A 144,179-nucleotide genomic window follows, 5' to 3' on the forward strand; every position below is an offset into this window, starting at 1 on the left:
CCTGGGAGTGCATTCTGACGAAGAACAGCAAAGGTAATAACATTTTTGTTATAGTAAATCTGATTTTGGTGAAGGCTAAACTTGCTGGGTGTCTAAATAGCTAGCCCGTGATGGCTGGGCTATGTACTTAGAATATTGCAAAATGTGCTTTCACCAAAAAGCTATTTTAAAATCGGACATATCGAGTGCATAGAGGAGTTCTGTATCTATAATTCTTAAAATAATTTTTATGCTTTTTGTTAACGTTTATCGTGAGTAATTTAGTAAATTGTTAGTAAATTCCCCGGAAGTTTGCGGGGGGTATGCTAGTTCTGAACGTCACATGCTAATGTAAAAAGCTGTTTTTTTATATAAATATGAACTTGATTGAACAAAACATGCATGTATTGTATAACATAATGTCCTAGGGTTGTCATCTGATGAAGATCATCAAAGGTTAGTGCTGCATTTAGCTGTGGTTTGGGTTTATGTGACATTATATGCTAGCTTGAAAAATGGGTGGCTGATTATTTCTGTCTGGGTACTCTGCTGACATAATCTAATGTTTTGCTTTCGTTGTAAAGCCTTTTTGAAATCGGACAGTGTGGTTAGATTAACGAGAGTCTTGTCTTTAAATAGCTGTAAAATAGTCATATGTTTGAGAAATTGAAGTAATAGCATTTCTAAGGTATTTGAAAATCGCGCCACAGGATTCAACTGGCTGTTAAGTAGGTGGGACGATTTGGTGCCACCTAGCCCAGAGAGGTTAACTTCTTTGGGATAGGGGGCAGTATTTTCACATCCGGATAAAAAACGTACCCGATTTAATCTGGTTACTACTCCTGCCCAGAAACTAGAATATGCATATAATTAGTATATTTGGATAGAAAACACTGTAAAGTTTCTAAAACTGTTTGAATGGTGTCTGTGAGTATAACAGAACACATATGGCAGGCCAAAACCTGAGAAGATTCCATGCAGGAAGTGCCCTGCCTGACAATTTGTTGTCCTTCTGTTACATCTCTATCGAAATTACAGCATCTGTGCTGTAACGTGACACTTTCTAAGGCTTCCATTGGCTCTCTAAAGCCGCCAGAAAGTGGAATGGGGTGTCTGCTGTCTCTGGGCAAAGTATAGGAGCAGAGTTTGTAAGTGGTCAGCCTGGGGACAGTGAGACTGGAGATGCGCGGTCATGAGAACTCGCCATGTTTTTCTTTCTCTCTTTGAATGAATACAACGTTGCCCGGTTGGAATATTATCGCTATTTTACGAGAAAAATAGGAAAAAAAAGTATTTTAAACAGCGTTTGACATGCTTCTAAGTACGGTAATGGAATATTTTATTTTATTTTTGTCACGAAATGCGCTCGCGCGTTACCCTTCGGATAGTGTCCTGAACGCACCAACAAAACTGAGGTATTTGGATATAACTATGGATTATTTGGAACCAAAACAACATTGGTTGTTGAAGTAGAAGTCCTGGGAGTGCATTCTGACGAAGAACAGCAAAGGTAATCCAATTTTTCTAATAGTAATTCTGAGTTTAGGTGACCCCGAAGTTGGCGGATGTCAAAATAGCTAGCCGTGATGGCTGAGCTATGTACTCAGAATATTGCAAAATGTGCTTTCGCTGAAAAGCTATTTTAAAATCGGACATAGCGATTGCATAAAGGAGTTCTGTATCTATAATTCTTAAAATAATTGTTATGTATTTTGTCAACGTTTATCATGAGTAATTTAGTAAATTCACCGGAAGTTTTTGGTGGGTATGCTAGTTCTGAACATCACATGCTAATGTAAAAAGCTGTTTTTTATATAAATATGAACTTGATTGAACAAAACATGCATGTATTGTATGACATAATGTCCTAGGAGTGTCATCTGATGAAGATCATCAAAGGTTAGTGCTGCATTTAGCTGTGGTTTGGGTTTATGTGACATATGCTTGCTTGGAAAATGGCTGTGTGATTATTTGTGTCTATGTACTCTCCTAACATAATCGAATGTTTTGCTTTCGTTGTAAAGCCTTTTTGAAATCGGACAATGTGGTTAGATTAACGAGAGTCTTATCTTTAAAATGGTGTAAAATAGTTTATTGTTTGAGAAAATGGAAATTTGGTATTATAGTTGGTTTTGTATTTCGCGCCGTGCGATGCCATTGGCTGTTGGCTAGGGGTTCCGCTAGCAGAACGTCTGTCCTCAACAGGTTAAGCTTCAGGGTTAGAGTGCCGTTCCTTGAAAGCGGCAGCTCTAGCCTTTAGCTCAGTGCGGATGTTGCCTGTAATCCATGCCTTCTGGTTGGGGTATGTACGTATGGTCACTGTGGGGACGATGTCATCGATGCACTTATTGATGAAGCCAGTGACAGATGTGGTGTACTCTTCAATGCCATCGGAAGAATCCCAGAACATATTCCAGTCTGTGCTAGAAAAACAGTCCTGTAGCTCAGATTCTGCTTCATCTGACCACTTTTTTTATTGACCGAGTCACTGGTGCTTCCTGCTTTAGTTTTTGCTTGTAAGCAGGAATCAGGTCAGATAATAGAATTATGGTCAGATTTGCCAAATGGATGTCGAGGGAGAGCTTTGTACACTTCTCTGCGTGTGGAGTAAAGGTGATCTAAAGTTTTTTTCCCCTCTGGTTGCACATTTAACATGCTGGTAGAAATTAGGTAAAACTGATTTTTTTCCCTGCATTAAAATGCCTGGCCACCAGGAGTGCCGCCTCTGGATGAGCGTTTTCCTATTTGCTTATGGTGTTATACAGGTCATTGAGTGTGGTTTTAGTGCCAGCATCCATCTGTGGTGGTATGTAGACAGCTACGAAAAATACAGATGAAAATTCTCTAGGTAGTGTGGTCTACTGCTTATCATGAGATACTCTACGTCAGGCAAGCAAAACCTCGAGACTTCCTTAGATATAGTGCACCTTGTCTTACCAGAGGCTGCTGTTTTTTCCTGCCGATACAGTGTTTAACCTGCTAGCTGTATGTTATTCATGTCGTTGTTCAGCCACGACTCGGTGAAACATAAGATATTACAGTTTTTAATGTCCCGTTAGTAGGCTATACGTGCTTTTAGTTCGTCCAATTTATTATCCAGAGATTGTATGTTGGCCTATAGGACTGATGGCAAAGGCAGATTAGCCACTCATCGGCAGATCCTCACAAGGTACCCCGGTCTCCTTCTGCGATACCTCTTCCGTCTCTTTCTCCTGCAAATGATGGGGATGAGGGCCTGTTCGGGTGTCTGGAGTACATCCCTCTCGTCCAACTCATTAAAGGTGAGTAATCGCTGTTCTGATGTCCAGAAGCTCTTTTCGGTCATACAAGATGGTTGCAGCAACATTATGTACAAAGTAAGTTGTTACAAACAATGCGAAAAAAAACTAAAGAAATAGCACTGTTGGTTAAGAGCCAATAAACGGCAGCCATCTTCTCCGGCGCCATTACGTAAGCTTGGCACATCTGTATTTGGGGAGTTTTTCCCATTCTTCTCTGCAGATCCTCTTAAGCTCTGTCAGGTTGGACGGGGAGCGTCGCTGCACAGCTATTTTCAGGTCTCTCCAGAGATGTTAGATCGGATTTCAAGTCCGGGCTCTGGCTGGACCACTCAATGACATTCAGAGACTTGTCCCGAAGCCACTCCTGTGCAAATGTCACAACACAATGCCACAGATGTCTCAAGTTGAGAGAGCTTGCAATTGGCATGCTGACTGCAGGAATATCCACCAGAGCTGTTGCTAGAGAATTTAATGTTAATTTCTCTACCATAAGCCTCAGCTGATGAAACTGTTGGTTTGCACAACCGAAGAATTTATGCACAAACTGTTTGAAACCGTCTCAGGGAAGCTCATCTGAGTGCTCATCATCCTCACCAGGGTCTTAACCTGACAGCAGTTTGGTGTCGTAACCGACTTCAGTGGGCAAAGGCTTACCTTTGATAGCCACTGGCAAGCTGGAGAAATGTGCTCTTCACGGATGAATACTGGTTTCAAGTGTACTGGGTTGATGGCGTCGTGTAGGCGAGCGGTTTGCTGGTGTCAATGTTGTGAACAGAGTGCCCCATGGTGGCGGTGGGGTTATGGTATGGGCAAGCATAAGCTACGGACAACGAACACAACTGCATTTTATTGATGCCAATTTGAATGCACAGAGATATTGTTACGAGATCCTGAGGCCCATTGTAGTGCCATTCATCCACTGCATCACCTCATGTTTCATCATGATAATGCATGGCAACATGTCACAAGGATCTGAACACAATTCCTGGAAGCTGAAAATGTTCCAGTTCTTCCATGGCCTGCATACTCACCAGACATGTCACCCATTGAGCATGTTTGGGATGCTCTGGATCAACGTGAACGACAGCGTGTTCCACTTCCCGCCAATATCCAGCAACTTCACACAGCCATTGAAGAGTGGGACAACATTCCACAAGCCACAATCAACAGCCTGATTAGCTCTATGAGAATGAGATGTGTCGCACTACATGAGGCAAATGGTGGTCACACCGAAAAACTGATTGGTTTTCTGATCCACTCCCCTACTAGATGCATAGCTGTACTCCCAGTCATGTGAAATCCATAGAGTTGGGCCAAATGTATTTATTTCAATTGACTGATTACCTTTTATGAACTGTAATTCAGTCAAATCGTGTTTATATTTGTGTTCAGTGTAGTTGCCTACCCCTGACAAAGAGTATCCAAAAAGCAAATCTGAGATACAGGTAGCGGCCTACATAATGGACGCACTTGAGTAAATGAGGGACACATAGTATATTGTAAACAGGTGCTTCCACACAGGTGTGGTTCCTGAATTAATTAAGCAATTAACATCCCATCATGCTTAGGGTCATGTATAAAAATGCCAAGTTACCCATTATTTTGGCCTCCATGGCTGGAAGAAGAGATCTCAGTGACTTCGAAAGTTTCAAGATGTAATAGTGGTACTTATGGGATACCCATCCAACGAAATGCTTACTTGCAGGGTCCTTCTCAACAATGCAATAACAATAAGAAATAATAAAAAGGTAAGAATACGAACATAAAGTAAATGGCTCAGTAGAATAGAATAAACATTTTAGCATAAATATAATACAGGAAGGCACAATTTATAGTCCAATATTTACATGTGTTTTGGGGAAGTGTTTAAATTGTGCAGTATTTAGCAATCATAATAAGAGTCTGGTAGTACCAGTTGTGATGAGTGTATGAAGCCATAGCCGCGGGAAGTAGGGGTGCAGCACCCCCTAAAAAATCTGTAATAAAAAAAAAAACATCTTCCAGAAGTAGTGCACTGGGCCTTTACTAGTCCTGTAAACCGATATAGCCTTCTATAGTGAGGGCAAAACATATTTTCTTGTCTCTGAGCCTGATGGTATCGGACCTCATGCTCCGATACTGTCGGGCAGACAGTAAGGGAGTGAACAGCTCGTAGCTGGGGAGTGTGGTGGAGGTCGACCAATTATGATTTTTCAATGCCGATACTGATACCGATTATTGGAGGACCAAATAAAAGCCGATACCAATTAAAATCGGACGATTTTTATATATATTTGTAATACGGCACCGTTACGTATTTTATCAAACGGATGGCATCCCTAAGTCTAAATATTGCTGTTACATTGCACAACCTTCAATTTTATGTCATAATTATGTAACATTCTGGCAAATTAATTACGGTCTTTGTTAGGAAGAAATGGTCTTCACACAGTTCGCAACGAGCCAGGCGGCCCAAACTGCTGCATATACCCTGACTCTGCTTGCACAGAATGCAAGAGAAGTGACACAATTTCCCTAGTTAATATTGCCTGCTAACAGGAATTTATTTTAACTAAATATGCAGGTTTAAAAACAATATACTTATGTATTTATTTTAAGAAGGCATTGATGTTTATGGTTAGGTACACTGGTAACACGACAGTGCTTTTTTCACGAATGCGCTTGTTAAATCATCACCCGTTTGACGAAGTAGGCTGTGATTTGATGATAAATTAACAGGCACTGCATAGATTATTTGCAACGCAGGACAAGCTAGTTAAACTAGTAATATCATCAACCATGTGTAGTTAACTAGTGATTATGTTAAGATTGATAGTTTTTTTTATAAGATAAGTTTAATGCTAGCTAGCAACTTAACTTGGCTCATTGCTGCACTCACGTAACAGGTGGTCAGCCTGCCACGCAGTCTCTTCGTGAAGATCAATGTAATCGGCGTCCAAAAATGCAGATTACCGATTGTTATGAAAACTTGAAATCGGCCATGCCGAATAATCGGTCGACTTCTAGTGTGTGGGGTCCTTGATGCAGCTGGCTTTCCTCAGGCACCGTTTCGAGTAGATGTCCTGGATGGGTGGGAGAGCGGTGTCTCAAAGGCTGCGTTTAGACAGGCAGACTAATTGTGATCCTGAAAAAATATCAGCATTGGGCTACCTGTCTAAACAGCCAAAGGAGCATAGCGGGTTAAAAAAATCTGGACGCCTAAAAATCAGCCGGGCTAGACAATCTGGACCCTTTCTTTCTAAAATGATCTGCCAAAATTGTTGCAACCCCTATTACTAGCCTGTTCAAGCTCTCGTGTCGTCTGAGATTCCCAAAGATTGGAAAGCAGCTGCGATCATCCCCCTCTTCAAAGGGGGGGGACACTCTTGACCCAAACTGCTACAGACCGATATCTATCCTACCCTGCCTTTCTAAAGTCTTCCAAAGCCAAGTCAACAAACAGAATACCGACCATTTCGAATCCCACCGCACCTTCTCCGCTATGCAATCTGGTTTCAGAGCTGGTCATGGGTGCACCTCAGCCACGCTCAAGGTCCTAAACGATATCTTAACCGCCATCGATAAGAAACAATACTGTGTAGCCGCATTCCTTTGGACACCCTTTGGACACTGTGTTAACTAACCTCCAGACGAGCTTCAATGCCATACAACTCTCCTTCCGTGGCCTCCAACTGCTCTTAAACGCAGGTAAAACTAAATGCATGCTATTCAATCGATCACTGACAGCACCTGCTCGCCCGTCCAGCATCACTACTCTGGAAGGCTCTGATTTAGAATACGTGGACAACTACAAATACCTGGGTGTCTGGTTAGACTGTAAACTCTCCTTCCAGACTCACATTAAGCATCTCCAATCCAAAATGATATCTAGAATCCGCTTCCTATATCGCAATAAAGCATCCTTCACTCATGCTGCCAAACACACCCTCGTAAAACTGACCATCCTACCGATCCTCGACTTCGGTGATGTCATCTATAAAATAGCCTCCAACACTCTACTCAACAAACTGGATGCAGTGTATCACAGTGCCATCCGTTTTGTCACCAAAGCCCCATACACTACCCACCATTGCGGCCTGTACACTCTCGTTGGCTGGCCCTCGCTTCATACATGTCGCCAAACCCATTGGCTACAGGTTATCTACAAGTCTCTGCTAGGTAAAGTTCCCCCTTATCTCAGCTCACTGCTCACCATAGCAGCACCCACTCGTAGCATGCGCTCCAGGAGGTATATCTCACTGGTCACCCCCAAAGCCAATTCCTCCTTTGGCCACCTTTCCTTCCAGTTCTCTGCTGCCAATGACTGGAACGAAGTGCAAAAATCTCTGAAGCTGGAGACTCATATCTCCCTCACTAGCTTTAAGCACCAGCTGTCAGAGCAGCTCACAGATCACTGCACCTTACATAGCCCATCTGTAAACAGCCCATCGATCTACCTCATCCCCATACTGTATTTATTTATTTATCTTGCTCCTTTGAACCCCAGTATCTCTACTTGCACATTCATCTTCTGCACATCTACCATTCCAGTGTTTAATTACTATATTGTAATTACTTCACCACCATGGCCTATTTATTGCCTTAACTTACCTCATTTGCACTCACTGTATATAGACTTTTTGTTTTCTTTTGTTCTACTGTATTATTGACTGTATGTTTTGTTTATTCCATGTGTAACTCTGTTGTTGTATGCGTCGAATTGCTATGCTTCATCTTGGCCAGGTCGCAGTTGCAAATGAGAATTTGTTCTCAACTAGCCTACCTGGTTAAATAAAGGTGAAATAAAATAAAAATAAAATTCATTGACCTGGCCAAGGCTTTCGACTCTGTCAATCACCTCATCGGCAGACTCAATAGCCTTGGTTTCTCAAATGATTGCCTCGCCTGGTTCACCAACTACTTCTCTGACAGAGTTCAGTGTGTCAAATCGGAGAGCCTGTTGTCCGGGCCCCTGGCAGTCTCTATGGGGGTGCCACAGGGTTCAATACTTGGGCCGACTCTTTTCTCTGTATACATCAATGATGTCGCTCTTGCTGCTGGTGAGTCTCTGATCCACATCTACGCAGACGACACCATTCTGTATACTTCTGGCCCTTCTTTGGACACTGTGTTAACTACCCTCCAGACGAGCTTCAATGCCATACAACTCTCCTTCCGTGGCCTCCAACTGCTCTTAAATACAAGTAAAACTAAATGCATGCTCTTCAACCGATCGCTGCCTGCACCTGCACCTGCATGCCCGTCCAGCATCACTACTCTGGACAGTTCTGACTTAGAATATGTGGACAACTACAAATACCTAGGTGTCTGGTTAGACTGTAAACTCTCCTTCCAGACTCACATCAAACATCTCCAATCCAAAGTTAAACCTATAATTGGCTTCCTATTTCTCAACAAAGCATCTTTCACTCATGCTGCCAAACATACCCTCGTAAAACTGACCATCCTACCGATCCTCGACTTCGGCGATGTCATTTACAAAATAGCCTCCAATACCCTGCTCAATAAATTGGATGCAGTCTATCACAGTGCCATCCGTTTTGTCACCAAAGCCCCATATACTACCCACCACTGCGACCTGTAGGCTCTCGTTGGCCGGCCCTCGCTTCATACTCGTTGCCAAACCCACTGGCTCCAGGTCATCTACAAGACCCTGCTAGGTAAAGTTCCCCCTTATCGCAGCTCGCTGGTCACCATAGCAGCACCCACCTGTAGCACGCGCTCCAGCAGGTATATCTCACTGGTCACCCCGAAAGCCAATTCCTCCTTCGGCCGCATCTCCTTCCAGTTCTCTGCTGCCAATGACTGGAACAAACTACAAAAATCTCTAAAACTGGAAACACTTATCTCCCTCACTAGCTTTAAGCACCAGCTGTCAGAGTAGCTCACAGATTACTGCACCTGTACATAGCCCATCTATAATTTAGCCCAAACAACTACCTCTTCCCCTACTGTATTTATTTTGCTCCTTTGCACCCCATTATTTCTATTTCTACTTTGCATTTTCTTCCACTGCAAATCTACCACTCCAGTGTTTCACTTGCTATATTGTATTTACTTCGCCACCATGGCCTTTTTTGCCTTTACCTCCCATCTCACCTCATTTGCTCACTTTGTATATAGACTTATTTTTCTACTATATTATTGACTGTATGTTTGTTTTACTCCATGTGTAACTCTGTTGTTGTATGTGTCAAACTGCTTGCTTTATCTTGGCCAGGTTGCAATTGTAAATGAGAACTTGTTCTCAACTTGCCTACCTGGTTAAAGAAAGGTGAGAAAAAAAAGGGCAGATATATTGTATTCAGAAAGTATTCAGACACCTTGACTTTTTCCAAATGTTGTTACAGCTTTGTTCTAAAATTAATGAAATCGTTTTTTCCCCTCAATCTAAACACAGCACCCCATGACAAACAGGTTTTTAGAAAAAAAAAAAAAAAAAATCACATTTACATAAGTATTCAGGCTCTTTACTCAGTACTTTATTGAAGCACGATTGGCAGCGATTACAGCCTCGAGCAGTGGCGACCCGTCATTCAGGGCAGGTGGGGCTAGCCACCTGCTTTGAGCCCCACACTTAGGTAAAAAGAAATATATATATATAGTGGAGTGTTGGAGGCTGTGTGTGTGCATACATATATATACACACATATATATATATATATACACACACACATATACACACACACATATACACTGCTCAAAAAAATAAAGGTAACACTTAAACAACACAATGTAACTCCAAGTCAATCACACTTCTGTGAAATCAAACTGTCCACTTAGGAAGCAACACTGATTGACAATAAATTTCACATGCTGTTGTGCAAATGGAATAGACAACAGGTGGAAATTATAGGCAATTAGCAAGACACCCCCAATAAAGGAGTGGTTCTGCAGGTGGGAACCACAGACCACTTCTCAGTTCCTATGCTTCCTGGCTGATGTTTTGGTCACTTTTGAATGCTGGCGGTGCTTTCACTCTAGTGGTAGCATGAGACGGAGTCTACAACCCACACAAGTGGCTCAGGTAGTGCAGCTCATCCAGGATGGCACATCAATGCGAGCTGTGGCAAGAAGGTTTGCTGTGTCTGTCAGCGTAGTGTCCAGAGCATGGAGGCGCTACCAGGAGACAGGCCAGTACATCAGGAGACGTGGAGGAGGCCGTGGGAGGGCAACAACCCAGCAGCAGGACCGCTACCTCCGCCTTTGTGCAAGGAGGAGCAGGAGAAGCACTGCCAGAGCCCTGCAAAATGACCTCCAGCAGGCCACAAATGTGCATGTGTCTGCTCAAAACGGTCAGAAACAGACTCCATGAGAGTGATATGAGGGCCCGACGTCCACAGGTGGGGGTTGTGCTTATACCCCAACACCATGCAGGACGTTTGGCATTTGCCAGAGAACACCAAGATTGGCAAATTCGCCACTGGCGCCCAGTGCTCTTCACAGATGAAAGCAGGTTCACACTGAGCACGTGACAGAGTCTGGAGACGCCGTGGAGAACGTTCTGCTGCCTGCAACATCCTCCAGCATGACCGGTTTGGCGGTGGGTCAGTCATGGTGTGGGGTGGCATTTCTTTGGGGGGCCGCACAGCCCTCCATGTGCTCGGCAGAGGTAGCCTGACTGCCATTAGGTACCGAGATGAGATCCTCAGACCCCTTGTGAGACCATATGCTGGTGCGGTTGGCCCTGGGTTCCTCCTAATGCAAGACAATGCTAGACCTCATGTGGCTGGAGTGTGTCAGCAGTTCCTGCAAGAGGAAGGCATTGATGCTATGGACTGGCCCGTCCGTTCCCCAGACCTGAATCCAATTGAGCAAATCTGGGACATCATGTCTCGCTCCATCCACCAACACCACGTTGCACCACAGACTGTCCAGGAGTTGGCGGATGCTTTAGTCCAGGTCTGGGAGGAGATCCCTCAAGAGACCATCCACCACCTCATCAGGAGCATGCCCAGGCGTTGTAGGGAGGTCATACAGGCACGTGGAGGCCACACACACTATTGAGCCTCATTTTGACTTGTTTTAAGGACATTACATCAAAGTTGGATCAGCCTGTAGTGTGGTTTTCCACTTGAATTTTGAGTGCGACTACAAATCCAGACCTCCATGGGTTGATAAATTGAATTTCCATTGATTATTTTTGTGTGATTTTGTTGTCAGCACATTCAACTATGTAAAGAAAAAAGTATTTAATAAGATTATTTCATTCATTCAGATCTAGGATGTGTTATTTTAGTGTTCCCTTTATTTTTTTGAGCAGTATATATATATATATATATATATGGGGGCTTGCCTGTTTTGCTTGTTATTTTGACATTAATACGTGTCGCATATTAGTTTGCAAACAATGTATAAAAAAAAATAATTGAGTTAACGCTACATACCATGTTTGTCTCTTTTTTGCTTTCTTGAGAAAGGCAGCTCCAAAACACAGGTGTTTCAGCCTAGCTCAGTGCTTTGTGGTGGTGGGGCTAGCTAGCAGAAAATACAGAGCGCGGCGCCTGATTGGCTCAGTTTTCTGTCACTCATGGGACAGTACGTCATCCCCAATTCTAAGGTTAGAGCTCGAAAAATTTTGCCCCTTGGGTTCTGCTATAGAGTTATATTAGAAGTGCCCATCCAAGAAGGCTCAAGGTCATTGGCCACAGATAGAACGTGATTTCATGTCATTATCTACAGTAGCTTTGATTGGATTGATCATGTCAACATCATACTTTCAAAATCTTAGCTAGCAGTCGTCACCATGAATCAAGTCGACAATCAAATCCTTTTCTATCCTTGCCATATGAAGAGAAATTAGAGATAAAACGTCTCGGTGCTCATCGGCCATAAACGTTGGAAATCGCAAATTCTACAATGAGTGGTTTGGGAAGAAATTAGTGGCTAACTGAGTTCAAGACAACTGAGAACTCGGGGGAAAAACGAGCTACGGCTGGGAAAATAAGTTTTGAACAGTCATTCAACTCGGAATTGTAAATCTGGCATCTTTCTCTTTGATGACAAAATTTGCTGACGAAGGACCGCCGCACCACTTTCCTGTTCAAGCACATCACAAAAATGTCTTATGTTGCTTCATAAATTATATAGGATGCCAGAGATATGTATACTGTAGCTAAAGTAATACTAATTGTATGTTGTGTAGTAAGCTGTTAGTAGCCCATGTGCCTCACCCTAATAATTTGGTCTATTTTCACCAACACGGTATTTTAAACAATGTTCGTGGCCGGTGTGTGCTTGGTTGCAACTTTTTTTTGTACAGCTTTGACAGTGCTACTGATAGTAGTGGCTTGCACGTGCAAATTCAGCACACACATTCTATAATAGAATTGTTAATTTTATGTGTCAAATTAAAAGCTTATTTAACACCTCAAAGTGTTATGACGTGTATCTTTTTTGACATGCAAAGACCCAAACAGCGTTTAATGTTTAGAGAAATTGAATCATTGAATATCGTAAGAGCTTTCTACTGTTTTTATTTCTTTACTTATTGTTCACCTAATACCTTTTTTGCACTATTGGTTAGAGCCTGTAAGTAAGCATTTCACTGTAAGGTCTAAACCTGTTGTATTCGGCGCACGTGACAAATACACTTTGATTTGTCTGTTTATATGTAAGAACAGCCCATGTTCTGAATTTTGTCGCTGTACAGTTCAAAAGTTATATATTGATTACGTCCGTCGTCTCTTGCTCATTGTCTTAATTGAAATTACGGATTTCCTCTTATCCACTTGTCGTCCCCTTATGCCATAGCTTGTACATCTCAATTGTCAGTAGAAATCACATTTGTTTTAACAAGTCAGCCATACCAGCTATGTTTTTTTTAAAAAGGCAGTAAATGAGGCTGAATGAACTATAGCAGCGGTAAGGTGTTGGGACAGCTTTATGTAGGCCCTGTGTCTTACCTTACCAGTTTGTGGGCACCGTTTGTCACTTTTATATTGCAATTCATTAATTATTGTGTGTAGATTGAAAGGAAAACATTTAATTGAAATCTATTTTAGAATAAGGCTATAACTTAAAATGTGGTAAAAGGTAAGGGGTCTGAATACTTTCCGAATGCACCGTTAATACGATGCATGCCAGTCTCTCTTGGCTAAGAGTTGAAGAGAGACTAACCGCATCCCTTATTTTTATAAGAAATATGGTGTTGAAAATCCCAAATAGTTTGCATAGTCAATTTACACACACAGGATGGTCTCGATGGTGCAGCTGTAGAACTTGAGGATCCGGGGTCCCATGCCAAATATTTTCAGTCTCCTGAGGGGGAAAAGTCGTTGTCGTGCTCTCCTCACAACTCTGCCAGTTTGTTGGTGATGTGGACACAAAGGAACTTGAAGAACTCTACCTGCTCCACTACAGCCCTGTCGATGTAAATGGGGGCGTTCGGCCCTCCTTTTCCTTTAGTCCACAATCATCTTACATTTACATTTGAGTCATTTAGCAGACGCTCTTATCCAGAGCGACTTACAGTAGTGAGTGCATACATTTCATACTTTTTATTTATTTATCTTTTTTTTTCTTTTTTTTCCTCCGTACTTATTTGTCTTGCTCACATTGAGGGAGACGTTGTTGTCCTGGCACCACACTGCCAGGTCTCTGACCTCCTCCCTATAGGTAGTTTCATTGTTGTCGGTGATAAGGCCTTACAAAGTTGTCGTCAGCAAACTTAATGGTGTCGTGCTTGGGTGGACAGGAAGTACAGGAGGGGACTAAGCACACACCCCTGAGGGGCCCCCCGTGTTGAAGATCAGCGTGGCAAGTGTTTTGCCTACCCTTACCACCTGGAAGCAGCCCGTCAGGAAGTCCAGGATCCAGTTGAAGAGGGAGGTGTTAAGTCCCAGGGTCCTTAGGTTAGTGATGAGCTTTGTGGGCACTATGGTGTAGAACGTTGAGCTGTTGTCAATGAACATCATTCTCACATAGGGGTTCCTTTTGTCCAGGTGGGAAAGGGCAGTGTGGAGTGCGATTGAGATAGCGTCATCTGTTGGGGAAGTATGCGTATTGGAGTAGGTCTAGGGTTTCCGGGATGATGGTGTTGATGTGAGCGATGACAAGCCTTTCAAAGCACTCATGGCTACCGACGTGAGTGCTACGGGACGGTAGTCATTTAGGCAGGTTACCTTCGCTTCCTTGGGCACAGAGACTATGGTGGTCTGCTCGAAACATGCAGGTATTACAGACTCGGTCAGGGATAGGTTGAAAAGGTCAGTGAAGACACTTGCCATTTGGTCCGCGCATGTTCTGAGTACACGTCCTTGTAATCCGTCTGGCCCCACGGCCTTGTGAATGTTGACCTGTTTAAAAAGGTCTTGCTCACATCGGCTATGGAGAGCGTGATCACACAAGTTGTGGCATGCCTGGTGATACCCGGCAGTAAATTAGTTAACAGACCAATAAGAAAGACAGTTCCAAACATCCCTGCCAATAACAGGTACAGTAGAAGTCGGAAGTTTATATGCACCTTAGCCAAATACTTTAAACTCAGTTTTTCACAATTCCTGACATTTAATCCTAGCAACAATTCACTGTCTTAGGTCAGTTAGGATCACCACTTTATTTTAAGAATGTGAAGTGTCAGAATAATAGTAGAGAGAATGATTCATTTCAGCTTTCATTTCTTTCATCACGTTCCCAGTGGGTCAGTTTACATACACTCAATTAGTATTTGGTAGCATTGCCTTTAAATTGTTTAACTTGGGTCAAACGTTTAAGGGTAGCCTTCCACAATAAGTTGGGTGAATTTTAGCCCATTCCCCCTGACAGAGCTCGTGTAACTGAGTCAGGTTTGTAGGCCTCCTTGCTCGCACACACACTTTTTCAGTTCTGCCCACAAATTTTCCATAGGACTGAGGTCAGGGCTTTGTGATGGCCACTCCAGTACCTTGACTTTGTTGTCCTTAAGCTATTTTGCCACAACTTTGGAAGTATGCTTGGGGTCATTGTCCACGTGGAAGACCCATTTGCGACCAAGATATAACTTCATGACTGATGTCTTGAGATGTTGCTTCAATATATCCACATAATTTTCTTCCTCATGATGCCATCTATTTTGTGAAGTGCACCAGTCCCTCCTGCAGCAAAGCACCCCCACAACATAATGCTTCACGGTTGGGATGGTGTTCTTCGGCTTGCAAGCCTCCCCCTTTTACCTCCAAACACAACGATTGTCATTAGGGCCAAACAGTTAGATTTTTTTGTTTAATCAGACCAAAGGAAAATTCTCCAAAAAGTACGATCTTTGTCCCCATGTGCAGTTGCAAACCGTAGTCTGGCTTTTCTTATGGCCGTTTTGGAGCAGTGGCTTCTTCCTTGCTGAGCGGCCTTTCAGGTTATGTCGATATAGGACTCATTTTACTGTGGATATAGATACTTTTGTACCCGTTTTCTCCAGCATCTTCACAAGGTCCTTCGCTGTTGTTCTGGGATTGATTTGCACTTTTCGCACCAAAGTACGTTCATCTCTAGGAGACAGAACGCATCTCCTACCTGAGCGGTATGATGGGTGCGTGGTCCCATGGTGTTTATACTTGCGTGCTATTGTTTGTACAGATGAACGTGGTACCTTCAGGCATTTGGAAATTGCTCCCAAGGATGAACCAGAATTGTGGAGATCTACAATTTTACTTTCTGAGGTCTTGGCTGATTCTTTTGATTTTCCCATGTCAAGCAAAGAGGCACTGAGTTTGAAGGTAGGCCTTGAAATACATCCACAGGTACAGCTCCAACTGACTCAAATTATGTGAATTAGCCCATCAGAAGCTTCTAAAGCCATGCCATCATTTTCTGGAATTTTCCAAGCTGTTTGAAGGCACAGTCAACTTAGTGTATGTAAACTTATGACCCACTGGAATTGTGATACAGTGAATTATAAGTGAAATAATCTGTCTAAACAATTGTTGGAAAATGTACTTGTGTCATGCACAAAGTAGATGTCCTAACCGACTTGCCAAAACTATAGTTTGTTAACAAGATATGTGTGGAGTGGTTGAAAAACGAGTTTTAATGACTCCAACCTAAGTGTATGTAAACTGCAGACATCACCTGTAGTTTTCAGTTTTCCCCTCCACACTCAGTCCACTCCCAGACAGTCCTAGCTAAATTCTTGCTTGAGAAATTGCTCTTTATTTTGACCATTTTATTAGAAAGAAAATCACAGCAACTTACTTGTTACCCAGAAATGATTTCATATTGAGATAAGAATGGCTGAATTGGACCTGTAAGACACTTTATGTTGGCGTTTCCTTTATTTTGGCAGTTACCTGTACATTCACACAGTTAACAGCCGTGTAATACATGATTGCATTATATCAGTGTTAGTGCAGAAAGACATGGGACATCAGACAAAGGAACGATGTATTTGGCCTAAAAGGGCCATAAATAAAATTTTATTATCTTGATTTATTAACAAGCCACAGAGTGTCCATGGCTGTCTACCACAGCACTTAAAACTTCTCTTTCTGGTGCAGTCCAGAGTTCACAGACCCACTTGAGATACTTAAAGCCGCTGATAAAATCTCAAGGTTCTCATTTTGTCGCTTCCTTTAGAAAAATAAAACAAAAACGTGATAATACTGTACCAAACTGATGGCAGAGCAGCAGGGCGATCCTTCTTCTGCAGAGAAGGGGTGCTTTAAGAAAGAGGCGGGTGGGGGTGGGAGGGGGCATAAACAGAACAACAACAAAAAACACCCCACCTCATTTAACAAAGCTTGGAGCAGCATGCACTGGCTTTCAATCACTGCAAGAGCGCCATTTTCACCACTCCCGCTCCTCCTTTTCCAACTGTCTGTTCATTCGTTTCTCTGTTGCGTTTTACTTAAATCGAATTGAAATAATAATTATTATAATGATAAAACCTAGAGCAGCAAAAGAGATAGAGGAGTAACAGCTATAGCGAGTGACCCCTGTTTTATAAGGAAGGCATGGGTTAAAAGAGTTCCATTGGTGAGTGGCCTGGGTGCTGAGGGGGCCGTGGGACTGTGAGGGGGGCTGCTGCCCCCTCAGCTCATCTCCCATCCGCAGGCACCCGGCACAAGGAGGCCATGACACGGCCGTAGCGCTCAACCAGCTCCAGGGTGGAGTAGGTGGGCAGCTTTGGAGGGTCGTGGAAGCTTTTTATCTCTGTCGAGCAGTCAAGTAACTTGGGTAGGAAGTCAGTCAGCTTCTCCTGCAGGTTGGCTGCAGCAGGAGGGGGAGAACAATGACGGAGAGTTGGAGAGAAAAAGAGAGTTGGAGACAGTGATTATTTCAAAGTCCTTGCTTGCGTCACTCTTCAGAGTCACATCCAGTTACCAAACAGATAAATCATAAGCTAAATATTTTCACTGTGATAGCACAAGCTCTTGGTAAGCATGCTCCTCTAGGAAAACACAGATTGAGAAAACAAGATGAAAGAGGCCCAGGGTTGGCTGTAGTTCTAAGAAGATGCTGCTGGGTCACTTTTCTGAAAACCAATCAAACTTTTTCCTGGAGTAGAGGCTAGAACTCCACTGAACCACGTTCTCTGAACTAACAATTTGGGTCAAATTCTGCCAACACAAAGTGGGTATATCCCTGTTTGTTATGGCTTGCCTGTTCTGGCTGCTAATATCAGCTAATATGACCGTGTCCCTGACCATGTTCCATGTCACTCACAAATTAAACTACAGCAGAAAAAACCTGCCTCTAGGCTCTTGTACCCTTTTCACATTGTGGCGCTAGCCCAAACCGTACTGTGTTGCCTCAGATATGTTATTGTCGGTTCCAGCAACTACCGAGGGTGCCTAATAGGGTAGGACGATATTACAATAGCATCGTCTATCGACGATGATTGACAGCCATTGTCGATGGTGATAACATCGTGACGTGACAGACGATGGTTTAGCCCATTTGAACATGACTGGAGCCTGGCAATAAAAAAAAAACTGTCTCGCAGCGCACAGCATCACACAAGTGACATTCCGAGTAATTTTCCTATTCCTATAGGCCATTTCAATAAATATGTTATATAGCCTACAGAACGCAAGAGAGGAGGAATCTAGGGAGTTTTTCCTAGCCACCGTGCTTCTACACCTGCATTGCTTGCTGTTTGGGGTTTTAGGCTGGGTTACTGTACAGCACTTTGAGATATCAGCTGATGTAAGAAGGGCTTTATAAATAAATTTGATTTGAAATTTGATTTGAATGTAGGCCAGACAGAGCGGAGAATTCCAAAGCGGCTCAAAATGCAGTCAGAAAATATTGTTTCTCTCCCTCTCTGTCAGATGCATGGGCTATAGCCTAAACCTAGATTTTTTTAAATAATGGACACAAAGTGAAACTGACAGCGTTTTAGCTACTTTGCGGATATGAAACAGACAATCATAATATATCAGTCAAAAATATAAAATTCCCAGTTTATGCTACAAAACCAACTTTATAAGAAATTTTCAAAATAGGTTCTATTTGACTCAACATTCCATGACGTACACTAAGGCATTGTTGGCAGAATAGATGGATGCAGTTTAATGCATGATTAATATAATTCACCAATACATTTCTTGCTACTCCAAAACTACTGCTATCAGGTTGCAAATCACAGCTGGCCTGGTACATTGTTTGCTGCCTCCATTCGGAATGCACTGTCAGTTCCAATGACTAAATATTTTTGACAAAAACAGAAATGTAACTAAGGCTGGGAATGTCAATACAATCAAACTAGCAAAGAATCATAATGTGGCTAATATGCTAGCGTATCCATTTTTCTAGCTAGGACGTCATGTCATGACTGACTTTTCTCCTCAAATAGTTTTTCAGTGGCTACACAGCTAAAGATGCACGTGTCATTTGGTTAGCTAGCAAGAAATGTGAATCACTTTACTAGCTAGCTATTCTGAATGACTGTTATGCAGTTAGCATTTTTTTTTTTTAAAGTAAGACCCGCTGAATATGACCGGTGTCAGTAAACGTAGGCAGTGAGGTGTTCTCTCATTTGTGTCTGGAAGTAGCTAGCTACTTTAGCCAGTTAGCTTGGGTGCTTGGTTGGGACAACGCATGCATTGGCAGGCAAGTTGCAGAAGGGCGAGCTGGCTATTCCCCATCGTTTATCAGTGCAATTTTGACAGCCAACTAGCTGAAAAAGTTTGAGGATTTATCTAATGATCCTTCTTTAGATTTTAGCTCATCTTGCTCTGGCTAGCATTAGTTGTTGATCTTGTTGATGTGCATATAGTAAAAGATAACCTACCTTTTTATGGTTGTTTCAATAGGACTGTAAAGTTCACAAACGAAAGAGGACTTCCGTGGCATTTACCTACATATATTTGCAGAAATCCATTCAAGTGTATTTTGTGGCTTTTGTGTAACGCGTTCTAATGATCCAAATGTACACTGTTGCAACTGCCTATAAACACACATTCCAGTTCAAAATGAATTATGGCAGGCTCTTGTAGCAAATGGCTTGTTTGCATGTAGGCCTACTGTAGCTCTCTGATTGGCAATGGTGCACTCAGTCTGCATAGACTCCGCTCCTACCGTGTCTATTAATTGTCCAAACACACGGTCGCTTTCCCAATCTATATTGCTATAGAATATTCACAAATGCCTTAGTAATTGCTAAACATTCTAAGAATTTATGAAACCGTGAAAATTACCATATCTAAGTGCTCGCTTGTCAAAAAATGTAAAACATTTGTAAATTATTATTTTAACTATCTTGTGTTTTAAAAAACACAGCCTATATTGCCTTCTCTCTTCATGACGGAAGGCTATGCTTCATCATTCTGTGCATCTCCTGATCAAACAATGAATGTAACGGAGTTCCATCTCAAAACGTTATTTGAATACCCTAAAAAGGTAAGGTAGCTAGAGGACTAATAATGAGAAGGAACAGACGATATCAATAGCCAATAGAAAAATTGAATGACAAGTTGAAATTAGTTTAAGCTTATTAAGAAAAAAAATTATCCTTGCGGGCAGTGAATATCCCTCCATGCTAGGTTGAAAACCAAATAGCCGATCATAAAAGCTTCAACACAATAGGGGCGATAGCATCGTATATCAATGTTTTATGGGTACATACAGTACAGCTGGGTCAGTAGTGTGAAAATGCTCTTTGTTCTCTCTGCCCTATGACTTTTTTAGACTCTTGGTAGATTAGTCCTCTAATCTTCAAATTTGGGTTAAAAATAATCCAAACAAACTCACGCTCCATCTCCTGCCCCAGGTAGGAGCACCAGCGGTTCCTCATGTCCTCCACAGCCAGCAGGTCCTTCTCTGTGTCATGGACAAGCAGTAGGGGGATACACGGCACCACCAGCTCATTCATTATGCTCAGCCCATTGCAAACCTCCGGCTCCTCACCAGACTCAAACATCCTCGCCGCATTCTCGTTCAGTTTCTATGGGTAAAGCACATGCATATAGATCGATGAGTTATGGATTTGCTTCATATGCTAGGGATTAGCTTGAAGTGGTATGCTAACAAATTTACCAGTATTAGCTACTCTGTCAAAACAGACTTACAGGACAGCCAGGTATTACATGTTCCTATGTTATTAATGTATATGTATTTTACATTAGAGACCACCTCTGTGTGAGGGGCTGCAGCCCAGGTAAGACACAGACCATTTGCATTGCTGAGGCGGCAGGTAGCATAGTAGTTAGAGCGTTGGGCAAGTAACCAAAAGGTTGCTAGATCGAATCCCCGAGCTGACAAGGTAAAAATCTGTCGTTCTGTCCCTGAACAAGGCAGTTAACCCACTGTTCCTAGGCCGTCATCAACAAATAGGAATTTGTTCTTAACTGACTTGCCTAGTTAAATTATTATACTTTTTTTTTTACCACTATCTGGTAGTCACCCATCCCCACAGACATTGTCAATGTCAGAGGATGTTCTCAAGGCCTGTGGTACTGACGTGGGCAGTGACGTACTACATGATGCACACAGACACTTCGCTATGTTCGTCTTAGCTAAGCCTTGCAATGCTGCTGACACAGAAACTCCCTGACCTCAGCTCTGGGGTACCTTACACAGATGCAGACGGCCATTCCGGAACCAGAGAGACTTGGTGGGGGTTCACAAAACATAACTGTGTCAATGTCAGCAGTGTTTTCAATTAAAACAGAGAAGGAGGTAAACAGCGGGGCTGGAGGGAGCGGGGCTGGAGCGGGAGCCAGGGGTTCATTCTGGCCAGAGATCTGAGATGGCGGCTCTAACTAGCAGAGCCCTGAAGGAGCAGAGCCAAGGTTAGCTCAGGACACAGCCATGTCTCCTGGTAATGTGTTTACACTTGCTGGGCCTACTGCTTCCTATTCCCACTCGGATGATTACATTAGGAGCACAATGCCGGTGTAGGGTTACTGAGTGCAGGAGCAGCAACAGGGCCAACCGAGGAGAAACAGGGTTACCCCTCTTTCTCTCCCGGTTCAGACCAGACCAGTCACAGCTTGATCTGACCGGCCAGGGAATCATTCCATCTAAGCCCTAACAAATAGAACCAGAGCACAGTTTGGAGATGGGATATGAAAAACAAAAGTGAAGCTGTAGTCTGATCAGAATATTGAAAAGATTAGGATCTTTCCCCCACACCAAGAGCATTTGCTGAGAAAAGTTCAGTGGGAATCTTTATGGGCAATAAAAAAGACAATGTAATATCTCAGCTAGAACAGGAACAAGCCTTGCATCAATCCTAGAGATTATTGGGTGGAGGGATGATCTTGGTCGACATCACAGTTTGGCTGAGTCAACGTGACTCAAGGGAAGGCAAGGATGAGTTAGGAGGTCAGAGACAGACAGCCTTGCTGATAAGACGATAGCGGTGTTCATTTTCAAAGAGAATGACTTAACTACTTCCACTGTGACCTATTGTTTTGACTGGAAACATGTGATGATCTTTAAAACACTATGGATGAACTCCGACCACTTCCTCTCATTTAGGCTGCAACATTGTCTCTTTAAAAAGTTTCTGTCCCAAATGTTAAACCTGCTAGCATCAGAAAATCCTACATGAACTTACTAAGTAAATAAATAAAGTCAACTGCTGACAGAGATTTGCAATAGTGCAGTGGTTCAGTTGTATGATTGTGAGTGATAGAGGTTTGTCTCACCAGCAGGCACTCTCTGCGGTAGTGACCTATGAGCTCATCGTTGTGACCTCTGTACAGCCCTTTGACCAACAGTTCTCTGTTGTACTGGTACGAGTAGATCAGGTACATCAAGGCCTCCACAAAGCTGCAGAAAAGCAGACACACAGGAGAGTCAGATACATTATAGAAGCATCAGGGTGGTACAAACTTAACCACAAGGAGAGGCAGCAGAGATCTAAATCAGGTTTAGCTGTGTCTACAAAAGGAAACTAGAGAAGGAACTATCAGGCTTTTTTCATAGAGGATTTAAAAACGGATGTACTGGAGGGAGAATTAACAGAAGAAATAACCAAATACATGAACAACCATCTTGATCAATGCCAGACTGAGCTCTATGCTCCAGAAGGATCTGCTGCCCTCTGCAGGTGACTTTAAGAAGTTCAGGTCCTACTATTAATAATGCAATCATCTACAGAGAGTATTTCAATCTCTATTTTCAAAACAATACATTCAATACAGAAATGGTTCAAGAATATCAGTTCACGCTTAAAGTAAGAAAAGGACACTTGAGTTAGAAGCTCTGCATTGTGTAGAGCAGAATGTAATAACAGCCCTGCCAATTAGCAGTCTCACCATTTCTTCTGGAACAGCTCTAAGCCAATCATCAGGAAGATTGTTGTCTCGCGGAAATTCCTGTAGTCCTGATGCCACATCTGGGAAAAATGTAGGGGCCAAAGGTTCATAAATGAGCTTTAAAGGATTTTAAGGACGGATCTGGAACATTTGGATCTAACATTGAAGATTAACATCACATCCGTGTTTTTTTCCATTGGATAGAAGGGTTAGTGGGATCAGTTCAAATGTAGAGATAATAATAATTTAAAACTTTTACTTGAATGCTAAATATTGTGCACACGCTCATCTCATTTGGGTTCCTGAGTGGCACAGTGGTCTAAGGCACTGCATCTCAGTGCGTGAGGTGTCACTACAGACCCTGGTTTGATTCCAGGCTGTATCACAACCGGCCATGATTAGGAGTCCCATAGGGCGGCGCACAATTGGCCCAGTGTCGTCCCGGTCAGGGTTTGGCCAGGGTAGGCCGTCATTGTAAGTAATAATTTGTTCTTAACTGACTTGCCTAGTTAAATAAATAAAATAAACATTTCAACTGTAAAAATGTCTTTATATAAATTACCAGTCAAAAGTTTGGACACACCTACTCATTGAAAGGTCTTTATTTTTACTGCTCTACATAGTAGAATAATAGTGAATATATCAAATTATGAAATAACACATATGGAATAATGTAGTAACCCAATCTTTTTTAAACAAATCTAAATATATTTTAGATTCTTCAAAGTAGCCACCCTTTGCCTTTGACAGCTTTGCACACTCTTGGCATTCTCAACCAGCTTAACCTGGAATGCTTTTCCAACAGTCTTGAAGGAGTTCCCACATATGCTGAGCACATGTTGGCTGCTTTTCCTTTACTCTGCAGTCCAACTCATCCCAAATCATCTCAATTGGGTTGAGGTCGGGTGATTGTGGAGGCCAGGTAATCTAATGCAGCACTCCCATCACTCTCATTCTTGGTCAAATAGCCCTCACACAGCCTGGGGCTGTGTTGGGTCATTGCCCTGTTGAAAAACAAATGATAGTGGGACTAAGCGCAAACCAGATGTGACAGCGTATCGCTGCAGAATGCTCTGCTAGCCATGCTGGTTAAGGGTGCCTTGAATTCTAAATAAATCACTGACAGTGTCACCAGCAAAGCACCATCCACATCACCCCCTCCAAGCTTCACGGTGGGAACCACACATGCAGAGTGACTGACCGTCTCCTCATATCATTTTCAGTGGCTACACAGCTAGAGATGCACATGTCATTTGGTTAGCTAGCAAGAAATGTGAATCACTTTACTAGCTAGCTATTCTGAACGACTGTTATGCAGTAAGATCGGCTGAATATGACCAGTGTCAGTAAACGTAGGCAAAAAAAAAGTACTAGTTCGTCACGAACTCTCTATATAACAACGCTCTATATAACATGTAAACAGCTCTGCTAGGGCGAGTAAAATGGTCAGTGAGGTTCTCTCTCATTTGTGTCTGGAAGTAGCTAGTTACTTTAGCCAGTTAGCTTGGGTGCTTGGTTGGGACAAAGCATGTACTGGCAGGCAAGCTGCAGAAGGGCGAGCTGGCTATTCCCCATTGTTTATCAGTGCAATTTTGAAAGCCAACTAGCTGAAAAAGTTTAAGGGTTTATCTAATGATCCTTCTTTAGATTTTAGCTCATCTTGCTCTGGCTAGCATTAGTTGTTGGTCTTGTTGATTTGCATATAGTAAAAGATAACCTACCTTTTTATGGTTGTTTGATCAACTGGACCGTAAAGTTCAGAAATGTAAGAGGGTTTACATTTCAAGTGTATTTTGTGGCTTTTGCAGAATGTGTTCTAATGATCCAAATTTGCGCTGTTGCAACTGCCTGTAACAAACAGTCCAGTTCAAAGTGAATGATGGCAGGCCCTTGTAGCAAATGGCTTGTTTGCATGTAGACCAACCGTAGCGCTCTGATTGGCAATGGTACACTCGGTCTGGATAGACTCCACTCCTGGACAAGACAGATGTTTTTTTATTTTGGTTTTATTTACGGCAGTGTCTATTAATTGTCCAAACGCACGGCCGCTTTCCCACTCTATATCGCTATAGAATATTCACAAATCCCTTAGACACAGCAGTTGGAACCAAAATTCTCAAATTTTCCTCCAGACCAAAGGACAGATTGCTCCATTGCTCGTGTTTCTTGGCCCAAGCAAGTCTCTTATTATTATTATTAGTGTCCTTTATTAGTGGTTTCTTTGCGGAAATTCAACCATGAAGGCCTGATTCATGCAGTCTCCTCTGAACAGTTGAGATGTGTCTGTTACTTGAACTCCAAAGCATTTATTTGGGCTGCAATTTCTGAGGCTGGTAACTAATGAACTTATCCTCTGCAGCAGAATGAACTTATCCTCTGCAGCAGAGGATAAGTTCATTAGGGTCTTATGGTCTTCATTAGGGTCTCTGGGTTTTCCTTTTCCCGTGGCGGTCCTCATGAGAGCCAGTTTCATCATAGCATTTCATGGTTTTTGCGATTGCACTTGAAGAAACTTTCAAAGTTCTTGAAATTTTCCATGATTGACTGACCTTCATGTCTTAAAGTAATGGACTGTTGTTTCTCTTTGCTTATTTGAGCTGTTCTCGCCATAATACGGACTTGGTCTTTTACCAAATAAGGCTATCTTCTGTATACCCCCCACCTTGTCACAACACAAATGATTGGCTCAAATGCATAAAGGAAAGAAATTCCACAAATGAACTTTTAACAAGGCACACCTGTTAACCTGTTGGGGCTAGGGGCAGTATTTGCACGGCCGGATAAAAAAACGTACCCGATTTAAACTGGTTACTACTCTTGCCCAGAAACGAGAATATGCATATAATTAGTAGATTTGGATAGAAAACACTCTAAAGTTTCTAAAACTGTTTAAATGGTGTCTGAGTATAACAGAACTCATATGGCAGGCCAAAACCTGAGAAGATTCCTTACAGGAAGTGCCCTGTCTGACAATTTGTTGTCCTTCAGTTGCATCTCTATCGAAAATACAGCATCTCTGCCGTAACGTGACATTTTCTAAGGCTTCCATTGGCTCTCAGAAGGCGCCAGAAAGTGTAATGGGGTGTTTGCTGTCTCTGGGCGAAGAACAGCAAGAAAATTTGTGAGTGGTCAGCCTGGGAACAGTGACACTGGATGAATACAACGTCGCCCGGTTGGAATATTATCGCTATTTTACGAGAAAAATAGCATAAAAATTGATTTAAAACAGCGTTTGACATGCTTCGAAGTACGGTAATGGAATATTTTGAATTTTTCTGTCACGATACGCACAAACAAAACGGAGGGATTTGAATATAACTATGGATTATTTGGAACCAAAACAACATTTGTTGTAGAAGTCCTGGGAGTGCATTCTGACGAAGAACAGCAAAGGTAATCAAATTTTTCTTATAGTAAATCCGAGTTTGGTGAGGGCCAAACTTGGTGTGTGTCAAATTAGCTAGCCGTGATGGCCGGGCTATGTACTCAGAATATTGCAAAATGTGCTTTCGCCAAAAAGCTATTTTAAAATCTGACACCACGATTGCATAAAGGAGTTCTGTATCTATAATTCTTAAAATAATTGTTATGTATTTTGTCAACGTTAATCATGAGTAATTTAGTAAATTCACCGGAAGTTTGCGGTGGGTATGCTAGTTATGAACATCACATGCTAATGTAAAAAGCTGGTTTTTGATATAAATATGAACTTGATTGAACAAAACATGCATGTATTGTATAACATAATGTCCTAGGAGTGTCATCTGATGAAGATCATCAAAGGTTAGTGCTGCATTTAGCTGTGGTTTTGGTTTTTGTGACATATATGCTTGCTTTGAAAATGGCTGTGTGATTATTTTTGGCAGGGTACTCTCCTGACATAATCTAATGTTTTGCTTTCGCTGTAAAGCCTTTTTGAAATCGGACAATGTGGTTAGATTAACGAGAGTCTGGTCTTTAAAATGGTGTAAAATAGTAATATGTTTGAGAAATTGAAGTTATAGCATTTTTTAGGTATTTGTATTTCACGCCACGCGATTCCACTGGCTGTTGACTAGGGAAGTTAACTGAAATGCATTCCAGGTGACAACCTCATGAAGCTGGTTGAGAGAATGCCAAGAGTGTGCAAACCTGTCATCAAGGCATAAGGGTGGCTACTTTGAAGAATTTGTTTAACACTTTTTTGGTTACTACATATTCCATATGTGTTTTGATGTCTTCACTATTATTCTCTAATGTAGAAAATAGTAAAAATAAAGAAAAACCCTGGAATGAGTAGGTGTGTCCAAACTTTTGACTGGTACTGTATGTACCAGACCAAACATTTGAAACCAGTCAAAACCAAAGTGTTGCAGAACGCTGACCTCATACTCCTCCATGTTGACCTCTTCTGGCTTAACAAGGTCTAGTTTGGCACGGGCCACCTTCATAATGCTCTTACACCTGAGAGAGAGAAGGGAGGGAATGGAGAGAAAGGGAAAGTGAGAGAGAAAGAGAGGAAAGCGGAGAGAAAGGGAGAGTGATGTTACAGCAGCGGTACGATGAATCATACTGGTGAAGTACTAGCTACTCCAGGAGATTAAATATTGCACGTGGTCTCGCGGTCGTGAAACACAGGCCCAATGAGTCACTCCTTACTACTTAACCAGACACTCCTCCTTTCCAGAGGGTCTTATTGAGACCACATGCAACACAATTATACCGCTCAGAAGAGGAGAGTTGAATCAATGAATTCAAGAATATGGATTACCACAAACATCTCAGTGCGTGAACTTAGAAGACATTAGAAGAGATGTGATTTATCCAGAGAAATGTGATGTTCTTCTTTAGTCCTCAAAAAGGGCAAACTTATAAAGTAACTCTATAAAAGTTCTGTAAGGCTGTCCTACTGGAATAAATCTAACGGACTGGGCATTATCAAGCTATAGCTGACTTCAAAAACAACTTCAGGTCATTTCAGATTATATAACATATTCAAAGGCTTTGCTTTTTGCTACCCTCTGCTGGTGTTTTTGGGAAGTTCAGTGGTAATAACCTGGTGTTGTTTTTGTTTTATTTACATTTTTTATTTAACTAGGCAAGTCAGTTAAGAACAGATTCTTATTGACAATGACGGCCTAGGAGCAGTGGGTTAACTGCCTTGTTCAGTGGCAGAACGACAGATTTTTACCTTGTCAGCTCGGGGATTCAATCTAGCAACCTTTCGATTCCTGGCCGAACGCTCTAACCACTGTTTTAATAAAGATAAGACGGTTATGGTGGCGTAACCCATACAGACCGTTCGTCAAAGCTTAGGTTGCGGTCTGCGAACTGCATGAGGAGGGTTCTCTCCAGGATCTTCTTGGGGGCCTGGTTATGGATGAAGTAGACGATGACGTGCTGCAGACGGTAGTCATTCTCCGGGGCCGTGTCCTCCTGGGCAAACCTCAGCAGACGGGTGTACTCCACCTTAATGGCCTGAAAAACAAAAAGCATAGGGTGAATGGACATGGTAGGCCCAATAAGCATTAGAACTTCAGAGTGTAGGCCTGTATTACAACACTGACAAACATCTACAGCAGCAGGAGACAAAACTAGCGTCTTCCGCACAGAGTTGTCAAGATCATCATCATCATCATCATCTCCTTCTCATCCAAAACTCAAAGATTGGTTTCAAGTTTGCTTTGTTCAAATGAATCTCAAGTCCCACTTCTGGAAGATGCTTTTGAAAAGAACTGACTAAAAAAGATCAGATGGAGAAATGCCAGGTAAATAGGGATGAGAGGATGGTTGTGGAGAGGCATGCAGTGAAATAGAGTCAGTGAATAAATAAAGGAGTGAAAGAGAAAAGAAAGAGAAAATGGGATCTGGATGTATGTACCTTGAAGAAGGCGGCTTCAGGCCCAAGCTTTTCAAACACACTCCTGGCCTTGCCAATGGACATTATAATACCCTGCATGTTTGGAGTCATCATGGCCTGCAGTAGCCAAGGAGGGGAAGCATGTTACAACAGTAGAAAATAGATCCCTTGGACCCCTCGGAGCAAGCCCCCAAAATAATACCTTTTTGGCACAGCACTATTTGAGCTGCCCTGGGCCATGCAACTCTGTCACGACAAGCATACCGTACATCACTCAGCAGTCCATGCATATGTTAATAGTTATTCTACTACTGTGAGGTACATACACAGCCCCTGTCATGTGAGGGACGAAGTACATGCTTAAATTGTCCTATGAAGGAGAGTCTCTGTCTATGAAGTGGGGCCTCTGAAAGGCAGCCCTGTGAAGATCAAGGTCCCTATGGTACAGACAGTCATATTGTATACAGCCAGCAGACAGCCTATGGTCCATCTGAGGGGGTTTGAAACTAAACAACATTGATTCTACTGCAGCACTTTGACAACATTATTCGCCACACACTACTATAAAATGCCAAACCAAGCAAAACCAAATAATTTATTGTTAGGAACAGTGAGACGATGCGCTTACATTATTCAACGTACTTTTCTTTTCCCCTCAAGAGTTTAGTATGATACAGATTTCTATGTATCAAAAATTATGTTGGGAATAGTAATACAAACTGTGCAAATCACATTTACTTTTCACATTTGCTGCCGAGATGCAGTTAAAAATATTCTCTCCAGACAATTGAGTCGATGTTTAGGTGAAATTTATGTCCATATATCTCTGATGAGAACCAAAGGCTTCTGTTTTGTGTAGAAGAGAGAGTGCTTCTGTTGCAAGATGCAGGTAGGCTTGATAGGGATAGGCTTTTCACACAATATGTTTTTAAAGCTAGCCGAAGGCTAGTTTCATCTTCTAGGATAGTACACTGACTGTAGTCTAATATAGCACTCCTATCATGGTCTGCCAAGAAGTTTGGTGAAAATGCCAACTGTGAGAAACTTGCCCTGAGCTAACCATGACTCTGGTTTGAAGACTGCTCTAAATGAAAATTTACTCAAGTGTGAAAACCCTATAAAAAGAGCCAAGAGGAGAACATCTCCTCATTCTAATCACCAAACAGGCAGAGAGACTTTTCAGCACACCAAAGAAGAGTCAGCTGGGTGAGCTGAGAGTCGAGCGCTACCTCATCATCGTACCCCCCTTCCTCTGACTCGATGACAAAGGTTCCCACCTGGGGAATGGCAACCTCTATCGTACGCTGGGAAAGGGGCTCATCCTCCATGGGGGGGTCAGGGTCAGAGGGAGGGGTGAGGGAAGGATCCACAGGCTGAGGGTCAGAGGGAGGGGCGAGGGGGGTTTCAGTGTTCACCTGGACATCGGACTGGGGTTTGGGGGGAAGGGGTGGGGAGAGACTCCCCCCACTGGACTGTGGAGAGAGCGAGAGAACAAACAAGAAAGAGCGAGAGGCATGGTGGGCAACGTTAAACAGAAAGAGAAACTAAGAAAAAGGGTGAAATTAAGAACTTTAACTGGGGTTGTGTGGTAGGCCTACGTGGTTCAGTAACAGAAGCGTAGGAGGAGTAGTGGTTAAGAGGTGTATGCGTCCGAGTGTGTGTGTGTGTGTGTGTGTGTGTGTGTGTGTGTGTGTGTGAGAGAGAGAGATGTTTGGTCTTACTGCAGTAAGCAGTCCCTCAGGGCTCCTCTCCTCCTGTTGCTCGGCTGCAGCCTTGGAGATGGCCCTCTCTGTGTCCTCCTGCAGGTGCTTGGAGTCGTCTGTGGGGGACGGCTGTTCCATGTACTCTGGGTCCTGCTGAGGGCCTGGAGGAACCACACACAGACACATAAACCAACACTGCAGTGGAAGCACAAGTCTCTTATTAGACTCATGACATTTGTCATCTGCCTAACATCTGGCCCCAACTGTGCTGGCCTGGAAATGTTATTGTCACACTTCCAGAAACTGGTCAAATCGTAACCAGACCAGCTCAGTAGTGTTTAAATGTTGTAGAGAAGACCCCTGGTCCTCACCCCAGCTGTCTGGTGGACTGGGCTCTGTGCTCATAGGTTGATGGGATGTTGTTGTTTCTGCTGCTGCAGTGGCTGCAGCAGCTGCAGCCAGGGCCAGCTTCTCCTGCTGGGCCTTGCGTGCCTGCAGTTTGTCCCACTCCTCCATCTCCTTGTCAAACAGGCCATTGTCCTCCTTCACGTAGGCCTTCAGGTCCGAAGGGAGCTTATCAAGACCACTCAGCATCTGACCTGTCTCCTTATCAAACTCCTCTGCAGAGACACACACACACACACAACCAGGCAGTCAGCTACAGTCACCAGGTGTATATTATAAACATGCTCAGAAATGGAAAGTCCTGTGCACGTTCAGCATAAACAGACCCTAAGAATAACCAACACGCTTGCCCATATCCTAATTACATACTCTGATAGTGATTACAGCTGCAATTACTGCTTTTTAACACAAGAACAAAGAAAATACAGTATACCATAACAAAAGCCAAATAAATATATTTATCTACAGTGAGCGGTAGCTACCTTCTATGAGGAAAGGCTTCTTGTCATTGATGTACATGAGGCAGTAGGCGCTGGCGTTGCGGTAGCCTCCGAACGAGTCCCTGACCAGCTCCTCCCAGGAGGACTTGGTGACCGAGATGTCGTTGTACTTCATCCAGCGCTGCTGGTGGGGGTCGTAGATGTAGGCCCAGTAATGGCCAGCGTTAGCCTGGCCCTCGTGCACCAGCACCGCATGCAGACGGAACGGAACCTGGTAGCCAGCAGGGGGGGGAGAATGGAGTGACCAGGAATACAATGCAATCCCCTGAGTTGTGTTAACTCAATGTGTGTTAAATGTGAGTGCTCTCAAATCAAGACAATAACACCTCCATTTGGTGTTTAAGTATTACAGCCAGTGAATTTTTTATTTTTTTTTTTTTTGTGTGAAGGTGGTTCGTCAGGTTTAGGCAGGGAATCTCTTACCTGCATCATGGACTTGTCAGAGTACATCAGCTCGATGGTTCTGTGGATTCTGGATATGCTGCCCTGAAGATCTGGAGAAGCAAAATCAACCCATCATTAGAATTAAGATATTTGTGTGCTTGAGAGCATATGAGAGATGGAGGTAAACAAGACGCTGTATTATACGAGGCTGTTTGAGGCCAGAGGTCGTACGTACCATGGGTGTCGTTCTCCACCTCACTCCTCCAGCGGTGCAGGCAGCCCTCCAGCACCCGGAGCTCCTCCTCAGTGATGTGGCGTGGGGCTGGGTGCATGGGCAGGTCAGGGGGCAGTCGGGAATGGGTGAAGGGCTTGTGGATGGGCACCCTCTGCTGGGTGGAGGGAGCTTGGGTGGGGGCGGCGGCCAAACCTTCTGGAAGGGTGCAGGACGGACCCTGTTCGGCTGTGCTGTAATGTCAGGTGCAGACGAGTGTGAAGAAGTCAAAACCACAACTCTGTACTTCTGAATCCCACTTATTTAACAGCTCAATCAGACAGAATTACTGGGGAAAAAAAGGTATCAGAAACATGTACACATGAACACGTAAATCCTGACACAATGAGCGGTTGTAGCTGCATGGTGTTGCATGACTTGCCTTAGAGCGGGCAGCAGCTGCCCCGTTGTGCCACCGGGGGGTGCTGATGTGTCAATGTCCTCCAAGGGAGAGGTGCAGACTGGCTTACTGGAGGCAAACTCCATGGCGTACTGCAGGACATCTGCCAGAGGAAACCTCTTGGGACCAGAGCCATAGCTCAGATACCTGGGAGAGAGAGAGAGAGTGAGGGAAGAGAGAGGATGAAAGACTATCTATAAAGTGAAAGAGCATCTATAAAACACCATACCAGCATTATAAAATGTTAATTTATTACGAAAGTAAGGAATTGTGTACAGAATGTGACTGCTGGGGACATGTTGTACATACCAACAATGCCAGAAATAAAATCAGTCGTTAATGATTACACTGTTCTGTTTTGTCTCCAGGAGTGGGTATTGTATTGTTGCTATGACTGTTGCTAGGGAATGACCAGTCATTTTGATAGTTTATCAATGTAAGAAAGTAAACAGAGGTGTGTGTGTGTGTGTACACGTGTTAGGGCTGGGCGATATGACCAAAATATCTCAATATTTATCATATTTTTGATGTTATATAATGTCTCTGAATAATAACATTTCTAAATATGCTGTATAGGTAGTGGCTTTAATAGGCTTTCTACATACTGTTCAACCAAACTTTCACAAAAAATAATAGGAGGACAAAACTGACAGTCTTATTTGTAGAACATTACATAGGAATCAAAATCTGGTACTCAACCAATGGTTACCATTTGCAGTTATTTGTTCAATTCAAGAATTTTTATACATTTCTTAATGTCCTGCATCATGCACACTAATAATTCGATATTAAATCTGATTATGACAGTAGGACGACGCTGGGCCAATTGTACGCCACCCTATGGGACTCCCGATCACGGCCGGTTGTGATACAGCCCGGGATTGAACCCGGGTCTGTAGTGACATCTTAGACCACTGTGGCACTCGGAAGGCCCAAAATCATATTAACATTTTAAACAAACTATCATATTAAATCTGACTATCCACAATAATTGCATTATTGTGTGCATGTAACGGTACACAGTGTCACGTTTTATTTCGTCTTAGTATGCCTCCATTTCATAAAAAAAAACATTACATTTATGGAGAATAACTATTGTCCTCTATATTTTTGGCTTCAATTGCAATTCTTACTTTTGTCCCTAGAGGTAGTTGGACAATTTCTAGTGGTCTATTTGGCAAGCTTGCCCTCCTGAAGTGGTTGACTTGTTGTACTAGAAAGTTAGCTAGCAGTTCTCAGTTGTTAGCAGTTTTCTTAATATAAAAATGGCTGAGTGCCATTTTTGTCATTAAGGAATTATTTTAATGTAAGAAATCAAACATTAAAATACCTTTAAAGAAGGTAAAGTGAAAACCCAAACCGGTCAGTGAATGAATAGTTATATAATTTCTTTATGGTTTACCCCCCTGTGTGTGTGTGTGTGTGTGTGAGTGTGAGTGTGTGTGTGTGTGACAGCCTAGCTCAGTTTACTGTACCTCTCCAGACGCTGTTGAAGTAAAGTCAGTTGCTCTTTCAGTCTCCTGATCTCCTCTCGTTTAATCCTGGTGATCTCTCGGTTCCTGTCCATATACCTGACGAAATACAACAGAAATCATACAAGTTCATAAATTCCTCTCCTGAACTGAAATACCTTCTCAATGGAGAATCTCCATTGAATGTGTTTTTTAGGCCAGGAATATGCTTAATCTGGGTCAGAGAAAAAGGCCCTAAATCACAATATGCGAGTTGAATAACATTTTCCTTACCTGTCCATGTACAGCATGGAAGGGAACTCCAGCTTGTTGTGGATCTTCTCAGGTCGACCCAGGGCTTGGTTGAACTCAAATCTTGACAATTCAAAGGTCAAGACAGGAGGAAGTTCGGTAAACCAGTGCTGAGGGGGAAATTCCAAATATGTCATTATAATGGAGTTCCCGTTTTCTAAAATAGGTCATATGAGTCATTGGTTTTCCATAAACACCACATTTTAGATTTTTTAAATTGGGCCCTTCTTAATGAGTAGTCTTGAGTAGCGTGTTTAGAAATCATTCCTACATGACTCATGCCTGTCCCACTAATATTGTTGTCTCTCCAGTCTATTATTTATGTCCAAGCAGACACCGATGGTATATACACTGAGTGTACAAAACATTAGGAACACCTGCTCTTTCCATGACAGACTGACCAGGTGAAAGCTATGATCCCTTACACCTGTTAAATCCACTTCAAATCATTGTAGATGAAGGGGAGGAGACAGCCTAAAGGATTTTTAAGCCTTGAGACACCGGCTGCGGTCCAAACACATTTTTACCCCCTCAGCCCTTACGCTATCCACTTTCCCTCGGGGAAATCCCCAATGAAACCGGATACAGTTTGACTGCCATCTTAAGGGGAGGTCCAATTCACTAACGTTGCCCCCTCGGCCATCAATTTAGCTCGAGGGAGCAAGTGAAGAACTTTTCACTTGCGGGGTTGATATGACCCACAATTCAATGCCAACTGTAGTCACATGTCAAACTCTGGTGGCCGTGAAGTTTCGGCATGTCATAAAAAAAAAAGGTATGAAGCTAGCTTGCTAAAACACATATACACTAGTGATGCACCGAAGTTACATTTTTGGCCGAGAGCGATATCCGATATTTTCCTTGCCCCAAAAAAACGATACCGATATTTAAAATTTTAGTGGCCTTTTAAGCATTAACACACACACGGACGCAGCGGTCTAAGGCACTGCATCTCAGTGCAAGAGGAGTCACTACTGGTTCGAATCAAGGCTGTATCACATCCAACGATTGGGAGTCTCATAGGGCGGCGTACAATTGGCCCAGCGTCGTCCGGGCTGTCATTGTAAATAAGGATTTGTTCTTAACTGACTTGCCTAGTTAAATAAAGGTTACACACACACCAAAAAGTTATTTTGCTGGCATTTACATATGTCCACATTACCAGTAAAACATAATCAAAACCTATTTCTTTCACTGACTTGCTGTGCTGTTTCGTTGTTTAGTCGCTTCATTATCAACCAGGATTTCTATGGAACGCCGTTTGGGTCTTTGCATGTCAAAAAAAGATGCACTTCTAACAACACTATTTGATGTGTCAAATAAGCTTGTTGACCAATCAGGACCTGAATATAACTGCACCTCAAATAATAATTGAATGCGTTCATACATTTATGTAATTATTACACATTGATTACACTATCACTCGTATTTTATGTCACAACGATTCATAGAAACGTATGCTATGACACTGGTGAAGTTGTTTCGTGCACCTACAGTGCTGGTCATTAAAAAAGCTAGCTAGCTCATGGATGCAAACTATGTAGTTCTTCCCCAAAAACATAGCAAAACGACAATGTTTCATTAGGTGTCATTTAAAATAACCCTAATTTATAAGACAGTTCTTATTTGATTAATGGTGGTCGGACCCATCTATATGAAGCTAGCCACAATAAAGATTAGCCACAATATTTGACTTTGCGCTTAGCCTTCAAAATAAAAGTATGGCATAATTCTACTATTTGTATTAATTTGCATCACTGTCAATGACATACTTTTATTTTGAAGGCAAACTGCAAATTCCACTATTGTGCCGAATCCTTATTGTGGCTAGCTTCACAACACATAATCCGGCCTGGTCGAGCTTCACTAGCCAGATGAAGCTAGCTGGCTTCTTATAACGTTATCTTTGGGCAACAGGGTTAAGTAGCTGGCTAGCTATTTATTTTTCATGAATTGAAGTTCAATTTCAATAGGCGAACAACAAGTGGCTACCTAGCTAATACTTACTCACAAGGATTCCTAAATCATTGCTAAGAATAATGAAAATGACTGCAGTGTTTACTGGTCATTGTTTTCAGGCTGGTTGTATTGGCGCTAGCTAGGTACCAAGTTAAAGCTAGCTACCCCAGAAGTTGGGGGGGGGTCGAACAAATTATGCTTTATTACCAACGCGGTATTGTAAACACATCATTCGTGGCCGGTGTTTGCAGACTTTTTTTGTACAGCTCTGACAGTGCTACTGTATCTTTTTTGACACGCAAAAAGACCCAAACGGAGTTCCATAGTATGTATGTCGTGAAGCTATTACTGTGTAACTCCGGTAAGGCAACATCATCGGAAAAAATAGCACACTTGGTAGTGTGTATCGGTGCTCGACCAGTCGGCGAAAGCCAACATCACCCAGGACAGAGAACGGTTGATTGTCAAGGGCAATGAATTTCCATTATCTTGGCTATAATGGATTTCGCCTTTGAGTTGTCAAAGGACTGCTCAACTTGTTGACTGCTCGATCCACATAGCAGACATTGTGGGCTAGGTTAGAATGCTGTGTTGCACGTGTAGCGCAACATTTATCGTGGCGTCTTCACGTCCTCTACCTACGTTATATACATATGCACGGTAGCTTTGACATCGGCGTTAAACTAGACATTGGGCCGATACTGATGTTGGCATTTTTAGCTAATATCGTCCGATATGTTCACCGATATATCGTGCATCCCTAAGACACACACACTTAGTTGTTGTTACCCTTACAGCTCATTGAAATAATGTTTAATTCCTCCTGAAAAGCAATGAAATTAAAAGCTATTTTATCATGTATACTTGCATGCCTTTGGTATGTCAAAGAACAAAGCAAAGAAGCTGTGAAAAGAGATGAATTACTGCTTATTTTACAAAGATATTCCAAAATGGCCTGGACACATGTTGGTACCCCTTAGAAAAGATAATAAATAATTGGATTAGTGATATTTCAAACTAATTAGTTTCTTTAATTAGAATCACACGTCTCCAATCTTGTAATCAGTCATTCAGCCTATTTAAATGGAGTAAAGTAGTCACTGTGCTGTTTGGTATCATTGTGTGCACCACACTGAACATGGACCAGAGAAAGCAAAGGAGAGATTTGTCTGAGGAGATCAGAAAGAAAATAGACAAGCATGGTAAAGGTAAAGGCTACAAGACCATCTCCAAGCAGCTTGATGTTCCTGTGACAACAGTTACAAATATTATTAACAAGTTTAAGGTCCATGGAACTTTAGCCAACCTCCCTGGGCGCGGCCACAAAAGTGAGTCGACCCCATCGAACAGAAGGATAGTGCGAATGGTAGAAAAAGAACTAAGGATAACTGCCAATGAGATACAAGCTGAACTCCAAGGTGAAGGTACGTCAGTTTCTGATCGCACCATCTGCCACTTTTTGAGCGAAAGTGGGCTCCATGGAAGAAGACCCAGGACTCCAATTTTGAAAGAAAAACATAAAAAAGCCAGACTGGAATTTGCTACAATGCATATTGACAAGCCACACTCCTTCTGGGAGAATGTCCTTTGGACAGATGAGTCAAAATTGGAGCTTTTTGGCAAGTCACATCCGCTCTATGTTCACAGACAAAAAAAATGTAGATTTCAAAGAAAAGAACACCATACCTACAGTGAAACATGGAGGAGGCTGAGTTATGTTTTGGGGCTGCTTTGCTGCGCCTGGCACAGGGTGCCATGAATCTTTGCAGGGCACAATGAAATCTCAAGGCTACCAAGGCATTCTGGAGCGAAACGTACTGCCCAGTGTCAGAAAGCTCTGTCTCAGTAGCAGGTCATGGGTCCTCCAACAGATAATGACCCAAAACGCACAGCTAAACGCACCCAAGAATGGATAAGAACAAAACATTGGACTATTCTGAAGTGGCCTTCTATGAGTCCTGATCTGAATCCTATCGAACATCTATGGAAAGAGCTGAAACTTGCCGTCTGGAGAAGGCACCCATCAAACCTGAGACAGCTGGGGCAGTTCTCTCAGGAAGAGTGGGCCAAACTATCTGTTAACAGTTGCAGAAGTCTCATTGAAAGCAACAGAAAATGTTTGATTGAAGTGATTGCCTCTAAAGGTTGTGCAACAACATATTAGGTTAAGATTCCCATTATTTTTGTCCATGCCATTTTCCTTTGTTTTATTATTTACAAAATCATGTTGAATAAAAAAATTAAATCAACAGCAAAGTCTATCTATTTAATATGGAAAAAAACAATTTAAGAGAAAATTGTGCATTCTTTGTTTTTTGTGGAGGGGTACCAACAAATTTGATCGTCAGTCCGTATATAAACTCAGCAAAAAAAGAAGTCCTTTTTTAGAACCCTGTCTTTCAAAGATGGATTTTTAGAAATTAACTTCACAGATCTTTATTGTAAAGGGTTTAAACACTGTTTCCCATGCTTGTTCAATGAACCATAAACAATTAATGAACATGCACCTGTGTAACAGTCGTTAAGACACTAACAGCTTACAGACTAGAGGTCGACCGATTAATCGGAATGGCCGATTAATTAGGGCCGATTTCAAGTTTTCATAACAAATCGGAAATCGGTATTTTTGGTACGCCGATTTGGCCGATTTTTTTTTAATTTTCTTTTTTAGACATTTATTTAATTAGGCAAATCAGTTAAGAACACATTCTTATTTTCAATGACGGCCTAGGAACGGTAGGTTAACTGCCTTGTTCAGGGGCAGAATGACAGATTTTTACCTTGTCAGCTCGGGGATTCAATCTTGCAACCTTACGGTTAACTAGTCCAACGCTCTAACCACCTGCTTTACATTGCACTCCACGAGGAGCCTGCCTGTTACACAAATGCAGTAAGAAGTCAAGGTAAGTTGCTAGCTAGCATTAAACGTATCTTATAAAAAACAATGAATCAATCATAATCACTAGTTAAACTAGTAATATCATCAACCATGTGTAGTTATCTAGCCTGTCCTGCATTGCATATAATCGCTTAGGTACACGTTGCTCCAACCATAAACGTCAATGCCTTTCTTAAAATCAATACACATTTTTAAACCTGCATATTCAGTTAATATTGCCTGCTAACATGAATTTCTTTTAACTAGGGAAAATGTGTCACTTCTCTTACAAACAGAGTCAGGGTATATGCAGCAGTTTGGGCCGCCTGGCACGTTGCGAACTGTGAAGACTATTTCTTCCTAACAAAGACAGCCGACTTCGCCAAACGGGGATGATTTAACAAAAGCGCATTTGCGAAAAAAGTACAATCGTTGCACGACTGTACCTAACCATCAATGCCCTTCTTAAAATCAGTACACAGAAGTATATATTTTTTAAACCTGCATATTTAGCTAAAAGAAATCCACGTAAGCAGGCAATATTAACCAGGTGAAATTGTTTCATTTTGCGTTCATTGCAAGCAGAGTCAGGGTATATGCAACAGTTTGGGCCGCCTGGCTCGTTGCGAACTAATTTGCCAGAATTTTACGTAATTATGACATAACATTGAAGGTTGTGCAATGTAACAGGAATATTTTGACTTAGGGATGCCACCCGTTAGATAAAATACGGAACAGTTCCGCATTTCACTGACAGGAAAAACGTTTTGTTTTCGAGATGATAGTTTCCGGATTCGACCATATTAATGACCTAAGGCTCATATTTCTGTGTGTTATGTTATAATTAAGTCTATGATTTGATAGAGCAGTCTGACTGAGCGATGGTAGGCAGCAGCAGGCTCGTAAACATTCATTCAGCCCTTCGCAATGCATTGCGCTGTTTATGACTTCAAGCCTATCAACTCCCAAGATGAGGCTGGTGTAACCGATGTGAAATGGCTAGCTAGTTAGCCGGGTGCGCGCTAATAGCGTTTCAAACGTCACTCGCTCTGAGACTTGGAGTAGTTGTTTCCCTTGCTCTGCATGGGTAACGCTGCTTCAAGGGTGGCTGTTGTCGATGTGTTCCTGGTTTGAGCCCAGGTAGAAGCGAGGAGTGGGTCGGAAGCTATACTGTTACACTGGCAATACTAAAGTGCCTATAAGAACATCCAATAGTCAAAGGTATATGAAATACAAATCGTAGAGAGAGAAATAATCCTATAATTCCTATAATAACTACAACCTAAAACATCTTACCTGGGAATATTGAAGACTCATGTTAAAAGAAACCACCAGCTTTCATATGTTCTCATGTTCTGAGCAAGGAACTTAAACATTAGCTTTTTTACATGGCGCATATTGCACTTTTACTTTCTTCTCCAACACTTTGTTTTTGCATTATTTAAACCAAATTGAACATATTTCATTATTTATTTGAGGCTAAATTGATTGATGTATTATATTAAAGTTAAAATAAGTGTTCATTCAGTATTGTTGTAATTGTCATTATTACAAAAAAAAAGATTTAAAAAAAAAATCAAAACAATATTATATATATTTTTTTAAATTAAAAAAAAAAAAAAATCTTATTTTTTTTATTAAAAAAAATATATATAATATTGTTTAGATTTTTTTTTTTTTTTTTAAACGGACGATTAATCGGCATCGGCTTTTTTTTGGGTCATCCAATAATCAGTATCGGCTTTGAAAAATCATAATCGGTCGACCTCTACTACAGACGGTAGGCAATTAAGGTCACAGTTATGAAAACTTTGGACACTAAAAGAGGCCTTTCTACTGACTCTGAAAAACAACAAAAGAGAGATGCCCAAGGTCCCTGCTCATCTGCGTGAACGTGCCTTAGGCATGCTGCAAGGAGGCATGAGGACTGCACGTGGCCAGGGCAATAAATTGCAATGTCCGTACCGTGAGACGCCTAAGACAGCGCTACAGGGAGACAGGATGGACAGCTGATCGTCCTCGCAGTGGCAGACCACATGTAACAACACCTGCACAGGATCAGTACATCCGAACATCACACCTGCGGGACAGATACAGGATGGCAACAACAGCTGTCCGAGTTACACCAGGAACGCACAATCCCTCCATCAGTGCTCAGACTGTCCTCGATAGGCTGAGAGAGGCTGGACTGAGTGCTTGTAGGCCTGTTGTAAGGCAGGTCCTCACCAGACATCACCGGCAACAACGTCGCCTATGGGCACAAACCCACTGTCGCTGGACCAGACAGGACTGGCAAATAGTGCTCTTCACTGACGAGTCGCGGTTTTGTCACACCGGGGGTGATGGTCAGAATTGCGTTTATCGTCGAAGGAATGAGCGTTACATCGAGGCCTGTACTCTGGAGCAGGATCGATTTGGAGGTGGAGCGTCCGTCATGGTCTGGGGCGGAGTGTCACAGCATCATCGGACTGAGCTTGTTGTCATTGCAGGCAATCTCAACGCTGTGCGTTACAGGGAAGACATCCTCCTCCCTCATGTGGTACCCTTCCTGCAGGCTCATCCTGACATGACAATGCCACCAGCCATACTGCTCGTTCTGTGCATGATTTCCTGCAAGACAGGAATGTCAGTGTTCTGCCATGGCCAGCGAAGAGCCCGGATCTCAATCCCATTGAGCACGTCTGGGACCTGTTGGATCAGAGGGCTAGGGCCATTCCCCCCAGAAATGTCCGGGAAATTGCAGGTACCTTGGTGGAACATCTCACAGCAAGAAATGGAAAACCTGGTGAGCAGTCCATGAGGAGGAGATGCACTGCAGTACTTAATGCAGCTGGTGGCCACACCAGATACCGACTGTTACTTTTGATTTTGACCCCCCCTTCGTTCAGGGACACATTATTACATTTTTGTTAGTCACGTCTGTGGAACTTGTTCAGTTTTTGTCTCAGTTGTGTAAATATTTGTATGAACATAAGATTCAACATGCTAAGTTTGCTGAAAACAAACGCAGTTGATAGTGAGAGGACGTTTCTTCTTTTGCTGAGTTTATATATTATTTATTTGGCAAATTGGCTTAGTCCCGTAGTGAGGAGTCAATAAAACGTTGCTAGATTCATAAGCATTTTTTGCAATTCTGAAATGTATGGGTAACTGTAGCTAGCTATGGGTAACTGTAGCTAGCTACCTGACAGGAGGGCTACCTAGCTATGTTAGCTTACTAGGTACATTAATAGCTTTAGGTTGGTTGATTTTAAGCTCAACTTCAAGATTTCCAACAAGGACCTTGCCTCTCCGATCATCACTCTCCCTCGCTTGGGCAAGGGACATTTACGGTACACTCGGACGTGACGATGTAAAACGACATTCAAGGGCTGAGGGTTTAGGGCAGAGGGCTGTCTACTTTGAGTTTGAAACACAGCCATGGATTGTGTGTGTGTGCCATTCAGAGTGTGAATGGACAAGACAACATTTAAGTGCCTTTGAACATGGTATGGTAGTAGGTGCCAGGCGCACTGATTTGAGTGTGTCAAGAACTGCAACACTGCTGGGTTTTTCACACTCAACAGTTTCCTGTGTGTATCAACAATGGTCCACCATCCAAAAGAAATCCAGTCAACGACGAATTGAGGCTGTTGAGGGCAACTCACTATTAGGAAGGTGTTCTTAATGTTTCGCATACTGGGTCCAGTAAAGAGGGCACAGTTCCAGGTCCATCTGTGATGTGAGGGGGACTAGTAATTAGCTAGTCACAGCTGCTGTGACGTGGGGCTGGCGACCAAGGCTGAGGCAAGGCTAACCCCGGCCAGGGGTCAACGCCAGGCTAGCAGGGTCATAGCAAAAGTCAAATGTCACAGGCTAGGCCAACGCTGTGGGAGTCAGTCGGTCCCCCACTGAATCTCCGGAATTATTCAAGTGCCCGTCAATTTTTAAAGTAGGCCTAGATGGACTGTTTTAAAGCAAATTGTATTTGTCACATGTGCCAAATACAACAAGTGCAGGCATCACCATGAAATGCTTACTTACAAGCCCTTAACCAACAGTGGAGTTCAAGAAGAGTTAAGAATATATTTACCAAATAAACTAAAAAGTAACACAAAATAACAATAACGAGGCAATATACAGGGGGTACCGGTACCGAGTCAATGTGCGGGGGTAGAGGTTAGTCGAGGTAATTTGTACATGTAGGTAGGGATGAAGTGACTATGCATACAGTTGAAGTCGGAAGTTTACATACACCTTAGCCAAATACATTTAAACTCAGTTTTTCACAATTCTTGACATTTAATCCTAGTAAAAATTCCCAGTCTTAGGTCAGTTAGGATCACCACATTATTTTAAGAATGTGAAATGTCAGAATAATAGTAGAGAGTGATTTAATTCAGCTTTTATTTATTTCATCACATTCCCAGTGAGTCAGAAGTTTACATACACTCAATTAGTATTTGGTAGCATTGCCTTTAAATTGTTTAACTTGGGTCAAAAGTTTAAGGGTAGCCTTCCACAAGCTTCCCACAATAAGTTGAGAGAATTTTGGCCCATTCCTCCTGACAGAGCTCGTGTAACTGAGTCAGGTTTGTAGGCCTCCTTGCTCACACAAGTTTTCAGTTCTGCCCACAAATTTTCTATGGGATTGAGGTCAGGGCTTTGTGATGGCCACTCCAATACCTTGACTTTGTTGTCCTTAAGCCATTTTGCCACAACTTTGGAAGTATGCTTGGGGTCATTGTCCATTTGGAAGACCCATTTGTGACCAAGCTTTAACTTCCTGACTGATGTCTTGAGATGTTGCTTCAATATATCCACATACATCTTCTTACCTCATGATGCCATGTATTTTGTGAAGTGCACCAGTCCCACCTGCAGCAAAGCACCCCCACAACATGAAGCTGCCACCTCCATGCTTCACGGTTGGGATGGTGTTCTTCGGCTTGCAAGCCTCCCCCTTTTCCCTCCAAACATATCGATGGTCATTATGGCCAAACAGTTCTGTTTTAGTTTCATCAGACCAGAGGACATTTCTCCAAAAAGTACAATCTTTGTCCCCATGTGCAATTGCAAACCGTAGTCTGGCTTTTTTATGGCGATTTTGGAGCTGTGGCTTCTTCCTTGCTGAGCGGCCTTTCAGGTTATGTCGATATAGGACTCGTTTGAGTGGATATAGATACTTTTGTGCCTGTTTCCTCCAGCATCTTCACAAGGTCCTTTGCTGTTGTTCTGGGATAGATTTGTACTTTTCGCACCAAAGTACATTAATCTCTAGGAGACAAAATGCATCTCCTTCCTGAGCGGTATGATGGCTGCGTGGTCCCATGGTGTTTATACTTGCGTGCAATTGTTTGTACAAATGAACGTGGTACCTTCAGGCGTTTGGAAATTGCTACCATGGATGAACCAGACTTGTGGAGGTCTACAATTTTCTTCTGAGGTCTTTGCGGATTTATTTTGATTTTCCCATGTCAAGCAAAGAGGCACTAAGTTTGAAGGTAGGCCTTGAAATACATCCACAGGTACACCTCCAATTGACTCAAATGATGTCAATTAGCCTATCAGAAGCTTTTAAAGCCATGCCATCATTTTCTGGAACTTTTCAAGCTGGTTAAAGGCACAGTCAACTTAGTGTATGTAAACTTGTGGCCCACTAGAATTGTGATGCAGTGAATTATAAGTGAAATAATCTGTCTGTAAACAATTGTTGGAAAAATTACTTGTGTCAAACACAAAGTAGATGTCCTAACCGACTTGCCAAAACTATAGTTTGTTAACAAGAAATTTGTGGAGTGGTTGAAAAACGAGTTTTAATGACTCCAACCTAAGTGTATGTAAACTTCCGATTCCCACTGTAGATAATAAACAGCGAGTAGCAGCAGTGTACAAAACAAAGGGGGGGGGGGGGTGTCAATGTAAATAGTCCAGTGGCCATTTCATTAATTGTTCAGCAGTCTTATGGCTTGGGGGTAGAAGCTGTTAAGGAGCCTTTTGGTCCTAGACTTGGTGCTCCGGTACCGCTTGCCGTGCGGTAGCAGAGAAAACTGTCTATGACTTGGGTGACTGGAGTCTCTGACAATTTTTTGGGCTTTCCTCTGACACCGCCTATTATATAGGTCCTGGATGGCAGGAAGCTTGGCCCCAGTGATGTACTGGCCGTACACACTACCCTCTGTAGCGCCTTACGGTCAGAGGCCGAGCAGTTGCCATATCAGGCGGTGATGCAACCGGTCAGGATGCTCTCAATGGCGTAGCTGTAGAACTTTATGAGGATCTGGGGACCAATGCCAAATCTTTTCAGTCTCCTGAGGGGGAAAAGGTGTTGTCGAGCCCTCTTCACAACAGTCTTGGTGTGTTTGGAACATGATAGTTCGTTGGTGATTTGGACACCAATGAACTTCAAACTCTCGGCCCACTCCACTAAAGCCCCGTCGATGTTAATTGGGGCCTGTTCGGCTGTCTCATCATTGTCGATAATCAGGCCTACCACTGTTGTATCGTTAGCAAACTTAATGATGGTGTTGGAGTCGTGTTTGGCCACGCAGTCGTGGGTGAACAGGGAGTACAGGAGAGGACTAAGTACACACCCCTGAGGGGCCCCAGTGTTCAGGATCAGCAATCACAGTTTAGTGGGCTACTGATAACATTTGGTAGTTGAACAGTAGCGTAATAGTACTTCCTGTTTGCCTGTACATTTTGTGTGAATAACCATAGATTTTGAAGATGTTTGAGTTTAATTTTCCATATTACACATCTATTACGGTTAAAATGCCAAACTCCACTGTCAGTTGTTGTTGGTGTGTCTCAGTGAGCAGCAGCACTGACCTCCTGTCCAGACTTGGCAGAGTTCTCTGCAGATGAGTGTAGGGACTCGATCTCCCCCTCGATCATGGCTGCCTCTAAACACTCGTGCAGGTCCTTAAAGCCATTCACCTGCAGAGGGTACTGCCCGAACATCTCTGTGTTCTCAAACTTCTTTCCTGTGAGGAAGGGAACAGGAGCACAGAAATGTAAACTACATTTATGTACCTCACACTAACAGTTGTGGCCATAACCAACAACTAATTAAAGAAGCACTGGGATTTGGTAGAGGCAGTTGAACCCGATTATGCAGTACTACTCCTCCGAGGTGCGGTCCCAAGGCCTAGCCCTAGCTTGCTTGCGAGCACGTGCCATATGGGGAGGCTAGGGAGAAAGTGGTCCAGGCGTGTGAGAGAGGAGAAACCCAATTCACACTAATTTATCAGCCAGGTATGGTTTCAAATAGGATTTATTTCGTTTCAAATACTTAAAGCATTTGATTGAGCCTGCCTGGGATGCCAGATGGGCAGGGTTTATACCTTTTCCATTGGTCCATTGCGCCAGGTAAGCTCAACCAAACAAAGAAGACAAATAACATTTGAACCCAGATGTGGCCATCACATCCACTAACTGACTAAATACAGCACAGCTTTCTGCATTTGCAGAGCCTCAGCTGACCCACTGCACTGACTACAGCACCTGAGTGCTGACTGACCAGAAAAAAAAACAGAACCCAGGGAGTGGAGAGGGAAAGCTAGCGGACATGCAAATGAGGCATTAAGGTCATAAGAAGAGCAGAAGCTGCCCCAGCTTTGTATCTGGCGGTTCTGAGCCAGTATTGTCATGCATAATAAGCACAATGTCAATCAGATGTCAAGGTCCTCCAGGATCAATGCTCTGCAGCCCCGGTACTTTTAAATGTGCCACATCTCATTAAAGATGACCTCCAGGATCTTAAGCACAACAAATTCGTAACATATTTCTTTACAGTCTAAGATGTTGGGGGGGCTAAGCTGACATATGGAATTGTGTTAAGATGGATCATTTAGCTATTTGATTTTGAATTGTAGGAGCCCTTTACATATACAAAAAAAAAGTGTCTGTCCTATATCTAGGAGATATTTAACCCCTTTTTTTAGGGTTAGGCACAAAACTACCTTCATACTTCCATTAAAAAAATTTAAACTTGTACCGGGTACCTTCAGACGATTCTTGTGACACTTGTGTGAGAACAGTATCGTGTTCGTGAGAGTGGTCATAACAGTTTGTAGGTCAAACTGTTCGGACGCTACAGACATTTGTGAGAAGACCGATTTCTGGGACATTGCATGGTCTGACAAACACCGCTCTAGCTCTGCCACCCTCCACCACAGATGTGGAAGTGCGACACTGGCGGCGGATGCAGTGGATTGAGATGCCTCCAATGCAAAAAAACACACCTCTCTAGGTGGAATTGGATTCGCAATATAAATCATACGAATTGCACAAAAAAAGGACGAACATATCATACGAAATGGATGACCTAGTACACAATTTAATGATATAGTACACAAAAACAGGGCTCGTGAGCACCACTTTCAAAACTACTGGCTGAAATTATACAAATGTTTGAGAGTGCATCTTTAAAACAAGGTCACCTTTCACTACCGGGGGCAAGGACTCTCTCCCTCTCTCATTGCTGCTACTGCTACAGACGGCTGAGCCTCGTCTCTCTATCACTCTCCAATCATCTATCCTCCTACACCAGGGGCGTTCTAACATGTTTGCTTCCCTCTCTTACCTTCCAGAACCCCCACAGCCTGGAAGCGGCCATAGAACAGCTCAACCATCGGGTTCTTTGGCTTCTCGCCCTCTCTGGGAACGGAAAGAGGTCAGAATCAAAACACACACTCATTGGGGTGTCAGCACGCATGCACACACACACACACACACACACACACACACACACACACACACACACACACACACACACACACACACACACACACACACACACACACACACACGTGGAAGAGGATGTTTAGGCCTCTAAGCTATGTGAATAATGATCCTAGCCCCTTTTGCACAGGTACCTTCATAAAATGCTTACTAAATTCACTACGGTACATACTGTATGAAAACATAGAGGGCATGTGTCCTATTGTCCCCTAGGAGGATTAATCACAGTGTGTGTTTCATGTGCTTTTATAGACATATCATGTGTGTGACATTAGCGAGGTGTTTTTCCATACCTGTCCTCCTCTGCCTTCATCTGGAAGGCATCCTCCAGCCAGTCCAACAGCTTGTGTGTAAACTCACTGACATCCTGCTGTTCCGGGAACACAGAGAGAAACAGACCAATTACAACACTACTTACAAGCAGCACACAAAGACAAACCAATTAGAAAGCTGCTTTAGGGCACAACATAGAGAGACTGGACAATTAGAACAATGCTTTGAGGGCAACTGTCAGTAGTGAAGAGTTTACACAGGCTCCAACTATGCCCAGCAGCACAGGTCCAATCACTTAAAATCACTGTAGAATATAATAGGCCTAGAACTCCTAGACCTAGAGAACTTAGCCAAGGTTTAAAACATGGAAAGGAGGTAAGTGGGATTATACTGAGGGACTCGTAAATTGCTAAAGTCAATTTATATTCCCCCAGTTGGGTCAAATGTAATTGTTAGGCCTCAAAAGCAACCAACAGCCCAGAGGATACTTTCAGAGGGCGCAATGGACGTCTGTTTTGGGGTCAACGCTTCTCTAACCCCAGACACACGAAGGGGCAAGAGCAGAGCGGACTACAGACATTACTGATGAGTACAGTGGTCAGGCGGCCGACCTCACAGGACCTTAACAGAAACATTAGCTCAGCATTATCAGGTTTTGGGGGGCAGACACTGAACAGTTTAGGGACTGTGTCATATTACCATTACATTACAGCATAAAGGAGCTAATCGTGGTCTAGGGATTAACATTATAGACAAGCGTGGTTGATGGTGTCAGGGGGACAGGGGAGGGCCTGGTGTTCCAACTTCCGCTGTTTCACTGGGCCTTTTTACCCTTGCAGACTCAGCCAAATAGTTAAGGGAGGGGTCGGTCCTCTGCCAAAGAGACAATGAGAAGGTAGGAGAGAATTCTAATCATGCATTTACCAACTGACAAAACAATGGTATCTTGGTCGCTTAAAAAAAAGACATACTTTGTGTATATAGTGTATATCAGATATGTAAGTGGACACCCCTTCAAATTAGTAGATTTGGCTATTTCAGCCACACCCTTTGCTGACAGGTGTATAAAATCAAGTACACAGCCATGCAATCTCAATAGACAAGCATTGGCAGTTGATAGAAGCCACAATCGGCAATACTAAAGCTGACCTAGCACCCACTTTTGTTTTTACAAAAGACAAACAAATGGCAGTAGAATGGCCTTTCTGAAGAGCTCAGTGACATTCAACATGGCACGGTCATAGAATGCCACCTTTCCAACAATTTAGTTAGTCAGATTTCTGCCCTGCTAGAGCTGCCCCGGTCAACTGTAAGTGCTGTTATTGTGAAGTGGAAACTTCTAGGAGCAACAACGTCTCAGTCGCGAAGTGGTAGGCCACACAAGCTCACAGAACGGGACCGCCGAGTGCTGAAGTGTGTTGCAACCACACTCACTACCGAGTTCCAAACTGCCTCTGGAAGCAATGTCAGCACAAGAACTGTTCTTCAGTAGCTTCATGAAATGGGTTTCCATGAGCGAGCAGCTGCCTAAGATAACTATGCGCAATGCCAAGCGTTGGCTGGAGTGGTGTAAAGCTCGCCGCCATTGTACTCTGGAGCAGTGGAAGCGCATTCTCTGGAGTGATCAATCACACTTCACCATAGGGCAGTCCGATAGACGAATCTGGGTTTGGCGGATCCCAGGAGAACCTGCACCAATGCATAGTGCCAACAGTAAATTTTGATGGAGGAATAATGATCCGTTTTTTTAATTTTCATGGTTTCAGGATAGGCCCCTTAGTTCCAATGAAGGGAAATCTTAATGCTACAGCATACAATGACATTCTAGACAATTCTGTGTTTCCAACTTTGTGGCAACAGTTTGGGGAAGGCTCTTTCCTGTTTCAGTATGACAATGCCCCCCTGCACAAAGCGAAGTCCAATGGTTTGTCGAGATTGGTGTGGAAGAACTTTGCCGGCCCGCACAGAGCCTTGACCTCAACCCCCATTGAACACCTTTGGGATGAATTGGAACTCCAACTGCTCGTGGTTGAATGGAAGCAAGTCCCCACAGCAATATTTCAACAACTAGTGGAACGTTATAGCAGCAAAAGGGGGACAAACTCCATGTTAATGCCCATGATTTTGGAATGAGATGTTCGAAGAGCAGGTGTCCACATACTTTTGGTAATGTAGTGTACATTAGACATTGTTCTACTGGAGTAGAATAACCACATTCAAATTGATTGCTCAATAAGAGCATTTGCTCCAGTCAGACATTTATTTTACAGCAAGCCCCTGTAGCCCTGTCCATGTACCCCATAGCTACACTTGCTGGATCAAATAATACACTGAATTTGATCACACCAGATGTCTGGATGACTATGGATGGCATAGCTGGCTTCATAAATAATTTTGTCTTGCCTTGCCACTGTGCTGTTGCTTGCTTTTTGAGGGGTCTAGGTTGGGTTACTGTAAAGCACTTTGTGACAACTGTTTATGTAAAAAAGCCATTATAAATACATTTGAAGGGTAGAGTGATAACTAGGAGGTTTACCTGCTGAGACTCGCTGGACTTGAAGGCGTCCTTGAGGATCTCCACGGCGCGCGATGGGTCTACGTACTTCCTCTTAGAACCCACCATGAGTGAGAAAAGGTTCCTCAGCTCCTGCATAAAGGGCAGGTTCCTGTGCTCCTAAGGAACGACAACAGGAACAACACACACAGGGACGTTAGTTACCATGACAACTCGCCTTCTAGAGTAAGGGAATAATGGTTTCCAAATCACAGTCATATTCCAGAGTTTTAATGTTAACAATTTTTCAGACCGTAGAGACTGCATTGAGAAGTAATACTATTATAATATTTTCACATTCAGTGCTTTATGATGGTGGTAGTGTGCCTATCAAAATATGAAGAATGGGTATGTCCCCAGTTTATGCGAGGGAATGTGTTTTTCTGTTGGATCCTAGCGATGCTTAGCTGACCCAGTAAATCTGAGCTGGTGCTGGTGTGAGATGTGACAACCAGAGGGTGTCCTCCACTGCTCTATATACAGTAGGACACTGACTGGATGGCTGCACCACAACTACTGGCAATGAATCAATGAGTTATAAATTACACACTAAGCCTATGGTAGGTGTTAAAAGCAAAGAGCAAAGCCTTGCTTCGAAGTCGAACCTTGTTGACAGAAAAGAGCATATTAAAAGAAAACTAGGTGCTCGGTACTCGAGGGTTGCGGCTATTGATGACAGGTTAGGGTCTAAGCCCTAAAAGGACTGAGTATGGGAGCCCTTCTGTTGAAAAACGGTAAAAAAGGGGCAATATTACCTACCATTTTCCCCTCGAGACGCCGTAGCAACAACATAGCCAGAAACTCTTCCTCAAAATAGTCCAAATTTCTCAAGTCAAAAAATGTGCAGGAAAACTAGTCTTCTCTCTTTCAATGAAAACAAACACTTCATGTTCCACTCTTACTAGGAGTAGTACTGTTGACCAATCACCGACGAAGGTGGGTAGACTTTGGCTACTGAACTTCGACTTGCCTCAAGAAAAAATTATTGCACGAACAGCTGAAAAAAAAACCTGCCCGAAGACCAAGACGAACAAAAACATCAAGATTTCGGGCATAATGCGCAAACTGTTTAGACTGTCGCTATATGGCAACAGCAGCAGAGGCTCATCCCAGATTAGCGGATGTGCGCTAACCATTAACCCTATGGAGTGCTCCATGGGAAGCGGGTGGGAGGAACGTGCTGTGCAGATAAGATCGCAGTTGTGGAAACCAATGAGGAAAAGACTGCAGCTGCTGCAGAGAGAGAAGGGGGGGGGGGGTGCTAAATAGACAGAGCAGTCAGGGGGAGCGTGAACCACTGGAACCTGAGGGGAAATGAGATCACATGCTGCAACCAAATAGAGATGTTGCACAGTGAGGGTATTGATTTTGCAACCCAGAGAGTCGAGCCTCTCTTCAGATGGCCACTGCCCAGCTCAGAGGCTAACAGGAATGATAGCTGTCCAGCTGAGGGCCATGGATCTCAAAGTCAGGAGAGAGCTAACCGGACCTTTCCCCAGCTATCGCCTATCGGGTTTAACATATGTTCCTAATATGTTCCTAACAGAAGGGGAGTTTTTCAGTGCCACTATCTCTGTAGCGTATTGGTCCGGGGGATTTGACCTAAGCTTCACTGCTGAGAGTTGATATGAGTTGTCTGGGTGAGTGGAGGACGATAGGTGGTTCACCTTCTGGTTGCGAGGCAGGTCCTGGACTCTGGCAGGAGGGGAGTAATGCAGCACCAGCCTCTGGAACTCCAACAGGTTGAACAGAGACTAGAAACAAACAGAAACCCGTCAGCTTTCTTGAATAACTTTAATTTAGCTTTGAACCAGCACTAAACATTTGTGCACTATCAAAAGAGATCATGCATGTTGCTGTACAGTGAGGTAGTCAACAGCTGTTTTACTATGGATGTTATTACACTGTTGCTGCTAGCTGGAATGCTGTATGGGTATGATGGATTACAGAAGAATGTTAGAGTTCGAAGTTACGAACCAAACTTCCATACCTTTTGATAAAAGGATTAAATAATTAGTAAAGGAGAATGATTAGCGGAGTTGTCACTTCATTTTATCACCTGCTTTCATTGAATCTCTAATTGCGGTTAGAGACCGAACTGAAATGTGTGACTGCTGTCTCCTTAAGGAGTCCCATTACACACAGGCAGACAGGGACCATGTATCCAGTGTTCATTCAGAATATGTCAGCTCACTTTACCCTCTACCAGGGGGTCTATACATTAACAACGTAATCCATACATTTACATTTACATTTAAGTCATTTAGCAGAGCGACTTACAAATTGGTGCATTCACCTTATGATATCCAGTGGAACAACCACTTTACAATAGTGCATCTAAATATTTTAAGGGGGGGGGGGGGTTAGAAGGATTACTTTATCCTATCCTAGGTATTCCATAAAGAGGTGGGGTTTCAGGTGTCTCCGGAAGGTGGTGATTGACTCCGCTGTCCTGGCGTCGTGAGGGAGCTTGTTCCACCATTGGGGTGCCAGAGCAGCGAACAGTTTTGACTGGGCTGAGCGGGAACTGTGCTTCCTCAGAGGTAGGGGGGCCAGCAGGCCAGAGGTGGATGAACGCAGTGCCCTTGTTTGGGTGTAGGGCCTGATCAGAGCCTGAAGGTATGGAGGTGCCGTTCCCTTCACAGCTCCGTAGGCAATCACCATGGTCTTGTAGCGGATGCGAGCTTCAACTGGAAGCCAGTGGAGAGAGCGGAGGAGCGGGGTGACGTGAGAGAACTTGGGAAGGTTGAACACCAGACGGGCTGCGGCGTTCTGGATGAGTTGTAGGGGTTTAATGGCACAGGCAGGGAGCCCAGCCAACAGCGAGTTGCAGTAATCCAGACGGGAGATGACAAGTGCTTGGATTAGGACCTGCGCCGCTTCCTGTGTGAGGCAGGGTCGTACTCTGCGAATGTTGTAGAGCATGAACCTACAGGATCGTACATACCTTATGATGGGGAGGGCTAGTCTTTCCAAGTCTCTCTAGAAAGAGCTCTACATCTATGCCATAAGAGGATGAGGGTCAAGGCCTATATTGAATGCATTACATTGATATAGGATGTTTAGCAGAGTCAAAATGGAAGGTGTGTGTTTATCCCCACCTGGATGACGGCGCTGAACCAGCAGGTGTTGCCCACGTTCTTGAGCCCGACGGGGCAGTTCTCCATCCTTTTCCTGTCGTGAGGGTTGGGCGAGTCACTCCACACCTCCGTGTGTGTCCGCTTCAGGCTTGCCTTGTTCTCCGCTATGCTGGCCTCCAGAACTCTGCAAAGAGTACAACAAGTTAAAGAAAACACTTTCATCAAAAGGATATTTTATTATTTCAAAGCCCTAACAACGTCAATAAAGCATATTAGCGAAACTGCACAGCGACTTGCTCAGTCTAATCCCCTCAAATGCGCAGATCGTTGACATTTTTCCACTCAAACACTCCCTGAACGCACCTCCTCTCCCCTCAGCCCAGCTGATGGTGCGACGGTGGTGTACCTGCTGATGGCTTGCTCCTCGTCGGTGATGCCCGTCTCCCTGAAGGCCCGGCTGGACTCCTCCAGGCTGAGAGCGATAGCCCTCTGGAGGTCATCCTTATCATCACCAGTCAGGTCAATCACATCTAAAACAACACATACGTACAACTCCTTACTTACATACACACATATACATACATTACTTAGACCTTCTTCATAACTCAAGTTTTTCACACCAATCTTCCACTGACAACAATTTACGATTTACGCTTAAAGTTAAGTACTCCAAGTTAATATCCAACCCCTACTGATTTTATAATCCCAGTCATGCTGCGGTGTTTCACAGACAGACTGAGAGGAAAGGGCAGACAGACAATATCCTTTTTTTTATCCCAGCTTAAAAGACCACAAAGAGAAGAGGAGAGCTTAAAATTTGGTGCAGTAGCCTATAATATTAGACAAACCTATAAAAAGACTAAGGTGAGTCATCATCAGAGTAGTAAATAGAGCAAAAGGTTCTCTCCCCTCCTCCCAGACAACTCTCAGTTCTATTGACTGGGTTAAATTATAGGTCACGTGTCAAACTCATTCCACGGAGGGCCGAGTGTCTGCTGGTTTTTGCTCCACCCTCGTACTCGATTGATGAATTAAGGTCACTAATTAGTAAGGAACTCCCCTCACCTGGTTGTCTAGCTATTAACTGAAAGAAAAACCAAAAACCTGCAGACACTCTGCCCTCCGTGGAAGGAGTTTGTCACCCCTGTTATAGGTTGTTTTCCTTATTTGACACATATCCAAAGGAGTGAGTAAGTTCATTAAATCAGGCCATTCCTGCATGAAAGTCAAAAGGGGCATATCAGGATATGGTGTTCTCCGGTGTTCCCGAACGGAGAAGGATATACCTCTGCAGTAAAGGCAGGACTTCTCATGCCCATCTCAGAAAATTCCACAGAGATGACATCTCTTAATTTCAACAAAGTAACTCCTTGTCTCACATGAGAACCAGGAGGCATCCTACTAAGAGCCATCCCACAGACCTTTATACAATGCTAAATGCTTACTTCGAGCTTCAATACGAAACTAAAATGGGAACGATTTGCAAAATATGATAAAATATAATTAGGGAGACAGTAATGTTATTCATTCACATACAGTGCATTCAGAAAGTATTCAGAACCCTTGACTTTTTCCACATTTTGTTACGTTACAGCCGTATTATAAAATGTATTAAAAAAATGTTGTTTCCTCATCAAACATCACAATACCCCATAAAAACACAGTGAAAACAGGTTTTTAATAAATGTTTACACACACAAATTACCTTATTTACATAAGTATTCAGACCCTTTGCTAGGAGACTCGAAATTGAGCTCAGATGCATCCTGTTTCCATTGATCATGCTTGAGTGGTTTCTACAATTCAATTGATTGGACATGATTTGGACAGGCACAAACCGGTCTATATAAGTCCCAGAGTTGACAGTGCATGTCAAAACCAAGCCATGAGGTCGAAGGAATTGTCCGCAGAGCGCCGAGACAGGTATTGTGTCAAGGCACAGATCTGGAGAAGGGTACCAAAAAAATGTCTGAAGCATTGACGGTCCCCAAGAACACAGTGGCCTCCATCACTCTTAAAAATGGAAGAAGTTTGGAACCACCAAGACTCTTCCTAGAACAAGCCGCCGGGCCAAACTGAGCAGTCGGGGGAGAAGGGCCTTGGTCAGGGAGGTGACCAAGAACCCGATGGTCACTCTGGAGTTCGCTAAAAGGCACCTAAAGGACTCAGACCATAAGAAACAAGATTCTCTGGTCTGATGAAACCAAGTTTGAACTTTTTTGCAGACTGGGGCGAAGGTTCACCTTCCAACAGGTCAATGACCCTAAGCACACAGACAAGACAACGCAGGAGTGGCTTCGGGACAATTCTCAATGTCCTTGAGTGGCTCAGCCCGGACTTGAACTCGATCAAACATCCCTGGAGAGACCTGAAAATAGCTGTGCAGCAACGCTCCCCATCTAACCTGACAGAACTTGAGAGGATCTGCAGAGAAGAATGGGAGAACCCCCCCCCCCCCAAATAACAGCATGCCAAGCTTGTAGCAGAAGAAGACTCAAGGCTGTAATCACTGCCAAAGTTGCCTCAACAAAGTACTGAGTAAAGGGTCTGAATACTGACGTAAATGTGTTTCTTTTTTTTATTAATTCGCAAAAAATTCAAATAAACTGTTTTTGCTTTGTCATTAACGGGTATCGTATGTAGATTGATAGGGGGAAAAATTATTTAATCCATTTAAGAATAAGGCTGTAACATAACAAAACGTGGAAAAAGTCAAGGGGTCTGAATACTTTCCGAATGTACTGTATATAATGGGTTTGAGGTCTACAGATTTTTTCTTATGCACACACCAGAGATGAGGTAGGTAGTGGTACTCACTGGTAACTCCCTGGCTAGGGACTGCCCCGGGCAGTGCTGGGTGAGGTAAGTACTCACTAGTGTCTGCCTGGCTGCCCACGCTGATGTATCTGTCGTTGCCCACCTGGGTGGTCTGGTAGTAGGCAGCCTCATCCTGCTGGGGCACCTTGGCATTCTTCTCTGTCAGAAAGGCCACCGCCTCCGCCAGGTCTCCATTACTGACCTGCAGGGATAGCAGGGTTAGAGCTCTACTGTCAGAGACTGGTTTAGATGTAGACTGTCAACACTTATTCTGGGAGATCAATAAAGCTGATGAACTTGGTGAAAATAAGCAATTTCCAGAACTCCAACTGGAGATTTCCGAACATAAAATCGGTAACATTTCAAATTGTGTCAAACCATTTTGAAATGCATTCCTGAAAATCAATATCCGCTATATGGTCTGGCAGTATCAGTCAGCCAGAACATAATGGTATCTATGTGCTCCATATATTGTACGGTCTTCCTATTTAGCTATATGCCTAAGTATGCTGCAGAGCTGTCTGATTAAATCATTTTACTAGTTCTTCAAAGTAGATAAGGCATACTTTCAAACTGTCTCGATCCCTGTCGTTGCGGTCTATGCGGTCTGTGTGCATCTAGCCCAATGACTGTACAATCTAGCCTATGGTAGCAGGTGTAAAAGTGTATCCGTCCAGAGATCTGTACAGAATGTCTCCGCCCTAACAATGGGGGGAGTCGTCCCAAAGGCAGGAGACAAACTTACAGTGGGGGAAAAAAGTATTTGATCCCCTGCTGATTTTGTACGTTTGCCCACTGATAAAGAAAGGATCAGTCTATAATTTTAATGGTAGGTTTATTTGAACAGTGAGAGACAGAATAACAACAAAAATATCCAGAAAAACGCATGTCAAAAATGTTATAAATTGATTTGCATTTTAATGAGGGAAATTAGTATTTGACCCCCTCTCAAATCAGAAAGATTTCTGGCTCCCAGGTGTCTTTTATACAGGTAACGAGCTGAGATTAGGAGCACACTCTTAAAGGGAGTGCTCCTAACCGCAGCTTGTTACCTGTAAAAAAGACATGTCCACATAAGCAATCAATCAAAAGTTCCGAAAGTTCCGGAACTCCAATTTGAGCAGCAGCAGCTGAAAAATGAGCTCCTACAAATGAATCCTACAGACGAAGAACCATATATGTGACAATTTTTCCATTTTAAGATAATCAGTTATTTTTATATTATTCATTGTGTGTACCACATTGGGTGTTTTATGGTTGACAAATAATTCACCATACTCATATCTTCCAACAACAATTGATATTTTTTTGTTATTTCAAAAAATACTTTTTTTATTGCCGTTTTAATTTTTAGAATGTGGAAGAACAGTATATCTCCAGTGATGATTTCAGTTTGTGGAAGAACAGTATATGTGACATTTTGCATGACACTTGTAAGATGTCCTTTTTTAATACCTGATATGATGTTTTAAGTACTTTCAAGTACAGATGCCCTTCATGTAAATAACTTAAATGCAATATGTAGTTAATTCATTTAATGGAGGTTCATTTAAAGGTGGTCTATCAACTTTAGCACCGATGACTTTTCTTAAAAGTTGAGTCATGAAATCTTAGTCTCATTTAAAATGAAGCCCTCAATGTGAACATACCATAGAATAACTACAAAAATAGAATACAATTAAATTAATTCAATCAAAAGAAGTACAACTTGTACATATCAAATATGGATCAATGTGATGTGCCAATATGCATGTCCATTATGCAGGTCCCTAAGGTCAATATTACAAAACGTTCAGAAAACCATTCTCTTTGCGTTTAACACTATGATCTGCAATTAAGTTTTGAATTGCGTTTAAACCCATGCTAAAGGCAAGAAACGTCCTTCTGTACTGAGGTGACAGCAGTAAATAAGTATTAACTGCTTAGAGTTGATGCTAAATGTGGTGACAGAGATGTATATTGTAATGAATAAAAAAAGGGAATCATTAGGATATTTTATTGTTAGAACAACATGTTGCATGTTGATGGGATGTTAGTAAACTATTCTCTGTGCAATACATGTGACTTTTAACCACCTCACTGAAGTGATCTGTAGTCCAGCTGGTCGCTTGAGAACAGAATCTGGGAGGTGACTGAAGTCTTCACATTGCATCCTCATCACCTTGAATGGTTTTGCTGGTTGTGCTTGTTGTTTCTCGTATGGGACAGTGTAGAAACTGTTGAACAGATGCAGCTTGCGCTCATCAATCAACTTTCCACAATCCTTTCTGCACGTCGTGGAACACGCTCTTCCCTGCAGGATACAGTGTAACGTTACATATAACTAGCTAGCTACTGTAGCCATGTCGAATCATCCGGTGGATGGACAAAAAGTAGCTAGCTATGTTTCTTCTATAATCTAGCAATAACATTTGTAACGATAATGTATAAGTTAGTAGCCAAACGAACTTTAGCTAATATGTTTTCTCTATAGTTACAAATTAGACAACCCAGAACATACATGTTAGTTACTGTACTCTATAGCTAGCTAGCTTGATTGTTTGATATACGGTTCTTCCACATACCTCTTTTGGACAGCTTTTCCCAGTTTTTTCTTGACCCTTACGATTTGTATAGGGTTTTCCCGCATCCTGTAAGATCTTCCTTTGCCTGTCTTTCCATTCTTTTAGTTTTGTTTTACGTTTCTTTCCCACATTTCGGTGATTTTCATCAGCAACAGAAAAGTTGTGCGCTTGTCCGTCCATTCTGAGTGGTGCACATAAACGGTTATTCCACGAGAGCCTATCTTTAAATTTAAACATATTGTTAATTAGCGCGTGGAAAGCTTGTGAAACCGGTTCACTATAGAAAAAGGGTGTCCAATAATGATTTTTCATGTATATCTCATTTTTTTGAAAAATGTCACATATACGGTTCTTCGTCTGTAGGATTCAAATATTGAAATTTACATGGTTTTTAGAGTGAAGTACATCGGAAAAAAGCAAAAGAAAACTGCAAGACTGAATAGGAGAAAAAACAAGCAACAAACAAAGAAGATAGGCTTTTGCAAAAGCCTATTTTTCATAAAATTGTAGTTATCTTAGCTAGCTGAATTGTTTACCAGTTGCTAAGCAGTTGCTAGGGACTCTTTTGGAAGAAGCTAGCTAGCTAACGAAGAACAACAAAGAATATCTAGTTAACAGAAGAAAAGAAAGAGAAAATCAGGACAGAAGAAAAAGGATATCAAAGTGAAACAGTTCTCTAAAGACACAGGAGACAATAATACAAGAAACAACACTTCTGTAGCTTGTCAACTATGCGTCTGTCTATCCCTGTTCTCTCCTCTCTGCACAGGCCATACAAACGCTTCACACCGCGTGGCCACTGCCACTCTAACCTGGTGGTCCCAGCGCGCACGACCCACGTGGAGTTCCAGGTCTCCGGCAGCCTCTGGAACTGCCGGTCTGCGGCCAACAAGGCTGAGTTCATCTCAGCCTATGCTACCCTCCAGTCCCTAGACTTCCTGGCGCTGACGGAAACATGGATTACCACAGATAACACTGCTACTCCTACTGCTCTCTCTTCGTCTGCCCACGTGTTCTCGCATACCCCTAGAGCATCGAGCCAGCGGGGTGGTGGCACTGGAATCCTCATCTCTCCCAAGTGGACATTCTCTCTTTCTCCCCTGACCCATCTGTCTATCTCCTCATTTGAATTCCATGCTGTCACAGTTACCAGCCCTTTCAAGCTTAACATCCTTATCATTTATCGCCCTCCAGGTTCCCTTGGAGAGTTCATCAATGAGCTTGACGCCTTGATAAGTTCCTTTCCTGAGGATAGCTCACCTCTCACAGTTCTGGGTGACTTTAACCTCCCCACGTCTACCTTTGACTCATTCCTCTTTGCCTCCTTCTTTCCACTCCTCTCCTCTTTTGACCTCACCCTCTCACCTTCCCCCCTACTCACAAGGCAGGCAATACGCTTGACCTCATCTTTACTAGATGCTGTTCTTCCACTAATCTCATTGCAACTCCCCTCCAAATCTCCGACCACTACCTTGTATCCTTTTCCCTCTTGCTCTCATCCAACACTTCTCACTCTGCCCCTACTCGGATGGTATTGCGCCGTCCCAACCTTCGCTCTCTCTCTCTCCCGCTACTCTCTCCTCTTCCATCCTATCATCTCTTCCCTCTGCTCAAACCTTCTCCAACCTATCTCCTGATTCTGCCTCCTCAACCCTCCTCTCCTCCCTTTCTGCATCCTTTGATTTTCTCTGTCCCCTATCCTCCAGGCCGGCTCGGTCCTCCCCTCCTGCTCCGTGGCTCGACGACTCACTACGAGCTCACAGAACAGGGCTCCGGGCAGCCGAGCGGAAATGGAGGAAAACTCGCCTCCCCTGCGGACCTGGCATCCTTTCACTCACTCCTCTCTACATTCTCCTCTTCTGTCTCTGCTGCTAAAGCCACTTTCTACCACTCTAAATTCCAAGCATCTGCCTCTAACCCTAGGAAGCTCTTTGCTACCTTCTCCTCCCTCCTGAATCCTCCTCCCCCTCCCCCCTCCTCCCTCTCTGCAGATGACTTCGTCAACCATTTTGAAAAGAAGGTTGACGATATCCGATCCTCGTTTGCTAAGTCAAACGACACCGCTGGTCCTGCTCACACTGCCCTACCCTGTGCTTTGACCTCTTTCTCCCCTCTCTCTCCAGATGAAATCTCGCGTCTTGTGACGGCCGGCCGCCCAACAACCTGCCCACTTGACCCTATCCCCTCCTCTCTTCTCCAGACCATTTCCGGAGACCTTCTCCCCTTCCTCACCTCGCTCATCAACTCATCCTCGACCGCTGGCTACGTCCCTTCCGTCTTCAAGAGAGCGAGAGTTGCACCCCTTCTGAAAAAACCTACACTCGATCCCTCCGATGTCAACAACTACAGACCAGTATCCCTTCTTTCTTTTCTCTCCAAAACTCTTGAACGTGCCGTCCTTGGCCAGCTCTCCTGCTATCTCTCTCAGAATGACCTTCTTGATCCTAATCAGTCAGGTTTCAAGACTGGGCATTCAACTGAAACTGCTCTTCTCTGTGTCACGGAGGCTCTCCGCACTGCAAAAGCTAACTCTCTCTCCTCTGCGCTCATCCTTCTAGACCTATGTGCTGCCTTTGATACTGTGAACCATCAGATCCTCCTCTCCACCCTCTCCGAGTTGGGCATCTCCGGCGCGGCCCACGCTTGGATTGCGTCCTACCTGACAGCTCGCTCCTACCAGGTGGCGTGGCGAGAATCTGTCTCCGCACCATGCGCTCTCACCACTGGTGTCCCCCAGGGCTCTGTTCTAGGCCCTCTCCTATTCTCGCTATACACCAAGTCACTTGGCTCTGTCATATCCTCACATGGTCTCTCCTATCATTGCTATGCAGACGACACACAATTAATCTTCTCCTTTCCCCCTTCTGATAACCAGGCGGCGAATCGCATCTCTGCATGTCTGTCAGACATATCAGTGTGGATGACGGATCACCAGCTCAAGCTGAACCTCGGCAAGACGGAGCTGCTCTTCCTCCCGGGGAAGGACTGCCCGTTCCATGATCTCGCCATCACGAGGTTCAGGTTCATGCTCTACAACATTCGCAGAGTACGACCCTGCCTCACACAGGAAGCGGCGCAGGTCCTAATCCAGGCACTTGTCATCTCCCGTCTGGATTACTGCAACTCGCTGTTGGCTGGGCTCCCTGCCTGTGCCATTAAACCCCTACAACTCATCCAGAACGCCGCAGCCCGTCTGGTGTTCAACCTTCCCAAGTTCTCTCACGTCACCCCGCTCCTCCGCTCTCTCCACTGGCTTCCAGTTGAAGCTCGCATCCGCTACAAGACCATGGTGATTGCCTACGGAGCTGTGAAGGGAACGGCACCTCCATACCTTCAGGCTCTGATCAGGCCCTACACCCAAACAAGGGCACTGCGTTCATCCACCACTGGCCTGCTGGCCCCCCTACCTCTGAGGAAGCACAGTTCCCGCTCAGCCCAGTCAAAACTGTTCGCTGCTCTGGCACCCCAATGGTGGAACAAGCTCCCTCACGACGCCAGGACAGCGGAGTCAATCACCACCTTCCGGAGACACCTGAAACCCCACCTCTTTAAGGAATACCTAGGATAGGATAAAGTAATCCTTCTAACCCCCCCCTTAAAATATTTAGATGCACTATTGTAAAGTGGTTGTTCCACTGGATATCATAAGGTGAATGCACCATTTTGTAAGTCGCTCTGGATAAGAGCGTCTGCTAAATGACTTAAATGTAAATGTCAAATCAATCAGATTCCAAACTCTCCACCATGGCCAAGACCAAAGAGCTCTCCAAGGATGTCAGGGACAAGCTTGTAGACCTACACAAGGCTGGAATGGGCTACAAGACCATCGCCAAGCAGCTTGGCGAGAAGGTGACAACATTTGGTGCGATTATTCGCAAATGGAAGAAACACAAATGAACTGTCAACATCCCTCGGCCTGGGGCTCCATGCAAGATCTCACCTCGTGGGGTTGCAATGATCATGAGAACGGTGAGGAATCAGCCCAGAACTACATGGGAGGATCTTGTCAATGATCTCAAGGCAGCTGGGACCATTGTCACCAAGAAAACAATTGGTAACACACTACGCCGTGAAGGACTGAAATCCTGCAGCGCCCGCAAGGTCCCCCTGCTCAAGAATACATATACATGCCCGTCTGAAGTTTGCCAATGAACATCTGAATGATTCAAAGGACAACTGGTGAAAGTGTTGTGGTCAGATGAGACCATAATGGAGCTCTTTGGCATCAACTCAACTCGCCGTGTTTGGAGGAGGAGGAATGCTGCCTATGACCCCAAGAACACCATCTCCACCGTCAAACATGGAGGTGCAAACATTATGCTTTGGGGGTGTTTTTCTGTTAAGGGGACAGGACAACTTCACCGCATCATTTGACGGGGCCATGTACTGTCAAATCTTGGGTGAGAACCTCCTTCCCTCAGCCAGGGCATTGAAAATGGGTCGTGGATGGGTATTCCAGCATGACAATGACCCAAAACACACGGCCAAGGCAACAAAGGAGTAGCTCAAGAAGAAGCACATTAACCTGTTGGGGATAGGGGGCAGTATTTGCACGGCCGGATAAAAAAACGTACCCGATTTAATCTGGTTACTACTCCTGCCCAGTAACTAGAATATGCATATAATTGTTTGATTTGGATAGAAAACACCCGAAAGTTTCTAAAACTGTTTGAATGGTGTCTGTGAGTATAACAGAACTCATTTTGCAGGCCAAAACCTGAGAAGATTGCAAACAGGAAGCGCTCTCTCTGACTATTTCTTGGCCTTCTTGATCATCTCTAACCAAAACAGGGGATCTCTGGCATAACGTGACATTTTCTAACGCTCCCATAGGCTCTCAGAAGGCGCCAGAAGGATGAATGGTGGCTTTGCAGGCCATGGCAGAAAAACATTAGCGCATTTGGATAGTGGTCGATCTGAGGACAATGAGACTGAGGCGCGTGCACGTGGCGACACCATGTTTTTATTTTCTCTGTCTTTGAACGTAAACAGGGTTTCCCGGTCGGAATATTATCGCTTTTTTATGAGAAAAATCGCATAAAAATTGATTTTAAACAACGGTTGACATGCTTCGAAGTACGGTAATGGAATATTTAGAAATGTTTTGTCACGAAACGCGTCGGGCACGTCACCCTTCGTCACCCTTCGGATAGTGTCTTGAACGCACAAACAAAACAGAGGATATTTGAACATAACTATGGATTATTTTGAACCAAACCAACATTTGTTATTGAAGTAGAAGTCCTGGGAGTGCATTCTGACGAAGAACAACAAAGGTAATCAAATTTTTCTAATAGTAAATCGGAGTTTGGTGAGGGCCAAACTTGGTGGGTGTCAAATTAGCTAGCCCGTGATGGCTGGGCTATATACTCAGAATATTGCAAAATGTGCTTTTGCCGAAAAGCTATTTTAAAAATCGGACATAGCGATTGCATAAAGGAGTTCTGTATCTATAATTCTTAAAATAATTATGTTTTTTGTGAACGTTTATCGTGAGTAATTTAGTAAATTCACCGGAAGTTTGCGGTGGGTATGCTAGTTCTGAACATCACATGCTAATGTAAAAAGCTGGTTTTTGATATAAATATGAACTTGATTGAACAAAACATGCATGTATTGTATAACATAATGTCCTAGAAGTGTCATCTGATGAAGATCAAAGGTTAGTGCTGCATTTAGCTGTGGTTTGAGGTTTATGTGACATTATATGCTAGCTTGAAAAATGGGTGTCTGATTATTTCTGGCTGGCTACTCTGCTGACATAATCTAATGTTTTGCTTTCGTTGTAAAGCCTTTTTGAAATCGGACAGTGTGGTTAGATTAACGAGAGTCTTGTCTTTAAAATGGTGTAAAATAGTCATATGATTGAGAAATTGAAGTAATAGCATTTCTAAGGTATTTGAATAACGCGCCATTCCACTGGCTGTTGAGTAGGTGGGACGATTTCGTCCCACATACCCTAGAGAGGTTAAGGTCCTGGAGTGGCCTAGCCAGTCTCCAGACCTTAATCCCATAGAAAATCTGTGGAGGGAGCTGAAGGTTCAAGTTGCCAAACGTCAGCCTCGAAACCTTAATGACTTGGAGAAGATCTGCAAAGAGGAGTGGGACAAAATCCCTCCTGAGATGAGTGCAAACCTGGTGGCCAACGACAAGAAACGTCTGACCTCTGTGATTGCCAACAAGGGTTTTGCCACAAAGTACTAAGTCATGTTTTGCAGAGGGGTCAAATAGTTATTTCCCTCATTAAAATGGAAATAATTTTATAACATTTTTGACATGCGTTTTCTGGATTTTTGTTGTTGTTATTCTGTCTCTCACTGTTCATATAAACCTACCATTAAAATGATAGACTGATCATTTCTTTTTAAGTGGGCAAACGTACAAAATCAGCAGGGGATCAAATACTTTTTCCCCCCACTGTAGGTCCAAATTAAGCCAATATAAACTCAATGGGATTATTATGGACAGATTTTGGCGAGTGAAACCACTCGCTTTGCCTCTTCCACCGTAATCTGTCACTGTCTGAGCCTGAAAAAAACTGGTGCAATGGATTAGGGTCATTGTAGTTAATTACCACGTTTCTGTGCTGAACTAGGTTGGATATTTGCTAAATGAAAACTCCTTTCAGCCCCATAGTTCTTGACTTGATTTCTCTCGTGAATGATTTGATTTCTCTCTAAGAAACAGCACGTTCGGCTCACAAAAAAATAAAAAAATAAAAATGGAATTCAAGTAGTTAGTTGTTTAGTAAATGGAAGAAAAAAAAAAACATCACTGCATCCGCACCGCAGGGCCTTGTGTGTGTGTGTGTTACCTGCAGGGCCTGCTGGAGCAGCTGGACGTCTGTGGTGCCTGTGACCTCCCTCAGCTGGTTCAGTAGAGTCTGCTGGTGCTGTCAGGAGCGAGAGATGCACACGTCATCAGAGAAACAGGCAGTCAGAGATGTTGGGGGGGAACAGAGGCAGAGAGATTCATAGAAAGCGAGAAGAGGACATAACAGGACAGGACACACATCACTCTCCATCACTTCAATAACTGCACTACACATCAGCAGGAGCACATAATGTCTGAGTGAATCATAAGTGAACCAAGCTCGCTAGGCTGCAGAGGGTGTTGCATTGCAAGTAGACAACAATGTTTTACCGAATCCATGCATGCCTTATCTGGACCCCTGACCGTTTCTCTAAACACCAGACAGTTAGGCTTTAGCTAGTGGAGAGGATGAGACTGCACTGTGCACTCATGTCTGCCCTGCTGTAACTGTTGCATGTCAACCCCAGCTGGGATGCAAGGGCTTACCACCACACAATGGCTGTGTCCACTAAACAATGAGCCAGTGCATTACACTTACTGGCCGAGTGCACTCCAACGCTCCAAACAATGATGGAGAACACTTACTGTCAGGGCCTGAGGCTCAGGCCACTATTCTAGGTCCTGGTATCGTAGCCATAGAGGCTTGTACAGTAAGTAGGCCCTACACTGTTAAAAGTGGCTGTCGTGCTGCAAAGATGTCATCATGGACGGCCCATGTTTGAGTAAAAATATATATGGGTGCGTAGCGTGTACTAGTTCTCCACTTGGGTCCACTGTGCAGCAGCTCCTTAGCAACTAGCTCCAGATATTTCACAGAGGGTTAAAAGTTAGAGTTTCACTCTGGTCCTGCCTGGGGCACCTGTGTTTCACAGGGCCACAAGAGAGAGAGAGGGAAAACACAGTTCACACCTCTGTTAGAGTAACTGAACATAAACGACGCACCAACCAAGTCCTCCGTCTCAGTCTCTCTGGCCCAGCTCCCATGCAGGCTAGGCAGTAAATACTACTAGGCAGTGCTCTTAGGACAGTGAGTCAAACCCAGAGACAGCTGCTAGGCCAAGTTCTCTCTGAGCCAAACAAACACACTCCACCCCAAACTGGAATTCAAAAGAACCTCACTTTTATTGGGTGTCTCTTAATTCCAATCATAAACGAGGTAGTTTGGATACTGGATGCTGATTGGCTAAAACAGCATTTAGCCGTGTGTATGTGACACCGTATACCATGACTATGACGTTTCGTCTTTTCAGCTTGATATCATTGCGCCTTTTTACCTTGATAGAATGGCTACATTAACAATAGCTTGACATGCCGGTGTAGAAAATGTGTGTTTAATTGAACTTGAGAGAATCCGAAACGAACATTGTGAAATAAACAAAGTGGCATTTACCTGCATCACTGACTGGTGTGCAGAAAAATGGATACATTGTGAGTTTGGGAAGACATCAAACGTAGCGGAACCTCATTCTACAGGATTTTTATGGTTCACTGTAAGCTAGCTAGCTAAATCATTCTAATGTATCCTGGCAATATAACCGGTCGCTATGTAGACCTAACTATTAGCTAACGTTATGTTGTCTTATACGTTTCAGGTACACAAAAGAGCCGATGGGAGTGAACATCCTCGCAACAATGTTTCCAAAGATCTTCAAAACAGCTGGCAGGTCGCAGATTTACACAAACCACTGCCTCCGAACCACCAAGATCCAGAAACTGTCGGATGCTGGAGTAGAGGCACGAGAAATAATGTATGTCATTGGACACAGATTCTAAACCTCGCTTCAAAGTTACTGGATGCCAAATCTGGAAGCGAGAAAGCGGTGGAACAACGACACAGCAGCATCTTCTCCAGCTAAAAGAACGGCATCAATTTCTAGTGGAGCCAACAAACAATAACATGGGACAATTTATTTAATTCGTGCACAATAAAATGGAAACATTCATATCAACATTAATAAATAATTGGCGAGTGTTAGTCACTCTAGAAGTGGCGCTAATGCTCGGTATTTGCATACATTTAATGTACGCTTGCTAGCTAGCCTGTGGTTATGTTACATAGCAACAAGAATTTTGTCCCAACTACTTTTTCAGGTAAAGTGCATTTATTATGAATTTAAATGTGTAGTTCCTTGCATTACTGTGTTGGCAACCGGTTTATTAAAGCAATAAGGCACCTCGGGGGTTAGTCATTGGCGAAAATCTGATATCAACTTTGGAGGGGACAATTACATGACATTTTCTCAAGAGCAATTCCTGAGGGGGACACCAAAAGTAGTGCTGTAAAACATAGCCTACATTGTAATATGGTAAATGTATATTGAGGAACCAAAGAAATAAGGTGTCTGCCGTACTCCTAACTACCGGTACCCAAAACTACACAACACCAATACCTTTAACAAATCTTAGTTCAGTCACCAGTTTAAGTTGAGAGTAGGGGTATCCGTGGCATTTTCCAATTATGTTCCTATTTTACAAGTAAAAAAAATTGAGAACCTTTCATAATGTTGCCAAACAAAGACTCAACAAACTTACCTGAGACTCCCTGTCTCTGCCAGTCTGTCCCTGCATATCTGTCCCCAACTCTGCTGTCTGTGTGCCATCTGTTGCCTGCTCTGCCTAATGACATCATTGTGAAACATTTCCATTAGAATTTCATTTCTTTCTTATGAACATTTTATCAACTAGTCTTTCAGATATTAGGCTACTAGGGTTCTTACTATGCGTTTTGGTGTATTGAAAAATACTCTGATGTCCGTCTTTTATTTTTCTGCCAGTTTTCTACCTGGCTGGCTGGCTGGCTACACACACAGTGTGTAGGTTATTTACAGTAGGAGATGGGCTTCTATCATCTTCAATCATTCTATTTGGGCTTCAATCTAAAAAAGGTAGCTAGCAAATGTGAAACGGATTAAAATGACAAGAGTTGACAGCTGTATGAGTTCACCATTTACACAACATATGCTGCAACCTTTTGTAATTTTAATAGTTTGTTTCATATTGGCTGGCTTCCAACAATAGCTGAATTTGCAAAGGTAGCGAGCACCAATTCAGTTTCAGTGGTGTTTGCTATAATCTTTGCTACCCGGGTTAAATAAAGGTGAAATAAAATAAATAAATAAAAGTTCACTTGCGACAATTTAGCTTTTGCAACGAGACCATTAAATATATTTAAGACAATGGTAGAAGAGTGTAGTTCTGTTCAGTTTGGATTTCAGTTTATCGCTAACCTTATCACAGGGACTTTGAAGCACTAACTTACATCATCTGCATGCTGATTCCATCTTTGACGACGCCACATAAATGGAATAGGTACTAGCTAGCTTAATAGTTAATATTTGCGCGCTAGCTCTGCATATTCAGCTAGTGTGTGTGCGCGATTGACTGGATTAACCTCACGTCAGTTACGTGTATTGAGTGCCTTTCAGACAGTAGATACGACCTCTCTGTTACCTAGCAAGCTAAGGAACTGGCAGTGGATCAAACCATTGTGAGGCAAAGGGTGGGGGGGTTGCAATCTTTTGAAACTTAAAAACGCGCTATTAAGTGTCTATAATCAGCACAATTGCTTTCATTGCGTATTAATATTATTGAAATTACATAGTTATGTTTCAGTGATATATTGGGGGGGACAAATCATATTTTTCCCATGGATGGGGGGGTCGTGTCCCCCCCGGGATTTCCGCCCCTGGGGTTAGTGGTATATGGCCTATATACCACGGCTAAGGGCTGTATCCAAGACCTCCGTCTTGCGTTGTGAATAACAAACCACTGTCTTGTAGAAAGTGCATTTTAGTTTGGTCACGTTAGCTTCCGTCCCTCTCCTCGCCCCTACCTGGGCTTGAGTGAACCCCGCTAACTAGCTAGCCATTTCACATCGGTTACACAGGCAGAACGTGACAGTGGATGAAAGGTCAGGCCCCCTTTTATATGTTATTTAATTAGGCAAGTCAGTTAAGAACATATACTTATTATTTTCAATGATGGCCTAGGAACAGTGGGTTAACTACCTTGTTCAGGGGCATAACGACAGATTTTTACCTTGTCAGCTTGGGGATTCGATCTTGCAACCTTTCGGTTACTGGCACGACACTCTAACCACTAGGCTACCAGCTTCAAGTTGCCTGGAAGCTGATCCACACACACCTCGACTCATCCGCATGTGGCAAGTCTAGAGCGTCTGTCTGTCGCACAAAGTCTCTCCTTACCATGAGGTCAGTGAATGACACTAGTACACCGAGCCTTACACGAATGAGCATTCCTTAGTGTTACGAGACCAATGAGTTTACAAAAAGCACAAGAAAGAGACTTGACATCCACCATCTCCGATTGTTCTGAAATAATTTCTGTAGTTAGAAACAGATAAGATAAGCATTACTGAAACATTTTGTCAAAATATAATTTGCTCTCTGAGAAATGAAGCTAATTGATTAGGTACTATTGTTACTGATTATATCAATGCAATACATTTAAATAATTGACAATTTGTTTGCAATCAATTTTCTTAATTTCTCTGTGATAACATTTTATTTCAACAAAATAATGTTTCAGAAACGCAAATCTTATCCCATATCCAATCTGAGTGAATTTAAGTCTACATGCAACCAGGCATGAAGGAAATATACTTGTGTTTTGAATGCTAATTGTGTGTCACTACCTAGGTGTATTGCAACTTCACAGGGCAGCAATATAAAATAGCCTTATATAGTCCAATAACATGATGATGATAAACCTCCTGCTGTTCTGAACTAAGTCAATAGAGAGTAGAGTCTAAACATGTTGCCAAATCATGTCACCATCAACACTGATCAAAGGATGTGGTGCTGGATGGTAATCTGAGGGATGGTAACACCCTCAGACAAATCCCATGACAGTGTAATACTGCTGGTAGCTACCTAGCTACCTTACCTAAAAAGAGTTGAATTACGTAACCAGCTGCTATGGTGTGAGGGCTATGCTGTCAGCAGCCAGCTCACTAGTACTAGGCAAGATCATTTGCTTCATATAGTTAATGTTGGTTAACAACCTATTGCTCATTCTGCCCTCTAATAATTAACTAAAATGAAGAAGTAATGTTGTTGCACCTCCTCTTCCAAAACCAAATAAGAGTTAAGGTGCAATGTGACCAATGTTTTTCCATCTTACAATCAAAAATGCATATCTGCATAGTTGTACTAGATAAATGTTTATCAAATATATGTTCTCTAACGTAACCTGTCATAACTAACCAACCCACACCCAGCAAGCTTGCAGTAATGTAGTTGCATCGTTGTCACTCCTGGCTGCCTGGCAGTCACTGCACGTAAACAAACATATCCCAACAGTCATTTCAGTAACGTTAGCAAACCAGATCAAGCACACAGCCTGGATCAAGCGTCTTGCTTGCATGGTGAAAGCAATATTGACTTGCTAGTATAACCCTTCAACAATCAATAACTGTAAATTACTTCTAACGCTTCTGACTCCTTAGCCGACTAGCTAGCTAACAATATAGCTACATTTGACCGTAGCTGCTAGCATCTGACGACAGATGATCACAGGGCAAAGATTGTCTGAACTTGAGACAGCTAACATTTGGCCACCCAGTAACGACCAGCATGTAATGCTAAATTGACGACATCAGCTAGTTACCCAGCTAGCTAGCTGTTGCCCTCATAGGCGTGTCACTGTTGGTAAACTTATGTTAGCGGGGCTAGCTGTAACGTTAGCAAGATAACGCGCTAGCTAACTTGCTGACAATGTAGCTAGGTCTAGATACCTAATTAGCTACTGTAGTTGGATACCAATCTGCCCTCGTGATTTCTTTGACAAGGCAATGGGATTATTTAACGATGCATGTTGTTTGTAAATACTTTCAGGGACTGTACAATCGATTGAGAAAATATCCAAGGATCTGACGCCACACTTGGGAACAAACGACAAGCTAACTTTCTCTGGCAGTTTTGCTAGCTAGCAACCAGGCGAAGAAGGAAAACATTGCCACTACGATGTACCAACCTTCTGAGAATGCTGTTGGAGGACATTCTGCTCCACGGTCATGGCCGGTTGAGAATGAAACGAAAATAATTTCAACAAAGGTAAAACAATACCTAGTTATATCCAAGTGAAATAAAATAACAGTTAATATGTCCCCCAGTTAACCAACACGATAGCGGGCGCCATGGGAAATGCAAGCATGGAGGAAAAATAAATGCAGCTGGTAAGCGATCGCTTTTCTGTTTTTGATTAGTACTGCCTTGTTGGACTGCATTTACGTCACTGATCTAGTTTTAGAATTACGTAATGAACAACTTTCAGTTCTGTATTCTTGCATACTTTCCCTTTCCTTTTCTTCCAATACGAAACCAATCATTTAAAACCAACGGTTTGGATTTTGTTTAATAACATGTCAGCTTCACTATTAAAGGTTTGAACATATTTGTGTCTTGTGTGATTACCAATGACTGTGAATAAGGGTAATAATGTGTGGTATATAATAACTTTATTTTTCCCAGAGAGAGAAAGACAGCCTTGATACAATGTGTGTATTTTCTAGATTACACTTTAATGCCTTAAATGTGTGGCGTAAGGTTAGGGACCAACTCAGTCCATTTCTAATAGCAATGTATTAATAATTAAACAGAGCCCACATTAAATATATTTGCAAATCACAAAAAAAATGTAGTTAACAAAATCATGTAACATGTTTATTATATTAATTTTCATGAAGAAAATAGTATCTCCCTTCAGTTGGTAGTGTCATACTTTTCCACTGGTTCTCCAGTGTTCCCAATCTTGGTGGAGGGCTTTGAATGAAGTTTGAGGTTATCAGCAAGTAGGAATGGGTTATTAAGGTGGCAGCTCTGAAAAGCACATCACAAAGGAGAGGAGAGAGAGGAGAGAGAAAGAGAATTAGCTACTGGTGCTTGCAGACTACTGCATATAGCTATCTATTCGGCAGTAGGGCTTTTGAGACACTGAGTGGGCTGAGCTGTGTGGTAAGCCTCCTCCTCCTGCTCAGAGTGATGCTGTGACCTGAGTGGGATGAAGGTGCTGAAAAGTGCTGTACTTCTACATAACAGAGAACATGTAGCCCTGCCAGATACATGACCATAGGATCAACTTATGAGGATTTATTAATTACAATGATAAGAATTTCTGACTCGAATTTCTCTTTCTTTCTCTTTATGTAATGTAGCACATATTGTTATGGTCTATATGTATGGTGGAAAAATATACAAATGCATGATGGTTTCTGGATAGCCCAGAGGAAATATACTAGAGGGTTTACCTGAGGGGTACATTTAGGGCTTGGTGCAGGTTTGTCTGAGCTTTGGATGGAGAAGTCAGAGGAGAATCGGGAATGCTGAAGCACGGCTGCCATTTCTGCATCCACGGTTACCTCTATGTCTGTCTGTAGGGATCAAGCAGAAACACAGAACACAGCTCTTCAGAGGCAAAACGCAGGTCCAGAAAGGGAGAAGAGGAATACTTGCCAGCTTTTTAATAGGGGAATACGTTTGGTGACAAATTACTTGGACACACCTCAAAACAATGATACATGTCAAACTTGAGTAGGTCGGGATGGTCAGGGACCGTTCCTTTGTAAGCCACAACTGCGTCGCTCTGCTTTCTATTTTTGGGCAACTTGAAGAGGCGGTAAGTTGCAGAGGTGTGTGTGATGCCACCTGTGGGGAACAAGAAAACAAAGAAACAGATGTTTTGATCTGATAGTTGCTAAAGGAAGTGGTTGAAATTAAACATTATATTCCTTTGTTCTCACCCAATCATGTTTCAGAATAATGCTCAAGAGAGATGGTAACAGAGAATGGAACGGTTGCACCTTGCTAGACATCGAAGTCTACCTTCATCTCGTTGTCCTATTCATGAGATCATTGAGAGGCAGACATTAATGTGCCATCTTACTTGCTTTCTTCTGTAGCTCACTATTGTGGACTATGATGTGGCTTGCAGTGAGAAGGTATGGAGTACTAAAGCCCACCTCGTGCACTAGAGAGATCAGGTCTCGCCAGTAGAGGGCACCACTCAAGCCTTCACCTGTCACAACACACAGAAAACATGACATTAGATTAAACAATTCCCAACCAACTCAAACCCCCCTCCACGTTGATATTTTAATGTATCTAGAACAGTGTGTTATTGGGTCTCGCATTGGCTCAACATCATTATTCCTGTCAGATAGCATACATTCAACTTTTAACTCTGTCAGCTGTCACAAATCAAGCATTCTTACCCCACAGAACTGGGTCTTGTTTCAAATGTTCCGGAACAGCCTTGCTGGAATATATGTCACTAAAGTAAAGTTCCCCACCCTCCTGTAAATACATAGGATTTGACATGAATTAAACATTTTCCAATCTATAAAATGTATCAGAATTCTGACAAGAAGGCTCAAGAGACAATCAAAATACTATATTATTGTATGAAGATCATATGATATATTATGAGGGAATAGTTTTATTGTTTTATTTTGGTCATTTATTTTGGTGCTAATCTTTACAAAAATAAATGTTTTACAATGTTGTAGGTGAAGGCAAATCAAACCATATCCTCATAAGCAAAAGTTCATTGTTTCTCCAGCAGATGGCAATAGAGTATCAGCAGATGGCAATAGAGTATCTGATTTCACACTGCGTGTTGCATAACGATAGGTTCACATACCGACAAAGATAAATGAGGAAAAGCAAATGATTCATGAAAATGATGCCACTTTGTAAATCAAGTAGCTTTGAAAATCACATAGTCTTGTTTCCAATTTCAGCATTGCTACTTAGTCAATATTTTATATATTTATGTGAGGCATGCAGCATGCTGCTGAGGTATTGGCTGACCACCAGAGAGTGTGAAGGTTACCTTGAGCACTCTGAAAGCCTCCCTGAGAACCGGCTTCTTGTCAGGACACAGACACATGGCACAGTTTGACCTACAGACAGACAGACAGGCAGGAAGATGGCAGAGACATCAGTTAGTCAGGGTATCTGGGAACGGATCAGGTCACCAATCAGGGAACAAATTGATAAATCAATCTGTGAGCCAGTCAGTGAATAAATGGTAAATAGATAAGGCATTTTCCCTTAACAGACTATTAGCTCAAAGGAGATGGAGAGGAGGGATTGTCATTGGAAATGTGTTGTGTGGGATTTTCTTCAGTAAGACACTCGAATAGATCCCCAGCAGAAAGCAAGCCTAAGGGTGTTGAAGGAAGGAACAGCTTTACTCACACCAGAACATCCAGCGAACCACTCTGTATTCCCGTCTCATTCAGTTTCTCTATGTAACCCTGCACAAATATGGTGTTGGGCTTCTCGTAGCCATACTTCTCTTGGTGGTACTGGACATATTTGCGTGATGCCAGGATCTGGGTAAAGGATACATAGTATGAAAATCACTTGTGATCCACAGTTTTATTTGTGATAAGATATTAGATAGGGAATTCCCACAAAATATATTGTGTGGCACTGTAAGCCTACCTGTTCAGCTGTCATGTCAATGCCGATGACATGACCGCTCTGGCCCACTAGTTTACTGAGAATGAAGCAGTCTCTGCCAGAGCCACTGCCCAGATCCAGCACCTTACAGCCCTGTAGCTTCTCAGGAACAACCAGCCCACAACCAGAGTATCTGCAGAACAGCACAGTAGCACCCATGATAGTAGAGACTGATGCATTGAAGGTGCATTGTTACTGAGAGTGATCAATGCTGGTGCAATGCAAATATAGTATTGATGCTTTTCACATAGACAAACAGTGAATTAGATGTTATTGATTTTGCCTGTTATCAATTACAACATGTTTATTATTAGGAACACAACAATATAACAATATGGGGTTATAAACCAGAGAGACTTAGCATACTTTTTGCAGACCGAGGGGTGGACTTGTCGAAGTGCATCAAAAGTGCTCTGGGGTATTGGGGTGGATGGTGACATGCATGATGCACTGGTCTTTAGACTACCATGTATCTCCAGGCGAGAGCCATAGTATCTCTACAGTGAGGAGGATTATAGTAGTTCAAATAAATATGATTCAGACATTTAACATCAGATACAGTGGCAAAAATATGTTAAATTACAGCACAGTATGCTAGTGAGGGAAAATATATACCTGAACAAGTTCATGGTATTCCAAGGTTTCCATGTTTTAGGCTGATTATAGCTGGTTTCACTTAAATTGTTGCCAAAGAAACAAACACTTTTTTGTTCAAAACACAAAAATGATAGGCTGCACACACTGAAACATTCACATACCAGAAGACAGTCTGGCGGATTTGCTATTATTGTGTAACAGAGATACTACTAGTGTAAGGTGTAAGCACACCTTGAATTTATTGTAATCCCTAAATATTTTAATTGACATCATTATTTTTTCATACAATTTTTTAGATGGTAGTAAGACTGACCGAAATGACAGAGCTTACCTGGCTAGAAAGATCGCTTCACAGTTGACGTTCCCTTTCCCCTCTCTGCATTTATTGAGATCTGAGAGCAAGGTGAGTATTGATTTTATGACAACTGATTGGACTAGTTAAAGCCAGCTGGGTTTGGAAAAAGGGCATCCAGCAGAGGCCTATGTCCTGTAAAATCCATCCAAACTTGATAGTACCAGATTTTGACGATTTGTTGAGGCCAAATTCACTTACCCCCACTTCATGCAACAAACTACAATTGTTTTTCAGTTGTATTCATGTTTTTCATGAATGTATTCATTAATGTGTTCTTTATGTTTTTACCTGTCAATTGTCCAGGCACTTTCTTTGTACTGTACTGAACATTGTTTTTTGAGTCACGTATAGCAAATGTTTTCTTCTATCCCCTCATGTCCCACACAGAGTTTGTGTCGTCTCTGACTGCACATCTTTCACAGTTCAAAGCATAACAACATAAATATGCAAGCTATGTGATTTGGAGATGTCTCAAAATCCCCTCTGAATGCCAGATGCAGTAAGTAATGTTGAGCCTCTGTCCCTCCCCTCAACCCATGGAACTGGAGGTCAGAAACCAGTCAACAACAGAGTTAAATGTTGCATGTTTCCCCTAAATGGCCCTTGGACTCCACTGGCACAAAGTTTACATCTCAATCTGGTCTCAGCAAGACCAGCTGACACTGAACTGCCCTTTCTCATTCGACTGGGGTTTTTGAGAAATGTTTACTTGGAAAGTTCATGGCCACAGTGTCATCATGTGGTGGAACTACACAGACAATCACAATCAAACTGTTTCCTTAAAAAATGTGCTTTGAGAATTGAAAATTGGGTTAAATTGGTCAAATCAACTTTAATCATTGTTGTTTATTTTTAATTGTTTGATTTGGATAATGGGGACATAGTCAGAATCGAGAACTGTGTAGTTTCAGTTCTAGCCAACGTGGACCTTTACTGCTCAGTGTGAAATTTGGCCTAGGTAATTGCGGATAACCCAAAAAATCTTTAGGCATTTTGTAGGAATATACTCGCCTCGAAGAGCATAAATATTAGTAAAAGGTTTTGTTTAAGGAGAGTGGGGGAAAGGATTATATGTGAGTACCTTCCTGGGAGGAAGACATTAACAGACAGGAGATTGACACCACTAGCTCTCCCCAGCCAGTTTGTAAAACATTTACCCTTGTGCTTGTCTGACATTGCAGATGTCAGCCATGCTCTTTCATTGTCAGCCAAGATCCCTCAAATGGACAGGCAGGCAGGCTGCTGCACTGAAGCTCTGACTGCAGAGAGACACTATTAGGGATCATTAATATTTCACTCACTCTGTTTACATGTATTCACTTGACCATCAATATGCAGGCTATAAAAAATGCGTTATTTTACCTTGTCAATAATTTAGGGCACACACACATTTAAACCAAACATATATATTTTTCGAGATTACTGATCAATTAAATTTGTGTACTTATGTATTGTATATCGTTTTTTTTTGTGGTTTGGTTTTCATATAAGACCTTGGGCATCCAACCTCACCTGCACACCATTTTATATTTTTTGTTTTTTTATCTGTATTTTTGTCTTTCACTTGTTTTCTTTGGTGCAAAAGATATATATATATATACACTGCTCAAAAAAATAAAGGGAACACTTAAACAACACAATGTAAGTCCAAGTCAATCACACTTCTGTGAAATCAAATATATATATATAAAAATAATAAATGTGAACCCTGTGCGTCTTTGAGACTGGTTTCCTTGACACAGTAAACAGTGTCTTAGTAAACAGAGCAGTTATCCATTAGCTCTAATAGACCATCATATTTTCAGTCCATTCTATATTAACCTACTGAATTGTAACTATCACAGGAACCACGGAAATCATCTTAAAGCGCCATTCCACACATCAAGATAATTACTAATTTATGACATGTAATAATTACCAAAACATTTATGTTCAAATCAAATCAAATTTATTTATATAGCCCTTCGTACATCAGCTGATATCTCAAAGTGCTGTACAGAAACCCAGCCTAAAACCCCAAACAGCAAGCAATGCATGTGAAAGAAGCACGGTGGCTAGGAAAAACTCCCTAGGAAAACTCCCTAGAAAGGCCAAAAACCCAGGAAGAAACCTAGAGAGGAACCAGGCTATGAGGGTTGGCCAGTCCTCTTCTGGCTGTGCCGGGTGGATATTATAACAGAACATGGTCAAGATGTTAAAATGTTCATAAATGACCAGCATGGTCAAATAATAATTATCATAGTAGTTGTCGAGGGTGCAACAAGCACGTCCGGTGAACAGGTCAGGGTTCCATAGCCGCAGGCAGAACAGTTGAAACTGGAGCAGCAGCACGGCCAGGTGGACTGGGGACAGCAAGGAGTCATCATGCCAGGTAGTCCTGAGGCATGGTCCTAGGGCTCAGGTCCTCCGAGAGAAAGAAAGAAAGAAAGAAAGAAAGAAAGAAGAGAAAGAGAGAATTAGAGAGAGCATATTTAAATTCACACAGGACACCGGGTAAGACAAGAGAAATACTCCAGTTGTAACAGACTGACCCTAGCCCCCCGACACATAAACTACTGCAGCATAAATACTGGAGGCTGAGACAGAAGGGATCAGAAGACACTGTGGCCCCATCCGATGATACCCCCGGACAGGGCCAGGCAGGATATAACCCCACCCACTTTGCCAAAGCACAGCCACCACACCACTCGGGGGATGTCTCCAACCACCAACTTACCGTCCTAAGACAAGTCCAGGTATATCCCACAAAGATCTCCGCCACGGCACAACCCAAGGGGGGGGGGCGCCAACCCAGACAGGAAGACCACGTCAGTGACTCAACCCACTCAAGTGACGCACCCCTCCCATGGATGGCATGGAAGAACACCAGTAAGCCAGTGACTCAGTCCCTGTAATAGGGTTAGAGGCAGAGAATCCCAGTGGAGAGAGGGGTTCACCCACAGAGAGGTCTGGTGTCACAGTTGTCGTCGGGAAAGGAGGACCAAAACACAGCAGGAATGTGGATGCTCATCTTGATATTTATTGAAACCAAAAACAACACCAAAATAATAAACACGGAAAAAACGGACGAACAACTAAACAGTCTTGTAAGGCTCACACACGCAAAACAAGAGACAATCTCCCACAAACACTAAACCAAACACATACCCATATATAGGACTCTCAATCAGAGGCAATGAGAAAGCACCTGCCTCCAATTGAGAGTCCAACCCCCCATTAACCTAAACATAGAAATACAACTAACTAGACTAAACATAGAAATACATAAACATAGAACAGTGCCCAAAAACCCCGGAATACATAAATCAAATACCCTTCTACAAAAACACCACCCCGAACCACATAAAACAAATACCCTCTGCCACGTCCTGACCAAACTACAATAACAAATAACCCTTATACTGGTCAGGACGTGACATCTGGGGAGCAGAGAAAGTCAAAAGGTCAAAAGGCTATCAGGTGTGATTAAAAGAAAGAACTGAAATCATGCTGCCAGTTGTTATATTTACGGAGGCCCTTTGAAGAATGGAATTGTGAAGCGGAGGGGGGCCCGGCTCACAGCTGCGGGGCAACACTTGATCCTGGGCTGCCAAGAGACAGAGGGCGGTCAGGCTGAGAGGAGGTTCAGAGGTTATGACCTTTGGGGGTTAAGGCTCCAGACTTCACAAGAGGTACATCTTCAAAAGCTAAGGCCCCATTGGGGAAACAGGTTAGGGCAGGAAAATAAACAAATGTGACCTCTTTCTCTTAGAACAGGATTTTCCTCCCCCGGTTACTTGATGCTATTTTTTATTTGATTTTATGTTGGTTCTCTGCAAGTTTTACTTTCAAATTTCGTCGATTCATTGAAGTATTAAACCCATCTAATTTCAAAGAGCTAATCTATTGTATCAAATAAAAAAAGCTTTAAGGCTTCTTAGTATGTTTACTCTTTTTTTACTCTTTTACATCTAATTGTGAAGTTCTCATCAGGACGAGGAGCGCCTTTCAAAGGAGGTCACATTACCCATAAAATGTTAATTCCACTCCTCCATAGGGAGGTGTTGTGGGTGTTTACAGTACATGGCAGGTCAAACCATGTGCTCAAAGATCAAATACTAGTATAAGCAGGGATGACTGAACATCTGTGGGGGATGCATTAGAACAATCACCATGACAACTAAAGACAAGTGTTGGCAGTGCATGGCCCCCATGTGAGTAAACAAAAGGATTTGATCAAATAGGACAGAAAATAAAAACAACAGTTTCAATGACGATCATCCCAATAAAATATTTTTTTTTTTTTAAACCTTTTGTGAACTTTTGTACGTTTGAATTACCCTTATTAGTGGAAAGATGTGCAGATCCTTGACAAACTTTAGAATTTCAAGTGAACAATGCTAAGCAATGCCGAATGCCATGTGAAAAATCTTATTATTGTGATTATTTTCACGCTTCTGATTGTGACGTCAAAGCGTGAAAAAGCTCACAGCTTGAGAATTTTCACTGGTCAATTAACTGCTTGCGCTTCTGCTTCAATTCTGTTTCTAGGTTATCTGTGTTTCTTAGGTGGATAACGTCAGTGCCTGATTGAAATTGACACTTCAAACGTGAATAAATAAGTAATGATCCCTTTTAAAATATATTATTGATTGTTTTGCGCTTCTATCGGGGAGCAAAACAACTGGATGGAATGGCGAGAGTTACTGTAGCTGTTTATGCCTCAGCATAGTCATTTAGCAGCAAGCCTGTTAGCAAGTTGTGAACACTGACTCTGTAGATGGCTGAGCACGTGGCTGCGGATCTCTTTCCTCTCACTTCCCTCAGCCACATCTCCACTATCAGTTACTTTGATTTTACATTGTTCAAATATGTTATATTGATCAGGGGCGTCATGCATCACAAAAATCAGAGGGGGCACAAATTATGTGAAGATGGTTCGGAGGGGCCCCGTCGGGTAGTTGGAGAATAAAGCATTTTTCAAACACCTGAAACTGTTTTTTTCCTGCTATCTAGAGCCATAATAATTATGCTTTATTCTACGACAAAAATATGTTTATTGTTCTACATATCTAAGCATACGTCTTGAGCTGTTTTTATCCTCCTGACTGGTGATAATTTTTTTTTGAGAATCTAGCTAACCTTCTCTGCATCTATGCTGAAATCAGGGTAAAATATTGAAAGGAATGTGAATCTTATTCAGTACATTTAGCAATTGCTTGCTTTTCTAAAGTCAACCAAACATTAGACAAGCTAACTACTCTAACTTGATTGATAGCCTGAAATGGCTTCTTTGTAGCTAATTATGAGGTTGGGAGATAGGTTTCCAATCTAGGCTAGCTAAAGCCAAGTTCATAAAATTGCTAGGTGGCTACAGAGAAACAACAACCAATTTATATATATATGCGACTAATCTGACATGACTAATCTGAGGGGGCATGTTCCCCTGTGCCGCCTATTGGCATGATGCCTCTGATTTTGATAACCAAATGTATTGAGCTAGCAAGATGCCATTCTGTGGATCACATGACTAGCTAGCTATATGACCACAACTAGCCCCAATGTTCCTTATGCAGTTTAGTTTAGTTTATTAGGATTAGTATCCTCATTAGCTACTGGAAATGCAGCAGCTACTCTTCCTGGGGTCCACATAGAACGTAATAATATATAAAAAAGTATTATTGTTATATGTAGTACAGTTAAATTAGATCTTTAAAAAGAGAAGAGATGCTTTTTTCTGTTTTTTAAAGCTAAATTAGCTTTTTTCCCCAAGTAAACTCTAGTGGTTGATGACATGGCTCTGTACATAACTGAGTGACACATTAAATCTTTTTCTGGTTTGGGTACAGTGAAGAAACCCATAATGGCATGTCTGGCGGGGTACGTACAGTTGAAGTCGGAAGTTTACATACACCTTAGCCAAATACATTTCAACTCAGTTTTTCACAATTCCTGACATTTAATCTGAGTAAACATTCCCTGTTTTAGGTCAGTTAGGATCACCACTTTATTTTAAGAATGTGAAATGTCAGAATAATAGTAGAGGGAATTATTTATTTCAGCTTTGTCACATCCTGACCAGCAGAGGGAGTATTGTATTAGTATTTTGGTCAGGACGTGGCAGAAGGGTTTGTGTTGTATGGTTTTTCTACTATGGTCTGTTTCTTTGTTGGTCTGTGTGGCTTCCGATCAGGAACAGCTGGTTATCATTGTTCCTGATTGGGAGTCATATATTAGGAGTGTGTTTTTCACCTGGGGTTTGTGGGTTGTTGATTTTGCACTGCTAGTATTTGTTATAGCCTGCAAAACGGTTCCTGTCGGTCATTGGTTCTTGTTTTTTTTTGTGGTGTTCACATTTTAATAAATATAATGATGAGCACGCAACCCGCTGCGTATTGGTCCACTTTTTCCGACAGTGATTTCTCCATATCTTCAGACGAAGAGGATCGTGACAGAACAACCCACCAAACAAAGACCAAGCAGCGGAGAAAGGAGCAGGTGGATTATAAGGACTATCGAGAGAAATGGACATGGGAACAGATTCTGGACGGGGCTGGACCTTGGCATCAGGCTGGGGATTACCGTCTCCCACCGGAGGAGATTGAAGCAGCCAAGGCAGAGCGGCGAAGGTATGAAGCCATATACGCGCAAATAAAGCACGAGAGGCAACCCCAATACATTTTTTTGGGGGGGGCACACATGTAGTTTGGCTGGGCCATGGGTGAGCCCTAAGCCAGCTACCCGTGATTATAGGAAGAAACGTATGGAGTGGATGGCGCCTAAGTTTGAAGAAGTGCGCACGAACTCGCCCATACGCTCGCACAGTCCGGTGCAAGCTATTCCAGCCCATCGCAGATGCCGTGCTAGAGTGGGCATCCAGCCTGGTAGGAGGATGCCTGCGCAGCGCGTCTGGTCGCCGGTACGCCTACTAGGACCAGGCTACCCTGCGCCCGCTCTATGCACGGTAACCATCAAGCCCCTGCACAGCCCAGTTCACCCTGTACTAGCACCCCGCTCGTACAGGGCTGCTAGTTCCATCCAGCCAGGACGGGTTGTACAGGAGGTGCGATCTAGGCCACCTGTGCGCCTCCATGGCCCAGTCTTTCCAGTTCCCGCCTCTCGTGCTAACCCAGAAGTGAGTACCTCCAGTCTGGCACGACCAGTACCAGCACCACGGATCAAGCTTCTCATGAGTCAGCCTAGTCCTATTCAGCCTGTTTCCGCTCCTCGCACTAGTCCTGGGGTGCGTGTATCCAGCCTGGTACCTCGTCTACCAGCCACAAGCATCAGGTGTCAGGTGCGTCAGCCCAGCCTAGAGTGTCCGGCAACAGTGCCTCGTCCAGAGTGTCCGGCAACAGTGCCTCGTCCAGAGTGTCCGGAACCAGGGGAGACGACCCACTGTCCGGAACCAGGGGAGACGGCCCACGTCCGGAACCGGGTGAGTCTGCCCACTGTCCGGAACCGGGTGAGTCTGCCCACTGTCCGGAACCGGTTGAGTCTGCCCACTGTCCGGAACCGGTTGAGTCTGCCTGCGACCCGGAACCGGTTGAGTCTCCCTGTGACCCGGAACCGGTTGAGTCTGCCTGCGACCCGGAACCGGTTGAGATTGAAATGAACTATGAACCGGGTGAGTCTGCCTGTGACCCGGAACCGGGTGAGATTGAAATTAACTATGAACTGTGTGAGTCTGCCCGCGATCCAGAACCGGGTAAGTCTGCCTGCGACCCGGAACCGGGTGAGATTGAAATTAACTATGAACTGTGTGAGTCTGCCTACAGCGTTGAACCAAATGAGTCTGCCTACAACCCAGAACTGAGGGAGTCTGCCTACGGTCCAGAACCAAGAGACTATGTCGTCAGTCGGGAGGACAGGAGGCCAGAACCAGAGCCTCCTTCAGTGTAGGTGGGTTGGGGAGGGGGGGGTGTAGCACAAGTGCCGTGGTTGACTGCAGCCACCCTCTCTTGCGTCCCTTTTTGTTTATGGGGTATTTGTTTTTTGTTGTTGTTGTGGTATTGGGGGATTTTTGTGTGTTCTTTTAAGGTGCATCCGGGGTTTGCACCTTTAGGGGGGGGGGTACTGTCACGTCCTGACCAGCAGAGGGAGTATTGTATTAGTATTTTGGTCAGGACGTTGTATGGTTTTTCTAGTATGTCTGTTTCTTTGTTGGTCTGTGTGGCTCCCGATCAGGAACAGCTGGTTATCGTTGTTCCTGATTGGGAGTCATATATTAGGAGTGTGTTTTTCACCTGGGGTTTGTGGGTTGTTGATTTTGCACTGCTAGTATTTGTTATAGCCTGCAAAACGCTTCCTGTCGGTCGTTGGTTCTTGTTTTTTTTTGTGGTGTTCACATTTTAATAAATATAATGATGAGCACGCAACCCGCTGCGTATTGGTCCACTTTTTCCGACAGCGATTTCTCCATATCTTCAGATGAAGAGGATCGTGACAAGCTTTTATTTCTTTCATCACATTACTAGTGGGTCAGAAGTTTACATACACTCAATTAGTATTTGGTAGCATTGCCTTTAAATTGTTTAACTTGGGTCAAACGTTTTGGGTAGCCTTCCACAAGCTTCCCACAATAAGTTGGATGAATTTTGGCCCATTCCTCCTGACAGAGCTGGTGTCAGGTTTGTAGGCCTCCTTGCTCGCACATGCTTTTTCAGTTCTGCCCACACATTTTCTATAGGATTGAGGTCAGGGCTTTGTGATGGCCACTCCGATACCTTGACTTTGTTGTCCTTAAGCCATTTTGCCACAACTTTGAAAGTATGCTTGGGGTCATTGTCCATTTGGAAGACCCATTTGCGACCAAGCTTTAACTTCCTGACTGATGTCTTGAGATGTTGCTTCAATATATCCACGTAATTTTCCTCCCTCATGATGCCATCTATTTTGTGAAGTGCACCAGTCCCTCCTGCAGCAAAGCACCCTGACAACATGATGCTGCAACCCCCGTGTTTCACGGTTGTGATGGTGTTCTTCCGCTTGCAAGCCTCCCCCTTTTTCCTCCAAACATATCGATGGTCATTATGGCCAAACAGTTCTATTTTTGTTTCATCAGACCAGAGGACATTTCTCCAAAAAGTACGATCTTTGTCCCCATGTGCAGTTGCAAACCATAGTCTGGCTTTTATGGTGGTTTTGGAGCAGTGGCTTCTTCCTTGCTGAGCTGAATTTCAGGTTATGTCGATATAGGACTCGTTTTACTGTGGATATAGATACTTTTGTACCTGTTTCCTCCAGCATCTTCACAAGGTCCTTTGCTGTTGTTCTGGGATTGATTTGCACTTTTCATACCAAAGTACCTTCATCTCTAGGAGACAGAATGCCTCTCCTTCCAGAGCGGTATGGCGGCTGCGTGGTCCCATGGTGCAAGTCCCAGAAGACACTATAACCATGACTGAAGTCACCACCGCTGAATGCCAAATCAACCCCTGTAGACCTGAAAGGAGTGGATATGTAATAAGCAGTACATAATGTCCTACCAGCTTCACCTTGCCTTCTGATAGGCTGGCTGGAATTTCCCCATATTTCTTACACCTATCCAATCCCTTCGGATCTACTGGTGTGCATATGGAGGAGGGACAAGGACTTTAGATTTTTACAGGAGTACTTAAATAAAGGAGGTCCATTCCATTTACTCCCCTGTGTAAGGAGGTCCATTCCATTTACTCCCCTGTGTAAGGAGGTCCATTTCATTTACTCCCCTGTGTAAGGAGGTCCATTTCATTTACTCCCCTGTGTAAGGAGGTCCATTTCATTTACTCCCCTGTGTAAGGAGGTCCATTCCATTTACTCCCCTGTGTAAGGAGGTCCATTTCATTTACTCCCCTGTGTAAGGAGGGGAGTATATTATATATTTATTTTTATTTTTTATAGATTATATTTTTTTAACATTAAATGCATTATGAAATAATGTCATTAAAATGATTGTCGAGCTTTTTAATGGAAATTCCAAAGACAAAAAATTGTGAACATTCAATTTGCAAAACATTGAAAATATTCCATTGTCTCCGTCAGGTCCACATTGGGTACAAAAATAGGAAATGACTATGAAATAATCAAATATTTCAGTTGTGTATATTACTTAGTTTTTATTATTTTTCTTTGTGCAAAAGTCATCTCATTTCTGATCAGGCAGTAGCAGTCAGCCAGACCATCTAACGTTATGTCTCCCCATACTGTACTGTCTGTAGTCATCACCTCATTTCTGATCAGGCAGTAGCAGTCAGCCAGACCATCTAACGTTATGTCTCCCCATACTGTACTGTCTGTAGTCATCACCTCATTTCTGATCAGGCAGTAGCAGTCAGCCAGACCATCTAACGTTATGTCTCCCCATACATCTTTAGTCATCCTACTTAGCTAGCCTGCCTAAATATGCTGCAGAGTTGTATGACAAAATCATTTTACATTTCACGTGAACTATCTCTTTCTCTCTCGTCATTGTGTTGTGTACATTCCTCTCTCATGCGGTCTGTGTGTATGTAACCTAACGTAGTAGGCGTAAAAGTGTATCTGTCCAGAGATCTGAATATAATGAGGGGATGCTCATGTCTATGACCTAACAATGGGAGTCGTCCCAAAGTCGGGAAGGCGGGCAACAAATTTAGGTCCAATAAGACATTGAAATGAATTGGGATTATTTTGGACAAGATTCTGTCGAGAGTGAAACTTCTCAATTAGCCTCTTCCTCTCTGACGTGTCCGGAGACGGGGGAAATGGTGCAATGGCTTATGGTCATCGTAGTTAATTAACATGTTTCTGCGCTGAACTATGCTGAATATTTGTTTAATGAAAACTACACCATCCTTCAGCCCAGCGTCCCACATAGGTCTAGAGTTGATTTCTCTCGTGGATGATTTGATTTCTCTCTAGAGAAACAGCACGTTGGGCTCACAAAGAAATAAATAAATAAATGTAATTCAAGTAATTTAACCGATGTCGGTCAATTCGTTGATTAATAACCCCCCAAAAATGAACTAAATGTTGGTTAATCGCTCAGCACTACCAACTATCTACCATGTGCAATTTGTAAGTCGCTCTGGATAAGAGCGTCTGCTAAATGACTTAAATGTAAATGTAAATGTAATGTGTTTAAACTTGTGTGCTATTGTTTGTACAGGTGAATGTGATACCTTCAGGCATTGGAAATTGCTCCCAAGGATGAACCAGACTTGTGGACGTCTTGGGTGATTTCTTTTGATTATCCCATGATGTCAAATCAAATGTTATTGTTCACTTACACATGGTTAGCAGATGTTAATGCGAGTGTAGAGAAATGCTTGTGCTTCTAGTTCTGACCATGCAGTAATATCTAACAAGTAATTTAACAATTTCACAACAACTACCTTTTACACACAAGTGTAAAGGAATGAATAAGAATATGTACATATAAATATATGGATGAGCGATGGCCGAACGGCATAGGCAAGATGCAGTAGATGGTATAGAGTACAGTGTATACATATGAAATGAGTAATGTAGGTTATCCTGTTATGGCTAGGGGGCAGTATTTTCACGGCTGGATAAAAAACGTACCCGATTTAATCTGGTTACTACTCCTGCCCAGTAACTAGAATATGCATATAATTATTGGCTTTGGATAGAAAACACTCAAGTTTCTAAAACTGTTTGAATGGTGTCTGTGAGTATAACAGAACTCAAATGGCAGGTCAAAACCTGAGAGATTCCTTTACAGGAAGTGGCCTGTCTGACCATTTCTTGAACTTCTTTGCCATCTCTATCTTTTACAACGGATCTCTGCTCTAACGTGACACTTCCTACGTCGTCCATAGGCGCTCAGAGCCCAGGAAAAACCTGAATGTCGTCATCCCAGCCCCAGGCTGAAACACATTATCGCCTTTCTCAAGTGGCCGATCAAGGGACTGTGGGCTTAGGCGCGTGACCTGGCCGCCCCCGTCTTTGTGATTTTTCCTCTGTTTGCCGAAAAGGAGATTCCCGGTCGGAATATTATCGCTTTTTTACGAGAAAAATGGCATAAAAATTGATTTTAAACAGAGGTTGACATGCTTCGAAGTACGGTAATGGAATATTTAGATTTTTTTTGTCACGAATTGCGCCATGCGCGCGACCCTTCTTTACCATTCGGATAGTGTCTGGGACGCACGAACAAAACGCCGCTATTCGGATATAACGATGGATTATTTTGGACCAAACCAACATTTGTTATTGAAGTAGCAGTCCTGGGAGTGCATTCTGACGAAGACAACAAAAGGTAATCAAACTTTTATAATAGTAAATCTGATATTGGTGAGTGCTAAACTTGCCGGGTGTCTAATTAGCTAGCCCGTGATGCCTGGGCTATGTACTTAGAATATAGCACAATGTGCTTTCACCAAAAAGCTATTTTAAAATCGGACATATCGAGTGCATAGAGGAGTTCTGTATCTATAATTCTTAAAATAATTGTTATGCTTTTTGTGAACGTTTATCGTGAGTAATTTAGTAAATTGTTAGCAAATTCCCCGGAAGTTTGCGGGGGGTATGCTAGTTCTGAACGTCACATGCTAATGTAAAAAGCTGTTTTTTGATATAAATATGAACTTGATTGAACAAAACATGCATGTATTGTATAACATAATGTCCTAGGGTTGTCATCTGATGAAAATCATCAAAGGTTAGTGCTGCATTTAGCTGTCTTCTGGGTTTTGGTGACATATGCTAGCTTGAAAAATGGGTGTCTGATTATTTCTGGCTTGGTACTCTGCTGACATAATCTAATGTTTTGCTTTCGCTGTAAAGCCTTTTTGAAATCGGACAGTGTGGTTAGATAAAGGAGAGTCTTGTCTTTAAAATGCTGTGAAATAGTCATATGTTTGAAAAATTGAAGTTTTTGTATTTTTGAGGAATTTGTAATTCGCGCCACGCCTATCATTGGATATTGGAGCAGGTGTTCCGCTAGCGGAACGTCTAGATGTAAGAGGTTTTAAGTAAACATTATATAAAAGTGCCATTGTTTAAAGTGACTAGTGATACATTTATTACATTGAATTTTTTATTATTAAAGTGGTTAGAGATTTGAGCCAGTATGTTGGCAGCAGCCATTCAATGTTAGTGATGGGTGTTTAACAGTCTGATGGCCTTGAGATAGAAGCTGTTTTTCAGTCTCTCGGTCCCAGCTTTGATGCACCTGTACTGACCTCGCCTTCTGGATGATAGCGGGGTGAACAGGCAGTGGCTCGGGTGGTTGTTGTTCTTGATGCACTTCTTCTTACCAGCGCGATACGTTATCAGAGCTGTACCAACTCTGATAACGTATCCCGGGTGAGCCATGTTTCTGTGAAAAAGAGAATTTTACAATCTCTGATATCTCTCTGGAAGGCAACCCTTGCTCAGATTTCATCTACCTTGTTGTCAAGAGACTGGACATTGGCGAGTAGTATCTTTGGGAGCGGTGGGCGATGTGCCCGTCTACGGAGCCTGACCAGAAGACTGCTCCATCTGCCCCTTCTGCGGCGCCGGTGTTTTGGGTCGCCTGCTGGGATCCGATCCATTGTCCTGGGTGGTGGACCAAACAGAGGATCCACTTCGGGAAAGTCGTATTCCAGGTCATAATATTGGTAAGTTGACGTTGCTCTTATATCCAATAGTTCCTCCCGGCTGTATGTAATAAGACTTAAAATGTAATAGTGTAAGAAATAATACATAAAAAAACAAAATACTGCATAGTTTCCTAAGAACGCGAAGCAAGGCGGCCATCTCTGTCGGCACCGGAAGTAGAGCAAAGAGGCACTGAGTTTGAAGGTAGGCCTTGAAATACATCCACAGGTACACCTCCAACTGACTCAAATTATGTCAATTAACCTTTCAGAAGCTTCTAAAGCCATGACATCATTTTCTGGAACTTTCCAAGATGTTTAAGGTCACAGTCAACTTACTGTATGTAAACTTCCGACCCACTGGAATTGTGATACAGTGAATTATAAGTGAAATAATCTGTCTGTAAACAATTGTTGGAAAAATTACTTGTGTCATGCACAAAGTAGATGTCCTAACCGACTTGCGAAAACTATAGTTTGCTGACAAGAAATTTGTGGAGTGGTTGAAAAACTAGTTTTAATGACTCCACCCTAAGTGTATGTAAACTTCCGACTTCAACTGTATGTTTGTTTGAAGTCTATGCAAATAGATTTTACAAGTGGTTAGGAATTTTCAACACACAAATGTTTGGGACCCCAAAAGCTTGGTTCCAGTGATGTACTGGGCTATACGCATTAACATCTGTTGTGCTTTACGGTCAAATGCTGATCAGTTGCCATACCAGGCGGTGATGCAACCGGTCAGGATGCTCTCGATGGTGCAGCTGTAGAACTTTTTGAGGATCTGGGGACCCATTCCAAATCTTTTCAGTCTCCTGAGGGGGAAAAGGTGTTGTCGTGCCCTCTTCACAACTGTCTTCGTTGGTGATGTGGACACCAAGGAACTTAAAACTCTCCACCCGCTCCACTACAGCCCCATTGATGTTAATGGGGGCCTGTTCTACCTGCCTTTCCTTTAGTCCATGATCAGCTCCTTTGTTTTGCTCATATTGAGGGAGATGTTGTTGTCCTGGCACCACACTGCCAGGTCTCTGACCTCCTCCCTATAGGCTGTGTCATCGTTGTCGGTAATCAGGCCTACCACCGCTGTCGTCAGCAAACTTAATGATTGTGTTGTAGTTGAGTTTGGCCACGCAGTCGTGGGTGAACAGGGAGTACAGGAAGGGACTAAGCACGCACCCTTGAGGGGCCCCAGTGTTGAGGATCAGTGTGGCAGACTACTCTTACCACCTTGGGGACGGCGTGTCAGGAAGTCCAGGATCTAGTTGCAGAGGGAGGTGTTTAGTACCAGGGTCCCAGGGTCCTTAGCTTAGTGATGAGTTTGTGGGCACTATGTTGTTGAACGCTGAGCTGTAGTCAATGAATAGCATTCTCACATAGGTGTTCCTTTTGTCCAGGTGGGAAAGGGCAGTGTGGAGTGCAATTGAAATTGCGTCATCTGTGGATCTGTTGGGGCAGTATGCGAATTGGAGTGGGTCTAGGGTATCTGGGATGATGCTGTTGATGTGAGCCATGACCAGCCTTTCAAAGCACTTCATGGCTACCGACGTGAGTGTTACGGGCAGTAATCATTTGGGCAGGTTACCTTCGCTCCCTTGAGCACAGGGACTATGGTGGTCTGTTTGAAACATGTAAGTAATATAGAATCGGTCATGGAGAAGTTGAAAATGTCAGTGAAGACACTTGCCAGTTGGTCCGTGCATGCTTTGCGTACACGTCCTGGTAATCCGTCTGGCCCCGCAGGTTTGTGAATGTTGGCCTGTTTAATGGTCTTGCTCACATCGGCTACGGAGATCGTGATCACACAGTCGTCCAGAACAGCTGGTGCTCTCATGCATGCTTCAGTGTTGCTTGCCTTGAAGCGAGCATAAAAGGCATTTAGCTCATCTGGTAGGCTCGTGTCACTGGGCAGCTCACAGCTGGGTGTCTCTTTGTAGTCCGTAATAGTTTTCAAGCCCTGCCACATCCGACGAGCGTTAGAGCTGGTGTAGTAGGATTCAATCTCAGTCCTGTATTGATGCTTTGCCTGTTCATCTGAGGGCGTAGCGGGATTTCTTATAAGTGGCCGGATTAGTGCCAGCATCGGTTTGTGGTGGTAAATAAACGGCTACGAATAATGTAGATGAGAACTTTCTTGGTAGATAGTGTGGTCTACAGCTCATCATAAGGTACTCTATCTCAGGTGAGCAATACCTCGAGACTTCTTTAATATTAGACATCGTGCACCAGCTGTTATTGACAAATAGACACACACCCCCTCCCCTCGTCTTACCAGACGTAGCTTCTCTGTCCTGCCGATGCATGGAGAATCCCGCCAGCTCTATTATCCGCATCGTCGTTCAGCCATGACTCGGTGAAACATAAGATCTTACAGTTTTTAATGTCCCATTGGTAGGATAGTCTTGATCGTATATCATCCATTTTGTTTTCCAATGATTGCACGTTGGCCAATAGAACAGATGGTAGTGGAGGTTTACTCACTCGCCTACGAATTCTCAGAAGGCCGACCTCCGCCCCCTTTTCTCTGTCTTTTCTTCACGCAATGGTGACTTTAAAACAGTCACAGAGTTTAATGGGTGTGATGGGAGAAAACTGAGAATGGCTCAACAACACTGTAGTTACTCCACAATATTAACCAAATTGACAGAGCAAAAAAAAGGAAACCTGTACAGAATACAAATATTCCAAAACATGCATCCTGTTTTGCAACAAGGCACAACATTTTTTGGCAAAGCAGTTCACTTTTTGCCATGAATACCGTGTTAAGTTTTTGGGGCAAATCCAATGCTACACATTCCTAAGTTACATTACTGAGTTCAAGCATAGTGGTGGCTACATCATGTTATGGGTATGCTTGTAATTGTTAAGGACTGGGGAGTTTTTCAGAATAAAAAATAAACGTTTTCCTCTAGGATTTAAGCACAGGTAAAATCCTATAGTAAAACCTGGTTCAGTCTGCTTTCCACCAGACACTGGGAGATGAGTTGAATGTTTCTCAGTGGCTGAGTTACAGTTTTGACTTAAATCTGCCTGAAAATGGTTGTCTAGCAATGATCAACAACCAATTTGACAGAGCTTGAAGAATTCTGAAAACAATCATGGGCAACTGTTGCACAATCCAGGTGTGGAAAGCTCTTAGACTTACCCAGAAAAACTCACAGCTAATCACTGCCAAAGGTGTTTCTACAAATTATTGAATCAGGGGTGTGTAAATGACATATTTCTGTATTTCATTTACAATACATTTGCAAAAATTTCTAAATACATGTTTTCACTTTGTCATTATGGGTTAGGAAAAAAATATTTAATACATTCTGAATTCAAGCTGTAACACAACAAAATGTGGAAGGCACTGTAATTCAAGGGTGAGAGGTGAGAGATCTGCACGAACGCAGCCATCTACACAACTAGCCAACCAACTGGCGGCTAATTCAGCAATCACTATGCTAATGCATAAACAGCTAACTCTTGCCTTTCACCACAGTTGCTAAAGTTACCCGACACTCGCTAGCTAGCCAGCCATGACAAAAGCGCAAAAGAGTCGATAATATATTTGAAAGTGATAATACTTATTTATTCATGTTTACAGTATCAATTTCAATCAGGCACTGACGTTATCCACCTAAGAAACACAGATAACCCGGAAGCAGAATTGAAGCAAAAGCGCGAGCAATTGACCCTTGATAATTTTTATGCTGTGAGGATATTTACGGCATGTGTTATAAGCTTGAAGAAGTTCACCGTCAATCACAATCATCGATTGTGATCTATTTCACGCTGTGAGCTTTTTTAAATGACACCGGGAACTTGTTTTTGAGGCCTCTGACAAGCCTATGAGAAAAGACAAGTTCTCTTGACATCAAAAGGCCTTGTTTGACTCCATTTTATCATTGGTGACCTGCTGTGCTGCGTTCACATCCTGCTGGCCCCATGCTGAGGTCAGGAAATCAAACGGGGAAGCACAGACAAACAGCCGATTGTCAAGTTTTACACCTTGACCTCAATTTAAACTTGTGACTTGCCTCCTTTATGCTCACCGCTGTTATGGCAGTGGGAGGAAATGGAGGGGTTATTGGCAGTTCAGGGCTTGATAAGGATCTTGGGAGGGAGAAGTTCACCCAGGGGAAAGGTTACTGAGAGTTTAGAGTGTGCAGCCAGTCATGGGGAGGATTAAATAAAGGGGAAGCTAGTCAGGCTAGGGCTGCTGAGAAAACCAAGCAGGATTTCAAAAGTGCACTGTCTGCAGACGGACAAAAACCTGACTGTTCACCTAGTGGACTTCAACATTCAGGACCCAGGGACAAAGAAAGTTTGGGGTGAACTTCCTTTACCTTTAAAAAATCTCTCTCCTCTTTCTCTTCCTTCTCTTTCACTAAGGGCTGTTTTCTGTCCCTGAGCAGAGCTGCTGCTTCATGAAATGTCTGAAAACAGGATTTCAGGTTTTATGGCGAGAATATAATGTGATCTATTTTAGTCTGAGGAAGAAATGTGATGTGGATTCAGTTTCAAAGAGTATACCATGATGCATGCATCTAGGGCACATCTGCTGACCTCCACTCCTGTCCTCACTCTTTTCAATGCCTTTCCTGCCTTTGTGAAGATCTGGCAAAGAACTCAGAATCAAAGTTCTCTGAACTCAGAAAATAGATCACGTCCACATTACTCAGAATGGACTATGAATGAGGAAACTGAACAGCAACTGACTCGCACTGACACTGACCTTATGTGCGTGGGAATATAGAGCAATTTAAAACAAATAAATAAGAAACATTCAATGTGTGAGGAATAAACCATTAAATAAATAATATGAAATACAGTAGTAACATAATTACATATTATAGTTAGGGAAGGTGAAACAGGAGCATAACTCAGTCAAGCATTTTAGTACTTTATTTTGGAGATATCAGTGCAAATGAACACCAAAAAAAATTCAAACATAAAAAATGAAATAATGTTTCAGGTTGTCACATGGAAAAACGAAACACTTCTTTTTGCTACAAATGCATGTTTCAGATGCACGATGCACAATGATGATTGTACTTCATTCATCCGCTAAAACCCTCAAGCTCCGTCCATCCGAGCTCTGTCGTCAACCAGTAACAGAAAATAAAATCACAAAAATATTCAATGCACGTTTATTTTCACACGTTTTCTCCACTTGCTCAGCAGTCTGTGGTTATTTAGGGACTGTTCATGTTCTAAATGACCCTCTCTGTGATAAAAATACCTATTTTAAGACTTGACATTTTGCCCCATCACCAGTAGGGATACACAGGTAGTTCCCATGCGTCTGCATGCAACAGGCAGCAGTGAGGAGAGTCAGACAGTATTACACAACACGGCGCAAGATAGATTATCATTTACCACATAGAGACACATGCAAAGAACAAACCAACCAAAAAACGGGCATAGTATCCTCTGCCATTTGTATGTATGTACATTAATAGGCATTGAATTCATATTTACATTTTTCAGGGCATTAAAAACTAGGGTCATATATTTTTCTTCAACAATACAAAATAGTTATCTTTCATAATGAAAGTACTATTTACACAAATATGTTTAACCATTGTGAAAATGTTTTAATAATAGAAGAAACATCTACTTCATATGTATATGTATAAAAAAATATCACATGTAAGACTAAATGCATGACAGCAGTGTGTGAAACTGAAACCAGAAACAGTACAATCAAAATAAGGAGCTAGACATCAGATAAGCCCTCAAAAGACACCAAAAATGTCTCAATGATTCTTGGGTGGCAGGTTCACGTCATATCCTGCTGCTTTCAAATGTACCTGCGGTTTTCTCTTTATTTCCATGCAAATATTTAGACATTTTAATATGAGCTAAGAAACCGCAAAAAAAGTAAATGGTGTCCATAAAGCACGAGAATCAATAAACACAAAATAAACTTCACAAACTGTCAAATTCTCAACGGATAACAACACTGACAGTTTTTCATTACATGCCATAAACATATTATTTTTAAGGTCACCAAGAGCTAAACTTTGACAGTGCAAACTCAGGGGTACAGTATCAAATGAGACTGTATTATTTATTTCAGAATATTAATTTATATTTCAAAACCAAAATTAAGTATGTGTGAGAGAGCTGTGTTCATTTTGAATTCATTTGGAATGTAACAGTTATGCAGATACTGCAGTCTTTTAACTGTTGCTCCGAACCTGTATACAACTACTAACACCATCCACACACTCACTGTATGTCCCACAGGTAGGCTCGGCAAGGTTTTAAAATAACCTCTACTACTACTATTTAGTAATAGCTCTATTACCAGTTGTATTACCATCTATTAAGACAATGTTACCTTGCATTTGCACTGTCAAAACGAAGCCCCAACAAGTTCATTTCAGATCAAAGCAAAATGCAATGCGTTGTGACCACATGAGCCCAGTCTATCAGTTGACAGCCGACTCACTGATGATCAAAAACTTAAATCACACTTGAGGAGAAGTTACAGTAGCAACCAATACAGAGCATTCAAACAGAATGGAGCTCTAGGTACCTTTAGTAGATTTGATTAACATTGTTCACAAGGTTTTCCTTTAAAAATGTCTCTAACGTGTACATTTTAATGTACTGCTGTGCTTGCCCCGGTATGACTTTATTTAGAATCTGATCTAAAAGTGATGTTCTCTGTTAATCTAAAAAATAAATAAATATGCAGTGAACTGAGCGCTAACATTTTTGGAGTCATCAATAATAAATGTAGCTGGAAATGTTCTTCATCAATGTTTTACGAGTAGCAACAAAGAGGACACAGAATAGTGATATGTGTGCAATACAGGCACAAATCATAGGAGTAAAATGAATGGTGCCTTCTTTCAATCATTTGAGAACGTGAAATACATACTGTATGGAAATCACCAGTGGGCAATGTTAAAATTCGACGATTATTTTGGTGCACATAATTTGACATTCTGTTGAAGTAGAGCTATATCGTACCACCCATCCTGTAACCTGAGCCATCTAGAATTATGATACAATAATGAAACGAATGCTTTGAACTCATTTTCTCTGTTCTTCTCTTTCAAAATCCTCAATCCTGCATTACTTGCTGTTACTTCTTCTCATTAAACTACAAATGAATTTGGCAAGTCAGTAAAAAAAGGAAGAAAAAAAAAACATTGCGATCTTTTCCCCCTTGTGTCATTTTTATGTTTTAGTTCATAAAAGTCATTAGTTCATAAAACTACCATTTATCAGATGAGTCGCTCAGCCTATAGTTCTTGTGACTGTGCTTGTCGTTGTTGTAGGGAGGGGACAGGGAGGAGTGCTGGGTGGAGGTGGTGGTGGAGCTCAGTCTGTGGTTGTAGGCATCATTGCTGTTAGTACCCGGCTCCTCCTTCACCCTCACCCCCCCTGGCACTAACCCCTGGGTCCCCTCTGCCTGGTCCCTCCCCTCCCTCCTCAGCTGAGCGCTGCCTTTCTGCAGCATGTAGTATAGGATGGGGTTGGAGCGGGTCAGCCGGGGGGAGTCTGGGCTCGAATCAGAGCCCTCCTCCTCCCGGTCCCGACCTGCCCACCGCCCTGGGCTCTCCGGCTCCCGTTTCACTGGAGTGGGGTCCCGTTTGGGCGAGTCCTGGTGGGGTGGGAGGGCTGTGTGGCGCCCCCAGGGGGAGCGTTGGCTGCTGTCCCCTGTTGGGGGGGTTGGCTGCGGTCTGAGGTGGCTGGGGGACCCTGAACTGAGGGAGTTATGGGGGTTGGGGTGGTGCCAGGGCAGGGTAGGCAGGTTGAGGAGGTTGTGGTGATTGTAGCCCGGCTGATTGAGGTTAAGGACGCTCCCATTGGCTTTACCATTGGCCTGCAGGACAGAGGGGCTGGGCCCGCCCCGGGGATGCTGGGACAGCTCCTTCAGACAGTTGTCAGACAAGAGCAGCTGTTTGAGCACATTGAAGCCCCGGCTCTCCCTAGGGAGGAGAGCTTCACTGCTGGGGCTCTTGGCTGGGGTCTCTTCCACTTTAGGGCCCCTCAGGGCTCTGTGGTAGTCAGGCTCCTCCTGTATTTGCTTATGGACCAGGCTGTGAACCAGGCTGCTGTGGCTGTAGCTGCCTCCACTGTCCACCACTGCCCGCTGAGGGCTGCTATTGTTCAGGCTCTCAGCCAGCTCCGAGCAGAGCCGTCTCTTTTTAGGGCTGGGCCCCTGGTGGTGGTAGTCTCCCTGCTCCTCCTTTACATGGACAGGGCTGGGCCGGCGATCTGTTTGTAGTTGTGCAGCGCTGGTATAGTAGGTAGCGCTCTGCTGTTTTAAGAGCTGGCTCAGGAGACCATATTTAGCAATGACTTCAGTGGGCCGGGGCTCTGTTTTTAGGTCCTGCTGGGGTTCAGAGAATGGGTTATGCCTGTAGTTATACCCTGCTCCTCCTCCCCGTCTCTTTTGGCTCGTCACATCCTCACACACAGCAGAGGACAACAGGTCCAGGCCCTCCTCCCCCGGTTCAGTTTTGACCTTCATGTCTGCTGCCGTGGGCCCGTTGGAGTTGTCACAGATGACAGAAGTGCCAGGGGGCTTCTCATAGCAGCCCCCTGCCGCCGTCTCCACACTGCCCCTCCCACCAGACCTGTCTCTGTGGGTGGCTGAGGCCACGGAGGAGGTAGAGGAGGAACCTGCTCCCAGCAGGAGCTGCAGCACCGTGCGACGCTCTAGAAGATTCTCAATCTGGGATGCGGGGGGCGACACTTCCCCCCAACGGCTGAACGACGGTGTGCCGCTGCCTGAGGGCCCGTCTGAGAGGGGGGTACATGTTGTGTTCCTCTGGATGGGGGCGTTGAGCCTCTCCAGCAGGGCCAGAGGCCTGCCACCACCCACCTCCAGATCCTGGCTGGGTACTTTGCTGGGAGCCATGGGTGGGGAGGGTGAGGCGGTGCCGCATTGGGCCAGGTTCTGTAACAGTTTGCTGGCGCTGAACGCCGGCTCAGTTGCAGCTTTCTCAACAGGGAAGGGTTTAGACTTACATAGATCCAGAGGGCTAGACTGGACATAGGGAGAGGGGTAGGAGAACGGGGACGGGGTGCTGCTGGGGTCTCGGCTGAGAGAGTACATGGGAAGGCCTGGGCCTGGTCTGTCCAGAGGGCTTTGTATCCTGACTTCCTCCCAGGGGGCCAGTGATTTAAGTGGGACCCGTGACAGACTGGACAGAGTTGCGTCATGCTGCAAATCTGGATTAACCACAATTTTGTTTACCTTGTCATTATTCCTGCGCTCCAGAAGGAGCTGCATGAGAGTGACCTTGGGCTGGGATTTAAGGTCTGGGCTCATTTCAAGCTCCTTCTTAACCTGGGTGACCTTTGGCCCGGAGGGATCCGGCTTCCACTTGTTTAGAAGGGACTCAGTAAGTTTGTCTAAGGATGAGGACGAGGAGGAACAGAAAGTGGTGGAGGAAGAGAAGAGAACGGTAGAGGAGGAAGAGAAAGTGGTAGTGGAAGAGGAAAAGACAGTTGGGGCAGAGGAAAAAACAGCAGAAGAAGAGTTGGAGGAGAAAGCAGTAGAAGAGGAGGAGTAAGAAGCAGAGGTGGAGGAGGAGGTGGCTTTAGGCCTGGTCTCTGGAGCTCTGGTGCTGGCCCTGCTCCTCATAGAGAGGTCAATAGGAGAGCAGCTGGAGAAGGAGATCTCTGCATCGCTGCAGCTCTCCTCTCTCTTGGCCAGGCTTTTCTCCTGGACAGAGCACTCACTGTCAGAGGTGACCGAGGAGCCGCGGCTGGCAGGCAGGACCCCGCAGTCGTCCTCCAGGTGCCCGTTCTTAGTCAGCTGCTTCTGGTTGTTGTGGTTGTTGAGGAGCAGCAGGAGCAGGCTGCTACAGGTCTGGGGGGGCCTGGTGGAGCGCGAATCAAATCCCCGTTTCTCCCTAGTGGGGGTTTGGGGTTGGGTCTGGGGTGTTGGGGGTGAGGGGCAGAGGGGGGGGGGTTGGGTGTGGTGAGCTGTGGACTGGCAGCAGAGAAGAGGGGCTCCGCTGGCTGGAGCTGGAGTTTAGTGCCAGTCGGGGGAGTGTTGTTGTCGTTGTCCCCTTTTGGGTGGTTAAGGAGCTTAGCACGTCTAGGGTGGTGGTGGCGCTAGTGGGCGGAGCATCTCCTGTGCTGAGCGGTCTCTTGTCCTGGGTCTGCTGCGTTGCCATGGCGGCCAGCCTCTCGCTGGCCGAGTGTCCAGAGAGCTGGGCCTTGAGGGCGTGCTCCCGGGAATACTGCTGCAGGTGGGCCTCACTGGATAGCAGAAGGGCCAGCTGACTGCAGGCCACACTGGGCTTGGGAGAGGGGGCAGGGCTGGAGCGGATCTTCACCAGGTTGGCCACAGCCTTGAGCCGTTCAGCACAGGACACAGCATCAGTGGCAGCAGCAGCAGCAGTGGGGGCGGAGGGAGGCGTGCTGCTCTGCACCGAGCGGGGGGACTCACAGGGCCTTTCCTGGCTGTGGCCGTGGCTGTGGCCTCGCCGGCTATAAGGCGTGCTGCTGTGGTTCTGCAGCTTGGTCTTCCTCATCAGGCCCTTGAGGCGGCTGGAGGCCATTCCGTAGCAGGGGAGCTGCTCCTTGTCTGCAGGAGGAGGGGGATCGGTGGGCGGGGAGTGCTCACTGGGGGGTTTGGTGGACTGCTGCGACATGGCCACACTCTGCAGTCTGGAGCTGAATGACTGGAGCAGGGAGGCCAGCAGTGTGCTCTCCCCAGCGTGAGGAGAGCCCTCCAGGGCCCCGTTTTGCAGGCCTCCTTCTCCTCCCTGGCCATTCAGCTCCACAGGGGGAGAGCTCAGCCTCTGGGCCCCAGGCTCGTTCCAGGGCCCTGAGCGGAGCAGCCGGGCCTTCTTCAGGTTCTGGGAGGCCCCATGGTGCAGTTTGGGACCGTTCCCATTGCCGGCCTTCTGAACAGCGGCAATAGCAGGGCTGTGGCTGGGCAGCTGGAAGGGCCGGGCCGCCTTGTTGACCTGCTCCATCTGGTTGCCGTGCCCGTGGGGAGCCTCCGATCTCCGGGTTGCCGTGGCCCCAGGCCCAGCCGCCACGGGATGCATCAGTAAACCTTCCAGATAAGTTAGAACAGCTGAATCCGTGTGTGTCTCAGGGCCAGGCTCCTCCCCATGAGTCATGTTCAATACTAGGATCCCCCTCGTATGGTTCAGCACTGCTACTGGGAATAACAAGTTCCACTAGGTCATCAGGTACAGTACTTCCAGATATTGATAAGAGGTGAGGATGCACATGGGCAGGTTCTAGAGTATTTTACAGGTTCTGGATTCCACTGGCTCAATGTACAGTATTCCCTTCTCCACAGTGGAAAATGACACTAACACAAAGAAACTGTGGCCATGACGGGAGCCATTTAGGGGCTCTCACCCAGCAATCACTGGCATTCCTGTGTGCCTGTGACACCGGATGCTCCCAGAATGCCCGGGTACAAGCTTATGCAGCGAACGGTGAGGAACGAGGAGTCAGCGGGTTTCACCACCACAGTGATTTTGATGCATTCCGTGGTTGTGGATGTTTCGGATGTCTGTCTGTCAGGAAGCCTTGGGGCGGTTCTCTCTGTGGTGCCTTTCTGCTCTCCTGATCTCAGAGGGGGGACCTACGTGAGCAGAGAGAAGAGAGAGACAGACAGAGAGAGAGAGAGAGAGGGAAGAGAAAGAGAGAGAGGGAAGAGAGAGCGAGAAAGAGGGAGAAAGCGAGAGATGGGGAGAGAGAGAGTAACAGCGTGAGAAGCAGAGACTACATCACGGCAGCACTACATCACATTCATTTCAACACCTTGTCCACCATGCCTGTTACTTGGCAACATTTCAGTTTGACTGCACATGGTAACCCCTAATCCCTGTGTCTTTTTTTATTTAAACCGAATCAATGACAACAAATGTAGATTAGGGTCAGATTTTATTCAAATTTTTTAATTCAAGCCCACTACCTCGAAAACATTGGTCTTCAAGCTGTAAGGCCCATCGTTGCAGTGCGTCTGCGCTGTCTTTCAAAAGTGAAGGGCCTGTGAGAGCTGTGAATCATTTCTTATACAGCTTGTCATTTGAGTGGATTATCCCCCCTCCCTCCCTACTACCACTCCTCCTGCACTTGAGCACCTCACACTACCCTGCCTCCGTTTTCTCACACACACACACACACACACACACACACACACACACACACACACACACACACACACACACACACACACACACACACACACACACACACACACACACACACACACACACACACACACACACACACACACACACACACACACCAGTGCCGCAGAGGATATAGTGGCTCAGTGCTCTCCCACTTGGGTAAAGTCCTGGCTGCCCTGGTGCCTATGGAGAGCACTGGCCTTATCACCACCTGCCTCAGTTGATCCCTGTCTGGACAAGATATGGACCCACACTTCAGCTCTCATTGTCAATGACATGAGCCCTGAAGGTATTCCACAAAACCAGAACTGCATTGACTTGACATGAGCCCGGTTATTATGTACAAAGCCAGCACAGGTTTCCTCAGTACTGACACTGGCCTCCACAGAGAAGAGACAGGATATGGCTCGGTCGAGCTGCCAGGTGTGTGTGTTTTTGTGTTTGTTTATGTGTGTGTGTGTGTGTGTGTGTGTGTGTGTGTGTGTGTGTGTGGATCCGGTGCACCTGTCACACTGTGGCTGTGCCACTGTCAGGAGGGCAAGACACTGACACTCAGGCGACTGACCACTGTTGTCAGTTGACATGGCAATGTCCTAAGAGACCCGCAGTGTGAACCCTGTCAGGCTGGTCTCCATGGTTACAGGCCACGTCACACAGTCAGAGCCGTGGCCCATCAGGGTTAATTAATACAGAGAGTTTCCACCTCCACCTCAGCTGCCTTCCTGCTTGCCTGCCTGACTCCCAACGTCTCTCCCTGAAGCTGCCTGCCTGCCCTACCTTTGGCGTGACTCACCGGAAGGACGACATACAGGGTCACAACGACAGGAGTCAGGATAGTGAAGCCCTTGATTACAATGAGGCCCTTGATTTTGATGAAGGTCATAGATGATGCTGTCTAACCTAAATAATATGGGTCGCAACGAAAGGACAGATAGGATTTAGCCTTATTCCTTAATTATGGAGGTCAGTGATGATGCAGACTAACCGTGGTACAGGACAGTATAGCCCATCATAATGACTGGAGGTCAGTGATGATGCAATCAGTCTAACCTATATATTAATATGCGTAATGAAGCAGCTAGGATCAACAACAGCACAGTAGGCTGTCTATAATCTGAGTGAAATCCATCTCATGGGATGGCCCAGGTCCACAGGTTGGCACAACTGTAATGTCCACCAAAGTGCAACCTTGAAAATAATGGAATTAGTTGTGGGATAACAGTTGATCAGCTAGCCCAACTGACAGCCTGCAATGAAATACTAAGGATGGAACAAGAAAAGGAAAGGAACCCCAGCCTGTAACTCAAGGTTTTAAGGAACACGTCTGGGAACACGTCTGGCCAAGGAACACGAATGGCCAAGATCAGAAATTATTTAATTGAGATTGGCCAATCAGCATCGATTACAGTTCAAGGCTAGCTTTATGCTGTTGACCCAAATCTGACCACAACAAAAGCCAACCTGCTCACCCCCTGGACTGAAGCGACAGACCATCTGACGTCTACTGTCCTGCTAATCTTAGATGGCAGGATTAGGTCTATTTTCCCGCCATGCTGGCCGACCCGAGGGCTTAACTCAATTAAAAAAGGAACACAATGAATGCTTTTGGTAGGAGCAGTAAACACGTAAATACATGTGTACCGTCAAGTTAACATAGTCACTTGTGTGTGTGTGTGTCAGTGTTTAACTATACTGGAATAGTAAACAAATAAAAATTTGACCAACTGGGGACATTTTAATATTCCCCACAAGGTCAAATGCAATTTGTTGGGGGTTTAGGGTTAAGGTTAGAATTCGCGTTAGGGTTAGAATAAGGTTTAGGAGCTAGGATTAGTTTTAGAGTTAGGAGCTAGGGATAGGTTTAGGTTAGGTTTTCCGGTTTGAATGGGACTGAATTGTGTGTCCACACAAGATTAGTTGTCGAGACTGTGTGTGTGTGTGTGTGTGTGTGTGTGTGTGTGTGTGTGTGTGTGTGTGTGTGTGTGTGTGTGTGTGTGTGTGTGTGTGTGTGTGTGTGTGTGTGCTTGTGCTTGTGTGTGTGTGTGTGTGCGCTTGTGCTTGTGCTTGTGCTTGTGTGCTTGAGAATCAGACCATGGAAAAAATTCCACAAATGCGAAAGACCCTGAAAATGAACTGGCATTCTGGCCTACATACTTTCAGCATGTTCAAAACCGGACATATTCCCGGCTGGTGGCAAGGTATTTTAGGCTTGACATTGAGCTTGTCTATAACCCATCAAAATATAATAATCAACTGGAAATAAAATGTAATAAAGGGTTACAAGGCCCCTAAAGTGGACTGTATTCCTAATGTAAATCTAAGTGTAGGTAGGTGCCCTGTCCTGTCTGTGGATAGGTGGGGTTGGTAGGAACTTTGTGAAGGACAGGGCCCTTGACAGCAGCCATGACAGAGGTAAAAAAGGCCTGGAATTGCAGGGGCAGCACTGTGCACTGTGAACAAATAAATGACCTTAATATATGGAGCCTGTCATCTAAGCCTAGCCCCTAAAGCCCAGACCCCCCTCTGCTTTCAGGAGCAGCACAGGCGATACGGGCGTGTGTATTACTATTACATTATCTCGCCTGGTGTATATATTGAAAATGACCTTACGCATCTGTTAACATGTCATATCATTCCTGGCCCCCAAAACATGACCCCTCTCCCCATCTCCATGGTGAGACACCAGAGGGCCAATGAGCCACCCTCCACCGACTCCAGTTACCGTGGTGATTATCCATTATCTTTGACAATGTCACGCAATGACACCTAAACGCATTCTAAAGTGATTTTTACTACAGTGGCCATGGGCGAAAGGGAAGACAGCTATGGAGACAAGAGCTTTATCATCCCCCTGACTGACTGGTCGCTCTCCTCCTCTACTTTCTGCTTTCCTCTCCTCCTTTCTCCTCCCCTGTACTCCTCTCCACTTTCCTCCCCTTCTCTTTGCTTCTCTTCTCTCCTTTCTTCTCCTCCTCTTTCCTTCCTCTCCTCTTCTCTCCTACCCTCCTCTCTATTTTTCACTCCTCTTCTCCTCTCTCCTCTCCACTCTCTCTCTCTCCACCGTTTCTCCAGAAGCACTAGGAACAGGAAGTTCAGTGCACATCAGCCATTTCATCTGTGGAATAACCAGAAAACTGGAATGAATACGACACGATGCAGATGTCAGGGATTAGATATCCAAGCCTGACCTTCAATCCCCCTCACTCATCCCCCTCACTCATCCCCCTCACTCATCCCCCTCACTCATCCCCCTCACTCATCCCCCTCACTCATCACCCTCACTCATCCCCCTCACTCATCCCCCTCACTCATCCCCCTCACTCATCACCCTCCCCACCCTCCTCAAAATGAGAGTTTCCTAAATGACCTTCATTGTCAGGAATGGTAATCCATTTAAGCCATTTAAAATGTATGAGTCAAAACAAAAGAATTAAAAAGGGGAAGAGCCACAGGAGCAGGCAGTTAAAGTCAAGGTCATTCACACCGCCCAGGCTTTCCACTTGACGCAACAGCTGGTGTCCATGCAAAGCTCTGGGCGTTAATAAAAAGTGACAATGCAGCCCGAGCGGTGTGTATCACTAACGTCTGACACCAGCCTGGCAGATGTGTTCTCCCTGCATTAAAGGGGAGTCAAGGTTAAAGGAATTTAAAAGGAGAGGCGATGCCTAAACACTATTATATCATGTAATCTGCAGGCCAGCCTGCTGCACATACTCAACAGGGTACCTCACTTACACATGCAGCGTGACGGCCATTTGTAAATTCAATATGGCCCGGGCCTGACATGATTAAATAAGACAAAAAGCCAACCTGACCAAATGCAATTGTTCAAACTGGGAACACAAGTGAACTTGCACACAGTGGGAAAGTCAAATTAAAAGCTCTGTCTAACCTTGGCAGAGGTAAACAAGAGAATAACATGCTACTGAACAGCGTGAGACCACAACCAAAGACTATGTTAGAGATAAGTAAATCAGGACCAAGTAACAAGGAAAACACACAAGCACGCACGCGGACACACACACACAGACACACACACAAGAACTAGGGCACTCTGACCCAATTCTAAGGCCGCATTGACCAAACAACTCATGCATAGTGCACACACTCCCACATGCTCTCACACGCCGCACGCACGCACGCACGCACGCACGCACGCACGCACGCACGCACGCACACACACACACACACACACACACACACACACACACACACACACACACACACACACACACACACACACACACACACACACACACACACTACAGAAAAAAGGAACTCCATTGGTCCCAGGCCTCCCACAGTGAAAACATTGAAATTCACTTTTATTAATCTGCTTGCATCACATGGAAGTGTTTAACCATTTTCTTTTAAGGACAACCAGAGCTACAAGTAGAAGACAAAACTATTTGACACAAAACAGTTGCATTCATGAGTTTTATAGACAAATGAGGTCCACATAGCAAAACATGATAAAACATCTATTTAAAAGAATGCTGTCTCTATATAAATTGTTTGCCCAGTGTGTAATTAATATATAATATAGTTAGCGACAACTGTGTGAATTTTATAGTTCGTGACACAACTATGTGAGCTTATTAGAGTATTATAGACACAATGATTTCCTATGATCTTCTATGTAGAAGAATCTCTTCCCTTCTAACGACTCGTGTGGCTTGTGAGCGTCATAGTCATAGAAGCATAGTCAGAGTCTCAAGTTTTTCATAGTGAGGTCATAATAGTTTGAAGCTCAATTAGTTCAGACTTTACAGACATTTATGTGAGAAGAACTGTTTTTGTTTCCGCCCTTGCTCACAAACACCGCTCTAGCGAATGGTTTGTATCAGCAGATGCAGAAGACATAGATAAATCCAATGCAACAACCTAGCAATCCGTAGCTCAAACACACAATGTTTAAAAGGGGTTAGAATTCCAAAACGCACCGACATTACCGTGGGACTCAAAACCACAAAGCTGTACTTCGTCCACACTCTAAACACACACCATCCCGTTGAAACAGCCATACTCCCCAGTCTAACATGTGAATATGAACATTGCGTGATGACCTAACACTAACATCACTGTCTGACTAAACATGAACCGAACAGAGTTCCCCAGTTACAGTTCTTGGCCTATTTCAGTGTCAGGCCTTGACGAGAGGAGAGGGGGGTTTAACTTCTGTACACATCAGTACAAAGAGTTCTCGGTGGGACAACAGAAAATAATTCATGCACATTGATGAGTCATCTAAGCGATTCAGAGCCTAGCAGACTGGCAGGATGATCAGAGGGGAGGACAGCCAAATCCAGACGACCCTGGATGATATCACTCTTTCCCCACTGTGCCCTGGCCTGCATGGATGGCCTGCATGGATGGCCTGCATGGATGGCCTGCATGGATGGCCTGCATGGATGGCCTGCATGGATGGCCTGCATGGATGGCCTGCATGGATGGCCTGCATGGATGGCCTGCATGGATGGCCTGCATGGATGGCCTGCATGGATGGCCTGCATGGATGGCCTGCATGGATGGCCTGCATGGCCCTGGGTCCACAATAGAACAGCAAGGCTATCAAAATGTTTGTGTCCATAGTAAATATTTGTGTGGTGGTGGAAGACCCACCCAAGGGCTATTTCCTGAGAGAGAGAGGGCTGGGGAATTAGTGTGTTGATTAAAACACACACGCACACATTCCCATATCTTAATGAGCTGTGGCCGCTACCAATCTATACCAATTCATCCCTATTGGGCAACCATGCTATTCTTATGCTATCATTGTCTATTCAAAATAGACACCAAAAAATCCCCACCCCAAAGCAACAAGCCATTTTCCATGGGAAGCGGCCTCAGCTGAGGGTGATTGAGGTTGGAGGAACTGGAAGCCAGAACAGCTGATTAGCCCAGGGCCATGAAGCCAAAGGACACATCTAGTCATCTAGAAGCCCTTTGAAGGTATTGAACCAGACCACTGGGCTGGCGATCATGATGATAATGGCTGAGGTAAATAGGCCACTTTCCCATTGAAATCATCTGTCCCTCCTTGTGTCAGGCTGCTGCTACTGCCCAGAACATTGGCTACTAAACCATGCTAAAAAACCCTGGCCTTTAATGAACAATTTCCATAATATCCTTGGCTTCCATCCTAAACAGCTCCCTCTCTCTCTCTGTGGGAGTCAGCAGCATAGGTCTTTATTGGTTTAAAGGAGTAGTCTGCTGATTATAGGATGAGTAATTATGGGATGCTTTGTGAATAGGATGGCCATCCTGTGACAGAGGACTAAGTGACAAAAAAAGAGGGAACATCTTTGCATTCTCGCCCATCGTTTCACAATTCATAATGCCTCCAGTGACCTACTTCGCCAGGAGTCTTTCAATCATTCTAATGTTTCTGCCCACAGTGAGCTCTGGGAATGGCAGGGTGGGGCATGATTTGGGTACAATGGGCTATATCATTTCTCTTTCCACCATTCTACTTTTTCTGTTTCTTGATACAACTAAGAATATCATCTCATTCAGAGTAACACAATTAAACGCAAATCTTTAATCAATTAAGTGCACTTAACCCACTAAAGGAAACAACAACTATGCATAACCTTTTGGGAGAAAATTTCAGGCAGGCAGGCAGGCAGGCAGGCAGGCAGGCAGCAGCAGCAGCACCAATCTAGTTGTCAGGCCAGAAGCCAACATATGCCAATAAACATCCCAGGACACCTCAACACGATTAGGACTACACATACCCCTGGAGCTCTAAGCCAGATCCAGTACTCCTTGTGCTCAGACCCGGCGCCAGAACGAATCAGTTAGATGGGCCTTTGAATTCCATAGGGGGGCACGTTTTCTCACAGGACCTCCTTTGTGTGCACGCAATATTTGAAATGGCTGTAATAGTAAAGACCATAGGCAGCTTGTGAGTTTCAAGTTTGGGGAAGCTTACTATTTATCCAACCATTTCTACCGATCTGCTTGGCAGTTATGATTATTTCTATATGCGCATTTTCTTGGAACAGTTTCATTTCAATAATAACTTTTTTGTTTCTCAAAATCATTGTCTCGTGGTTAATCATAAAAATCTGAAGTAAAATGATAAAAATCTCAAAGTTAAAATGAAACTATGCCGAGGGCACTAGCCTCTGCCATATGGACAAACTGATACACTGTGATCCATTAGAGGCTAAAGAAATGAGAGCATAGAAGTCAGCGATGCAGCAGTAAGTCTATAACGTTCATCGTCTACTAAGTAAAATACATAGGCTTAAAGCTGACAAATAAAAACAGTAGAAAATATCCTGATGAAAATTCTGGTTCTTTCAATCACATTCATCTCTCTATTCCACCTGTCTGCCTCTCTTTTATCTGTCTTGACTTGAGCTACTGCTAGTGAAGTGCAACACTGTATCAAATCATCACTTGGTCTGGCCTGATGCTGTCTCTTGCGAACTTCTAACATTGTATCAACTAGCCTATTCTGGGCCCTGAAAATGTCCTGCGCCAGTGAGCTCAGGACAGAAAGCTGTTTTTTATGGCATTTCCACTGGATATATGGGACCATCAGATCATGATATTTTGCTCTTTCCCACGGCTTGGTGATTATCGAGGCTAGAAGTGTTGGAAAGATTCAAATGCTGTGGAACTATCATTCGCAGTGGATGCTAAAAGACTGACTTTGTTGACTTGTATGAGGCGAAGAAAAAATGTGTGGTGTACGTGGTTGAGTTAAGACAATCAGAATCAGACATTGCCAAATGGGCACTTTCCTACATACGCATGCATTCTGGAGAGAGACACACCATATCTTCACCACACACCCCTCCCCTTCTTCTTGATGCAACATTTTAAATTACACTCAAGACACATTATCTTCACACATATTTTAGATGCTTTTCACTGACAGCCGCAACTCAATCAGCTAGACCTATTACCACGTGCACTACCCAAATTGCGGGCTTCCCAAACACACTTGTGATTTGAAACAATCCACAGCAAAACATTTTTAAAGAAGCTAATGATCCTCTGTGGCTGTCATGCTCCTTGGTGAAGTATTTTGAATGATTTGTTTTAGACAGGAGTAATTATATAATTTTGGCCAAATATCAATTAACTTTAGGACAATCCAGCATCCCGACAGTGCACTGTGCACGAGCAAACTTTCCTTTCCAATTCGCAAGAGGCTGGAACCAAAGATCTGTATATAATGACGAGATGCTCATGTCTCCGCCCTAACAATAAGAGTATTTGTCCCAAGGGGGCGAAGGCAGGCGACAAGCTTAGGTCTGCATATTATTCCCATGGAGGGGAGCTGTTTCGCTCAATCGGATGCTTTAACTGAGATTGATGCATCTTTCTGTTGGAGAGCGTCTCAGTCAAATAAATGATAAATATTTAAATATTTTATTTGGACGGGCAAGGAGGTACGGCGGGCCAGGCCCCCTAAGGCCCGCCCACAATGCCAGCCCTGCTTGTGCTACAGCTTGAGCTAAACCACAAACACTTCAGTGCTATTATACTACAGTACTTCTGCTAGCAAGCTAGTAGCTACACATCCCTCCATACTGTCCTGATCAGGGTTAGGGCTCATTTCCGTTTTAATTCAGGAAGTGAATAGAAAATTACAGTTCAAGAATGTGAAAAATCCTCACTGAAACCAAATGGCACTTTTAAATTGTAGAATTGGGAATCTGAAATGAATCACCTGAATGTAAATTAAATTGATCTCAACTCCAGGGCTGTAGGCCATAACACCATGTCCCCTCTCTCCCTGCCTCCTCTACACTGACTGAAGGGTCTAACTGGCTAACAACACACACGCGCGCGCACACACACACACACACACACACACACACACACACACACACACACACACACACACACACACACACACACACACACACACACACACACACACACACACACACACACACACAGTGTGTTCCAGTTACTAGTAACAAGTAAGCACTCATTGAAGCACTGCAGTGTGCAGGACAGTACAGGCCTTCAACTTGAGTTACTCAATGAGAGGGGGCAGCACTGAGCTAGCCTGCAACGTCACTTCCTGGAGTACCTTAACCGACTTCATTTGGCTTTAATGCGCTATTAAGTCTTCACATAAGAATGAATTGTGTCACCTGATCAAGTGGTTTTCCATTTATATATACAGTCATTGGCACCAATCCACCATCATCACTTTTACTTTTTAGTAATGGAAGCAGACTAGGCTATGTAGTGATACATACAGTAGAAAGACCGACAGCGGGAATAATTCAGTAGCAGTCTGTAGTGAATGCTACCCTAAGCAATGCACTGTAGGCTAGCTAACACAAGTCTTCTCTGATTGCGAGGTGAACACAGACACACATAATTCTCCCCTACCATGTCATCCTTAGCTGTGAAGGCTGTTACAGGTAAAGTGTAATAATCAATGTGCTCTACTGGCAGGAGCGCTCCTGCAGAATATTAATCAGGCCCTATACTGCCCTACCCTCCCTCATTCTCATCCACCTTCTCCTTCTCTCTCTCCTTCCCTCCCTCTGTTCGTCCTCTCTCTTTCTCCTTCCTCGCTCACCTTTCTCATGACTTGACATCCCCCTGTGCCCCAGACCTGACCAAATGCTAAAGGAGAGCGTGCTGTCTTCTGCACAGATAACTGCTGCCACTAATCAGGCCTACGTGCACCGGGCCGTGGGATTAAAGAGCTCGCACAGCTTGACTCAGGCACTGAATAGCACAGCCACACATACAAACACAAACACAAATACACACACACACACACACACACACACACACACACACACACACACACACACACACACACACACACACACACACACACACACACACTCATCCACTCACACACTCATCCACTCACACACTCATCCACTCACACACTCATCCACTCACACAATGAGGTCAAAATAAAACCTGTAACAACCCAGAAGTGTCTCGCCCTACTAAAACGAGGTCAACATAAAAAGCTGCAGCAGGAGAACAGTTATAAAATAACTCACAGCACAACACGATTAGAGCTAAATTTACACCTACAGTCAAAATGGAACCTTTGGCAAACCATGCCTCTCTCTCTCTCTCTCTCTCTCTCTCTCTTTCCCTCTCTCTCTATCTCTCTCTCTCTCTCTGAACACACTTCATGAACACTGCTTCATGGTGTTGTGTACATTTCAAATGAAGGGCACAAACTCGACAACCATGAATTGACAGAGATGGTTTATGAGGGGGGTCTCATTCTCTGTCTCTTTATCTGTCTCCACAGTATCAAACAGTTCCTCTAGTGTGTCTGTCTGTCTCTCTACGTGGAGGTAGGAGCAGTGCGTCCTCGGTCCCAGTGTGTGTGCACACAGAGACAGGCCAGCCGTGGAGCACAGATAGGAGAGAGAGGAGAACGCCACCCTATGCATCAGCAGGGATATTTCATTATGTACATAACGAGTGCCATTAATCGCTCTTAACAAGAGGACGCAACCTCACCTTGGTAGTCTAACACGCATAGCAGGGGGGTGGGGCGGAGGTGAAGGGGGTGGAAGGGAGTAGGGGTAGAAATGTAAATTCTTCACACTCAGGGATCTGCCATCTTCTGTGCTACTGCTGCTGCTGCCCGACTGACCAATACCCCAGCCAGAGTGTGAATAAATAAATAAAAGAAGGGGAAAATGCCGCAGTGTTCGTGCCACAAGGCTTGTGCCCTTGACATACTGACATGGGGCCCCTGTCATGTGACACTCTGTCATCAGCCGTGCAGCCACCTGGCAGTCCCCACCTTCCCCTGTCCTCATCCTCCGGTGACCCGATGCAGTTCGCTCCTCCCCCCACCCCACCCCCCCCTTCTCCTTTCCTAAACCTCCTCCCTCCCGCGCAACAGCGCGGCAAGGTCGGGGGGGGTCACCGTGTCCTCATCTGTAATCCGCTGCCATTCGTCAGCAGCCCCGGCCCAGGCTGGAGGAGAGAAGAGAGGCAGCCGCTCCAACAACGGGAGAATGCCCAATTAGGCAGCTGTCACCCTCAAACATACGCACAAAGACACACACACACAGCCTAGCACAGCAGAGCGGGAGAGAGCAGGGGAAAGAGAGGGATCGAGGGAGGGAGGGAGGGAGGGAGGCAATGGAGGACATACAGCGCCTTCAAAAAGTATTCACACCCCTTGACTTTTTCCAAATTATGTTGTGTTACTGCCTGAATTTCAAATGGATTAAATATAAATGTTTCTGTCACTGGCCTATACACAATACCCCATAATGTCAAAGTGGAATTATGTTTTTGAAATTTGTACAAATTAATTAAATATGAAAAGCTGAAATTTCTATAGTCAATAAGTACTCAACCCCCTTGTTAAGGCAAGCCTAAATAAATTCAGTAGTAAAAATGTGCTTAACAAGTCACATAATAAGTTGCATGGACTCAATCTGTGTGCAATAATAGTGTTTAAAATGTTTTTTTTTTTTAAATGACTACCTTATTTCTGTACCCCACACATACAATTATATGCGTTTCCTTTATCAGTATTTATTTATCTGTATATGTTATGTTACGTATGTATATATGTATGTGTATATATACAGTATGTATGTATGTATGTATGTATGTATGTATGTATGTGTATATGTATGTATGTACACTACCGTTCAAAAGTTGGGGGTCACTTAGAAATGTCTTTGTTTTTTAAAGAAAAGCACATTTTTTGTCCATTAAAATAACATCAACAGAAATACATTGTCAACATTGTCAATGTTGTAAATGACTATTGTAGCTGGAAACGGCAGATTTTTTATGGAATATCTACAAAGGCGTACAGAGGCCCATTATCAGCAACCATCACTCCTGTGTTCCAATGGCACGTTGTGTTAGCTAATCCAAGTTTATCATTTTAAAAGGCATGCTTGCCTAGAAGGCAAGCATCCTGGAGTTGGCTCTTCACTGTTGACGTTGAGACTGGTGTTTTACATGGTGTCAAGTCCTGACCAGTAAAGGGGGTTGTTTGTTGTTGTGGTTTGGTCAGGGCGTGGCAGGGGGTGTTTGTTTAGTGTGTTTCGTTTTTTTTGGGGCAATGTTCTATGTTAGTATATTTCTATGTCTGTGTCTATTTAGTCTGTTTCTATGTTCAGGGTTTTTTGGTTTGGCCTTCAATTGGAAGCAGCTGTTCTTCGTTCTTTTAATTGGAGGCCATATTTGAGTAAGGGGTTTTTGTCGCTGTGTTTGTGGGTGGTTGTTCCGTGTATAGCCTAGTAGCCTTACAGGACTGTTTCTTCGTTGTTTTGTTATTTTTTTGTGTTCACATTTTTACCTAAAATAAAAAGGAAGATGAGTATACACATTCCCGCTGCATTTTGGTCTACTCCATACGACGAACGTGACAGAACTACCCACCAACAACGGACCAAGCAGCGGAGGAAGGAGCCCTGTGAAGAAGGATGGACATGGGAGGAGATGAGGATGAGTATATCCAGGGCAATGGAGGATTTAAGGAAGACCGAGAGGCATCCCCCCCCCAAAAAATTGGGGGGGCACACGGGGAGTTGGGCAGAGTCAGGATGGAGACCTGAGCCAACTCCCCGTGCTTATTATGGGGAGCGACGAATGAAGAAAGCACCGAGCTATGGTGAAATGCGCACTGTATTGCGAAGAAGCATTCAAAGGCCGGTGCGATCGATGGAAGCTCCTCAGCGTGGCCAGGCTATATTGAGCACTCAGCCAGGAAGGGTTGTGCAGGCCGTACACTCCAGACCTCCAATACATCTTCAGGGTCCGGTTTACCCTAACTAGACATTCTAACTAGACATTCTAACGTACTTGTCCTCTTGCTCAGTTGTGCACCGGGGCCTCCCATTCCTCTTTCTATTCTGGTTAGAGACAGTTTGCGCTGTTCTATGAAGGGAGTAGTGCACAGCGTTGTACGAGATCTTCAGTTTCTTGGCAATTTCTCGCATGGAATAGCCTTCATTTCTCAAAACAAGAATAGACTGAGTTTCAGAAGAAAGTTATTTGTTTCTGGCCATTTTGAGTCTGTAATCGAACCCACAAATGCTGATGCTCCAGATACTCAACTAGTCTAAAGAAGGCCAGTTTTATTGCTTCTTTAATCAGGACAACAGTTTTTAGCTGTGCTAACATAATTGCAAAAGGGTTTTCTAATGATCAATTAGCCTTTTAAAATGATCAACTTGGATTAGCTAACACAACGTGCCATTGGAACACAGTAGTGATGGTTGCTGATAATGGGCCTCCGTACGCCTATGTAGATATTCCATTAAAAATAAGCCTTTCCAGCTACAATAGTCATTTACAACATTAACAATATCTACACTGTATTTCGGATCAATTTGATGTTATTTTAATGGACAAAAAAATGTGCTTTTCTTTCAAAAACAAGGACATTTCTAAGTGGTCCCAAACTTGTGAACGGTAGTGTATGTATATTATTTTACTGCTCTAGGGATGTAATTATTGTTTGGATAACCTTATTTACTATTATGTATTGATTTTTACCTTACATTTTTTCACTCTTCATGCGATGCACAATGCAGAGAACACCAGAAGAATTATCATAAAATTACCACAGTGAATTATTGTAATGTTTGTTTAAAAGCGTGGTCTAGAAATATAAGTTATTGTTTTAGTTAGAACAATTATGATGAAAAGGGGGTGGATTACAGCCTCTTTTTTTACTTTTTCTTGTCACTCCTGTCGGCCACCCCACGTGGAGGTTTGTGCTCTTTGATTGGCTCAAAGTCAAGTTGTCGGCCACTGACGTGTAGGCCAATTTTACAAGTAGAAATGGCAGGTTCATTGGTATCAGGGCGGTACGCAGCAGGTACGTCTTTTGTTCTAGCAATTGAAAGAACGGCTTCCTACTGTGCTAAGTACCTATCGGCCGTCAGTGTTCTCGGTGTGTCTGACCTCTAATGTGAGAAGGAGGAGGAATGGGTCAGGAAGGGTTTTGAAGTCACTATTTGCGTTACATTACGTTTAATATCAAACCACCACCTATGCCATTCTCTCTTACTAACACTGGACATTATCAGAGCTCACTGACAGCCTTTCCACTGGGACTGAGTTTGACATTTCAAAGAGTCCCCCCCTCTCGTTCTCTGTCTCCCCGGGAGATTTGTCAATGACAATGTCTCCTCTCTATCAATAGCCTGCAGATGTGATGAAATGATAAAGGAGAGGTAGAAGGAGACTTGTCTAGAAAGAAAGAAAGAACAGCAAGTTTCCCAAGGCTTTCTCCCTTGGTTGAGGATAATCGTAGGTTGTTCTTCATATACAAAAAAACTAAATTTAATGGTAGCTGTCCCACAATTTATCCACACTAAACCATCTGTCTAATCAGCCATGCTGGTGGAGAAGTTCTTAGGAAGCCCCACCAGACAGACAGAGAGACAGACAGACAGCGAGATAGAGGACTTTCCATTGTGTTTCGAAGTACACCAGATATCAAATAGCTGACAAACGGCCCCTAATTGGATAACTCATCATCTCCCAATACATCTGTTTTGAGTAATGGGAGAAGTAATCAGCAGAAATTATACAGTGAGTATTGCCTGCCAAACAGGAAGCAGCGAGATTTATGCCCTGGCCAATCACTATTGCTCCTTATTGATTGTTTTCTCTAAATTGTTTTCCGTTTAATCAACAACAAAATAGATCTAAATCAAACAAGTGAGACTGACTGAGATGGGTGGAGGTTGTTTGTGGTTCGGTTTCAGCATGGTTAGCTAGTTTGAAAAGTAGCAGCGTTTGTTAAGTTAACTAGTTAAACATCTACTGGGGCCTATATACACCAAGTGTTACCAAAGATTTGTTTCCGTCTTCTTGTCTAAGTAGCCTTGTCCGAACCAGAATGGCCCATAGGGCAGGAGCCTATCTACTGTTTCTGTAGAGTGAGGCAGCTTGATGTAAGCAGGGCCTTACAATCAATCCATCTCCTTAATGCTGAGTGCCAAGTAGAGGCATCGGATCCCATTTTTCGAGTCTTTGGTATGGCTCAACTGGCGATTAGGTCCATGCACAGACCTTTCAGGGGGCAGGTGCAAAAAAACTAAAACAATCTACTTCATAATTCATGTCCTGAAACTCGTGACTGTAGCGAAAAGCCCAGCATCCTGGAGTCGCCTCTTCACTGTTGATGTTGAGACTGGTGTTTTGCGAGTACTATTTAATGAAGCTGACAGTTGAGGACTTGTGAGGCGTCTGTTTCTCAAACTAGACACTCTAATGTACTTGTCCTCTTGCTCAGTTTTGCACTGGGGCCTCCCATTCCTCTTTCTATTCTGGTTAGAGACAGTTTGCGCTGTTCTGTGAAGGGAGTAGTACACAGCGTTGTAAGAGATCTTCAGTTTCTTGGCAATTTCTCGCATGGAATAGCCTTCATTTCTCAAAACATGAATAGACTGACGAGTTTCAGAAGAAAGTACTTTGTTTCTGGCCGTTTTGAGCATGTAATCAAACCCACAAATGCTGATGCTCCAGATACTCAGCTAGTCTAAAGAAGGCCAGTTTTATTGCTTCTTTAATGAGCACAACAGTTTTCAGCTGTGCTAACACGATTGCAAAAAGGTTTTCTAATGATCAATTAGCCTTTTAAAATGATAAACTTGGATTAGCTAACACAACGTGCCATTGGAACACAGGAGTGATGGTTGCTGATAATGGGCCTCTGTATGCCTATGTAGATATTCCATAAAAAATCTGCCGTTTCCAGCTACAATAGTCATTTACAACATTAACAATGTCTACACTATATTTCTGATCAATTTGATGTTATTTTAATGGACAAAAATGTGATTTTCTTTAAAAAACAAGGACATTTCTAAGTGGCCCCAAACTTTTGAATGGTAGTGTACGTATGGTCACTGTGGGGACGACGTCGTCGATGCATTTATTGATGAAGCCGGTGACTTATGTGGTATACTCCTCAATGCCATCGGATGAAACCCGGAACATAATCCAGTATGTGCTAGCAAAACAGTCCTGTAGCTTACCATCCATGTCATCAGACCACTTCCGTATTGAGCGAGTCACTAGTAGTTCATGCTTGAGTTTTTGCCTGTAAGCAGGAATCAGGAGGATAGAATTACGGTCAGATTTGCCAAATGGAAGGCAAGGGAGAGCTTGTACGCGTCTCTATGTGTGGAGTATAGGTGGTCTAGAGTTTTTTTCCCCTCTGGTTGCACATATGACACGCTGGTAGAAATTATGTAAAACTGATTTAAGTTTTCCTGCATTAAAGTCCACAGCCACTAGGAGCGCCGCTTCTGGGTGAGCATTCTCGTTTGCTTGTGGCTCGTTGAGTGCGGTCTTAGTATCTGCATCAGTTTGTGAAGGTAAATAGACAAATACAACAAATACAGATGAAAACTCTCTTGGTAAATAGTGTGGTCTACAGCTTATCAAGAGGTACTCTACCCCAGGTTAGCAAAACCTTGAGACTTCTTTAATTTTAGAAATCGCGCACCAGCTTCAGTTGACAAATAGACACAGACCACCACCCCAGTCTTACCGGAGGTTACAGTTCTGTTTTGCCGATGCTCGTAAAACACAGCCAACTGTATATTATCTATGTCCTCATTCAGCCACGACTCGGTGAAACATAAGATATTACAGTTTTTAATGTCCCATTGGTTGGATAGTCTCAAACAGAGCTCATCCAGTTTATTCTCCAGTGAATGCACATTCGCCAGTAGGACAGATGGTAAAGGTGGATTAACCATTCGCCTCTGATTCGTTAAATAAATTGTTTTAATTCAGTCCGAGGTGAGTAATCGCTGTTCTGATGTCCAGAAGCTCTTTTCGATCATAGGAGATGGTGGCAGAAAAATTATGTACAAAAAAAGTTTCAAACGACACGAAAAAACACACAGAATAGCATAATTGTTTAGGAGCCCGTAAAACGGCAGCCATCCCCTCAAGCACCATTCTGAAGTTAGTCTGTGTAGGCAAGGTTAATTTACTCAGTTTTGGTATAATGCTTCTTAATAATGGAGCTGCTAAAAAGAGAAACAGCCTAGTCTTCAGTAAAACATCAGAAGGTTTCTTGAAGCAAGACTTTCTTTTGTTAGCAGCTCCAGTCTGTCCAGAGCAGAATGTATGGGTTATCCCTTCAGTATTCTAACTCCTACTGTCACGTCCTGACCAATAAAGGGGTCATTTTGTTATTGTAGTTGGTCAGGGCGTGGCAGGGGTGTGTTTGTTTTGTGTTGTTGGGTTTTTTGGGTTAGTTCTGTTATGTATTTCTATGTTTGATTTTCTAGTATTTCTATGTGGTATTGTTTGGGATTGGTCTCTAATTGGAGGCAGCTGTATCTCATTGCCTCTGATTAGAGGCCATATTTAAGTAGAGGTTTTTGTCTTGTGTTTTGTAGGTGGTTGTTCCATGAATAGTCAGAGTACCTTACAGGACAGTTTTTTCATCGTTCTTTTGTTCAGTGTTCATTTCTTTAATAAATCAAGAAGATGTTTCACATACCCGCTGCAGTTTGGTCCGATCATTACGACGTTCATGACAGAACCACCCACCACCAACGGACCAAGCAGCGTGGAAGGGAGCAGCACCAGGAGTGGAGTAAGCGGCGTGCTCGGGAGGTGATGGCATCCTGGTCGCTGGATGAATTGGAGGCAAGAATTGACTGGACTTGGGAACAGCTATTGGACTATTGCAACAGCCTGCCGGGGAAGCAGGTGGAGGTGAGGAGTACACGGGGAGTTGGAGTAAGTCAGGCAATAGGCCTGAACCAACTCCTCGTGCTTATTATGGGGAGCGACGGCTCGAGAAAGCACCGAGCTATGCGGAAATGCACACTGTATTGCCCAGACGCATTCAAAGGAGGGTGCAATCGGTGAAAGCTCCTCAGTATGACCAGGCTATGGTGAGCACTCAGCCAGGAAGGGTTGTGCAGGCCGTATGCTCCAGACCTCCAGTGCATCTTCAGGGTCCAGTTTACCCTGTTCCTGCTCCTCGCACTAGCCCTGTGGTGCATGTCACCAGTCTGGCGCCTCCAAAGCCAGCCCCAAGCACCAGGCTCCCAGTGCGCCTGCCCAGTCCAGTACGTCCTGTTCCTGCTCCTCGCACTAGCCCTGTGGTGCGCGCCCCTAGTCTGGCGCCTCCAAAGCCAGCCCCACGCACCAGGCCTTTAGTGCGCCTGACCAGTCCAGTACGTCCTGTTCCTGCTCCTCGCACTAGCCCTGTGGTGCATGTCCCCAGTCTGGCGCCTCCAAAGCCAGCCCCACGCACCAGGCCTTTAGTGCACCTGCCCAGTCCAGTACTTCCTGTTCCTCGCACTAGCCCTGTGGTGTGTGTCACTAGTCTGACGCCTCCAAAGCCAGTCGCATGCATCAGGCCTTCAGTGCGCAGTCCCCGTCTAGAGCTTCCGGCGACAGTGCCCCGTCTAGAGCTTCCGGCGACAGTGCCCCGTCTAGAGCTTCCGGCGACGTCCTACAGTCCAGAACCGACAGAGACGGCCCTCGGTCCGGAACCGACAGAGACGGCCCTCGGTCCGGAACCGACAGAGACGGCCCTCGGTCCGGAACCGACAGAGACGGCCCTCGGTCCGGAACCGACAGAGACGGCCCTCGGTCCGGAACCGACAGAGACGGCCCTCTGTCCGGAGCCGGCACAGACGGCCCTCAGTCCGGAGCCGGCACAGACGGCCCTCAGTCCGGAGCCGGCACAGACGGCCCACAGTCCGGAGCCGGCAGAGACGGCCCACAGTCCGGAGCCGGCAGAGACGGCCCACAGTCCGGAGCCTCCAGAGACGCTCCTCAGCCCTGAGCCTCCAGAGACGCTCCTCAGCCCGAGGTCTCCAGCGACGCACCTCAGCCCGAGGTCTCCAGCGACGCACCTCAGCCCGAGGTCTCCAGCGACGCACCTCAGCCCGAGGTCTCCAGCGATGGTCTACAGTCATGAGCCTGCAGCGGGGGTGGGCAGGTTTGAATGGGGACTAAGGCCAGAACCAGAGCCACCTCCGTAGGGGGGAGTATTGGGGAAGGGGGGATGTTTGCACAGGAACCGTCGGTGACGGTGGCCACCCTCCCTTCCCTCCCTTTAGTTTTGGGTTTTTTGTTGTGGGTTATTGTTGGTGTCTTATGGTTAAGGTGCATTCGGTGTCTGGACCTTTGGGGGGGTTTGGGGGTACTGTCACGTCCTGACCAGTAAAGGGGTCATTTCGTTATTGTAGTTGGTCCGGACGTGGCAGGGGTGTGTTTGTTTTGTGTTGTTGGGTTTTTTGGGTTCGTTCTATGTTATGTATTTCTATGTTTGGTTTTCTAGTATTTCTATTTCTATGTGGTATTGTTTAGGATTGGTCTCTAATTGGAGGCAGCTGTATCTCGTTTCCTCTGATTAGAGGCCATATTTAAGTAGGGGTTTTTGTCTTGTGTTTTGTGGGTGGTTGTTCCATGTATAGTCAGAGTACCTTACAGGACTGTTTTTTTCGTCGTTCTTTTGTTCAGTGTTCATTTCTTTAATAAATCAAGAAGATGTTTCACATACCCGCTGCAGTTTGGTCCGATCATTACGACGTTCATGACACCTACCAGCCAAAACAAGTCAACAGATGAGAATTTGGAGGCCACAACCATTGGCTCTTTAACCTGTTGTGGTATAGGGGGCAGTATTTTTACGGCCGGATAAAAAACGTACCCGATTTAATCTGGTTACTACTCCTGCCCAGAAACTAGAATATGCATATAATTAGTAGATTTCGATAGAAAACACTCTAAAGTTTCTAAAAATGTTTGAATGGTGTCTGTGAGTATAACAGAACTCATATGGCAGGCCAAAACCTGAGAAGATTCCATGCAGGAAGTGCCCTGTCTGACAATTTGTTGTCCTTCTGTTGCATCTCTATCGAAATTACAGCATCTGTGCTGTAACGTGACACTTTCTAAGGCTTCCATTGGCTCTCTAAAGCTGCCAGAAAGTGGAATGGGGTGTCTGCTGTCTCTGGGCAAAGTAGAGGAGCAGAATTTGTAAGTGGTCAGCCTGGGGACAGTGAGACTGGAGATTCGCGTTCACGAGACTTCTCAATTTTTTTCTTCCAGTCTTTGAATGAATACAACGTTGCCCGGTTGGAATATTATCGCTATTTTACGAGAAAAGTAGCATAAAAATGGATTTTAAACAGCGTTTGACATGCTTCTAAGTACGGTAATGGAATATTTTAAAAATTTTTTGTCACGAAATGCGCTCGCGCGTTACCCTTCGGATAGTGACCTGAACGCATGAACAAAACGGCGGTATTTGGATATAACTATGGATTATTTGGAACCAAAACAACATTTGTTGTTGAAGTAGAAGTCCTGGGAGTGCATTCTGACGAAGAACAGCAAAGGTAATCCAATTTTTCTAATAGTAATTCTGAGTTTAGGTGACCCCAAAGTTGGCGGATGTCAAAATAGCTAGCCGTGATGGCCGAGCTATGTACTCAAAATATTGCAAAATGTGCTTTCGCCGAAAAGCTATTTTAAAATCGGACATAGCAATTGCATAAAGGAGTTCTGTATCTATAATTCTTAAAATAATTGTTATGTATTTTGTCAACGTTTATCGTGAGTAATTTAATAAATTCACCGAAAGTTTTCGGTGGGTATGCTAGTTCTGAACATCACATGCTAATGTAAAAAGCTGTTTTTTGATATAAATATGAACTTGATTGAACAAAACATCCATGTATTGTATAACATAATGTCCTAGGAGTGTCATCTGATGAAGATCATCAAAGGTTAGTGCTGCATTTAGCTGTGTTTTGGGTATTTGTGATGCATGCTAGTTGCTTGGAAATGGCTGTGTGGTTTTTTGTGTCTATGTACTCTCCTAACATAATGTAATGTTTTGCTTTCGCTGTAAAGCCTTTTGAAATCGGACAACGTGGTTCGATTCAGGAGAAGTGTATCTATAAAATGGTGTAAAATAGTCCTATGTTTGAGAACTTTGAATTATGACATTTTGTGGTTTTAAATTTGGCGCTCTGATTTGTCACTGGCTGTTGAATAGTGTGGGACGATTTCATCCCACCTCCCCTAGAGACGTTAAGTAACTTTAAAGGCACAGCGCAGTCTAAAACTAGATTTTCCTGTGTTATATATATTTCCACACTATAAGTGTCACGGTTGTCGTTGGTAATGGAGGACCAAAACGCAGCAGGCATGTGTACGCTCATCTTGACATTTATTAACTCAGAATGAACACACCAAAACAACAAAACGAACTTACGAACAACGAAACAGTCTTGAAAGGCACACTCAGCAAAACAAGAAACAATCTCCCACAAATACACCGACAAACACACCCAACTAATATAGGACTTCCAATCAAAGGCAACACCACACAGCTGCCTTCAATTGGAAGTCCACCCCAATTAACTCAACATAGAAACAGATTACCTAGACTAAACATAGAATTACATAAACAAGGAACAGTGCCCAAAACCCCCGGAATACATAAATCAAATGCCCTTTTTAGAAAAACCACCACCCCGAACCACATAAACCAAATACCCTCTGCCACGTCCTGACCAAACTACAATAACAATTAATCCTTATACTGGCCAGGACGCGACAGTACCCCCACCCCTAAAGGTGCTAACCCCGGAAGCACCTCAAAAATAACAAACCCCCCCCAAAAAAATCCCCCTAACTAAAGGGAGGGAAGGGAGGGTGGCTGCCGTCAACGACGGCACTGTGCTACACCCCCCCTCCCCAACCCACCTATATCTGGAGGTGGCTCTGGTTCAGGCAGTTTTGGGCAGACGACCCACCCCGGCAGCTTCGGGTAGACGGGCCACTCGGGCTTCGCCGGGCAGTCTGGCATCGCCGGGCAGTCTGGCATCGCCGGGCAGTCTGGCATTGCCGGGCAGTCTGGCATCGCCGGGCATTCTGGCCACTCTGGCATCTCCGGGCAGTCTGGCCACTCTGGCATCTCCGGGCAGTCTGGCCACTCTGGCATCTCCGGGCAGTCTGGCCACTCTGGCATCTCCGGGCATTCTGGCCACTCTGGCATCTCCGGGCAGTCTGGCCACTCTGGCATCTCCGGGCAGTCTGGCCACTCTGGCATCTCCGGGCAGTCTGGCCACTCTGGCATCTCCTGACTAGTGGGTGGCTCTGGCGACTCTTCACTGACGGGCGGCTCTGGCGATTCCTCACTGACGGGCGGCTCTGGCGATTCCTCACTGACGGGCGGCTCTGGAGATTCCTCACTGACGGGCAGTTCGGGCGACTCTTGACTCATGGGCAGTTCGGGCGACTCTTGACTGACGGGCAGTTCGGGCGACTCTTGACTGACGGGCAGTTCGGGCGACTCTTGACTGACGGGCAGTTCGGGCGACTCTTGACTGACGGGCAGTTCGGGCGACTCTTGACTGACGGGCAGTTCTGGCGACTCTTGACTGGGATGACGCACTTGAAGCCTGGTGCGTGGTGCTGGTACTGGACGTACCAGACTGGGAACACGCACCTCCAAGCTAGTGCGGGGAGCTGGCCTGGGGCTCCATTCTTGCCCCGCAAAACTGCCATTGTGCCCCCCCGAATTTTTTTTTTACGGTAGTTAATAGACCAATAAGAAAGAGAGTTCCAAACCTCTCTGCCGATAACAACTAGTTTTCAGTTTTCCCCTCCCCATTCAGACCATTCCCAGATACTCTTTGCTAAGAAGCTACTTTTGTTTCTTTATGACCATTTTCATGTAAAACAATCACAGTAAGGTGCTTACAGTAATTGTTACCTTAGAAAATGATAGAGGCCTCTGGTGGTCAAAAGGCAGTTTTAGCATGGGCAGCGCATGGGCAGCGCCAATGAGGGCTTCCACCATTTTAATGTAGTCAACTGGGTGGGACTTCCAACGTCATTGGCTGATCCCTCCTGGTGACCCTGTTAGATTCATGTCCAACTGGGTCATCAGGAGCGATCAGGCACTCGTGAAGATGAAAATGGACTACTTCAAAATGGAGATAGCTTCAATGCTGTCACAGACACCATAATAGCAAGGATACAATGATGAGGCCTCTTTTAGTGTTGCACAGTATACCAAAACTTCTGTGCTTTGTTGATACTAGTACATAAAAAACGGCTTGGTACTGGAATTTGTGTTACTTTCAGTTCTACTGTCAAATGTGTCTCATGTCATATACGGATTGAGAGGATCGAGTCTGTCTAGTAATTTATCTGAATCTTTTCAAGTGGGCAGTAGCTAGCCAGGCTATGCTTGCACATGTAGCTGACACAGCGTGAGCCACCTTTGAGAAGCATGCAAGAGAGAGAAATGCAGACATAATGGCTTCTTCAAACGAAAACATACCTCCACACCCGCAGCTGCAGGAGCGAACTATGGGACTACTTTGATTACAGAAGAGATGACGAGGGACAGCCCACCGAAACAACTAAACAAAAGGTTACAAAGCAGGGCAGAGCAAGGGAAGTTATTTGATATTGAGATAAAAATGGCTGCATCGAACCTTTAAGACCTTTTCTGTACTATCCCTCCATCACCTGATTTATCACACTCAAATAGCTCTGTCTGTGTGTGTGTGTTGCTGGCAACAACAACAGTTGGATAAGTAGTTATCCAAGCATCTCTGGGCTCTGAGGCGAGAGAGAATAAGACACTCATTACAGCCCTTAAAATGCCCTGTGCCCCTGTGATCAACAAGGTTCAAACCTGAGTCTCCTGCACTGTATGCCAGAAGAGCGTAATAGGCCGCCATGCCAAAGCCTTGGCAGTGACTCAGGGTGCCAATGCAACTGTTCAGGTCTCAGGCAAGGTTACTCATGATCACCAAACCACCTCAGTCACACTCCCACTCCAACAAAACCCACTTTAGAACCAAATGTTGGGAAATTGAATGGTGGAGTGAGTTAAAGGTTGTTTCTCCTTGCTACTCAGTAGAAAGGGAAGGGAGTTGGTGGTTGGGTGATGTTTTTCTATTCCCTCCCCCCCTCATTCTCCCTTGCTGTCACCCCTCCCCCTTCCTGTTTAATATCACAGGGCTGCTCATATGACCTTGAGTGGCATCGTTGGCACGGCAAGAGAGAGAGCTGCCGCTGCCTCGCCTGCGGGCGTCCTTGAACTGGATCTGCAAGACAAAACAAACTTAAAAGACATCTCAGATCTCCTCTGTACCCCTCTCTCTCTTGTTCCCTCCATCTCTCCCTAGCTATTTTTTATTCAATCTGCGCTGCTCTTATCTGTCCCCACGGTGGGAAGAGATTTATCAAGACCTCCCGATCGGACCAAGATAGAGACAGAATATCAAAATGTCTGAACGGCCTGGTTGTGTGGATATATTTTTAAACCTCCCTCCAACTCCTCCTCCTCATTCTACTGGCTGGAGCACCAATGCCATTTCAGGAGAGGAGTGTTTTTGGAATACACGTGTGTGTGTGTGTGTGTGTGTGTGTGTGTGTGTGTGTGTGTGTGTGTGTGTGTGTGTGTGTGTGTGTGTGTGTGTGTGCAGTAAGATAACTAGCTGGCTGGTTGACCCAGGACAGAGCAGGGGTCCACTTGAGGTGTTATTTACCCAGCTAACAATTCTAGGGAGAGAGAACATTTTTGTAATGTTACCCGTAACATTCCCCTAATGTTTGAGTGTCTAGTTTTTTGTTAGTTAGGGGAACATTCTATCCACTGAGGGTTACTGGAATATTTCATCAACATCACATGAAACATACAGAAAACATGGTTGTCATGTTCTCAGAATATAAGACATTAAGGTTCTAGACATTTCCTGAGAACATTGCAAGAACATTCCTATGTCCAGTTTTCTGATGGTTCTGCTTGCCTGAGCTAGAATACCTCATGATAAACTGTAGACCACCCTATTTACCAAGAGTTGTCATCTGTATTTTTCGTAGCTGTCTATTTACCAACACAAACCGAAGCTGGCACTAAGACCGCACTAAACGAGCTGTATAGGGCCATAAGCAAACAAAAAAATGCTCACCCAGAGGCGGCGCTCCTAGTGGCCGGTGAGTTTAATGCAGGAAAACTGAACTCTGTTTTACCTAATTGCTGCAAACATCGCACTGAGCTAAAGCTGCTGCTATCAAGGAGTGGGACACTAATCTGGAAGCTTATAAGAAATCCCGCTACACCCTCCGACGAACCATCAAACAGGAAAAGCGTCAATACAGGACTAAGATCGAATCCTACTACACTGGCTCTGATGCTCATCGGATGTGGCAGGGCTTGCAAACTATCATGGATTACAAAGGGAAACCCAGCAGCTAACTGTCCAGTGAAGGGAGCCTACCAGATGAGCTAAATACCTTCTATGCTCACCCTAAGGCTAACAAAACTGACCCATGCATGAGAGCACCAGCTGTTCCGGACGACTGTGTGATCACGCTCTCCGTAGCCGATGTGAGTCAGACCTTTAAACAGGTTAACATTCACAAGGCTGCAGGTCCAGAGGGATTACTAGGACCCATACTCAGAGCATGCTCTGACCAGCTGGCAAGTGTCTTCACTGCCATTTTCAACCTCTCCCTGACCCAGTCTGTAATACCTACATGTTTCAAGCAGACCATCATAGTGTGCCCAAGAATGCCAAGGTAACCTGTCTAAATGACTATCGCCTCGTAGCACTCACATCTGTAGCCACAAAATGTTCTGAAAGGCTGGTCATGGCTCACATCAACACCATCATCCCAGATACCCTGGCGCCACTCCAAGTCGCATACCGCCACAACAGATCCACAGATGATGTAATCTCTATTGCCCTCTACACTGCCCTTTACCACCTGGACAAAATGAACACCAACATGATAATGATGTTCATTGACTACACCTCAGCATTCTACACCATAGTGCCCTCCAAGCTTATCGCTAAGCTAAGGACCTTGGGATTAACTTCTTATGGCTTGAGGGTGCTATTTTCACGTCCGGATGAAAAGTGTGCACAAAGTATACTGCCTGCTACTCAGGCCCAGAAGCTAGGATATGCATATTGGTAGATTTTGATAGAAACACTCTAAGGTTTCTAAAACTGTTTGAACGATGTCTGTGAGTATAACAGAACTTATTTGGCAGGCGAAATCCCGAGGACAAACCATCCAGGATTTTTTTTTTAGGTCACTTTCTTTTCAATGGGTTTTCATTGGGAATCCATAATTCTAAGGCAGTTGCTTGCAGTTCCTATCGCTTCCACTGGATGTCAACAGTCTTTAGAAATTGGTTGATGTTTTTCCTTTGTGTAATGAAGAAGTAGCCTGTTCAGAATGAGGCTTGAGGGAAGAGTACTGTTTGATAGAGGCGCGTGACCTGAAAAGCACGCTCCACTTTGTTTTCCTCCGGTATTGAACGCAGCTTATCCCATCTTCAATTTTATTGATTATTTACGTAAAAAAATACCTAAAGTTGTATTAGGAAAGTTGTTTGAAATGTTTGGACAAAGATTAAAGGTAACTTGAGATATTTTGTAGTCATGTTGCGCGAGTTGGAACCGGTGTTTTTCTGGATCAAACACGCCAAATAAATGGACCTTTTGGATATATAACGACGGAATTAATTGAACAAAAGGACCATTTGTGATGTTTATGGGACATATTGGAGTGCCAACAGAAGAAGCTCGTCAAAGGTAAGGCATGAATTATATCGTTATTTCTGAGTTTTGTGTCGCACCTGGCGGGATGAAATATGATTGTCTGTGTTGTTTGATGGGATGCTGTCCTCACATAATAGCATTGTTTGCTTTCGCCTTAAAGCCTTTTTGAAATCTGACACTGTGGCTAGATTAACAAGAAGTTCTGCTTTAATTTGGTGTATTGCACTTGTGAAAGTATGAAAGTTAAATATTTTGAAAATTTTTGGGGGAATTTCGCGCTCTGCCATTTCACCGGATGTTGTCAAATCAATCCCGTTAACAGGATTTGAGCCATAAGAAGTTAAACACCTCCCTTTGCATATGGATCCTGGACTTCCTGACGGGCGGCCCCCAGGTGGTGAGGGTAGCAACAACATATTTGCCACGCTGACCCTCAACACGGGGGCCCCTCAGGGGTGTGTGCCTAGTCCCCTCTTGTACTCCTTGTTCACCCACAAATGCATGGCAGCACACGACTCCAACACCATCATTAAGTTTACAGACGACACAACGGTGGTAGGCCTGACACTGACGACGATGAGACGGCCTAAAGGGAGGAGGTCAGAGACGTGGCAGTGTGGTGCCAGGACAACAACCTCTCCTTCAACGTCAGCAAGACAAAGGAGCGCACAATGGTAATCCGATAATCTCATAGATAACCTCCCCTGAATACCATATTCATAATGTATCAAATATTAAAAGTAGACTACATGGACTACAGGAAAAGGAAGGCCGAGCACGTCTCCATCCACATCGATGGGGCTGTAGTTGAGCAGGTAATGAATTCACTAATGAATTATCATGGTCCAAAACACACCAAAACAGTCGTGAAGGGGCTCAACAACACCTCTCCTCCCTTAGAAGGCTGAAAATATTCAGCATGGCTCTCAGATCCTCAAAAAGTTATACAGCAGCACCATTGAGAGCATCTTGACTGGCTGCATCACTGCTTAGTATAGCAACTGCTTGCCATCCGACCACAAGGCGCTACAGTGGGTAGTGCAAATGACCTAGTACATCAATGGGATCAACTTCTCTGCCATCCAGGACCTCTACACCAGGCGGTGTCAGAAGAAGGCCTTAAAAATTGGCAAAGACTCAAACCACCCAAGTCATAGACTGTTCTCTCACCTACTGCATGGCAAGTGGTGTCCGTGTCTGAATCCTGGCTTAGGAAGACCACCAAAAACCCTGAAATGTCCATTCCTAACTATAACATTTTCCGACAAGATAGAACTGCCAAAGGGGGCGGAGTTGCAATCTACTGCAGAGTTCTGTCTTACTATCCAAGTCTGTGCCCAAACAATTTGAGCTTCTACTTTTAAAAATCCACCTTTCCTGAAACAAGTCTCTCACTGTTGCCGCTTGCTATAGACCACCTTCTGCCTCCAGCTGTGCCCTGGACACCATATGTGAATTGATTGCCCCCCATCTATCTTCAGAGCCTGTGCTGTTAGGTGACCTAAACTGGGACATGCTTAACCTGTTGGGTCTAGGGGGCAGCATTTGCACGTCTGGATAAAAAAAATGTACCCGATTTAATCTGGTTACTAATCCTACCCAGTAACTAGAATATGCATATACTTATTATATATGGATAGAAAACACTCTAAAGTTTCTAAAACTGTTTGAATGGTGTCTGTGAGTATAACAGAACTCATTTGGCAGGCAAAACCCTGAGACATTTTCGGACAGGAAGTGGATACCTGATGTGTTGTATTGACTTTAAACCTATCCCATTGAAAAACACAGGGGCTGAGGAATATTTTGGCACTTCCTATTGCTTCCACTAGATGTCACCAGCCTTTACAAAGTGTTTTGAGTCTTCTGGAGGGAGATCTGACCGAACAAGAGCCATGGAACGATGATGTCCCATTAGACACCTGGCGCGCGAGTTCATGTTGGGTACCCTCGTTCCAATACGTTATAAAAGAGTATGCATTCGTCCACCTTGAATATTATTCATGTTCTGGTTAAAAAGGCCCTAATGATTTATGCTATACAACGTTTGACATGTTTGAACGAACGGAAATATTTTTTTCCCCCTCGTTCATGACGAGAAGTCCGGCTGGCTTAGATCATGTGCTAACAAGACGGAGATTTTTGGACATAAATGATGAGCTTTTTTGAACAAAACTACATTCGTTATGGACCTGTGATACCTGGAAGTGACATCTGATGAAGAGAATCAAAGGTAATGGATTATTTACATAGTATTTTCGATTTTAGATCTCCCCAACATGACGTCTAGTCTGTATCGCAACGCCGTATTTTTCTGGGCGCAGTGCTCAGATTATTGCAAAGTGTGATTTCCCAGTAAGGTTATTTTTAAATCTGGCAAGTTGATTGCGTTCAAGAGATGTAAATCTATAATTCTTTAAATGACAATATAATATTTTACCAATGTTTTCTAATTTTAATTATTTAATTTGTGACGCTGACTTGACTGCCGGTTATTGGAGGGAAACGATTTCCTCAACATCAATGCCATAGTAAAACGCTGTTTTTGGATATAAATATGAACTTGATAGAACTAAAAATGCATGCATTGTCTAACATAATGTCCTAGGAGTGTCATCTGATGGAGATTGTAAAAGGTTAGTGCATCATTTTAGCTGGTTTTATGGTTTTGGTGACCCTGTCTTTGACTTGACAAAACATTACACACAACTCTTGTAAATGTACTGTCCTAACATACTCTAAATTTATGCTTTCGCCGTAAAACCTTTTTGAAATCGTAAAACGTGGTTAGATTAAGGAGATGTTTATCTTTCAAAGGGTGTAAAATAGTTGTATGTTTGAAAAATTTGAATTTTGACATTTATTTGGATTCAAATTTGCCGCTCTTGAAATGCACCTGCTGTTGATGGAGTGCACCACGGGTGGCACGCTAGCGTCCCACCTAGCCCATAGAGGCTAACAAACAGCTCACTGACCATTTCAAATCCCACCGTACCTTCTCCGCTATGCAATCTGGTTTCCAAGCTGGCCATGGGTGCACCTCAGCCACGCTCAAGGTCCTAAACGATATCATAACCGCCATCGATAAGAGACAATACTGTGCAGCTGTATTCATCGACCTGGCCAAGGCTTTCGACTCTGTCAATCACCACATTCTTATTGGCAGACTCAACAGCCTTGGTTTCTCAAATGACTGCCTCGCCTGGTTCACCAACTACTTCTCAGACAGAGTTCAGTGTGTCAAATCGGAGGGCCTGTTGTCTGGAACTCTGGCAGTCTCTATGGGGGTGCCACAGGGTTCAAACCTCGGGCCGACTCTTTTCTCTGTGTACATCAAGGATGTCGCTCTTGCTGCTGGTGATTCTCTGATCCAGCTCCACGCAGACGACACCATTCTGTATACTTCTGGCCCTTCTTTGGACACTGTGTTAACCAACCTCCAGACGAGACGAGCTTCAATGCCATTTAACTCTCCTTCCGTTGCCTCCAACTGCTCTTAAATGCAAGTAAAACTAAATGCATGCTTTTCAACCGATTGCTGCCCACACCTGCCCGCCTGTCCAGCATCACTACTCTGGACGGTTCTGACTTAGAATATGTGGACAACTACAAATACCTAGGTGTCTGGTTAGACTGTAAACTCTCCTTCCAGACTCACATTAAGCATCTACAATCCAAAATTAAATCTAGAATCGGCTTCCTATTTCGCAACAAAGCATCCTTCACTCATGCTGCCAAACATACCCTTGTAAAACTGACTATCCTACCGATCCTTGACTTCGGCAATGTCATTTACAAAATACTCTCCAACACTTTACTCAGCGAATTGGATGCAGTCTATCACAGTGCCATCCTTTTGTCACCAAAGCCCCATATACTACCCACCACTGCGACCTGTATGCTCTTGTTGGCTGGCCCTCGCTTCATATACGTCGCCAAACCCACTGGCTCCAGGTCATCTATAAGTCTTTGCTAGGTAAAGCCCCGCCTTATCTCAGCTCACCCGTAGCACGTGCTCAAGCAGGTATATTTCACTGGTCACCTCCAAAGCCAATTCCTCATTTGGCCGCCTTTCCTTCCAGTTCTCTGCTGCCAATGACTGGAACGAACTGCAAAAATCACTGAAGCTGGAGACTCATATCTCCCTCACTAGCTTTAAGCACCAGCTGTCAGAGCAGCTCACAGATCACTGTACCTGTACGTAGCTCATCCAACTACCTCATCCCCATACTGTTATTTATTTTGCGCCTTTGCACTCCAGTATCTCTACTTGCACACTCATCGTCTGCCCATCTATCACTCCAGTGTTTAATTGCTATATTGTAACTATTTTTCCACTATGGCCTATTTATTGCCTTACCTCCCTTATCCTACCTCATTTGCACACACTGTATATAGACTTTTACTATTGTATTATTGACTGTATTTGTTTATTCCATGTGTAACTCTGTGTTGTTGTTTGTGTCGCACTGCTTTGCTTTATCTTGGCCAGGTCGCAGTTGTAAATAAAGGTGAAATATATATTTTTTAAAGTGGTACTGATGCAACAAATCTGGAACCAACAGGAACCCTGAGCAACTTCTACCCCCAAGCCATAAGACTGCTAAATAGTTAGCCAGGGTAGCTATTGGTTAACGATTTAAAGTGGAACTGACAGCGTTTTAGCCACATGAAATCTTATTAAAATATGTTCATATACACCCCCAGAAAGAATAGGACACCTTTTTTTACATTTTCTGAAGGAAGGCCTTAGATATGGTAATTTTTCATGAATTCATAGAATGTTTGGGAATGATGTATAGTCAGACATTTGTGACAACTCTATATCAATATAGAGTGGGAAATCGGCCATGCGTTTGGACAATTAATAGACACTGCAGTAAATAAAACCTAATAAAAACATCTGTCTCATCCAGGACCGGAGTCTACGCTAAACGCTGCACCATAGCCAATCAGAGCAATTTGCCTTTATGCAAATAAGCCATTTTCCACACGGGACTGCCATCATTCACTTTGAACTGGAGTGTGTTTACAGAAAGTAGCAACAGCGCGAATTTAGATCATTCGCAAGCATCCGCCAAAAGCCACAAAATACATCTGAATGCATCCCGAATGGGTGGAGGCAGTAAACAATGTTCCAGGTCAGCTGTGATTTACAACCTGATGGCAATATTTTTTGGACTATTGGTGATTTAATATTAATCATGGATTGAACTCCATCCATCTATTCTGCCAACAATGCTTTGCTGTACGTCATTACATTTTCAGTCAAATAGAACCTATTTTTAAAACATCTTATGACGTTGGGTTTGTTGAATAAAATGGGAATTTTGATATTATGATTGTCTGTTTGTTTCATATCTTACAAAGTAATTAAACCGCTGTCAGTTCCACTTTAACTATTTGCGTTGACACTTTTTGCACTAACTATTTTGACTCATCACATATGCTGCTGTTACTGTTTATTATCTATCCTGTTGCCTAGTCACTTTATCCCTACCTATATGTACATATCTACCTCAATCACATCGTACCCCTGCACATCGACTCGGTACTGGTACCCCATTTCTATAGCAAAGTTATCATTAACCATTGTGTATTTATTCCTTGTGTTATTATTTTTCTATTTTTCTATCATTTCTCTTTTTTCCTGCATTGTTGGGAAGTAAGCATTTCACTGTTAGTCTACACCTGTTGTTTACGAAGCATGTGACATATTCATTTAATTTGATTTTGATTTGATATTCCAACATCACCTCACTAAACATACACAGAACATGGTTGCCATGTTCTAAGAATATAAGATATTAATGTTCTTGACACGTTTCATGGGGATTTTGCAAGAACATTTCTGTGTATCAGTTGTCAGGGCGTCAGCTGACTGTGCCAAGGAAACGTTCCCCCCCAAAAATGTGTTACATTACACATCATGCCCTGTTACTGTTGCCAAGCCCATCAACGCCCTGATTGGTGAACCACTGATCCACTGATTCCCAGCTCTTTTTGTCTGTTGCCAAAGTTAGGGATACTCACACACACACACAGTGCTTTTAACATACAGGCTTTTCAACTTATTGGACACCCTTAGACATACTGTACACTGAGTGTACAAAACATTAGGAACACTAGGAATTTTTCCTGCAATTTTCCATGGGAAGTTAAGCCCAGGAATTTGGGGAATTTTACTTAAATTCATCAAAAAAGTTAGCTTATAACAGTGAACCTTTTTTGTGGGATACACATAAGGCAATTCTAGGTCTTGTGGCATTTTTTGGTTAAACTATCCACAATTCAATGGAATTGCAACCCTCTGCATGCACAGTGCACTCTTCCGTCACATGTACAGCTGATTCTCAAGATCTTGTACACTAATGAGATGCTATTGAGCCCACACAACTATATGTGTCTGAGCCAATGACTACATGCTTTCTGGTAAGTTTTTATTACAATAGTAGGTGAGGTGAATATAATTTATATGACATACATAATTTTTTGTTACCTAGTAAATAGTAGCCTACAGCAAAGTGTGTTTAAATAATTTCTAACTTGTTAACAATTTCTGATAGTAGTTATTGCTACCATGTGGGTTTTAGCTTGCTTGAGCCTGCTAACTGAGGAGTGTTAATTCATCTGTTTCCATACATGTTTCATTATAAAACATTTATTACAAAGGAGTTGTTAAATCTAACTGCTTAACTATTTATTTGTACATGGAATTGTATTTGTTTTACAAATTTTTGTCTTCTAATCTTTACAGGAAAATGCCACAGGCACGTAGAAGGAAAAGCTGTATACATTTGCAAATACTGTGCCAAATCATATGTGAAGAATGTAACAAAGATGCAGAATCATCTGGCCAAGTGCATAAAGTTCCCTCAGGGCTCACAACAAGAAACCTCTGACAAAAGTCCCTCTACTTCTATTTGAGGTGAAAATGATGAATCAGACACCTTATCGATAGCAACAGCTCATGGTCCTCCTGGAGTCAGAAGTTTTTTTTACTCAATGGAGGAACGTAGTCAGAGAAATGTTGATGAATCTCTTGATTGAGCTGTGTATGCAATTGGTTAACCTCTGATGCTCACAGGCAATGTGTATCGGAAGAGATTTCTGAATGTTCTTCGCCCAGCATACAACCCTCCAACCAGACATGCTTTATCTACTCATTTTCTGGATGCAGAGTTCAACAGAATTCAAGTGAAGGTCAAGCAAATCATAGAGAAAGCAGACTGTATTGTAATCATCTCTGATGGGTGGTCGAATGTTCGTGGGCAAGGAATAATTAACTACATCATATCCACCCCTCAACCAGTATTCTACAAGAGCACAGACACAAGGGACAACAGACACACCGGTCTCTACATTGTAGATGAGCTGAAGGCAGTCATCAATGATCTTGGACCACAGAAGGTATTTGCACTGGTGATAGACAATGCTGCGAACATGAAGCCTGCTTGGTCCCACCCATAGGCTGTGCTGCTCATGCATTGAATCTGCTCCTCAAGGACATCATGGCACTGAAAACAATGGATGCACTCTACAAGAGAGCCAAGGAAATGGTTAGGTATGTGAAGGGTCATTAAGTAATAGCAGCAATCTAACTCACCAAGCAAAGTGAGAAGAATAAGAGCACCACATTGATGCTGCCCAGGGGGGGAAGGAGTCTCTCCAAGAAATGGATATATCACATTCTGCCGAACAGCCCCATCAAGAGGATCCTCCTGGATAATACATTTTGAGAGAGAGTGGTAAGCAGCCTGAAACTCCTGAAACCTATAGCAGTAGCCATTGCACGGATTGAGGGAGACAATGCCATCCTGTTCAGACTCTGCTTGCAGATGTAAGAGAAGAAATCCATACTGCCCTGCCCACTTCAGTGTTGCTCCAAGCAGAGGAAACTGCAGTTCTGAAATACATCAAAAAGCGTGAAGACTTCTGCCTGAAGACCAGACACGCCGCAGCGTACATGTTGGACCCCAGGTATGCTGGCAAGAGCATCTTGTCTGGTGCAGAGATCAACAAGGCCTATGGTGTCATCAATACCGTGTCTCGCCACCTTGGCCTGAATGAGGGCAAGGTCGTTGGCAGTCTGGCGAAATACGCTTTGGGATGTAGATGCAAGATGGCAGTCGTGCGAACATATCTCATCAGCTACCTGGTGGAAGGGACTTTGTTGAGGCTCTTTCCCCTGTTGCCTCCATCATCGTCCAAATCCCACCAACATCAGCTACCTCAGAGCGCAACTGGTCCTTGTTTGGGAACACACACCAAAGCACGCAACAGGCTGACCAATACAAGGGTTGAAAAATTGGTGGCCATCCGGGCAAATTTGAGGCTTTTTGAGCCTGACAAGGAGCCATCCTCAACAAGGTTGGAAAGTGACTGAAGATGAGGCCTCAGAGTCTGATGTTCAAGAGGTGGACTTTGAGGAGGTCCAGGGAGAAGACATGGAAGCCTGAGAGGAAGATAACCAAAGCTTTAGTTTCTAGACTATCATTTTACAGATGTATTTTGAAAACGTTTTTGGGAGATGCGATGGATCATTGGGGATCATTCAATATTCCCTTTTGTTGTTCAGTGAAATCATCCCATGTGAAGAGTCAACTCATTTAATTAAAGTTCAATTTCAGAGCTAATGCTTTTTCTTTTTTCTATTGGAATGTTTGTGTATGGAGATTGCAATGCTGTGTGCTCGATTTTATACACCTGTCAGCAATGGGTGTGGCTGAAATAGCCGAATCCACTAATTTGAAGGAGTGTCCACGTACTTTTGTATATATAGTGTACCTAAGTTTCGGTATAATGTGCAATAGAATGTGAGAATAGGATGACTCCCCTAGCAGGTCTCAAACCCAGGCCACCAACATCAAATGCCCTATCTGCTGTCCCAATAAGGGATATCTCTAGGGCATGTGCTTATTGGGTTAGTATAGTTAGGCCCTGTCCAGAAGAAACCCTAACCCCTCCTACCTTGGCACTTGTGTAGATCTGAAACAACTTGATAGGTCTAAGCAAAAGTGTGAATGCACTATGAAATAAATCTCAGCTCTGTTAAAAATACACTCAAGAAAATATTTTATTGATAATAGTCATTCAGGAGTATCATGAAAACAGCTTAATATGCCCCACCAACATTAGACAACTATACAGGAAGCCCTTCAATTGCTTAAATAAGTAAATAAAATCAATGATTAGAGAATAGTCAGATTAGCTTAGACCTGACATGGACATGGTGACGTAGCAGGAAAATTGGAGTAACATGAACCAGGAGGTTGTGAGTTCACATCCCTTGTGAGGACATGTTGAATAATAATTACTGTATAAATGAACATGCAATCATGTGTGTCAAATATGTAAGTTGGAGATGTGTATGTTAAAAGCACTGTGTGTGATTATCCCTTGCCAATAGACTAAGAGCTATGCCCCAAATGTCTCAGTGGTTCACCAATCAGGGTTGGCTCGGCAAGAGTAACAAGACATCTTGTCATGAATTTTTCTTTGGACACAAATGTTCTTGCAACATTCCAATGAAACATGTTTAAACCATTCATATCTTATGTTCTGAGAACATGGCAACCATGTTTGTTGGGACATTGATGGAATATTCTCCAAACCCAGAGAAAACAGGACACATTTATTTTACTAGGCAAGTCAGTTAAGAACAAATTCTTATTTTCAATGACAGCCTAGTGGGTTAACTGCCTTGTTCAGGGGCAGAACAACAGATTTTTACCTTGTCAGCTCAGGGATTTGATCTTGCAACCTTTCGGTTACTAGTCCAACGCTCTAACCACTAGGCTACCTGCTGCCCCCACATGAATGAATATCTTATGATCCGAGAACATGGCAACCAGGTTCTGGGTAAGTTCTATTTTACATTAAGGGAATAGTCACTTGGAAACATTACTTGCACATCATAGGAACATTCCTATGAAAACCTTGACCTAATGACACTCTTAAGGGAACGTTCTCTAAAGTTGTGGGAACATTTGTTGTTAGCTGGGTACATACTAGGAAATCCCAGACTGTTTTCCCCCCTTCACTTCCGGGCTGTTGGCACAAGGACTCTGTACTGGTTCTCCAAACAAACATCCCATTGCTCTCTCTTTTAGATATCTGACAGCTTTGTGTTGAATCATCAGCTGAAGAGGTTGCCTCTCTAACTAACTTAGAAAGGGGAGAAGCCTCTAAACAGTTGGCAGTCGATATGAACAGGCTAACCATGGTGACTGGCAGGAATGCTAGGTCATGGTGAAGAAATGTGACATTTACATGGGTAAACAACACCATGGTAGGGATGGGGATTTTAAATAATTTCACTATTAGAATAGTATCATACATTTTTGGCGGGTATCCGAATATTGAGCACTGCTGTGTGAGGGTGAGGCTGAGGCTTGCGCTCTATTAGTGCAGCTGGGGAGATGCCAGTGAGATGGGAGCGAGCAGAGGGAGGCAGACAGCCAAGACTACCTAACTTGTAGCAGCCACTATGTTATTTATCATACCATATAACAGTGCCTATCTTGACTGGAGTAGCCAAGAGAAGCTTGCTAGCTAGGCTAATTGAGGCCATATTTTGTGCCAACTGCCTACCTGTTGGTTGCTCATTGTAGCCTACTCCTTCAGCTAACTTTTAATTCTGTAATGTTATTCCATTTTGCATTGCGTTAGTGAACTCTCACTACACCTGCTACAAATTGAGCCGCTTTGATTGGCCAACATAAACAACAAGCTTCACACATGAAGACTACCAGACAGCTACCAGTCTTTTTTATGGGGGGCACAAGTCATAAAAACTACATTGGAAATGTTTATTTATTAAATTGATCATGGTATATCCTTGTATGTAATAACGTCACATGAATATTTTATTATAATTTACAAAAAGTATTTTCAGTGTTAAAATTAGCCTATACATTTTTTGGGCCGCAAAAATGAATACTCACACTAGTATTGGGGCGGCAGGTGGCCTAGTGGTTAGAGCGTTGGGCCAGTAACCGAAAGGTTGCTAGATTGAATCCCCGAGCTGACAAGGCAAAAATCTGTTGTTCTGCCCCTGAACAAGGCAGTTAACCCACTGTTCCCCAGTAGGCTGCCATTGTAAATAAGAATTTGTTCTTAACTGACTTGCCTAGTTAAATAAAGGTTAAATAAAAAATAAAAAGTATTTGAATACTAACGTCCGTTTGGATATTCAAACATCCCTACACCAAGGTTCACTGAACAAAGTCCTCCTCTCATTCTGTACTGTCATACTAGCCAGTCATTACTGCTACTTTCACCTGGGCTGGAAACTTAACCTAAGCCACTGTAAAGCACACAGAGGCAGAGCACTGCTCCCTTTCAACATGATGCACAGTGCAGGTCAGCCAGCTTCATGGAATAGAGCTAATATTTACACTGCACCAAGAGATGCTGTTTCAATATGTGAACTAGAAGGAAATGCAGGGTGGACTTTTCGCCTTTAAAGCTAATACAACTTCCAGGAATCTCAGTGTTGTGTGTGTGTGCGTGTATCAGTGTGTGTGTGCTAGGTCTGTGTTGAGGGGAGCAGCAGGGAGAGACAGGCCTAGCCCCCCTCCGCACCACCGGCCCAGCCCTCTCCCTTGCAGCTCCCTTCATGCCTGACCTTTCATGACTGTAATGTTATCACATGTCATACGCAGGAAGGCCTGCTGGAAACCATTTGCTAGAGGCACCATGGCGGCTGTAGCCCCCTCACTAAACACTGCTCTGGTACTGGCTGGAGAGACCAGGCCAGGCCTAGCTCTGGATCTAACTGGTTTACTGCTCAGTATGTTTCACCTTCACATAAATATAGAGAAACACACAAATGCCACGCACATGACACACACACACAACACATGTAGACAGACACACAATGACATATGAGTGTCCTCAGGGACTCTTGTTTGGTGACATGAGCAACAAACAGACACCTCAATTAGTGGAAGGTGCTCTCTTACCGAGACAAGTTCAGAGGCTAGGAATAACAAGCAAAGGGAGGCTAGACTACTTCACAGAGCAGTGTGTGTGTGTGTGTATATGTGAGAGAGAGAGAGTTAAGAGCTAATCCTACACTACACACTCCATGTATAGCTCCCCACCTCAGGACATGACTCTATGTTGTGTTGTTAGTGCCACTGCTTAATGAGGTCGCTGTTAGTGAAACATCTAATTACCACTAGCTATCCTATGATGGTTATCAACAGTTACACACAGTGGAGAAATGAGCTCTACTGTGTTTATTAATGTGATAATAATCACAAATTTCAATATGACAACAGTATTCTCAAACTGTGGAGGACAAGAAGCCTAAAATCAGACTGGGGTGTGGAACCTCTCTTCTATAATGCCTAGGAGATTCATTACAAGGAGTTCTGTTCCACATAGTGAAATATGAATGAGAGCTACCGGACTGTCTGAACATTGAATTGGTCCATAAACAAACCCAATCCAAGGATAAGCCCTGATTTCAATTCCAAGGTCCCAGCTCAGCAAAGTCAGGCAATTATTTTCTAAGAAAATATTTTGTCAAGTCAACCGCTGCTTATCCTGCTTTGTCTTTTTGGAGACATAAACAATGCCAAGTAAATTAATAAATTTGTTTTGAAGTCAATACCAATAACTTATAGTGACTGTGGTGTATTTCACAGGGTTTAAATGGGTATTAGGTTTGGGTGATGTCAACCTTTGTCCTATCATGATTATGTACTTATAAAACATTGTGATATTGATGGTCACGCCCCCTATTCGCCAACCTTTTTTTCCCTGTGAAATGTTTTAAATAAAACTCAGCTAAAAACCACTGTTGGGCTATAGCACAAAATAGCATGATTCAACTGGACGAATCATGACGAAACACAATGTTGTTGAAAGCCTGGACAGAGGCTAAGTGCAGGCAAATATTTTCAAAAATTCCTTTCTGGTGGAGCTTTAGCATGAAACAGGTTAGAGTGTGTCTGTCTGTGTCTGTTTGGCGAGCACATCACCAAGCAAAGTGACAGTCAACTAATAAGGTACAGGCTATCTTGCTGAGTTATGTTATAAAGCATGGGCTGGATAGAAGCAAAATCTACCTTCTTCTGAACTGGATAATAATAGTTTATTTGCCTAATCCTCCGCTCATATTATTGTTTGTTCAATGTCTCATAAAGCTGTAATTGAGTATAGACTCTGACTTTCCTTCTTGTTCTTTTTGAAAGTGGCAACTTTAGGACGGACATTCTTAGGCTATTCGAATATTTAGGAAATAGGCTACTGTTCATAACTTTTACTTGTCTTAAAGCTTTTATGATTGGATGGGCCATTTGGTTTTCAACCTCGCATGGAGAGATTCTTCCGCCCCACACATCATTTCTTTCTTAATAAGCTGAAACTAATTTAAACTTGTCATTCGATTTTTCTATAGGCTATTGATATTGTATGTCCTCTCTCATTAATAGTCCTCTGGCTACCTTACATTTTTAGGCTATTCAAATAACTTTTTTAGATGGAACTCCGTTGGATTCATTCATTGTTTGATCGGGAGAAAGCCATACATGCATGAAATGATGAAAGCGTAGCCTAGCTCAAAGTACTATTCATTGCCTATCGAATGGAGATAGAAGGGAATATACGTTTTTTTTAAACTGCTAGACACACGATAGTTAAGGAGTGTCCGTTATATAGCCTATATAAAAAAATGAATAGGTTTAGGGTATAAGGCCAATGCATCCAACATTGTGCTGCTTTGGTGGAATTCTCTCTCTCTCTCTGGCCTACATTCCCCTCTTGTATTCTGTATTTAACATATTTATTAAAATAGGCTATAGCAAATAGGAATAGGCAAATTACTCAGAATGTCACTTGTATCCGAGTACAGGGCCAGTCAAGTTCAAATAGGCTAAACCATCATCTGTCACATCACAACCTCGTCACAATCGACAATGGCTGTCAATCATTGTCGATGGCTGTCAATCATTGCCGATAGACGATACTATCATAATATCTTCCAACACTAATGAGGATGTGAGAGGAATCAGCATGGGCTGGTGTTGCTCAGTAGTTAATCTCCCATAACATCAATGGCCTTCTTAATTTAGCCCCTCGATGTAGAATGAAGATTGCCTTGGATGTAAGATGATGACATCAGATGAAGGCTTAGCTTACACACTGACTGACTGTATACATACATACACATGCTACGCTCTTAGAAAAAAAGGGTTCCAAAAGGGTTCTTTGGCTGTCCCCATAGGATATTTTTGGTTCCAGGTAGAACCTTTTTGGTTCCAGGGAGAACTCTTTTGGGTTCCATGTAGAACCCTATGTGGAATGGGTTCTACACGGAACTGTCACGTCCTGTAGGTCAGGGCGTGACAGGGGGTGTTTTGGGTGGTTTTCTATGTTTTCTAGTTCGATGTTTAAGTTCTAGTTTTTCTATTTCTATGTTGTTGTTTTTTGGGTTGATCTCCAATTGGAGGCAGCTGGTCCTCGTTGCCTCTAATTGGAGATCATAAATAAGTAGGTTTTTTTCTCTATTGTGTTTGTGGGTAGTTGTTTTCCGTTTTGTTGTCTGTTGCCTGACGGAACTGTTTGCTGTCGTTTTGTTTCTCTGTAAAAGTGTTTAGTTTTCATTAAAGTATAATCATGAGCACTCAACACGCCGCGCCTTGGTCCCCTCTATACGACGCACGTTACAGAACTACCCACCACGATTGGATCAAGCGGCGTGCCCGGGCAGAGATGGATACCTGGTCGATGAAGGAGTGGACCGAAAGGAGAAAATGGACTTGGGGCCACGTAATAGACAGGTATCGTAGCCTACCGGGGAAGAACGAGAGGCAGCCCCCAATTTTTTGGGTGGGGCTGCACACGGGTAGTTTGGCTGGGCCAGGGGTGAGACCTGAGCCAACTCCCCGTGCTTATTGTGGTGAGCCTGTGCCTGCTCCTCGCACTCTCCCTCCAGTGCGCCTCCATAGCCCAGTACGTCCTGTGCCTGCTCCTCGCACTTTCCCTCCAGTGCGCCTCCATAGCCCAGTACGTCCTATGCCTGCTCCTCGCACTCTCCCTCCAGTGCGCCTCCATAGCCCAGTACGTCCTGTGCCTGCTCCTCGCACTCTCCCTCCAGTGCGCCTCCATAGCCCAGTACGGCCGGTGCCCGCTCTGCGCACCCGGTCCTCAGTGCGTCTCTCCAGTCCGGTGAGACCTGTTCCAGCTCCACGAGAAAAGCCTCCAGTGATAATCTATGGTCCGAAGCCTGTAGAGATGATCCATGGCATGAAGCCTGTAGTGATGATCCATGGCCCGGAGCCTGTACGGATGTTCCATGGTACGAAGCCTCCAGAGGTAATCCATGGCCCGGAGCCTGTAGAGGTAATCCATGGCAAGAAGCCTGTAGGGATTATCCATGGTCCGGAGCCTGTAGGGATAATCCATGGCAAGAAGCCTGTAGGAATGATCCACGGCCCGGAGCCTGTAGAGATGGTCCATGGTACAAAGCCTCCAGTGATGATCCATGGCGCGGAACCTGTAGAGATGATCCATGGCATGGAGCCTGCAGCAATGGTCCCTAGTCCGGAACCTATAATGACGCTTCCCAGTCCGGAGCCTCCGGCGATGCTCCTCAGTCCGGAACCTCAGTCCGGAGCCTCCGGTGATGCTCCCCAGTCCGGAGCCTCCGGCGACGCTCCCC

At 43.8% G+C, this 144,179-nt stretch overlaps 3 protein-coding genes and 1 long non-coding RNA gene across 12 annotated transcripts in view; all 4 read right to left on the minus strand.

Annotated features, from left to right (window-relative positions):
* Positions 1–16,610: 16,610 nt before the first annotated feature.
* LOC106567933 (ubiquitin carboxyl-terminal hydrolase 25) lies at positions 16,611–72,094 on the minus strand. 9 transcript variants are annotated; one of them, XM_014137843.2, is made up of 27 exons: positions 71,861–72,092; positions 68,399–68,482; positions 65,868–65,945; positions 56,547–56,691; positions 54,079–54,202; positions 53,694–53,856; positions 52,260–52,346; positions 50,575–50,712; positions 48,059–48,135; positions 47,608–47,681; positions 45,852–46,006; positions 34,187–34,314; positions 33,917–34,012; positions 32,424–32,588; positions 32,006–32,235; positions 31,810–31,880; positions 31,369–31,597; positions 30,853–31,101; positions 30,500–30,642; positions 30,008–30,250; positions 28,800–28,895; positions 28,218–28,396; positions 27,304–27,382; positions 22,940–23,019; positions 22,328–22,451; positions 20,427–20,619; positions 16,611–17,441 (listed from the first exon to the last, which is right to left on the minus strand). In XM_014137843.2, exons 1-27 carry the CDS (start codon positions 71,900–71,902, stop codon positions 17,269–17,271), a joined length of 3,645 nt encoding a protein of 1,214 aa, XP_013993318.2. In that variant the 5' UTR covers positions 71,903–72,092; the 3' UTR covers positions 16,611–17,268. The 9 variants fall into 9 exon arrangements, with proteins under 9 accessions (XP_013993318.2, XP_013993317.2, XP_013993315.2 ...); XM_014137842.2 differs by having other exon boundaries at positions 30,056–30,250; positions 56,490–56,691; XM_014137840.2 differs by having other exon boundaries at positions 56,490–56,691.
* Positions 58,470–59,112, minus strand: LOC123726082 (uncharacterized). Its single transcript, XR_006758354.1, has 2 exons — positions 59,054–59,112; positions 58,470–58,782 (listed from the first exon to the last, which is right to left on the minus strand). It is a non-coding gene; the product is annotated as an uncharacterized lncRNA (long non-coding RNA).
* Positions 72,095–72,334: 240 nt separating the features above from the next.
* Positions 72,335–76,343, minus strand: LOC106568062 (arsenite methyltransferase). The gene is made up of 11 exons (XM_014138066.2): positions 76,280–76,343; positions 75,967–76,026; positions 75,718–75,848; positions 75,334–75,484; positions 75,085–75,221; positions 74,717–74,786; positions 74,097–74,178; positions 73,769–73,900; positions 73,388–73,530; positions 73,134–73,256; positions 72,335–72,705 (listed from the first exon to the last, which is right to left on the minus strand). The coding sequence occupies exons 2-11, from the start codon at positions 75,997–75,999 to the stop codon at positions 72,589–72,591; spliced, it is 1,119 nt and encodes a 372-aa protein (XP_013993541.1). The 5' UTR covers positions 76,000–76,026; positions 76,280–76,343; the 3' UTR covers positions 72,335–72,588.
* Positions 76,344–94,722: 18,379 nt separating this feature from the next.
* The window catches only part of LOC106567930 (nuclear receptor-interacting protein 1), a 62,502-nt gene continuing 13,045 nt past the window's right edge, over positions 94,723–144,179 (minus strand). Inside the window, exons 2-3 of the mRNA XM_045692242.1 lie at positions 99,798–101,416; positions 94,723–99,739 (exon numbers count right to left, since the gene is read on the minus strand). Of these exons, the coding sequence (XP_045548198.1) occupies positions 97,064–99,739; positions 99,798–100,940 (3,819 nt within the window). The 5' untranslated portion in view covers positions 100,941–101,416 and the 3' untranslated portion in view covers positions 94,723–97,063. The remainder of the gene's footprint in view (positions 99,740–99,797; positions 101,417–144,179) is intronic.

The sequence above is a fragment of the Salmo salar genome, chromosome ssa13 (assembly GCF_905237065.1).
Source record: "Salmo salar chromosome ssa13, Ssal_v3.1, whole genome shotgun sequence".
Taxonomy (NCBI): Eukaryota; Metazoa; Chordata; class Actinopteri; order Salmoniformes; family Salmonidae; genus Salmo; species Salmo salar.

What these genes read in the sequence shown, in the direction of transcription:
- LOC106568062 (XM_014138066.2), bottom strand. Translation starts at nt 75,999, where the DNA reads ATGGAAACCTTGGAATACCATGAACTTGTTCAG. An exon ending in AATACCATGAACTTGTTCAG is followed by an intron (nt 75,849 to 75,966) that starts GTATATATTTTC and finishes TCCTCACTGTAG; the next exon opens with AGATACTATGGCTCTCGCCT. An exon ending in ACAAGACCCAGTTCTGTGGG is followed by an intron (nt 73,901 to 74,096) that starts GTAAGAATGCTT and finishes GTGTTGTGACAG; the next exon opens with GTGAAGGCTTGAGTGGTGCC.
- LOC106567933 (XM_014137840.2), bottom strand. Translation starts at nt 71,902, where the DNA reads ATGACCGTGGAGCAGAATGTCCTCCAACAGCATTCTCAGAAG. An exon ending in GAGGAGCAAGCCATCAGCAG is followed by an intron (nt 53,857 to 54,078) that starts GTACACCACCGT and finishes TACTCTTTGCAG; the next exon opens with AGTTCTGGAGGCCAGCATAG. An exon ending in AGTCCAGCGAGTCTCAGCAG is followed by an intron (nt 48,136 to 50,574) that starts GTAAACCTCCTA and finishes TTCCCGGAACAG; the next exon opens with CAGGATGTCAGTGAGTTTAC.